General features: G+C 44.5%; 1 protein-coding gene across 2 annotated transcripts; it reads right to left on the bottom strand.

Moving 5' to 3' along the window:
- Nucleotides 1-47,064: 47,064 nt before the first annotated feature.
- On the bottom strand, nucleotides 47,065-108,115 carry KCNK5 (potassium two pore domain channel subfamily K member 5). Of its 2 annotated transcripts, XR_004645026.1 has the most exons (6): nucleotides 107,759-108,115; nucleotides 56,780-56,891; nucleotides 55,345-55,511; nucleotides 53,856-54,024; nucleotides 51,188-52,632; nucleotides 47,065-49,800 (listed from the first exon to the last, which is right to left on the bottom strand). XR_004645026.1 is itself a non-coding variant. In XM_034764811.1 (5 exons), exons 1-5 carry the CDS (start codon nucleotides 107,942-107,944, stop codon nucleotides 51,812-51,814), a joined length of 1,455 nt encoding a protein of 484 aa, XP_034620702.1. In that variant the 5' UTR covers nucleotides 107,945-108,115; the 3' UTR covers nucleotides 47,065-51,811. The 2 variants fall into 2 exon arrangements, 1 of the variants encoding a protein (XP_034620702.1); XM_034764811.1 differs by having other exon boundaries at nucleotides 47,065-52,632.
- Between the last annotated feature and the right edge of the window lie 36,064 nt (nucleotides 108,116-144,179).

Genomic DNA, 144,179 nt, shown 5'->3' with positions numbered 1-144,179 from the left:
AGAACTGCCACTGCAGAGCCAAAGTACATCTTTTATAAAATCAGATTCAGTGCATTATCCATTTCCTTCTTGAGAACCGCAGCTTAATTATTAAATCAAGAGGACATTCATAAGGATATTGTGCTAATTAATTTGAACTTCCTCTCACTGTTTTAACAACTGCAGCTTCAGAGCTGAACTGGCCTGTCATTGATACTACAGTGTCTGCATTCTTAACAAATATTAGATCCCTAGATGTTTTCAGATAAGGATCCAAATGACATGCAATGGCTCTAAGAAAAAAAAAATTGCCATCACATCATGTGTGTGTAACCAATATAGTTTTTTTGCTTTAATAGACATACAGGCACTAGTAAACACTTTAGCCTGATGGACTCCACGAAACCTTAGTAAAATTTACTAGACCATGAAGGCAGCTCGGATTGTAGTAGTATATAAAACAAAATTTCAAATTTCAATATTTTCAGGTGTTGATTTATAGCAAAACTTCCCATGGCAACAAGCACATCAAACTGTATAAGTAGTCAAGGCATGGACATGGCATTGTTAGATCAAGAGCTGATGATAAGAGAAGTGTGTGACTCAGAAAGAAGAGACATGAAAAGGAATGATGGCAATTTGCTCGCAGAATAACTGAAGGGCTGTAAGGATCTTGAAACTCTGTCTCTTCTGGTCTCTTACTGACTAGGAGATGATGTTCTGCAAACACTTGAGGAAATGAGGTGACGGGTAAGAGATTAAATTTAGGCATAAAACATCCCTTATAAAAGGAAATACTACAGTACTCTGCAGTTATCACACTGCACTGTCACTGCTGCTATGTTTTGAGACAGGACTTTAGAATTCTGCAGTCACATTTTACAAGGAATTATATGTGTCTTTAAAATATAATGTGTTACCAGTAAATCAAAATACTCTCCGATAGCCAAGTGGTCAGTTTTACAATCAATCTCTGCAGGTCCAGGGGTATAATCTTACACATCCCAAGCCCATAATCCACCACGTTACTTAAGATCCCATCTAAAAGAAAGCTGTGCACATAGTGATCAAGACTTACTCTGGGATTACTCTGTATCAATGCCACCCAAACAAATAGGATTGATGGAAGATTGCCAGTCCCTGCACATCCTAGGAAGGTTTTGCAATGAGTCCCCTGAAACGCAGAAAATAGTTGATGTTTAAAGCAATCTGGATCAACTACAAGCTGACAATGGATGCTTTTGGTGTTAAACTGTACCACAGATACAAACAGAATAAGCCTATGCACCGACAAACAGAATCACTCCCACTCAATGTTCTCAACAAAGGCAGCAAAAGTAAACACGGGCTTGATAGTCATTGTTTGTTCTTGGATAAATTTAAACTCTTGGGGCTTGATGCTAAGAGATGCTGAGCATTTTTATCTCCTATTAGTTTCAAAGGGAGTTGAAGGCACTCAGCATCTCTCAGGGAGGGGCTCAACCACCCGCAAGATTGATCCCTTGGATTGGTATTTTGCCCCTTTGTTGCCAATGGTGTGGGCATGGGTTTTGACAGCAGTTTTACAAACAGCTCTGTGGACTGGCCATTCAACTGCCTGGAATGTCAAGGGCAGGCTGGGTCTCTCCAGATAAGTGCACTCAGTAAGGGCTTGGAGTTGAGGGCACTCAGAACCTCACTGGCTCAGACCCTAGATCACACCCAGGCCAATTCACATGTCTAAGTGCTGTGCCCAAGTGGGGCCTGAGCATGGAAACAGTTAATGTGCAGCCTCAGTAACAGTAATTGATATAGAGCATCATAAGAACGTGGCACCTGATGCTATTTACTGTAAGAAACATGGCAAGAGTCAGATTGTAACCACCCAATAGCCACATAACGTGCAATTTGGCATTGACTCCAGAACAGTTATTAAAAGCTGCTTCACCACAAACAGGAGCTTAAGTGTCTGCCACCACAAACTTGCACTCACTTTCCAAAACAAGGGATAGTTGCACAGTGACTGTGCTCTCATGCTGGAGAAGATGAAGCCAAAACATTTCTGGGCCAGAGTCTCAGTCCCTCTATGGCAGTGCCAAGCAGCCCTAAAGCATGCATATTTGCCTCCAAGAGGGCACCTTCCTGCTCAGGGTAATCCCCAGATCGCATAGCTCTGTGCCACTGCCCCAACCCATGCAGGATCATGTCCAGGGGGAAATGGGTATGGCTGGAGTGCTCCTTGAGGGCTGGAATGGCTCTGTGTTATACCTGGAGACTGGCTAGAGTTAAAACCACCTTTGTGCAATCTTCCCCACTCCCAAACTTCATTGAGCACCAAAAGGCTGGTGCTGAGGATCTGGCCCCTCATTTTAAATGCAAATTAGAAATGGGCTGAGGAGACCTAGTTTTGCAAAACCAAGAGTCAATCTAGGGGCAATTCTGGCCCAGGATCCCTTCTCTCTGAGCTGCACAACATTAGGAGAAACGCTTCTGATACAGCATGACTGACTCTTGCAAGGAAAGATTTTTTGACTTCAGTGCCTGTGGGGTCTTGATAGGAGGAGAAGGACTCTCAGGGGTGTATTAGAGCAAGAAGCAGAGGAGATTCCTGCCTTCTCCCTTCTGACATGGCTGTAGTAACTAGAGTGACCAGACAGCAAGTGTGAAAAATTGGGACGGGGGGGGGGGGGGGGGGAAGGGGAGAATAGGTTTTTAAATAAGAAAAAGCCTCAAATATCAGGACTGTCCCTATAAAATCAGGACATCTGGTCACCCTAATAGTAACCCATGACAGAGGCGCTCCTGAAAGGGGAGCTTCGTTCTTTCCTCTATTCTCAGACTCTGGGGAATGTGCCCTTTCCACAGTACCCTCTTTGACTCTGGAAACCTTTCTTATTATCAATGTGATATGGGGGGTGGCTGAGACTTACCTGTTCTTCCTTTGCTCTTGCTTCTTCAAATTGCTGCAGTATTTCAGTTTCTACACTTCTCCCCATGCTGCCATGTCATAAACAACCCTTTCTCTCTGTGTGTGTCCCTCCATCAGGAAAGCTGGCTTGTCTAAGAAAGAAGTAATAGGGGCTTCCTCCCTTTCAGAAAGAGGCAGAAAAAGTCTGAGTTTTCAAAATCAACAACTACTTCCTGATGGTCATTACCAGTAATCAGCGAGGCAAGGCCCAGCTGCAGCTAATGAAAGAGGAGACTGATGGAAACCTGTTCACCAGATAATGCTGCCTGTGCAAACCACACTCTGTGGCTGGGCCACATAGAGAGGTTGATGAGCCTGGCAAACAGGGTTTTAGTCAGAGTGTAGAGCAGGGGTGGCTAGGTGGGCAAACTTTTTGGCCTGAAGGACCCTCATATCTCAATGTCTGTACTTTGACCGATCAACCTTTTACTCCCAATCGGGGATATTGCAGATTATGTGTTCCTCATGCCACCTTGTCTTAAACCAAACTTTGCACCCTCGATAATCTGTATGTTATTTCCTGATAACCAGAAACTTTTATGCTCAAACTCTGTTCACAAATTTTTTTTAACATCATCTTAATAAAGTTTTAAAATTTCAGGGGTGGCTGGGTGGGCAAACTTTTTGGCCTGAAGGCCACATCGGGGTTCTGAAGCTGTATGGAGGGCCAGGTAGGGAAGACTGTGCCTCCTCAAACAGCCTGGCCCCCGCCCCCTATCTGCCCCCTTCCACTTCCCGCCCCCTGGCTGCCCCCCTCACAGTCCCTGACCCATCTAACCCCCACTGCTGCTTGTTCCCTGACTGCCCCCTTTGGGGACCCCACCCCCTGTCCAACCCTCCCTGCTCCCTGTCCCCTGACTGCCCTGACCCCTATCCACACCCCCGCCCCCTGACAGGCCCCCTTACCATGCCGCTCAGAGCACCAGGACTGGCAGCCCAATCGGAACCAGCCACGCCACCGTGCAGTCTAGAGCACTGGGGCAGGCCAGCAGCCCCGCCGCCCAGAGCGCTGGTGGCACAGCGAGCTGAGGCTGCGAGGGAGGTGGGAGGGGTGACAGCAGGGGAGGGGCCGGGGGCTAGCCTCCCTGGCTGGGAACTCAAGGGCCGGGAAAGAGGGTCCTGCGGGCCGCAGTTTGCCTGCCTCTGCTGTAGAGGCTAGTGTGTTCAAATCCACCTGACCAAGGTTTGAACCCTTCTGCTAACAACCCATGGAGGGGTATGATGGTTACATCTGTAAAATGCAGCCCTGCCCAGGAAGGAACATAGCAATACTTTTGCTATTTCATCACATCTGTAGGCAAGACCCTGAGGAAATCCCAGGTAGAAAACAAAGCTGCCCTACTCAGTGAGAGCTCAAAGTGAGAAGCACCTCTTGCCTTCCCTCAGACTGAATCCCTTCAAGGAGAAGGTGTCCAGGCTAGTGCAAGGAGGGGAATCCAAACCACTCACTAACCCAGGGGTGGCCAACCTGAGCCTGAGAAGGAGCCAGAATTTACCAATGTACATTGCTAAAGAGCCACAGTAATACATCAGCAACCCCCCAACAGCTCCCCCCAACCTGCTCCCAGTGTCTCCCACTCACCAGCAGCCCTGCCAATCAGCACCTCCCCCTCCCTCCCCGCACCTCCCAATCAGCTGTTTTGTGGCATGCAAGAGGCTCTTGGGGAGGAAGGAGCAAGGGCACGGCAGGCTCATGGGAGGGTGCGGGAAGGGGTAGATTGGGGGCAGGGCCTGTGGCAGAGTCAGGGGTTGAGCAGTGAGCACCCCCTGGCACATTGGAAAGTTGGTACCTGTAGCTCCAGCCCCGGAGTCGGTGCCTATACAAGGAGCCGCATATTAACTTCTGAAGAGCCGCATGTGGCTCCGCAGCCACAGGTTGGCCACCCCTGCACTAAAGGATAGTCAAGAGTAGGTCCTGTCCAATCCAGGGTGAAGACCCACTTTGTGACTCAGCACATTTCTTTAAACCAAGCAGCCAGGCTGAGAGGCAGACAAGGAAGAGCTCGTTTATTTAATATTTAAAGTTTTATAGATGCACTCAAGCTGGGGGAAGCATTTTAACCAGCTAAGGCTTGAGCTGCTCCGGGGCTGGGAAAAGACTTTCTGTCCATCTCTGTCCTCGGCGGCACATTACAGAGAAGATTTTGCAAAGCAACCTGTCATTTTATTTGGGACTGTTCCAGCACTATTTATACCGCTAACCCTCATAATCTCTCCTTTTTAGCAGTGACCATACCCCACTGTTCATAACCCACATTATTCAGTCTTGCTTCAAAGGCAGCTGCTGTTAGATTACAGCAATGTGACAGCTCTGCCCCCATCACAGATGGCATCTCTGCTTCCAGCCTTGCTCACTTGCACACGTGCTAATACAGTTTATTCTGTTCTTACTCTGGCAAGTCACAAGATCTGGATCATTTAACCTACAGCACATCCCATCTGACAGAGCTCTTCCTCCCTGTAGGACATTCCTGGTTGGAGGCCCTCTCTGCTATTCCAGTCCTGGGCCTTACATTTATATTTGTCATTATTGATTTGGTCCTGGCAATGTCTTTGTTTTTTTTATTTGTTCCTTCCATCCCACTCACATGCTTTTCTCTCATAGACAGCAGCCTCATGTGTTCCACATCTGTACATTGGCTTTCCAATATGGAATCAATAAAACAGATTAACGGGTGTAGGAAAATCTCATCTGCATTATCCATTCCCAGCAGGAAGCAGAGTTGTAGGTGACTTTTTTAAGGCCAAAAATAACAGAAAACCTAGTGGTGCTAGACATTTTCAGCAGCTCGGAACTGATGTACCATGTAATTCTTTAGACGTATCAATAAAATACTACAAAACAAAACCATGCACTCACATTTACAGTTTTTGTTACTCAGTTCATGTGGATTTTCTTGTTCAGTCTCAAATTGTCTTTTGTCTGAATCCTATAAATTAGAAATGAAGAAAGACCCTCGTGTTGTCTGTCCCCTGCCAATGTAGGATTGTTCTCTGCACTATATTCTTGGTTTGATCTACTGGAAGTAAATGGGATTGACAGCTGGTGATCTGACACTGTAGTTGGGGGAGGGAATATAACTAATTAAGGGAGTTTTGACTCCTACAGTTAGACCCTCTGAGGGTATCCTGCACATTAACTGCAGCAGAGACTTCTATAGACTACATGCCATACAAGGTCCACAATTTCTGCCAGGTGAACGAAAAGGAAGACTCCATCTTGCCAAGCCTGTAGAAGCTGTGCTAAACTGATCTCAGATATAAGTCACTCTTTACGTATTTTACAGCAGACTCAGTAGTAAAAGCCCAATCAAAGCCTTCACTTGCAGGCTCTGCCATGCAGTTAAGAGAAAGGGACTTCTGTGCATTTAAACTTAGTTTCACTGCTGTTCCCTTCACCATTGGTAGGTAAATGTAAGAACAATGAAGTAAATACAAGTGATGCTCAGCAGGAAAGTCTTCAGTTCTTAAAGTGTAGAATAAGAGGTGCCAGGGATCAAGCAATAAAGATGGCATCCTCTGCACAGCACGATCTTGCATACACTGAACGTTTTGCATGCCGCTGACAGAAAAGGTGCCAGGGCACAGCCCCATCATGAAAAGAGATGCCGATGCTGAGCCCTGGCAAACGCCCTGAACAAATTAAGCTCTGAGTCTATGAGACAAAGGCAATGCAGTTCCCATTCTTTTCAGACTTATCAAGCCCAGCAAAGCTTCCTTTAAGTGGTTTCTCTCTGTCTCTCTTGAAAGTGGAGAGGCCTGGCCTGTCCACTTTTTGCCATGGGCCCGGCCTCCTGCCCCTCCTCTTCCCCCGAACCCTGGAAGCTGGAGCCTGGCCTGGGTAAGAGTGGCACAGGGAGCCCAGGCAACTATGGGGAGCTGCAGACCCTTCACATGCCTGGGTTGGGGGGCCTGAGAGCAGCACCCGATCTGTGTCCCCGCCCCCTGGGTCCCCTGCCCAGGGCAGTTGGAGGGTCCCCGGCTCCCTACACTGCCTGGGCAGCTCTTACCATGGCCCAGCTGTGGCTCTACGTTCCCCAGGCCAAGCCAGAAGCCGGAGCCAAGTCGGGGTAAGAGCCACACGGGCAGCTGTGGGGAGCCGCCAACCTGCCCGGAGCAGGGGCACCAGAGGGAGGGGACACAGGTTGGGGGCTTCTCTCAGGCCCTCCCTCCAGGCAGGTGGAGGGGCCCGGGCTCCCCAACCTGGCTCTGGCTTCCGACTTAGTCTTGGGGCAGGGTCTCAGGGGGAGGAGGAGGGGCAAGGCCATAGAGGAGGCAGGGTCTCACGACCCCCCCCACACACATACTTTTAGAAAGAGTGTGTTGCCTATCACCCCTGCTGAGCCCCCCATTCCAAATTAACTAGTTTGGTCTAATTCCAGTTGTTGGGTTTAGGGTGGGGGTGGCTGGGTGGAGTTAGTGGCCTAGGATACATAGGACATCTGACTAGATCAGTGGCTCTCAACTTTCCAGACTACTGTACCGCTTTCACTTCACTTAAAAACTACTTGCTTACAAGTAGGCATAAAAATCCAGAAGTGTCACAGCACACTAATACTGAAAAATTGCTTACTTTCTCAATTTCATTTTATAATTATAAAATAAATCAACTGGAATATAAATACCATACTTACATTTCAGTGTACAGTATATAGAGCAGTGTAAACAGGCCTGCCGACAGCAATTCTGGGCCCCAGATGCATCTGAAGAAGTGTATTTTACCTACGAAAGCTTATGACCAAATAAATCGGTTAGTCTTTAAGGTGCCACCGGACTCCTTGTTTTTGTGGATACAGACTAAGATGGCTACCCCCCGATAGATGAGTTGAAGTACACCCTGGAAGACCTTTGCATACCCCCAGTTGAGAACCACTGAACTAGATGATCTGGTGGTCCCTCCTGGCCTTAAACTCTATGACTATGACATTCCAGAAGGCTCTCTTTAACAAAAGCCACCTTCAAAAGTGACTTTGGGTAGCCTCCATCCAGCCTATGCCTAATGTACCTCAATCTGGGGTGGTGGAGGCATGATTGAGAAGAGTTTCATTGCAGGAGAAAGTCAGCCAGCTAGAGGATCCCTGCAGTGGAATAAGGACCAGCTGAACACAGAAGACTTATGTATTCCTGGAGCTACTCTCCAGAGCTGGAAGAGGAAGGGCCAGAAGATTCTGTGCCCCAGACTACATGCTGGGAGCATGGGATGTAGGTAGAGGTTATCCATTTAGAAAGCAAGTTCCTTGCTCTAGTGAGGGAGACTGGAAATGACCTATGGTTGGGAGCTTGCCTTCTTGATATGAATGGGGCACCAAAAATATTCTAGGGCACCAATTGCAGCTACAGTTCTTCTTGGACTATTTGTTGTCTTTTCTTCTTGCAGCCCTTCCCATTTCTGCCTCTTGCCACTAAAAGTCTCTACAGTGTGGGTATTTAATTTCTCTCCACCCCGCTAGTGATGTGTTTGGCTTCTAAAATAGTCATTTCCTCCTTTTGCCCCCACAGAATTTACAAAACAATTTGTGGTTCCCTCTCAAACCTTACCAGCATCCCACACATATGCATCCAGAAACAATCTGACACCCAGAGATTTTCTTATTAATGCTCTCCTCCTAACCACCCCATCACATCAGAACTTGTTTCAAGCAGTTGACCTTGAATTTGCATATAATTCTTAAACACTTCAAAAATAGATTTTCTACGTGGTTTACTGCTGGTGAAAGCTGCTGGACTGATAGCATTGGAGAATGAAGGCTTCTGGTCATCCAGAGACTAGGTAGACCATGGGCAAGCAGTGCAAGCCTCTCTCTCTCTCTGACACAATGTGCCTTATCACAGAGGGATCAATTCAAAGGATAAGAGGGGAGTTTAGACTCCATGGCTCTTTTAATCCTCTGCTGAGATGGCCAACAAGGGGACAAACTAGGGTCAGTTTTGTAATTTGGACACTTGTCCACCGCAGACTGGATTAAAACCACCAACTCAGTCACACAGGGTGCCTATGGCTATGTGTAGTCAGTCATTTCTGTGGAAATTACTCTAGTCCATTATTCAGGACACACATCAGCTCTGAGCAGTAAGAAAACGTGACACATAATGCTGCGGACAAACTTTCTAACAGAAACAGAAGCAGCCAGTTTGAACGTAACCCAGGTCAGTAGTGACTGAAAGCTCTTCACATATGTCTCCACAGCCTAGAGCAGCTAGCCTCAGCTTGGGCTAACAGACTTGGGCTTGTGCTCGCACTCTAAAAATAGCTGCACGGACAGAGCTTTGAAGTTGCGGCTTGGGCTGGAGCTCAGCCTCTGAAGCCCAGCCCCCACCCTAGGCTTCAGAGCCCAAGCTTGAACTTGATCCACAACTTCAAAGCGCTGTCTACAGAGCTATTTGAGAGCTACTGTAAAGTACAAGCACGAGTCCCGCTAGCCCAAGTCTGTCAACCTAGGCTGGGAGACTCGCTGCTCTAGGCTGTGGAGACATATGTTAAGAGTCAAAGCTTTCAGTCACTACCGACCTGGGTTACGTTCAAACTGGCTGCTTCTGTTTCTGTTAGAAAGTTTGTCCGCAGCATTATGTGTCATGTTTTCTTACTGCTCAGTGCTGATTTGTGTCCTGAGTAATGGACTAGAGTAATTTCCACAGAAATGACTGACTTAGCATATCATCATATTATAAAGAAACCCACAAGCAAAAAATATCTTTGTGGTTTATTTGAGCAATGATCTGCTCTGGGCCTAATTCTGTGTTTCTTCGTGGAGGCAAAACGCCCATTGCAATCTTCCCTCCTCAGTCCCTTCCCTCCCCTTCAGTGGGAGTTTTGCCTGCATAAGGATCATGGAGCTTAAGTTCTTGATGGGGGGGGGTATTTATTTTTTATTGCTACTGGGAAAGTCTGTAATAAGGCTGGTCAGACCAGAATTTGTGAACTTCATGACTCAACCAAAGGGCATTAAACAATAATTTAAAAGATTCAGAATCAGGGTATGTAGTAAAAAAAGAAAAGGGCTTCTTACCTGACCCTTATGGATTGCCTCCTTTCTACAGTGGGGCCTAATGGTGGCTCTGACATCACAGAACAGTGAATTCTGCCTCATCACAGTAGAGATGGAGACACACCCAGCATGATTTTTGGGAACCTATGGGATTAAAACTAAAGGTAAGCTTAGAAAAATATTCACAAACCATAGCTAGTGACAGTTAAGTTTGTGGCAGTGCACACCGCTTCAAGCCAAGAATTTAAAAGGGATCTACAAAGGGAAAAGACTCTTGCATTCCTTTCCACCTTCACATTGCCTACAGTGATGTCAGTAACACTCCAGTGCTCTACATAGTTTTCATTTTTATCTCCAAGAGATACCCAAAGAATGCATACCCATGATCTACCTGTTCTGGGAATGACCAGCAGCCTTCAGCCTGTAAGGGTATGTCTACACTGCAACTAAACACCTGTGGCAGGCCTGTGTCGGGTGATTTGGGCTCAGAGGGCTGTAAAATTTTGGTGCAGACATTTGGGCTCAGGGTGGAGCCTGGGCTCTGTGAACCTCCACCTTCATGGAGTTTGAAATTAAGTCACATGAAAGCTAAATGTGTTTCATGAATGGATTCTGCCTCAATGGGCCTGAGGGGCTAAAATTGATCTTGGTCCCAGAAGTATCAGAATCACGGTAGACAGCATTTATACCATGTTACTGCCCAGTTTCCAAAACGTGCTGTATTTCACGCTTTGTTCTCCTACAAAGCAGAGAAAAGCTACAATCTGCTTCCGAAATGAGCCTATCATTTCAACAGAGGAAAAAGCCCCTGTGAAAATGTGGAGACATGCACAATGTCAGGAAATAATATACAGGCAATTAAATCCTCAAGGGTGGGCATGCTGGAGACTGTAAAGCCATCTTGTCCTGAAGAATTCGGCAATGACATAAAGTTTGCATATGAAGAAGTCACTTGCGTTATGTGAGAACTTGTTCTGGTGTGTAACGGAATCAGGCGAATTCCCTCTCAGTGAGGAGCTTGTCTGATTCCCCACAATAAACAGGAACTGTTGCTGCAAACACTTTCTATTTAGGATCAGCGGGGAACAGAGCAGGAAACTGCCTGGAGTGGGGATGCTTGTTTGCTTTACCTGCTGTCACTTTGCAAAGCCCTGCAAATCACACAGAAATGTTGAGGAGAAGGGCAGGTAAACACAAAGTAGATGGGAGTTTTCTTTTTAACTGCAAGGACCAACAGGAGTCGAAGCCAAAGTCAACACAAGGAGCAGTTTTTAGTCATAGAAACCTGAGACTGTTTCAGTGGTTTGAGGGTTTTTTTCCTTCTTCCTCAGATTTTTACCTTGGGCACTTGTAAGTAAAGGGGCAAGCATGCCAGGGCCAGACCTCTTAAGCAGTTGGAGGACTATGAGTAGCACTCTCTAGTTTTATGTTTCCACACATCTCCTCCATTCACATCTATACCAGAGTACAACCCCGCTGTGCACCATGCAAGGATTTGCAGGGCCAAGATCTCAATGGGGATTGTGGCATTAATCTCTAATGAGAGCTCACTCGTCTTATGTAGGATTGGGATCCTAAGACAATGGCTACTAGGGCCTTGGCTACACTTGCAGCTGTACAGCGCTGTGAGGTAAACCTGTCTTCGTACAGCTGAGTAGGGAAAAGCACTGCAGTCTGTCCACACTGACAGCTGCCAGCGCAGTGGTGTGGACACATTTGCAGCTGTGTTGGGAGCGGTGCATTATGGGCAGCTATCCCAGCATTCATGTGGCTGAAACGTGCTTTTCAAAACGGGGGGGGGGGGGGGGGCGGATGGATTGTGACAGGGAGTGTGGGGGGAGAGAGAGTGCTTTTTGGAACATGTCAGCTCTCCATTTCGCAAGTTCCGAACTCCCGGCCCCCTGCTCATTCATTTACTCACTCAAAACAAGCTGCAAACTGTTTGCTTTTCTCTGTGGTACGAGCTTTGAAACCGGCACTTCCGCATTCCTGCAGCCGGTCACAACAATGGAGAGGATTGGCCACTTGACAGGATGATTAGTACAGCGCTGCAAGCGTTTACACTTAGGCCTTGGCTACACTTGCAAGTTACAGCGCTGTAAAGGCTCCCCCGGCGCTGTAACTCACTCCCTGTCCACACTGGCAAGGCATTTGCAGCGCTGTATCTCCGTGATTGCAGCGCTGCATGTACTCCACCTCTCCGAGAGGAATAGTGAATATTGCGCTGCCGCTGCAGCGCTGTGGTGCCAGTGTGGCTGCCCAATGCGCTGTGAATGGCCTCCAGAATTATTTGACAGTATCCCACAATGCCTGTTCTAGCCACTCTGGTCATCAGTTCAAACTCTACTGCCCTGGCCTCAGGTAACCAACCATGTGACCCACCCTTTACATTCCCCGGGAATTTTAAAAATCCTCTTCCTCTTTGCTCAGCCCGGCATGGTGTGAGTGCTATCAGCGAATCTTTCCAGGTGACCATGCCTCCATGCGCCAAGCGAGCCCCAGCATGGAGCAATGACGAGTTGCTGGACCTCATCAGTGTTTGGGGGGAGGACATCAAAGGTATCAAAGGACATGATGGAAAGGGGCCATGACCGGGACGCCCTGCAGTGCAGGATTAAAGTGAAGGAGCTGCGGAGTGCCTACCACAAAGCCCGCAACGCAAACGGCCGCTCGGTTGCTCCCCCCGTGACCTGCCGATTCTACAAAGAGCTGGATGCAATACTTGGGGTTAACCCCACCTCCACTCCGAGCACCACCTGGACACTTCAGAGCCGGTGGGGGGGGAGGAGGAGGAGGAAAACGGGAGTGATGGTGGTGGGCTGGATGGAGACACCCCGGAATCCCTGGAGCCATGCAGCCAGGAGCTCTTCTCGAGCCAGGAGGAAGGTAGCCAGTCACAGCAGCCGGTACTTGGTGGAGGACAAACAGAAGAGCACGTTCCCGATAAGCGGGTTTTTTTTCGGGAAGGAATTTTTTCGGTGCGGGCTCTTTGGGAGAGGAGGGTTAGGCATGCATGCCTAGATGCGGAATAGTGCATTGATGTGGTTTATCACATCGCGGTAATCGGCCTCGGTAATCTCCTCAAATGTCTCATCCAGAACGTGTGCTATGCGCTTGCGCAGGTTTATCGGGAGAGCCACTGTGGTCCTTGTCCCAGCCAGGCTAACGTGTCTGTGCCACTGTGCCACGAGGGGCGGGGGGACCATTGCTGCACACAGGCAAGCTGCATATGGGCCAGGGCGGAAGCCGCATTGCAGTAGAAGACCCTCCCTTGCTTCCCAGGTCACCCTCAGCTGCGAGATATCGTCCAGGACGAACTCCTGTGGAAAATATTGGGACAGTGTTCAGTGTAGGTGCCCCCTGAAGCTGTTGGCTCTCCCCAAGGCACAGAAACCCAGAGGACAGTGCAGCCCTGAAACAATCAGTCCCCCTTACTCACCATTTTGAGGCTCCCATGGGATATGTGTGCTCTGTTTCGGACGGGAAAATTATGCTATTGTGTAGACCCTGTGTGTTTCCTACTCCTTCAGTGCGGGGGGAATCATTACTCTGTCTGGTATAAACAATGCTGCCTCTGTTAAATGTTGCATTTTGCCTATACAGCTGCATCAACCTTGAGACCTCAGCCGTCCCTCTTATCGCCTGCTCAGAGACTGCAAAGACTCAGGAAGAGACCGCGAAAAAGCAAAGAAGACATGCTGCAAGAAGTGATGCAGCAATCTATTAAAGAGAATGAGAAAGCACAGAACTGGAGGGAGAGAGAAAGCAGGATCCGCCAGGAAAACGCAGCGCACCGGCGGCAAAGCACCGTGCACTGGCAGCAAAGCACTGATAGGCTCATAAGCATCCCGGAGCACCAAGCAGACGCTATCCAGGAGCTGGTAGCCATGCAGAAAGAGGAGCAGTTCTGCAAACGCCACCCCCCCCTACAGCCCTTGTCCCAAAACTCTTTCCGTTGTGCCCCACTGTCACCTCCAACCCACTTTCCCCAACTTCCATGTTCTTCACACTACCCGCTGCCTCCAACACCAGTATCTTCACCACCCAGCCCTGAAAACCACGACCTTTACCCTCTGCACTCAACCCCCATCAGCATGCAGTATAGCTGTCCTGAAGTGCAGCACTCACTGCACAGCACACCAGACAGGACATATGCGAATCTGTGATTGTACTGTTCCCCACTCCATCCCCTTGTTTCTTTTCAATAAATAAATTTTTTTTCTTTTCAATAAATGGATTCTTTGGCTTTGAAAACATTCTTTAGGATGTAAAAAACATTCTTCAGGAAATAAACAGGCACTGCAAGTCTGCTTGTCTGCTAAGCAGACACTGATTCCTAAAGATTGGAACAACTGCACTTCACTCCCGTGCAGGGCACCAGATATCACTGCTGGTTTTCAGCCTCAAATTGCTCCCTCAAGGCATCCTTAATCCTTGCAGCCCCACGCTGGGCCCCTGTAATAGCCCTGCTCTCTGGCTGTGCAAATTCAGCCTCCGGGTGTTGAACCTCGGAGGTCCATGCCTGAGTGAAGCTTTCACCCTTCCCTTCACAAATATTATGGAGGGCACAGCACGTGGATATAACTGCGGGGATGCTGTTTTCGGCCAAGTCCAGCTTCCCATACAGAGATCGCCAGCGGACCTTTAACCGGCCAAAGGCACACTCCACAGTCATTCGGCACCGGCTCAGCCTGTAGTTGAACCGTTCCTTGCTGCTGTCAAGGCTCCCTGTGTAGGGTTTGATGAGCCACAGCATTAACGGGTAAGCGGAATCTCCAAGGATCACAATGGGCATTTCAACTTCCCCTAACGTGATCTTCCGCTCTGGAAAAAAAATCCCGGCCTGCATCTTCCTGAACAGCCAAGTGTTCCAAAAGATGCGTGCGTCATGCACCTTTCCGGGCCAGCCTGTGTTAATGTCAATGAAACACCCACAGTGATCCACAAGCGCCTGGAGAACCATAGAGAAATACCCCTTCCGATTAATGTACTCGGATCCTAGGTGGGGTGGTGCCAGAATAGGAATGTGCATCCCATCTATCACCCCTCCGCAGTTAGGGAACCCCATTTGTGCAAAGCCATCCACTATTTCCTGCACGTTACCCAGAGTCACGGTTCTTCTGAGTAGGATGCGATTAATGGCCTTGCAAACTTGCATCAACACAATTCCAACGGTCGACTTTCCCATTCCAAACTGGTTTGCCACTGACCGGTAGCTGTCTGGAGTTGCCAGCTTCCAGATTGCGATAGCCACCCGCTTCTCCACTGGCAGGGCAGCTCTCAATCTCGTGTCCTTGCGCCGCAGGGTGGGGGCGAGCTCCTCACACAGTCCCATGAAAGTGGCTTTTCTCATCCGAAAGTTCTGCAGCCACTGCTCGTCATCACAGACTTCCAAGACGATGTGATCCCACCACTCGGTGCTTGTTTCCCGAGCCCAAAAGCGGCATTCCATGGTGCTGAGCATGTCTGTGAATGCCACAAGCAATTTCATGTCGTACGCGTTATGCGGCTCGATAACATCGTCGGACTCCTCATCCTCACTCTCACTGTCACTTTGGATCTTAAGGAATAGTTCGAAAGCCAAATGTGACATGCTGGCGAGACTCATCAGCATACGCCTCAGCACTTTGGACTTCATTTCCGGCAGACAGATCGCGCTGCACAGAAACCATTGAAAGATGGCACCAAAGGTGGATGGAAACAAAGGGATTTCTGGGATGTGAAGCGATGCATCATGGGGCATTGGGACAGGACCCAGAATCCCCCGCACCCACGCCCCCTTCCCACAACCCATGGCGCCAGAATGGGAAAAGGTGCTCCGTGGGATAGCTGCCCATAATGCACGGCTCCCAATAGCGCTGCAATTGCCACAAATGTGGCCACGAGAGTGCGCTGGGCAGCTGTCAGTGTGGACAGACTGCAGTGCTTTCCCTACTCAGCTGCACGAAGTCAGGTTTAACTCACAGCGCTGTACATCTGCAAGTGTAGCCAAGGCCTCACACTTGTGAGTCATAGCCACTCCGCTGCAGCGGTTATTCCTCTTGGAGGTGTGGAGTACCTGCAGCGGTGTACCCAGGGAAATACAGTGCTGCAAGTGCCCTGCCAGTGTGGATGGGGAGTGAGTGGGTGCGCGAGGCATTACAGCGCTGTAACTTGCAAGTGTAGCCAAGGCCTAGGAGAGGAATTGGCTCTGTTTCTAGTAAATGGGGATAGTGGTAGGGCCCGTCAAACATTTTGATGGAAAATTGGATTGTTGATTAAACAAAAGCAAAAAAAAGTGTGTGTGAGAAGTTTCCATGGAAAATTTTGAGTTTTCAAAAACTCCAGACCAAAAAACATTCAGATTTTGAACTAAAGTTTTCATTATTTTTTAAATGAAAAGCTGAAATATTAATTTTGATACAAATGATTGTCAACAAAAACTTTTTTTTTTACAAATTCTCAGTGGAAAAAACTCCTGTTTTCCAACCAGCTCTAGCTCCTAGCACTCTCTTATTTGCAAGAGAATCTAACAAAGCTGATGTCCTGTTTTCTCTGAACTGCGCAGCTTGGGTTTGTGCCACTTCAGTAGACAAGCCCCATGGAAAGCTAGAGGGGATCCAGAGTTGAAAACTGGGACTTCAGAGAAGTATTTGCATCTCTCTGACCTACATATTGGCCACAGTGGCACTAGTGCCAGCTTCAAACAGATAGAGTAAAGATTAATCTCCCACCGTTAAAATTGCCTACTATTGAAAAGAAAATATCTCAGATGTTTAAGAGATTGTGAGTCATTAAGTTCCATAGAATACCCCATTGTGTAGTTGGGCCCAGACTAGGGAAGGTTAGAGCATATAGAGAAGTTATTGACTCAGTAATGTAAGAGACATTAACAGAGAGTTGAGATCTTGGATATCTTGGCCTCACAGTGCTGTTCTGATCTGATCTGAAGATCCAATTATATGGTACACTGCCACTAATAATGCAGAAAGACAAGGTGGGTGAGGTAATATCTTTTACTGGACCAACTTCTGTTAGTGAAAGAGAGAAGCTCTGCGTAGCTTGAAAGTGTCTCTTTCACCAACGGAAGTTCGTCCAGTAAAAGATATTACCTCACCCACCCTGTCTCTCAAATATTCTGGGACCAGCACGACTACAACAAAACTGCAAACAATAATAATGCATTCATTACAAAAAGATGGAACTCCTCTAAAACTCCTCAGAAAAGAAAGTTTAATCAGGATTGGTTTATTACTGAAAGGGAGGAGGGGACATTTGAACAGATGAGGAAGAAGCATTTATACTACCATATTGTGCATAGACAATTCTCAAAATATACCAAGGAGATCTCATTTTATTATTTTACTTTCCATGCATGCAAAACTCTAAAGAACATTGATCAAACCCATTCCCACATTACTAATCTGTGAGTTGCCTGAATAAACGTTAAAGGGGCCATTCTGGCCCTTGTACCTCTATCCTGCTCTGGTGGTGAATATAGGAATTCTCCTCTATGCAGGGGAAATGTAGAGTTGTTATTTGCAGTCCTGTGCTGTCCTCTCACAACCCCACTGTAGGGAGCATGGGGGAGACAGAACCACAGAGTGTTCATAGTGCTGAGTGTTATGAAGATTCTGTGCAACAGCCCAAGACAGACTGAGGTCATAAAACATCTTTGTTCCCCACTCCCTGGGTTATAGCTCCTACAGGGCACCGTACCAAATCTCTCTAATTTTAAAGAAATATATATCTGTATTATGCTGGATCCTCACTGTATATTGCTGCTATGCAACTATAACTCATGAATAGCAGTGTTCATTGGGAACATATTGTTCAGCCAGAAACTTGTATGCTTGAATTTTAACCTAATATCCTTGCCATTTCAATGCTAGGGATGCAGTGATGAATTGTTATTAGCTCATTTTTTCCACTATGTTTTGGTCTGTCTCTTTAATGCATTTGGTGCAACATTGGTAAAAGACAACCATTAAATCACTCAGAAACAGTCAGTGTTTACAGATCTGAAACAGAACCAGTGCTTCAGTCATTCCCGCATCAGATGCCTCTCACTTAGGGACCCAGTTCTCTAAGCTATTGAATGCACTCAACTCCCACTAAAGTCAATAGTGCTTGAGGACACTAAGCACCTAACAGGACAGGACCCTGGAAGGGATCCCCCAATATTTTGGACCAAATCTGTAACTGCCCAATAAAAAACACAAACTAGCAATGAAGAACAATAGAGGAAGTCTCATTAATTCCATGAGCTACAAGTATAGTGTATGCATGTTTACAATAATATTTTAGGGTTTGGGGACTGATATTTCAGGGTTTGGGGCACCCCACACTACCATCCTTACTCCTGGCCTCATGACTGAGTACTATTCCTCATGAGTCAGGCCCCTAATGATGTTTAGTGGTACTCAGTTGCTGCCCACCTCCATTCAGCGATGTTTGATCACAAGATTGAGGGTTGGAGGATGTGGGACAAAGCATACACAATTAAATAGGGAATGGTGGGCACTGGCTTTCTTAGTATAATGAACTGGCACTGGTGTCCCAAAGGTGAAGTGCTAGCATAGACTATTCCTGGACCACTCACTCTTACTGTAAAGGTTGAATCATCCCCATCACTAAGTAGCATTGACATTTTCTTTTCAGCCATTGCATTTCATTAACAGTGGGCTTGCTTGGATCACTTCAGTGCAAAGTATAATCCAACTTCTTCACAGTGCACAACCATCATTCTGCGCATTTAGCCTCCTTCAGAAATAGACGCTTTGAATGAAAACCCTCTGTAACTTCCTGTGAGATGAGTTTTCAGACTCGCTGTTCTTAAAGGAATACTCTTCTGGGTGAATTAGACTTCAATTTCCTAGATATTTTGAAAAGATAATACAAGTTTCTTTCTCAAGTTCTTAATGGTGGAGAGGGAGCTCGTCTGCTGAAGGTGACACATGGAAGAGTTGCATGCAGTCTTGTTGTAGCTGGACTGGCTCCAGGATATTAGAAAGACAAAGTGAATGAAATAATACGTTTTATTGGACTGAATTTTTTGGAGAGACGAGCTTTTGAGCTTACCCAGGGCTCTTCTTCAGTTGGTGCAATAAAAGATATTATCTTACCTACCTTCTCTCTCATGGAAGAGTTGACATATCCTGCCTTCGGATTCCTTAGCCTTTTCATACGGTTATACAACTGTTCTTTTAAGTTTTAAGAGTCATCTAAAGATGGAGCACTTACTCTTTTTGAGCTTTTTATGACTGAAAGCTTTTCTTGTAATAGATTAGGAATAATCAATTAAAAGAGACCATTTCAGTTTCTTTCTTATTCTGTTTCCAGTCTGGCCTAATTATTTGGTACGGATCCAGCAAACTACATTCATTCCCTAATTATGACAGAACTTGACAGCAATATTTTATATGAGCTCTTCATTCCATGTGGATGTTAACACAGTAAAACCACATTTCAAATAGAACCAGTTGGGAATTTGGCAAAGTGTTTTTCCATCAGAAAATGCCAATTTGTCAAAATCAAAACTTTTCATGGGAAATGATCAGTTTCAACAAATATTTCAACTCATAAAAGTTTCAAAGTGTTTTGTTTCTAAGTTTTCAAAATGAAAAAAAATCCATTTTTCTGGTTCAAAATAACTTTGTTTTGAATTTAAGCTAAAATAGTTTATTTTTAAAAAATGAAATTACAAGTACACATTTTGAAATTATTGAAATGAAATGTTTCATTTGGCCTCTACTAATTTTCCCCCCAGATTTTCAGAGTGTAAGTATTTTTGAGATTGACTTTTCATCCTGAATTAGGACAGGACATTTTTTTGATATCACAAAAATTTACATAGGATTGGAAAACTGTTTTTCACCCTCCTCTAATTTGAAGCTAGTTCCAGTAATTCCATCTTTTAGTTAAGTTTTATTTCAGGTTTAAATGGCTTTTCTTCCAAATAGATACAAATCTGGTCTTTGTTTAAAAAGCTTGATAGCAATATTTTTGGCTGACAGAACTTAGTCCCTTGGACAACTCCACTGAAGTCACTGGAGTTACACTAGGGATGAATTTGCCCCATTTTTTTGAGCTGGCCAGTTGTTAGATCGGGGTTGTGCGGGAGAGGGAGGTGTAACTCCTGTGTTCTACTCCTGGGTCTGGCACTGAAGCGCTGTCTAACCTTGGGAAACCTGCCTGTGTCTCTATTACTCTAAAATGGGACTGATAATGCTTACTTATAGGGGTGTTCTGAAGCTTCATTAATGAATGTTCGTAAAACACTTGTCCATCCTTAGATGAAAGGTGATAGAGAGAATCAAAGCAGTCAAGAACTTTGCATCTTCTCTCTCTTCTGCAAAAATGCCTGCACCCTGCATAAATCTGTTACATCTGTGAGTTGAAAACTTTGTGTAAGTGTCTGGTAACACTGTGTTAACCATAGACATTCTCCACTGCAGTGCAAAATATCAGTATTCCCACTTCCAGGCTTTTCTTTGTTTAAACTAGTGATCAAAAGGCACATTGTGCTGTCAACATGCTGTGAATTACCCTCACCATAGAACAACCACCCTTTCCATTTGGGTGTAAATAATATATTCCTTGGAAGGGAGTGAGGTGTGTGTGTCCCAAGTTTCTCTACAGTAATTAGTGAGTTGAAGGAGGCTATTCTATATTGAGGAAAGAAGGTATATTGCATACATGATATTTATCTATTGTCATTGCATTACTAAGATTACAGCGGTAGTTATGCTCTAACTTCTTCTTCCAAAGCAGTCACAGAAGGGGCAGGGGGAAAGCACATTAGAACGGGAGGTACCGTCTACCCTGCAAAACACATATTGCTTCTCTCATCTCTAGCAAAACAAATGGAAACTTCTCACATACATCTTCTTGGTCCTTCCGTTGCATCATTTTCCAATGCAAAAACTTTTTCCATTAAAACACTTAATTGTTATTTTTGTAAAGCTTAGGAAAAAAACATCAGTAAAAATTATATTTTTCCTGGTGGCAACTGTTTTTGACTGCAGGGGTTGTGGGGAGGAGGGGAGTCACTCAAGCTGCCTGTCAGATAGCTCTCTGACTAGTTGCCTTAGAAATGTCACAAGAGAACCCAAGTTGCAAAATTCAGATCTGGATTTCAAATAGTCCAGTGTTTCGGGGGTTGGATCTGGGGGTTGGGGGAGGGAGTTGGTTCATCCTGTCATAGAGATAGGTGTCGAGTGAAAAGTTATTATCCAGATTTTAACCCATCCAAATCAAACTTTGAAGGGAAGCGGGTTAGGAACCGGTGTTTTGGCTCAGGCCTGTCTCTGTGCATAACATTAGCTAGCTTACCTTATTAGCAGTCAGGCTGGAGTTGACCTAGGTGACTTTATCTCACGATAAAAGTGCCTTGTCTTCACTGTGATTTTAACTTGGGATAGCTCACGCATGTGCGGATAGGTCTACACTTGAAACTATGCTAGTGGCAGGGTGTCTTAACATGCTGGTGGCTTGCAATGGTAATGAGTGCCTTCAAGCATAATTTCATGGTCATTTATATTTTGGCTGGAATATGGGTTATAGTTACCTTTCTCATTAATGATTTTTAATTAAAGCTGCTGTAAAGTGCCGCTTTAATTTTTTGCCCCTCCCCTTGTCCACCATTTTGAACTGATCACTTGGGAGATGGGGGATAGCAGGGAGGGCTGTAATGGTGCTGCCTCCACCCTGAGCTGAACCAGCAGCTAGGGCTATAGGGCAAGAGCCCGACCAAATATTTTGTAATATCCTTCATAATAACAACAGTGATAGCAGCCTCCATCTTACCAGCCTGAGTTGCTGTCCTCCCCTGCTTCTTCAGTTTGGGAAACCTCCACCACACCATGCTCTGCCTGGGTCATAAAGGGGAACAGTTCCTATGAATTGGGGATGAGCTCTTCTCTGTGACTAGTGTCACTCCCCTCTCCCCCAGCCTCTTCCACCTTTCTTCTCCTTCTCCCTCTCCCTGCTGGTTGTCCAGAGAAGCCTGGGTTGGATCTTTGCAGACATCCAGGTTCTTAATCCACACTTGTCTCAGCTCCACAGACGAGTCCATACTGAAATGGGACTCTGTGCTCATGGGTGCTCGGAACACAGTCCAATTCATCATATAAGAAACTGGTTGTTGGAGCACCCCTGGTTCTCTTATGCTTATCCTTGGACTTCTACTAGTTCGCCTTCAGCCCTTTTAGCCTCTCCCTGCAATGCTGTACATGTCCACTTGATCCCATGTTCCTCGCCCACAGACAACCTGCCAACCTTAAGCATATTCTCACCAGCAACCACGCACCGCACCATAACAACTCTAACTCAGGAACCAACCCATGCAACAAACCTCGATGCCAACTCTGCCCACATATCTACACCAGCAACACCATCACAGGACCTAACCAGATCAGCTACAACATCACCAGCTCATTCACCTGCACGTCCACCTATGTTATATATGCCATCAAATGCCAGCAATGCCCCTCTGCTATGTACATTGGCCAAACTGGACAGTCACTACGCAAGAGGATAAATGGACACAAGTCAGATATCAGGAATGGCAATATACAAAAACCTGTAGGAGAACACTTCAACCTCCCTGGCCACACAATAGCAGACGTAAAGGTAGCCATCTTACAGCAAAAAAACTTCAGGACCAGACTCCAAAGAGAAACTGCTGAGCTCCAATTCATTTGCAAATTTGACACCATCAGATCAGGATTAAACAAAGACTGTGAATGGCTATCTAACTACAGAAGCAGTTTCTCCTCCCTTGGTGTTCACACCTCAACTGCTAGCAGAGCACCTCACCCTCTTTGATTGAACTAACCTCGTTATCTCCATACTGATTTATACCTGCCTCTGGAGATTTCCATTACTTGCATCTGAAGAAGTGAGGTTCTTACCCACGAAAGCTTATGCTCCCAATACTTCTGTTAGTCTCAAATATCGGGGGGTAGCCGTGTTAGTCTGTATCTACAAAAACAACAAGGAGTCTGGTGGCACCTTAAAGACTAACAGATTTATTTGGGCATAAGCTTTCGTGAGTAAAAACCTCACTTCTTCGGATGCATAGAGTGAAAGTTACAGATGCAGGCATTATATACTGATAATGCAGGCATTATATACTGACACATGGAGAGCAGGGAGTTAAGTAACTCCCTGCTCTCCATGTGTCAGTATATAATGCCTGCATTATCAGTATATAATGCCTGCATCTGTAACTTTCACTCTATGCATCCGAAGAAGTGAGGTTTTTACTCACGAAAGCTTATGCCCAAATAAATCTGTTAGTCTTTAAGGTGCCACCAGACTCCTTGTTGTTTTTGTTAGTCTCAAAGGTGCCACAGGACCCTCTGTTGCTTTTTACAGATTCAGACTAACACGGCTACCCCTCTGATACTTGATCCCATGTTCTTCCTGCAGCTTTTTAGATATACCTTCCCACAATTCTTTGTATTGTTAAAGTCATGGATTGTGCTCCCTTTGGCTCAAAGTTGCCCCAACTTTCTGGTGTACTTATAGTCAGGTGGATGCAAAATAATAGTCTTATCAGGGGCCATTGTTCTGCTGCTTCCATTACTAGAAATGGCCAAGCCTGGAGAAACTGCAGGCAGGGTGGGACTGTGACATCAAGCAGAGGGATATAACCACTTGGTCAGAGGTCACAGCGCAGGAAGCACAAGTAGATGGGAAGGTAGTGCAAAGGACTGGCAAGCTAGTGGGCTTAAGGGACCATGATATCTCGGTTGTGAGTACTCCTGGCTGCACATGTTCACCACATTAACCTTATGGGAGTGACACACAATTAAAAAAAACCCCTCATGGTTCTGCACTGTAGCTCAGAGCATGGCAGCTGCCTCACCATGTGGCACTGACAGCAGCATGTGGATGTATGAATATGTGCTGTGTTAAAGGGGAAAATCAGGATTGAGCATAAGGCTAGGATGCAGTGAAGACAAAGCCTCAGCACATCAGACACCCTCCCATTAGCGCTCTCGCTCTCTCTGACAATCGCTTCCTCCTAATACTTTGCAAACTGCATCCAAAATCTGATAAAGAGCTAGCGAGCATCTATGAAAGAGACTCAAAGCTGAATCCATAGTTCTAAGAGCCTTATCTTAGTCTTAGGATTCGATGAAGAATTGAAGACTTCTCTTGGGTATGGGAGCCAATGTCCCCATCAAACTAGAAATATTCCCAGGAGAGACGAAAAGATATACTAGATGAATCCATTATGGGCTGATGTCAATACTCTGGTTGCTTCCCTCCAGGGTACCTGAATGAAGCAGCTTTTCCAGAAGCAGAGGATATTGGACATGCTACTTCTGGAGGGTGAGAAGTTGTTGGCTGAACTGCAGAGCCCCTAAAATGGATCATTCAACTATGTTATCTTTCCCTCTTCCCTCAGAAATATTTGTAATTGTTTTTACTTTTTGTGGGGGGAGGAAATTGTTGGATAATCTCATCACCAAGTAAATCTTTAACCTGGCTCTGTCATTCACAGTGTTTACTTGCAGGGCCATCCTTAGGCATACGCAGCTGCCTAGGGCACCATGAAATTTGGAGCACCAAATTGCCCCAAATTTGATGGTGCCCTAGGCAGCTGTGTGCCACATATGCTGCAGCACCAGCCCCGGCAACCAGCCCTATCCCTCGGCCGGCCCTCCCTGCAAGGGGCAGCGCCGGCCCTAAAGGGGCGTGGGGCCCCAGATAACTCCCTCCACCCTGCCTCTTACCCTTCCCCCCTGCGCTGCCCCCAGTCTGTCCCCATTCCACCTCTTCCCCCAGTGACCCCCCACTCACCAGCAGTGGCAGGAAGCAGAGCAACCCGGCCCCAGCCCGCTCTACTCCACCAGCTCCCAGCTGTGGCGCTCCACTTCCCGCGCTGGTGAGTGCGGGGAAAGGATCATCCCCTGCACTCACCAGCAGCGGGAAGCGGAGAGATGCGGTCCCAGCCCGATCCGCTTCCCTTGCCCTGGCCCCAGTCATATCGCTTGGGTTGGGGAAAGGACTGCCCCCGGCTCTCACCGGCGGTGGGAAGCGAAGCGCTGCGGATCGGAGCTGGCAGAGTAGAGCAGGCTGGGCCGGGCTGCTCCACTTCCTGCCACTGCTGGTGAGTGGGGGGATCTCTTCCCCCAAGCCCCCTCCCCTGAGTGACATGGCTTGGGCTGGGGCGAGGGAAGCAGAGCGGGCTACTCCCGGCCACCCGCTAATCCCCCAGGCCACTCTAAGCCTGTGAGGCCCCCAAAAGTGGCCCCTCCACAGCTCCTGCCTCCCAGACCCTGGAGGGGGGGAGGCCTGGGGCCCCACACAGCCCCCCCATGTGGGGTCTGAGTTGGGCACCCAAATGGCTAGGCATGGCCCTGGTTACTTGGAGGCTTGTCTTTCTCTCCCCTCTCCCCCCCCTTTTTTAAATGCTTTCATTACATAGCACTGCCGGTTCCTTACTGTGTGTGTCTTGGCTGTGGTGGAGGAAAAAACATCAGCCTAAAAAGAGCACATTGTGTTTCATTTAATTGCCATTGAAGTTCAGTATTTTACCACTGATTTGCATATGAGTGCTTCCTCGAGGAAGAATCAACTTCAGAAAATAAGGGCATGTTATTTCTGAATGAGAGCGTCCACAAGGGGCTTTAATGCACTTTAATTTATGTGCCTTAACTTCCACACTTTTAATTACTTCATCTTAACTTTCCTGAACGGCTCCATGTAGACGAGCCCTAAAACATTTGCATTGCAACCACTGGCAGGCACTTATTTAGATAAAGGGCATGTGCACTCTGCCACAAGCAGAATCTAATTTCTGCAGCAAGGTGCCTGATTTCTATAGCATACCAATGCAATAGATGAGAAAATACATCTGCAGATCAGTTCAAAAAATTGGAGCTCTTTACTGAAATATAAAAATGGATATTATGAATGTAATATTGCCTGGGCCATTTAATTTTATATTTCATTGGTTTTATACTGCCCCTACATTTTAAAACGTCCAGCATGCTAAAGAGTTTTGTATTGAAAATGCATAACCGCATTGCAGAAGTTATTAGAGTGGAGCTAGAGGCTTTGGCAGCTGTGTAGTTGACAAACGATATTTTTGGCACTTGTGGAGGCACGGGAGGCAATTTGGGATTGTGGGATAAACACATTAGTTGGCTTTTGCTGTTAAAGTGATCAGTAGCAAAAAAACAACAACAATGGTGTCTTTATCGTTATTAGGTTCCAAAGTCAACATCCCTTTGAGATGAATTAGGCAGCTTTCACCACCCTGACAGCTATTTTTCTGGTTGGCAGACTCTGGCAGACAGTTTATACTCAGTTGACATTTGGAAAGTTTTCTTTGCAACCATAAAGGCTAGAAACAATTTTTTTAAAAATGAAAGCTCAACTTCTGGAGCATGTTCAGTGGCAAGGGGTAAATTCTTCAGCAAATGGCCACAGAATCATGGAGTACATGGGACCCTGACTTCGATGATTGCAAAAGTCTGCCTGAATTACCTGTACATTTTTGTTTGATAACATTACCTCTCAAGAAAAGGCAAATTTGTTATCTAAGTTCTTTTCCAAGCTCTGACACTAACTTGCTTGACCTTGGGCAAAACATTTAACCGCTGTGCCTCAGTTTCAATACCCACTTTTGTAAAGTGCTTAGTTATGCAAAGTTTTACTATGATTATCTCCTGCTTTCTCTATTCTTAGCATGAGCACACACTTCACTCTGTGGTTCCCAGCTTCACTCAAAGCATTAGTTTCTAGCTCTGCTCCTGTGAGTTCTGTGTAGGCACTTCCCTCCAGGAGTAGCTATAAAATACACAGAGATATCTAGAAGAGTGCCTGCAGTCCTCCTACCCCTCTCTTGTCGAAACCTGAGCAGGGTTGGGGGAGGAGCAGTTAAAAACTTCCTTGTTCCATCCCACTACAAGGAAATGGAACAAGGGCTATAACAAGTGCCAGGATTCTGAGGACATCACACCAGTTGAACCAAGCTTTCTTCTCAGGATTGTCATTCAGGATCCTCTAGTTCATTCAGTTGCCAAACTTTGGTTCAGACCCAAAATCATTAGTCTCTTCCCTTTTGACTGTTCTCAAACTACAAGAAAACAAATCATCAGTCAGTGAACAAAAAGCTCTCTGGTGCTTTCTGTTCCTGACAGAAGGTAATCGGGAATGTACTCCCATGGTAGGAAGAAGCTTTATCAGTTTGGAAAATGACCTTGCTCAGTTCCATTAAGAACACAGCATTGTTTTATGTCCATCTGTTGTGAAGAGTTTGTTGAAGAGCTAAACCAGCTTTTGACAGACCTTGCCTCTTCTGCAGGTGCAGAGAGAATATTTTCTTCATTTCATTTTGTTCAACTAGTTCAATTCAATGACTAGTTCATTCAAAGTTGAGAAATCAATTGGGAATGAACAAGCAGGAAAGCTTGTTTTCCTCTTCCCATCTATGACCTCTTCCTATCTATGAAGAAAAGAGTGTGAGAGGATGAGATCATCTAGCTCTAAAATTATGAAGGACATAGTGACCAGAAACAATTAGTTCAAGTCTATAATATCTACAGATAATATTTCTTTTGTTTAATAAAGCAGTTCATTTTAAATGCAAAACATGCTTTGCTAAACTTTTTTTAATGTATCCAACATGTTAGGTAGCTTTTATTTAACAAATGAAAAACAATTTTGAAATGCTATTTTTGTGCATCTTAATTGAATTCCAATTTCCCTGCAAAGGTAGCTTGACACAAATCACAAGTCAAAAATAAATCATCTAATAAACAAGAAATGCATCATTCCCCTTTTCTAACATAATAAAACAAGTAAATATTAAGAATCTGAATAAATGCATGTTTGGCTATATAATTGCTTAAATAAATGTGTATAGTTATGGTGTATCCTCCTGGTTAGCAAAATAAAATAAATAAATAAATAAAATACCATTTTATATCAATGAGAATCGGCCTTTCTTTATGAAAATAACTAAAAAGTACAAATGTGAACCAATATTGAAATCCATTATTTAAATCATGGTTTCCTCCTTGCGGATTTAAATCATGATTAAAATTGGTTATTTTAATAATTTTGATTTAAATCACTCCATGCTGGTGTGCTTGCAGATAAGGACTGCCACAGGGCCACACCTAAAAATGTTCATCCACAGTTACCCCAGGCACATTTCCTCTGGAAGATAAATGGTGGGTACACACCATATTTAAACTAGCTGTGCAGTTTGTGGTGGTGAACTCACTAGCTAGCTATGATTTTTATGGTGCGAACAAATCAGTGCTGATATAGGGGATGAAGAAAACTACATAATTTTTCTAAAAACTGTTACTTTACTTATTTCCTTTTCAATATCATCTTAAGGGAAACCATATGAGGCTGCATAGTTACACCCAAGGCAGATGAGTTCTTTTTTTAAATTAATGAGATTACAGTAAATAACTAGGGAATTAACTGGCATTAGCTTCTCACTGTTGCAAACATTTTATACTAACAAACTGTCCCATGCCATAGTCTGTTTCTTTTTACAGCATATCTTCTATCTGGGAATTGTATCTAGTAGAGATGGCCCCAAACCAAAAGCTAGGATCCAGAAACCCTTCCAAACTTTGCTGTAGGGTGGGAATGGACAGAGCTTTAAATCTGAACTGGGATCTGGCTTTTCACAAAAAAAACAGTGTCCTAGCCCCTGTTATATAAACTCACGCGATTCTACTGTCAACCTAAATTACCCATGTAGTTTCACATGGATAAGAATATCTTTGCTTTCAGTCCTAAACCGCTGTGTACTGTTACTGCAGGCTATTAAATAGCAGCTGCATTCCACTCTAGGCACTTCATTTCAGCTGTGAATGCAGTGATCCAAGTGTACAGTTTGTTAAGGCACTTTGGGATTTTTCAGGACAAAAAGTGCTATCTAAAATTATTGATCTGTTCTCACATACATCTTGAGCCATGCAGGTCATTGACCCAGATCGCTACGTTTTACCATCACCTTAACCAGTAGGATTCCATTATGCAGACAAAGGAACGAAACAGTATGAAATATGACTGGCAGTTACCTCTCACCATCCAGCAATGATCTGTTCATAACTAGCTTGTAATCAGACCTCACTATTTCAAAAAAAGACCCACAATTTTTCTCTTGTCGAAACCTGAGCAGGGTTGGGGGAGGAGCAGTTGAAAACTTCCTTGTTCCATCCCACTACAAGGAAATGGAACAAGGGCTATAACAAGTGCCAGGATTCTGAGGACATCACACCAGTTGAACCAAGCTTTCTTCTCAGGATTGTCATTCAGGATCCCGAGAGAGTGGTCTCATAGTGGACCTCTCTCCGTCTCTCTGACATATGATTTTGAAGAGCTAAAATATTGGAGCTATTGCTCTCAGTGCTTCTTGTAGTTACACAGGATTCCAGAGGAGGGCAGACAGTTTCAAGTGAAGAGTTTACACTTTATAGGAGACTGAGAGACAAAGGTGGGTGAGGTAATATCTTTTATTGGCCCAACTTCTGTGGGTGAGAGAAACAAGCTTCCGAGCCACGCAGAGCTCTTCTTCATGATCGGATGAGCACGTTTACTTGCAAAATTGAAACTCGTGAGTTATCTTCTCAGTGTAACAGAATCACATGGAAGGGATCACTTTTTCTGGGGAAGGCATTACTTCTTCCCAGGAACAGGGCCGGCTTTAGGCGGATTCCCCCGATTCCCCGGAATCGGGCTCCGCACCCACTCCTCAGAGGGCTCTGTGCCTTAGGCACCTTTTTCATCTTTTTACTCACCCAGTGGTGGTTCGCTCCAGGTCTTCCACAGCATTTCGGCGGCGGGGGGGTCCGCTCCGGGTCTTCGGCGGCATTTCGGCGACAGGGGTCCTTCACTGCTGCAGAAGACCTGGAGCAGACCCCCTGCCGCTGAAATGCCGCCGAAGCCCCTGACCTCCGCCGGGTATTCGAATCGGGCCCCGCAGTTCATAAAGCCGGCCCTGCCCAGGAAGATGACAGAAGCATAAAAGTTGGGGACGTTTGGAGATGGATCTGAATTCTGTGTGAAAATCCAGCCAGTTTTCCTTCCCCTACCCTGCAAAAATTGCCACCCAGTTGGAAAATTCTCCAAAGCTCCAGTTAGTTATTTTGACAGGTGAAACTGACAATTCTGGGCAATGAGCAGTTTCTTGAGGAAGGTTTTCTCCAGTACTTTACCAGAGCACAGCACTGTATGGAGAGGGCAGCCTCTCCTAATGCTCAGTCGTCTTTAAGAATCAGCTCAAGCGGCAGAGTGCAGATCTGGATTTTGAACAGCTCAGAATTTTGGGGTGTTCAGACTCAAGGTATTGGTTTGGGTCTGTCTCTAAAACAGTTGGACTATCCTGGCACTTACCAACAATAGTCATATTTCACTGTGTGTTTGTTTCATGTTAAAGTACAAATGTCTCAAGGGATCTTCTACATGAGCTAAAGTCCAACATCAACCTCTAGTTAATATTATAAGAATGAACAAACCTACTTTATGACAAAATTTATAACATCCTAGGACTCTAACCTAGGGCCTGATCCTACTTAGCAGAGGGTGAGCATTAATTTAACGGGACATCCGGTAGGGAATTCTTAAAAAAATATTAGATCTGCTGAAAAGTAGAATATGTTTTCAAATAACACTCCTGCAAAGGTTCATTCACTGTGTTGCAACAATCTGATTTTGTACTATGAATAAAAACACTGGGAGGTACCACCTCTGAAAAATAACTGTCAATGTTTTTTCATACTGTTGTCCTTCATTTCATGCTATTCTTCAAAGCCTCTCTGTGTAACTCCTACAGACTTCAGTGTGCTTGCAGGATTGGCCCTCTAGTCCTAACTATAGTGATGAAAACACCTTATGTGTGTTTGTCTCATTGTCTTTTTGATTGTAATCTCCTGGGGGGGGGGGGGGGGGAGAAGGAGCACTATGTTCTCTCTTTTATTTGGAAAGCTCCTAGCTAATCGGGGGCACTACCAAAAACAAATAATAAATGCACTGAACTGTAGCAGGTTACTACACGAAGGGAGGTTGGATTCTCTTTTTCCTGGTGATAGTAACTTTTGTTCATTGGCGATGAACTTTAAATGTGAATTATTAGTGAGTTAGGAGTAATAATGAGATATTAATACAATTCTATGATTCTATGATTAAAACAATGAGGTAATTAGTCTGCACTAGGTAAGCCCTGACTGGACCTTGGCATTCAACTCTTGGCATCACATTTCACAGGAAACCTTTTTTCTTTAGAGATGAGAGACAAAATTATCAGTGGTTTGAAATATATAGTTGTAGGAAAAGTTGCAAAATCTAGGCATGTTCAGTTTAGGCCTTGTCTTTGTTGCAGGCTTAACTAGAGTTAAGGAGAAAACCCACTGTTAAACACGCTCCACTCTCCCACATCCACAAGCCTCTATTTGTACCACATGGCAAGGCACCCACCATGCCCTGAGGTGAGTGAGCTTGTTCCATATATTGCTAACCTGAGATATCTGCAGGGAAAATGCAACCACAGCCAGTCACAAGAATAGATACTTCATGGTCCTCCAGTTACTTCCCCACAAGCCTCTCGGGCACCCACTCCTGCGTACTATCTTTGCCATCTGCCTGTGGTCTGATCCCTGACTGGAAGTGGTCTGCCTTCATAGGCCTCTGCTCACCATCCTCTAGCTCCATCCATCTCCAGTGTTTAATACAGCAGAACAGTGCCTACTCAGAAGCCCATGTATCAGTGTGTAGTCACCTGGCAGGAGAATCAGACCAGAATGTTGATACAGCTCTGGGCTGAAGCAACCAAAACCATGACTTAACTCCTCAAAGAAGAACCTCAAACTGTATGATGGGTTTATCTCAGCAACTGCTGGCTAATGAAATGGACCGGACAGCAGTGCAGGGAGAATATAAAGGGGCTCAAGGTGAGGTACCAGAAGGCCAATCCAGGACTACCTGACAACATGTTTATTTCATGAGGAACTGGACCATGTTCTGAGAAGCATGTCATGTATGGAGCCTGATTTCAGCAGGGACTTAGCTGTGGAGCCAGGATGGGTGTATGTTTAGAGAAGACATGCTCCACCCCACCAGACAGCTCTAAAAGGGTGGGTGGATAATGACACTAGGTTCAGAGATGATCTCAACCATGAATCACGAGAACTCTTTCCTGATCCGGACCAGGAAGAGCACAGTGGAGTGGAAAGGTGTAGCAAATCGCACTCACTGCCACGGCACCTCCTGCTGGTCAGTCTGGGAATTAGCTCGATTCCAGCTCCGGAGTGCCCCCTGCTGGCGGTGTCTCACCTGCCTCAGGCCCCCGTGTCCCTCCCGGACCTTGGTGCCCTTTACCTCAGGGTTCTGCCCCAGCAGTACCCCCACACTCTGGGTCTCCCCTCCCCGGGGAACCCCCAACTCTCTAGGCCCATCTTGCCTCAGTGGCTACTGCCAGTCGTCATCTAGCCCCCTTTCACTGGGGCAGACTGCAGTCTGTAATGGCCACTCATCACTGGCAACGGGGTTGGACCAGCTGCCTCTGCCTATCCCCGGGCTGCGCCTCCTAGCCCCAGTACCTATGTAGGCCTTTATAAAGGCCTCAGCCTAGGTAGTTGCCAGGCTGAAGCTCCCCAGCTCCTCTTGCCCTTCCCCAGCCCTGCTCTGCTTCAGGTACCCTATCCCCAGGCAGCTAGGTCCTTCTCCCTCCAAGTTTGGAGAGAGACTCACTCAGCTCCTGCCTCACAGCCCTTTTATAGGGCCAGCTATGGCCTGCTTGGGCATGGCCCCAGCTGTGGCTGCTTCCCCATTCAGCCTAGCCTTTTCCCCACTACAAAAGGCATCACACAGAAGAACTAGGAGAGGACTCAGTCTCTCTGCCAAGTAAGATGGGCACAGCCACCTCTGTTGTTATGAAGGATATTACAAAATATTTGGGTGGGTTTTACCTCTAATTCTAGCTGCTGCTTCAGCTGGGGTCAAATGCTGTCATTACACTTGTCCATCCATCCATCCTGACTAGGCTGCTTAAAATGATGTGCAAGTGGATTAAAACCTATCTGCAAACCAGCTTCTTACAGCAGCTGAATGCAATATATTTTCATAATGAAAAAACATTCATATGACAGTAAAAAGTTTCTTGGCTGTACCTAAGTCCAGGCAAAATGTAGCTTGCCAGAACATACTACCATCCAAATATACCTACATGTTAAGGCACATTCCCACTAGCATAGAAGCCGGTTTATTGTTGATCTGCTTTTTGGACAGTTCCTGGAGATTTTTTCCCCTCTGCTCAGTAAATATTACAGGCAGTCTCTGAGATTCCTTGGTAAAGCAAGCCTCCCTCTGCCACCATTATAACTTGCAATCCCTGTCCAGTCACTTACCAGTTCATCTGTCACAAGACATAGGAAGATTTCCTTTGCATGTAGAGGAAGTCTTCTCCCTAAAGCCTGGAATAACTGGCCCCTCTTCCATTCTGGAATCTGAAGAAGCATGATGTCTTGTAAGGTTGCAGCTGCCTGAAAGAGGTTTAATATAATCCCCATTGCCATTCTGTCAGCCAGGATATGGTACTCTCTCCCATGCCCACCCACCCCCCCTTTCCCAAAAAGAGTTTTTTGGGAGATTTGAAAAATAAAATCAACTCCCCATTTAATTTCCTGAGAAAACTCCTTTAGAAAGATTCACAACTTGCAGAAGTTTGTTGGGTGTAAGAATCAGCAAAGAGAATGGCATTCTTTTGAGATAACAGTTGCTACTTTTTAGTTGTGGCTGTGTATACTGAGTATGAATATAGGGAGTCAAGGACACGCACAGCCTTTTCTTTCCTCGCTCAGGACCAAGTGAGACAGAAATAGTCTCATTGAAGGATGGGAGGCCAATTAGGAGACCACTCAGTGTCAGTGACAGGCTTCAGAAATTGAGTTCAACATCATGGAGGACCAGAGATGATGTAATAATGGAGGTGCAAAAAGACTGCTCCATCAGAAAAGCCCATGGAGTTGAAGGAGAAGCAATAAGAAGTTGGAAGAAAAACAAAGGAGAATAAGGAGTCTGAGGAGAAGTTGCTGGCAGAGTATCTCCACCAGGATTGTGAGATGAGAGAGCAAGACAGAGTTTCAAAGGGCCATATTTGAGAGACTATTCGGGCCCATGAGCCAGGGGGGTGAATCCAGATAGTAGGATCTCCTTGTTGAAACAGTTCAGACTTCCAGAAGATCATGGATCCTTATGCATCCAATGTAGGTGTCCATGAATATGTTGCAGTGGTCTACAAGGATCTGCATAATGAAGGAGAAGTATCCTTTCCTGTTAATGTACTTAATTCCTTGACATGGTGAGCATAGGATGGGTATATATGAGCCCCATCAATCACGCTACATAGCTTGGGAATCACATCTGTTCAAACCCCAAAATTATTTCAGGATTATTTCCATCCTAGGAGAAAGCACAGCATTAATTGCCTTGCAAATTTCCATCACCATGGATTCGTTTACTCTGAACTGATTACTGGCAGATCTGTAACAATCTGGGGTTGCCAACTTCCACAGGGTGGTAGCAACACACTTATGGATCGTTATTGGCTGCCACTCTTACATCTGGAAGTTCTGCTGCTCAAGGGCTGTGACAAGCTCCTTACACAGATCCAAAGAGAGTGGCTTTTCTTATGCAAAAGTTCTGGCCCCGCTGCTGTGCATCTCATGTTTCCATCACAATGTAGTCCCACTACTGTATGCTTGTGTTCCTGGTTCAGAAGAGGTGGTCTGCGTTGGAAGCATCTGCCATGGGAAACTGCATCTGCTCAGTCCATCTATTCATGGTCCCCATCTCTTATTGTTGTGCTTCGCTGCCTCCATCTTCTCCAGTCTAAAAGCAGCCTCTGAAACACCTTCCACTATCTCTTGGCAGAAGCTTCTGTGAAGGCACAAAAAAAGAATCTTTGCATTCATAAAAAGCTGCAGCTGTCGGTCTGTGTTACTGGGGCAAGCAGGAACCATTCCTTTGACACATAACAGCACACCAACACACCAGTTGGGTCCTGCCAGGACATGAATTTCCTGTACCTAGTTTATTTTCTCTCTCAATCCCCTGACTGAGCAGACAAGTTGCCCCACAACACTCTGTGAATGCGAACGGAGAGTGACACAGCGAGTTGTAGCACTATGAATCTCAGGAGATGCACCCAGGTAGCTGTATTGCTTATCCCAGCCACATACAGCACCAGGGTGGATGAAAGACCTAAAAACAGAGTGCTTATATTGACCATATGGTTATGTTAAGTCATATATGTAACTACATATTGACTAACCCACAATCAGTTAACCAGTGAGTACCTAGCCTTAGACAGACTGAAATATATTGAGGGCAAACTTGATAATTGCCTACATGTACATTAATGAACATTAAAGCTACACAACAGGACCTCACAGCTATCTGTCAGACCTGGGCACAGGACAACTTATTTTCTTTTAAGAACCTGAGTCATCCACATTGTATGTTGGAGGACAGAGGGTTGGAACGGGAAGGGTTTCTTGTTCCTGATCTGGGATCTGTATTCAACCATGCTGCTTTGTTTTGATGAGTTCTGTTTTTAGTTTCTTCTTGTTATGGTGCCCCAACAACTCCAAGCCCTGGGCAGCCAGAAGCTGAAAGATATAATTATAAGAATGAGGACAGGAACCAATTATTTCCCCTTTCTAACAAGGTCAGGAAATGGTAATTAAAATAAACTTGAGTTAGAAAAATGGCGTTTACTTATTAGAAAATACTTATGAATTATGCCCGTTGGAAAAACCTGCCAAGGTAGAAACACCATCACTGGAGCTAATCAAGGCTAAGGCTGCACCCTCATGGTCAGAGCCAGCTCAGACAGAACCCATAGTTGCAAGGGGTTGTGAGTTGGGGAGGGGTCACTCACAGGGAGACAGCATGCACATGCTCCTCATTCCTCCAAGTCCCATACCACCACAGTGTGAGGAAACTGATTTTGTGCTACACCTCCTGGACCCCAAGTCTGCTTGTTCCCAGACCCTGCCTAGACTCTAGACCTGGGCTAAGAAAGTCTCCACCCCCACACCAGTGAGAGGCAAGGCAGGTGAGAAGGAAGTGTCTGCAGGGAAGGAGATAATTTGATGTTTTGCTTTAGGAAGTAGTGGTGGGAATCAGGGTCCTTTCCTCAGTGGCTCCCGGTTGCCTTACTTTCTCCCTACTGGGGGTTTCTTTTGTGCCCTTCCCAGCTACTTCCTCCTTTCCTTCCTCTCCTTTACAGGCATTCTCCAGGCTCCTCCCCACCCTTACCAGCTGCTGCTGCTTCCTCTGGTTCACTCCCATTTTGGCCACTTCATGCTGAACCTGAGATGAAGTTTTTCAGGAACCACTATTTTCATGCTACCTGCTGCTTTCTGTTCGTGTCCCAGAGCTCCCCTCCCTTCAGGCAGCCTCTCCTCAATCATGTCTGCCCTTTTCCCCATCCTGCCCTGCATCCTCGATCTTCCCCAGTCACAGGCAACCTGGCCTAATCTGTGGAAGTTATAAGTATTTTCGTTAAATAAATAAGACACTATTTGAATTATAAAATGGGAGGGTGGGGTAAGAACCATTTCTTAATAGGACCCCAAATTAGGTGGTCTCCAGAGATATACTTGAACTGGTTCTGTGCTCCTTATTTAAGGACACTGAACTCTGTTCTGCCATGAAGCAGGTGAGATGACTGGATAACCCACTGGAACCCCCTGCCAAAGGACCCTAACTGTGCTGATTCCCCCGCAACAAGAATGGTACATCCTCTACGAAGAGCATACAACTCAGCCTTTAGTTAGAAGTTTGGTTAGTGGAGACATTCAGCACAGGAATGTGGGCTTGATATCATTTTCATTTCTCCCTGAGGATTAAATTTAGTGTCTTATGTAGCACAGACCACAAACAATTCCTGATATCCATCCGGAGGATCTCTAAAGTCCTGTCACCTTGGCATTTATCAGAAATAAATGCAATATGGAGGGGAAGCATCAGTGACGTTTTCAAGCATTGTATAGAATTCTGCCACCAGTATTTCATAGCATAAAAGCTCCCAGTGCAAAGTGACTGGGTTATGCTGGCTGCTTCTGACTCTCATCCCTTCTCTTTGTTTTCGTTCTCTAGGTCATCCTGTCTTCAGTGAATAAGCAGGCACATTTTGCTCCGTTCATTTTCTTTTCCTTTGTTGAATTGCTGATTTGGATCCAAAGGTTTGTTTGTGCAGGTGACAATTTAGCTGCCTGTTTTGTGCTACAGAGACATCAGTTTAGATCCCATCCACACTACAAATGCAATCATGTCAGCAGACCTGAACACAAAGTAGTTCAGTGTACCCCTTTCCTGAGCTTCAGCATGATTCTTAAAATAGAGGTCTTGTCTACACTGCAGAAGGGGAACTGTGCTTTAAATCAGGTTGGGGCTCTCAGGTTTGGGGCTGAGGTGGTGGGAGGAGGGAGCCCTGTGAAAGAGAGGTGGTGAGGAGTTCAGGTTTGGTGGCAGATGGGGGCTGCAGTGGGAAGGAGCAGGGGCAAGTGGGGCTGAAAAAGAAGCAGTTGCAATTCACTCAAAATAGGCAAGGCCCTTCTGTTAAAGCCATTTCAGGTAACACTAGACCCACTGGCAAATGATTAGATGTGTCCTTAACCCAGTTGCTGGCCCAGTGTACATAGGGTCCAAATAGTCAGAATACATCTGTGCTCTCTTTTCTTATTCATGAGACCCCAGAATCAAACCCATAATGGATAAAATAAGTAGCGGTGTCCTTAATGGAGAGAACCCCAAAACTGTTCAGCTGGGTGGCATGGGCCGCATATTGCTAACAGAGAGTAGCCTCAGATTCAAGCAGTAAGGCCCTGTGCTTTTAGAACAGGAGAACCCAAGTACGGGCTCTGCTGTCAGTGTGCAATGCCAAGTGACCATGGTGGGCTGCATAATAGGGACAGCTACTAGAGACAAAGCGGGTGAGGTAGCATCTTTTATTAGATCAACTTCTGTTGGTGACAAAGACGAGATTAAAAAGAGGCCGTGAGTGGATCACAACAATTAGTGTGAGTTTCAACCATCTGTAACCCACTAACTCTCTATTTTTGTCTTATGACTGCAGAGGTGCTAACGGGCCATTCTACCTTGAATGGTCCCTCACAATATGCGCTAATTACTTGTGCTAAACAATCTGGTCCACAGCATTTAGCTGAGACCTCAGAGTACTTTCCCAGACCTGAAGAAGAGCTCTGGATAGCTTGGAAGCTCGTCTCTCTCATCAACAGAAGTTGGTCCAATAAAAGATATTACCTCACCAAGCTGTTTCTCTAGTATCTTGGGACCAACATGGCTACAACTACATTGCATAGGGACAAGTACAGCATACTTACGTGGTCACAGGAATTGTTATAGGATAGGACAAATGCAGCACAGCAGAGGAAAGAAATTAGGATGCACAGGCAAGGGGAACATATCAATGGGAGCTGAAAGAGAAAGACGGGGCAGTTGACAGCAGTAATATCCCTCTTTAAAGAAGAGCCTGGGTGATTACTGCATAAAGTTTGCATGTAATATAGCTTTTGGAAGCTGTCACTGACCTCTTAGTCCTAGGTCTTGTGGTTTTTGAAAGAATGAACATTTAAAGTAAATAAACTACGACAATCTCTGAGCCTTTTCCTCCCTTTCCCCCCTCTCCTTCTCTTGGCCAAGGGAAGATAAGTTTTATCACAAACATTTCCAAGACGATACATTGTATGAATGCGCAAGGTCACATATTGGGTTGGAAGGCAGCAATTTATAAAGGACAGCAAATTTTAAGCTTTAATCCATTTTTTCCTCTATTTAAAATCTCTAACAGATCAAGTATTTTGAGATAGAAAACAATGTCTCTCATGCCTGGGCATTTTTAGGGATTGGCAGTGTCACGCTGCCTGGAATGGCTCACCACCATGAGTGCCTACCACAGGGCAGACACCCCACACTGATGGTATGTTCTATAATTAGATTTCCCCAAGCCAGTAACAAATGTGAACTTCTGAATCACTATAATAGTCTCACCATTCACTTACCCCAGACCAATTTGAATCTTAGATCTCACACGAAAACAACACCTGTGTAGCCACTCCTGTAATAAACTAACAAAGGTTTATTAAATAGGAAAAAGGAAGAGTTATTTACAGGTTATAGCAAGAAAACACATGATTCCTAGACTAACACATCTGTCATGTTTATCAATTCAAGATGTCTTTCAGGGCAGATCCAGGGGGTAACCTTTGGGGATCTCTGAGTCGGTTTAGAATCTCTGGCCCTGAGAGTTCACATGGCAGAGATGGGAAATTTTCTTGTGTCTTTATTTTATTTCCTTTGTTTAGTCTCCAAATGCATAGGATGAGCTTCCTTGCACATAGCATTTCCAAGGTGCGATAGCTATTAACCAATCCTTTGTATTGTGACGTTCCTTGATGTCCCATCTGATTTTGATAGTTCTTCGAGTGATGGTCCCTATTGTATTCCACTGAGGATTAATGTGCATGCACCATGCAGCTGGAGTTGGACCTTATCAAAGTAGTAGTGTCCGAAGGTCCACGTATGCGCCCTTGCATTGCTTCATGGTTTTGCCCGAGGTGATAAAGGGCAGGGGGCGACCGACCACATCTTCAGTTCCTTCTCACTGCTGCATGATCTGAGTCGGAGCTTTTGCTTTTCTCTCATCCTTGGTGACGCACTTTCCAAACTCTCCAGAAAAACTGTTTTTGTTCTTGTACATAATTAGGATTTTACTGATTTTGTAGTAGCTTTAGTGTTCATAGTCATTTTTGTAGGATTAAGGATTTTGGGACGTCACTTCAGTAGTCCGTCCCCCCCCAACCATCTCTCCCCTAGCACTTGTGTCTGGATACTGGATTATGCAGCGTTTCTGCTGCCCTAGGCGGCAGAAGGTCTCGCCCCAAAATGCCGCCCCCCACAGAGGCGGCAGAAGGTCGCCGCCTCCCAAATTGTAGCGCCCTAGGTGACTGCCTAGGTCGCCTAATGGGTTGCGCCAGCCCTGAGATTATGATGATAAAATTCAAGGTCTACACTTCCTGCCCTGATGCCCTCGCTCTTTTTCACTCATTGACTAACATCAACACTGTCTGTACTGTTTCAGGGAAGCCCAAGTTACATCCAGGTGCAGTATCTGTCTCTCCTTCCCTGCCCTACGCCTTAAGAAGCACCTCATGGAGTTTGCCATGAGGCCTTAGTCAGATCCTGGCCAGGGGACCCGCTCTGGACATCGGCCTGAGCAATCCAGGAGTGCACCTCCTACCACAGAGTCCCAGTCCGGTTCGGCCGGTACCAGTGCTATGGACCCCATGCTGGGGCCTAGCCATGAACCATGGAAGGATGTGCCTAAGTATGGCAGTAAGTCTTCCTCCAAACCCAAGAAAGACACTGCACCCTCCAGGAGTTCTGGCCACAGAGGAGGGGTGCGTTCCAAGGCTTACAAGAGCAAGAAGTCGTTGCATCATTTGCTGGATCTGCTGGTCCCGGTTCCTGAATCGCACCCCTCCTGCATCAGCTCGGCCAGTACAGTGTGAATTGTTGGTCTCCAGGCAGGTCCCCTTACCGGCTCTGGTTCTATCCGTGGACCAGGTGCCATTGATGCTTTGCTTGCTCTGCCTCTGTTTTAGTTCCTCTATTTAGCAGTATTTCCACCTTTCCTCAGCTCAGGAATCAGCTTCCTTTAAATCTCCTATGATGTTTTGTGCTGGGCTTATAGCAGGGGTTCTCGGACAGCTTACTTCCGTGAACAGTTTCATGTGAGACATACCCTCCCCGCTTCCATGCACACAGCCCCTCTCAATTCCCCCCCTCTTGGTTCTAGAAAAGCTTTCATTCTGTGGCCCATCAGGAAAGGCTCCACAGAGTACAGACTAAGAAAGGAAAGCAGGTCTTCAATCTCATGAATTACTTTCCTGTTCCTTACTCCTTTCTGCTTCCTCAAGTATGTCCTGTCTCTTTTCCTACTGGTGGTTGCAACATTCCCTGCTAGGCTTGATTCTTAACTGCTTATTTCTACAGACAGGCAGGCAAGCAAGCAACTATAGGAAAGAAGAGTCATAATCACATGACCAGCAAGCACAGTGTGGTATGTGCTTTGAGAACCTGTGATCTACCCCATCCACCTGCCAACACTGAACTGTTCTGCATGGTATATTTATTAGTCCAGTCTAAGTGTTCTTTTGTTTGTTTGTTCTATGACTCAAAGGATGCGGCTTCCACTTTCCTTTGGAAAACCTTATGAGAGAATAGCAGGTCTCTCATATATCACTGCTTCTTTGTTTTATCAGAGCCCTCCTTGTGAACCCTTCTGATTTTCTTTGGGGTAAGCCACAACTACTGTATCACTTTATAATGGCAGATGGCCATAAAATTAGTCACAGTAGGCAGTGTTCCCCAACAAATGCCCAAGGCATCTTGCTAGCTTTTCATTCGTTTCCCATTTTAGTCAGAAATTAAAAATCACATCAATTTCCTTACTAATTTTGCCTTCTTTTCCAGCTGTGCCAGAGATGGAGCTGGCAGCTGTCCAAGCCTGAAAGGAGTAGAAAAATATTGGAGGAGGCTGTCCGTGCCTGGAGTCTTGAGCTGCACCCCCACTTTTCCACTGACTGCCAACATGCAGTAGATAAGCAACAGGTCTGGGGGCTGTATGGGAAGAACAGCCTTGGCATTGTAAATGAAATCCTATAATCTCACTTCACAGGGTGTGGGAGTTAAATCCAAACTGAGAAATACAGCATTCATTTCTGGCAGTAAAAATATAGCCAGCCACATGCAGGAAGGCAAAGAGGAAGTTTTCATTAGGTGGTCTCTGCTTTTTTTATAGCTGCTTTCTAGTTTTTATGAGACTCTTTCTGTAGGCCTGCATGCAGGGGAACAAATTGATTTTCTCCACACTTTTAAGCCATACATTTTTTTTTATGTCCCATCCACGGACAGGGTGTATGGTTGGGATAAGTGCATCTCTGACCGCAGCATATTTTTAAGCATAAGTATAAAGCAGTGCTCAGCCCATAAATAAGCACAAGAGTTTTTAAAGCTGTGATCTGAAAAGCATTAGAAAATAATTACAATATTTCCTTATACACCCAGAAATTGACTCAAAAGGTGTAAACAGAGATGCAGTCAGCAAATGCCTAAAGCTACAGGACGAAGTAAAGACTCTGATCGGTGTAGACTGGCACTCCTATTTTCAGTGTAGGCCTGTGCTCCTTTGAAAGAAGAGGTGATACATGGAGTACAATTAAAGGTAGAGTGCATTGTACTGCAATACACTCAGGCTTAGGCAGAATGACAGACCGGTTTGGAGATTCTTTGTTATTTCTCAAAAATACTAGAGTTGGTTGGGGGATGGGGAAATCAACATTTTCCCCCCACAAAAAATTATGGGGAAAATGCCCATTTGAATTTTCTCAGTAAAAAAAAGTTGTTTTCTGTGAGAAATTTTAACACATTTTAAAATGAAACATTAAGTCAAAATGAATTTTTTTTTCAATTTTTGGAAATCAAAAGGTTTCAGTTTTACCTTTTCAGATTGCCTCCCCCCTCAAAAATCCAAAACCTGAAAATGGAAAAAACTGATATTGTTTTGGTTTCCAAAAACTGAAAGAAATTTCATTTCTAAATTATCCAAAAATGTGTTTAATTTCAAAACATCAATTTAAAATTGAAAAAAAAGTTTGGAATTTTCAGTTACACAGTTACTCCAAACAACTATAGACTTTTCCAGTATGAAAATTAAAATATTTCATCAAAATTTTTCTATAGAAATGCCAGTGTCAACAAAAATTACATTTTCTGATGGAAAAACAATGAGGAGTCCTTGTGGCACCTTAGACACTAACAAATTTATTTGGGCATAAGCTTGCTGTAATATATATCTATACTGCTTACTGTATTTTTCACTCCATGAATCTGATGAAGTGGGTTTTAGTCCACGAAAGTTTATGCCCAAATAAATTTGTTAGTCTCTAAGGTGCCACAAGGACTCCTCGTTGGTTTTGCTGATACAGACTGACATGGCTACCACTCTGAAATCTGATGGAAAAAATTTTCAGTCAACTTTTTGTTTTTTGACTATTTCTAATAATTATCTGAGAACGAGTCTGATCGATATTTTTAAAATATAATAGTTTTTGAAGATTGTCTTATCTGGGGTCTTATACCATTCTTGACACCATTGTATTTGAGTAGCTTACACCAGCAGAAGATAAAACAGATGTAAACCCACAGACCTGTATGTCAACAGGATTCTGTCCAGAAGTAAAGCTCAATTTGGGAATGTGAACATCAGAGAAAGCGCTTCCAGCCTAGAGTGGCTCAGCTTGTTTTCAAAGTTCTGTTTCTGGAAGATGGGTCTCTCTCTCTCTGACCTCTTTCTGCTCCCACTCTTCCTTTTGGGATTATCTTTTACCCCTTTTTATCTGGAATTGTTAATTTCTATGGGCACTGAGCCCGGTTTTTGTATACATTTATAGCTGGTTTGTACTAGGCACAATACTATATCCTGAAGACAGGATTTGTTTTTTTTTTCTTTTCTAGTTATAACATGAAACTAGGATTTCCCATCCTGGTGCTGATTACATGATGGGACTTTTAACATCTGCTCTACCCCAACCCCTTTGGTGGACTTCTACTCCTCTCTCCCCCAAGGTGGCCAAAGAAGAATCTTTCAGTTTGATTTTCTTGAGAGTTTAGGGCAAGGGTGGGAGGAATGAACGCCTAATTGAGCAATGTTACAAAGGCAACCTCTGTTCTGCTGGGAGCGTGCCTGCACATGCGTCAGCAGAAACGATGCCAGATGCCATGGGCAGGCTGGCGTCTGTCAACATGGAAACTAAACAACATTCCCCCAAATACTTTAAATATCCCAGGCTGTGCAAGGTCTACAGCTAATATTTGAATCTAGTCACCACAGGGTAAACAGCCAAAAGGACCTATGGAAAAGGAGGGTCTGAAAGCCTAATATCAACATCAAGGGATGTACACTAGGACGGGGTAGTGCAGACCTCCCAAGAGTCCCAGGTTTCATGGGACGGTCCTGCTTTGACCCACAAAATTCCCTGTCTTGGTCGAAGTGGCTCTTGTCCCGGAGGGTTGGCTAAGCTCAGCTGCCCTTTGCGGCCAGGCCAAATCTCTATGTGCTGTGTCCCCATACATCGGGTCGCAATGCCTTGAATGGGGAGCTGAGCCCAGCCAGTCCTGCAGGACCAGAGCTGCTGCAGCGTGAGGTGGTTTGCTCTGCAACTCTCCTCCCCCCAGGCCCAGCCAGCAGGATCCCTGCTGCCTTAATGTTGAGAGGAATGATAGGGTCTATAGATTCTTCCTTTCCTCCCGCCTATATTCATGGCTGTCAAGGGTAGGGCAGCTCCTCAAGTTACACGTCACTGGAACAAGTGTGTCAGGAGGCCAAGGGATGCTCCCCTCGTTTACAGTGTCACCAACTCTCAGGATACCTTAGGAAGTCATGAGATTTCAGCAAGGGCTGAAAGGAGCCAGTCCAGTGAGGACACCAGAAATGCCCCACAGGGCTGGAGCTTCAGCACTGGTCGGGAAGAGGGGGAAACCCCTCTGACTGGCTGGCTTCTCCACGGCCTTTGCCTACCCCTTCCTCGCTCTCAGGAGCCAACACCATTCTCACTGAGGCAAAGAGGGGAGAGGACTAGGACACTGTGGGAGGGAGGGGGACTCACTGAAGGTGGGGGGGGAGGCAGTGTTGTTCCCTGTCATGGTAGCAAGCCCAGGATGCCGTGAGAGCCATCGGTCAGTGCCACCCTGCGGGACCCTCCCCCCCAGGGCTGGGAGCTGTGTGGGGTCCAGATGCTGTGGCTGTAGGGAAATGGACCTGATGCCAATGCAGGGGAGGGACCAATCGGGGCTTTTTCGGAGGTGAAGCCTCTGCTCTGCAAAAACCCTGGACATTTCATGTTATTTGAAAAATTCCCCTAGATAGAGGCTCAAAAAAAGAGGCTATATCCTGGAAAACCCAGATGTATAGTAACCCTAAGAGGGAACAGAAAGAGCCCTCCTGTGAGTAACAGGGACAGGTCCTCTCCCCTCCCTCCCTGCAACACCCATCCTGGGAAGGGGCAGAGGGGACCTTGCTGCAGGCTCCCCCCCCCCCCCGACCTGGGAGAGGGGGGTTAAGCAACCCTAGAGCTGCAAAAGGAGTAGAGAGGATGCAGAGAAGTGGGGGAAACAGAGGCAGGATTGATTTGGGGGTGAGAGCTTCTGCCCTGGGGGATCAACATCACCTTTTGGGAGAGTTGGCAAGACTAATTGACACAGACCAGGGATGGGCCACGGGAGTTCAGAAACTAAAAAGACAGACCCAAACCCTTTTATTTTTTTTATTAAAGTCTCAAGATTTAAGGTCTGACATGATTTTTGAACTGTTGGGGTAGGCAATACCACATTCCCTTTTCTTTCATTGTGAAAGAAACCTCTAACCCGCCCTGAGCGAGATACACTGCAGCAGCCACCTCTTCTTCCTCACAGCCAAGTGGGAGCAGGAGCAGGAGACAGAAAAGAGAGGCAGCCTGGATGCCTGTTCCTCATCACAAACCCAAGAACCCCAACTACTCTCCCAGGTGCCTGGAAGCTTGTGATGGGAGATGCTGGGGAGCTGAGGGAGCCTGGGATCAGTACTGGGCTCCTCACCTTGGGCCACCACTACACCACCATCTCCTCCCAGCTGTTTCTTCCTGGCTGTGCTGCAGCATGGGAGCCGCCGGAGCGGAGGCACAAAGGGCAGATGGATAATTGCACAATGGCCCCAAGTGGCCAGGAGGCACAAACCACAAGCCTGATGCCTGCCCATAGCTCAGCTGGATGGATGCGTGCCAGAGAACCCAGCTGAAATGCAGGCAGCTGCGAGAAGGCTGTCCAATGTGAGAGTTTCACAGGCCATACAGGACACCTGCCAGCCCTGTTTATTGTGGGCAGGGTTAAATTTTCCTCCCATCTCCCTCTTTTCATCACGTACGTAACCCAAATAAAACCACATTCCTCGGTAGTTACACAGAGTCCAGGCATGGTATGTAGGATCAGCTCCCTCATTCACACTCTGACTCAGAGTGTAATTCTACCCGTTTGCAAGAGAGAGGGGCAAAGTCTAATAGATATTGCACTTGCATAGTAACCTTTCATTCAAGGGGTCTTAGAGCACTATGTATCATCCATGTTTTACAGGAGTGTAAACACTAAGGCAAAGAGGTAAAGTGACTTGCTCAAAGATATCTGATGAGTCAGTAGCAATCAAATAGTAACTAGAATCATGGCCCCGCTCTAGCCACTAGACAACACTATCTCATAGCAGCAGGGATGCCACCACAAAAACTGACAGGAGCACATCCCCAAACTTTCAGGCTCAAGGCTGGTTAGGCCCTTTTGGGGAGAGCACTCAAAGGAAATCACCGGGTGTTACAGGAAGGTGTGTCTGAGTTTTACCCTTTGGAATCTTATCCCCACGAGTCAGAACTTAACAGTATCCCAGTCTGGTACTTCCCGTCATCAACTGCTAGGTGTTAAATAGCTGGAGCGTGCCATTGGGTGTGTACCTAGCATACACCTACCTATCAGGCTATGTTCAGACTTGGGTGCCTAAAGTTAGGCATGTGCAGTAAGCGGCCTGATTTTTCCTCAAGTGTCAGTCACCCCATCTTCCACTGATTTCTATGGGAGCTGCTGGTTCTCTGTACATTAAACTGCCGGAGGCAGAAAAGTGCTGTTAGGTCTTCTAGCCCATTCAATGGCCACCGTAAGATTGTTCCTACAGTTCTAATACAGTATTTATTTATTTGTTATCTACCTCCCATTCAGACATTGTGGAGTGAAAGATTTGGAGAGCGGTTGTGGGTACACAAGCATATCCATATGACCTTTTGGCTAGCCTTCCAAATGCTGATCTCTGTTCCAACATGCCTGTCTTTTTGACAGACTTTGCTCCCTCAAAGTGCAGTGTATTAACTTACAACTTGCTGTATCAGGGCCTCAGCTTTTTGGAACAAGACCAGCCTTGTCTGTGAATTACAATACAAAATGTATAGTGTTATAGAAATAAGACTCAGTTCCTTGATACCTCTCCCCTCCCCCCCAATTATGACTGGAGAAAACAACTTGTACATTTCATGTTTTATTGCAAAATATTAAAATAAATTACATTTGACACCGAGTTATCCAATATTTACATACATTGTGATTCCAGTGACAATCACCAAACAAACAAAGAACAAACAGATGTTGTATCTGTTCATGTGACGGAGTGACAGAAGAAGTGAGATCACCAGGACTGTACAGACTAAAAATCAGGGGCTCTTTTTCATATATAAGTTAAATGCATCAAATTAGTAGACTGAAGCCTAGAAGGCAAGAAGAGAATAGAAAAGATAGAGCTCTCAGGCTCCTATTAAGGTCAATAGGTTTCTGTATTACTTTTTTGTTTCTATTTTACTGAGAATGTTGGTATATTTTTTATCTGTACCACTCAAATCAAATGGAGAAAAAAAAATCATCTCTTATGCAGGATGACAAGGTGTTTGTCAGTAAGCACTGGTTTTGGTTTTATTTAAGTTTTGTGGCGTCCATTGGCAGCAATGGATTCACAGAAACCCCCAGCACTGGAAGAACACGGCTCTTTTTGTCTATTATTCAGCAGTTTTGTACCAATGTATCAGATTTGTTAGTCTGCCTTCCACAAAACACACACACCATTGAAACCCATTTAGTCACCCTCAAACCGGTCTAACTGTCATAAGACAGAGGGGAGAGCAAAGTGGAAGATGAGGCCGCTTTGTCTTTTTAATTTGGATGTAGGAACAACATTTCAAAACACAACATAAAGACCTGGTTGCAACTGCCAATGTCTTTTACAGCACTGGATCGTCTTGGCAAATGGAAATCAGGCATGAGAGGGGAAACCATGCTCAGATTTAATGGCCCAGAGGTGGCTGGAAATAGGTTAGCAGCTGGAAGGATTCCACCCCCACACCCCACATCTATATCTGCCATAAATTTGTTTTTTTTATTAAAGTTAGCAGCTGACCCACATAATCCCACCTATAAAACTGAAATGATTGAAGAACAAACCCCAACAAAATTCTAAATGGTGGCAAATAGTAAATTTAAGTTTCCTTGAACTACTTCACATTTTCCCCAAGCAGCATCTGGGAAATGAAACTAGCTATAGGCACTTTTATGTTGAAGAGCTAAAACACTGGACACACTTCTGATTCATTACATGAGAATCAAAGGGCAAGAAGACAATGCTAGTTAATGCCCCAGACTGTTGCTTTTCTTAAAATGTGGAAGACAGGGGACAAAGAGGGCTGGCTGGCTGGCTGAGAACTCAAGCAATTCTGAGATGGCCCCAGATCTGAAAAATACTTTCGGGGGAGGGAGAGAAATCACCTCTTTGGTTTTGTGCTGGCCCTCTACAATGTACCAATTAAATCCCATTTAATTGGTGCATAGGCCTTGTGCTGGCCCACTGCAAAGAGGTGAATTTTGCCCAGTAGCGTTACAGTAAGGCACGTGAGTAGGTTGTCTTGAGTGAAATGTGTTTATGTCTCAAAAAAAGAATTCTGCATTTAGTTCCAGGAAAGTTAATCAGTACCTGAAAATCTATGGTGTTTATAATGTAGACTTTTATATTCTATGTCAGGAAGGTCCAAATGAGGGCCACGTCAGCAGCTTGGCAGAAGGCAGAGAGCTGCACCTTACTTGATAACATGAAACAGATTACATCCCTCCACATCTTTAAAGACACAGCTACAGTTTGATATGGAGATCGTGCAACAGTCAGAGCAGCCAAGAGACGTGTCTGGGTCATGTAATTTCTGTATGAAAGAGGAGCCACATTCTAAAGCTCCATGGACCACACTTTGGCTGCTCCTCTTCTCTACTGAACAGAGAATACCAAGCTGGACTTGCTTTCTCCATCTTTTTCAGTGTGCCTTTCTCCCTTACCCTAACCCTGCAGTTAACGGTCACTAAAACTTTGATCTTTGTGTCAACAATGGAAGACAAACTGGAGAACAAGACTAGTTTTTTGGAGTGTTTTGTTTTGTTTTAAGTAATGTGCATTTCTTTAATGAGAATATTAGACCTGCCACAGTAAAAGTCACACCTCTATAAATGAAGCACTGCCTCCCATTTCTTATGGTTGAAGGGGGGGGGGGGGGAAATCACCCAAAACCCTCTACACAAGGAGGCATACCTGAGGGGCTTGGAGTCATGATGAAAGGCTGTGAAAAGAAAACCTATTAGAACTCATCAAAACCTTTCTAGTACAGACACTCATTCATTCCAGCCTGTTGCAAATCTGATCACTTAGTCACCAAGATTCCAAAAAGCAGTAAAAGTATGAAATTACACTTTGAGTTAGATTCTCTCTTCAGCTATAATATTGTAAAGGTGGAATAACCACTGCAACCAATTAAGTTAATTCCACATTTTTGCCAACTTTTTAACAGAGCAGGATCTTGCCCTTTGTTACAATTAAGTTACACACCTTCATGAACATAATACAAGTTTCCATAGAGTAATCAATACAGACATTCCTTGTTTTACAGTAGGTGGCTTCAAAACTTCTTGTCAACATGATATCTAACTGGAGTTCTGGGTTCCCACAGTTTCTCCTCCTAATATGTAAGGAGACACCCATGATTCAAGCAGTGGCCAATATTTACAGTTATTAGTAAATTTAGTCATTCAAGATTAGTATTACAAAATTCCACACAATCCTTCTCACCGAGTTCTAGAGGTAGCAATATTTACCTCTCTCCTTCCCAAATCCATATATTTCAGTTTTAACTGTTCTCTGAACTTTCAAAATTTCTAGGGCATCTTGGAATGATTTAGATACTGTAAAACAAAAACAAAAGCTTGCCATTTTAAGTCCAAAGGTCTTGACAATTCTCTGTTCTAAAAATACTTTGGATACTGGGACACTGTCCTTTCCCCTCCCCCAGCACACCCTCCTCCGCAGTGTCGCCAGTACCCAGAGTAGCAGCACCTCTTGCCAACATGTAATCAAGAGCTCACTTGAAAGAGTTTTACATGGTGTATGCGTGGATATCTTTTTTTTTTAAAAAGGGAAGGAAAACATATTACCGTTTTCTTTTTACTCAAAACATTGGGGGTTAACATTAAAAAACAGCCCACAAGCCCCACAACCAACCAAAAGCTCTAATTAGAGGCAAGTAGTAAAATTTTCAGATGTGCCCAAGCGACTTAGGAGCCCAAGTCCCTTTTTCAAAAGTGACTCAGACTCCTAAGGGCTTGTCTACCCAGAGTTAGCATGAAGCAAGCCAGGGTATAAATCTACAGTGCCCTTGCTTGGTGCACACTAACTGGTCAAGTGGACCCTGCTACAACACACAAAGTTCCACAGTATGCTTTCATATGGGAATATGTCAAAGCACACTAAAGAGATTTTAGTGCATGGTAGCAGGGTCCACATGGTCAGTTAGCATGCAGCAAACTAGCGCACTGTCGATTCACTTTCTTATCTGTTGTGCACTAATCCTCTGAGTAGACAATCCCTAAGTCATGGGCACGTCTGAAAATTTTACCCAAGTCTACCTTTACACAACCTTCTTGGAAGTGTGTTAGAATAACCATTGAATACCCAAGTGGGTCATGCTTTTAAAAATACCATATTCAAAATGTGACTGTTTTTAAAACCATCTCAACTTCAAGTCTAATCTGAAGTATCAAGTTGGGGAGGTACAGCAAGAGTTTCTGAACCAGAGATAGTGATCATACTGTACAGGTTTCTGTAGCAGCTCTTCAGGTCCCTTTGACAGGCATTGCAACATTCAGACAGAATCTGATACCCAAAAGGTGATTTTACTCAAAAAGACAGTTTAACTAAAACTTCATCTGTACAGACAAAGTGTATTCAAGTATTTTCTCTAAAATATGGACAGTGGAAGGACACTTTCCATGTAAAAAGTCTGACATATCCTTTGTGCTCCTCTTTACTTTGATCATGGTGGCTTCCTCTCCCCCCCCTGCACAGTTCTTGGCTGCTGGACACAGTGAACGTTAGCCACAAGTGTTCATGCCCCTAAGGATGATTTCATCCCAGGTAGGTTCTGGTTTGCTAATCAGGCTCTCTTTAAGCCAGTTCCTTCGGCGTTTTTTTTAATTTAATATTTTTGTTCATAAATTCACTGTTCACCATTTACTAATAACACTGGCATAACCCAGACAAACACCATGGTAGCTCTGAAGCTTCTTTACTCACCTCAACTCTGATCTTAAGTACATCCTGCTATTCCAGTACCAAAGCTTCTCTTGGAGAGAGCCTACCAGTTATGCCACATCTAGTGGTAGCAAGTTGGTGATGTGTGGCTAGGATAAGACCTCACACTTATTTTCACTTGTGAGCTAGGCATGACTTGAATCCAGCTTTCCAGAGGTGAGAGGCAGTAATCTAACATGTTCTATATGCCTAAACCAGTTTGTCTGCAACTGTATAGTTTTACACCCAAATGAATTCTCCCATGAAAAGCACAATAAAAAACAAAACCAAAAAAAAAAAAAAAAACCACACCAACAACAACAAAAAAAACAGGTCCAGTGTAACAACTTTAGTCATTTCTTCCCACTTTCTGCAAGAACTAGACGCCCAAGAGGAAGCAAGATGCCTCAAGCTTTAAAATTGTCATCTTGTAACTGTTCTAACATAGACAAGCAAAGCTGATTGGACTCCAAAAAGCAACTGTTGATGACATTAAGACATAGGAGGTTTTTGGTTTGGGTGTTGGAGACAGGAGGTGCTAGCAATAAATCTGCCTTCCTCCTGCATAAGTTTTGAATAGACAGTATTAACCACCTTCAAAAAACCATTGCCAAAATGCGTGCTGCTTCACGTTGTAGCTGTTACATTGTTTACTGTGTTGTACACATTCATCAGTTGTTCATAAGGCACAGAAATCTCCGACTCATTACTGGTAAAGGTAGATTCATCAGAGGATGGGAAATTCACCAGTTTTTTGGGAGTCTCAGGTTCCTCTGCAAGATTGTCATCCATGGAGGACTTTGAAGTTTCCTCATCATCTGAAAGATCTTCCTCATCGTCTTCTTCCTCATTTACAAAATTTATATTGGCACTCTCAAAGATTAAGGGTCGGTAATCCCTGGAGTCCCAAGCTTCCCCTTCTTCCTCGCTGATTCGGTCCAGCTGGTTTATAAACACTGTGCCCTCCAGGGGGCGGTCTCCAGTGCGTTTGTCATTTAGGTGCCTCATAATGTGACCGTTTTTGAGTCCTAGGGAAATGTTGTCATAATCGAATGATTTGCTCTTTGTGTATGTCACCAGGGCATCCTTGTTGTCATTCTGGATATTTGGTTTGGAATTTTCTGCTTTAATCATTTTATCATTGCTTGTCTTCAGAGCCTTCTTCCCAATCTGCTTGATGAGATCATTGTAGGTCTCTTCCTTCTTGGAAAGGAAGCTGAAGATGTTCACATCCTTGGAGCTGCCCATCTGATGGGCTTTTTTAGAGGGAGAGTGATTTTCAAAGGACTCTTTCCTTTTTTTCCTCCGTTTCTTGATTGCTTTGTGGACTTCCACAAACATGCTGACCTTCCAATTGACAAAGAGTGAAAGCCAAGCTAGGCCCAGGTAAATCCATAACTCCACAAAATATCTGTAAAGGGCATGGTAGTTCACGTCCGGGTTTACACCTATAAAGAATTCAAAACAATAAAGGTTATATAACAAGTATATACAAAGTTTAAGGAAGTTTTAGTCTGGATATAACTTGAAATCCAGTGAAGAATCTTCAAGAGTTTGCAGACCACCATTTTCATACCTGCCTTCCAAGAGCAAAGTTGAAACAGAAAACATGTGGAGGTTTGCATTTAAACTCTCCTAGAATGAGCTACTGCATATGAATGATCTTTCTTTAAAAAAAAAGATTTTTTTTAAATGAATTAGGGAGAAAGGACAATCTAGTTATCAAAGCAGAGGTCAGTAATCAAGATTCTGGATTCTGTTTCAAAAACTCTCCTGGATGTTTTTGGACAAGCTATGCCCAAATTTTCAGGAGTGCCCTCTAATTTAGGGCATTGAACTCTCAATATCTTGGACTTAATACTCAGAGGTGCTGGTCAACCATAGCTCCCACTGACTTCAGTTAAGTTTTGAGCGCTTGGCACTTCTGGGGAACAAATACAACTCACTAAAGCAGAGCCTAGGTGGCTGAAGTTGGGCACCCAAGATTAAAGGTCACTCCTTAAAAATTAGGCCTCAACACCTCTGTGCCTCATTTTCTCCCACCTGAGAAACAGGGACAATGCTTGCCCCAGTGATGCTATGAGGCTTGTTTCTAAAAGTTTTGATTGCGCTAAGTGTGTGCGAGTGTGAGAGAGAGAAATACTTAACTCAGATTAGGATTATTGAGACAGGTATAAAGAATTCAATTGACTTTCTTGATGTCACCTAAAAGTTAGGGGCTCCGTGGTTTCCCAGCGCTTTGGCCTTACCCAAGACTTTTTCACTGATGGGGTTAGATCACAAGCCCTCTGGGTCACTCCCACATGATGAGACACTAGCAAAATCCTGTGGTTGCTAGGACCAGTGGACGCAAGGGCAGGCATGGAGCAGCGTCTCCCACTCCACAATGCTGAGACAATTCTCCTTACCTCCCCATGCCCACCTGTTTCCCACAATCTCTGCGGAGCACTGAGCTCAGGGTCTAGGACGTGCCATTTTGAGAAGTTGCAGGGCTAGCTCCAGAGTCTCTTGGAGTAGTGCTGATCTTTAATAAAAGCTTCAGTAATGCAAAAGCCTCCAGACGCACCCAGACCTCAGGAAGTTGAACACACACACCAGAGCACTGACATTTACACTGAAGACAGACACACCTCAGGCAATATACAAATAATAAAATAGGAAGTAAACTGACCAGCAACAAAGTCTCCAAATCCTATAGTGGTGATTGTGATGAATGAGAAATAGAGACCTTCAACGTAGTCCCAGCCTTCAGTCACCATAAAGACAAAGGGAGGAATGACCAGATGGACTAAGACTCCCCAGACAATGAAAATAGCTGTGCATGTAATTTGTGCCTTTCGCTGTGAAGGATAAAGAAAAAAATAATAATTCAGAAACACAAAAGTCAAGTTTTCTTCCACCTCAGTGCATTTTACAGTGTGTCCATAAATGTTAGCCCGAATGCTGAAGTCCATGAGCATATCACCAACCCCGCACAGTGGCTGCTGAAGCAAAAGATAAGGAGTGTTCTGGTAGTAAGGAAGGGGGTTGCAAAAGGCTAGTGGAGGTAGGGGCACAGTTGACAGAAGAGGAGCAAGTGATCAGTGAAGGAGCACTATGGGATTGACAGGAGATAGCACTGGAGGGTTCAAGAGAAAAAGGAGAGCCAGGGCATGTTACATGAATTAAACATGCAGTATTCTGAATTCCTAGGCTTCAGTTCTATCAAAGGGTTTGGGGAACTACACAAGCCACTCAAGCTGCACTAAGGTGTAGGTGACACCACTAACATCTTTGAGAGAACAACAGCGCTGTAATCCATATCAGCCTATTAATTCTCTATAGGCAAAACTCATTCTGATACAGAGAGGCAGAACGTGGCCCCCATAGCACTTAAGCTCTGTGCTGGAGAGATGGGATGTTGTGGCTGGAGTAGCCATAAAAGAGTGATCACCATACACACTGCAATTCATGGCACATGTGGAGAGAATTTTAGCACTTTCCTTCCCATTCTCCCCCAATGCCTTCACAAAACCCATTTACCTGCCTGTGTACATACATGTATTTCACCCTCAATAGTTTCCTGAACCTGCTTGGTTTTACTGCATTAACATTCAGTTATGTATACCGATTATACACATTTTTGTAACACTTTTGTAAATGTCTCCATAGTGACTACGATATTATCAAATGTTTGAATTGCCATATAACCTAGAAAAACAACAAAGAGTCTGGTGGCACCTTAAAGACTAACAGATTTATTTGGGCATAAGCTTTCGTGAGTAAAAACCTCACTTCTATGCATCCGAAGAAGTGAGGTTTTTACTCACGAAAGCTTATGCCCAAATAAATCTGTTAGTCTTTAAGGTGCCACCAGACTCTTTGTTGTTTTTGTAGATACAGACTAACACGGCTACCCCCTGATACTTGACCATATAACCTAGAGGGCCCAATCAGGGCCCCATTGTGCTGTACAAACTCCAGTGGTCACGGATCCTGCCTCTTACAAATTTACAACAGGGCTGAGTCCTTTTCTCAGTTCAATCCATGTAATCCCATTGCAGAATATGGGCCTTAAAAGCCAAGTACACTACCCTGATTAGCAGAGAGCTGAAGAACTAGAAGTTCAAGTCACACACCAACCACACCCTGCAGGAGGAAAAACAAGCAGAAATCCATACCAGGCTTACTCCTCGCTTTGTTAGGAACTGGCCCAGCCTCTTGGCACGCCCACCAAAGAACTTCCCCAAAGCACTGATCCATGTCAAGCAGAGAGGAACTCCGAAAAGCCCATAAAATATGCAGAAGACACGTCCAGCGGGTGTCTTAGGAGCAACATTTCCATAGCCTGAAAGAGATAAAAGACCATTTTCACAGATGCCAATTCAAGGCAGTTCAGCATATACATAGGGAGTTGTTCCCTGACATCTGCTGTAGGAGAAGCCCCAGGTAAGACGAACATCTACGCCTTGCCCTGGTATTTCTGCAGATAAAGGAAGCCTGGTAGTGAAGAAGTGGAGGAAAAGTTGTGATAGAGCAAGCTGCCTTGGTCAGGGCTTTGGCCCTCTGATAGCAACTGAGGTGAGCAGATATTCTGAGCACAGTCCCAGGAAGGACAACTAGTCCGATTTCTAACCCTCTGCTAGAATTTTCTTGTTTAAACCAGTTTTTGCTTTCTTGAACTTTTTACTGCAAGTTAAAGAACAATTAAGTCTTTTTTTTTTTCAAAAGGTTTTTAATAATAGTAACAAGCAGAACACGATGCTGTATTTGGTTTCGCAGTAAGGTTTCCATCTCCCCTGGTCAATTTGTGTTTGCAAACACTGTGTGTGTTCCTTGTCAGAACAAAAACAACAAACAGTGCCCCTGATGTTTTCCTGCATCTTGCAGGGTTCTCTGGACATATCAGCAAAGACCTTCTGCAAAAGCAAAGGCAGATTTTTGCAAAGGGGTAGCAGCTGATTTTGCAAGTCCTGCAACAGTCTGTCTGCATATCCGAGATGAGGAATAAGCCTTACAGTGCAATAGGATTCCACACGAACACATCAGCAGTGAGATTAAGGAGAGTTCATCAATTCTGCCCAGGTTTCTCCAAGAAATACAGGAGACAAACAGGAAGGCCTTCTGATCTGTCTCTTTCACTAATGACAATGCATTTATCGACAGCTTGTTTGGGAGTGTGTGGGATTGTATGGGATAGGAGAGTTCCACACATGCATAAGATTTTGTGAATGTGCCAAGCCCCAAAGAATATTCCTTTAAGTTAAAGGCAACACTCTATGCTAAATTTATATCACACAGACTTACAAGCATAAGCCTTGATGTGAACTAAGAACACATTAATCCCACCTTGTCAGCACACAGGATTGTAACTACTCTGAAATACATAATAGAAATGTTTCCCTTGCTAAGATTTGAGTTCTGTGGACACAGAAACTGAAAAACTGTCATCGCCTCACCAAATGTGTCTTAACGATGCATTTTCTAAGGTTTTTATTGATTTGTATACACTTCCTGTAAGCCTTTATCTTCCTTCAGTGGACAGCCAGTTGGACAAGAGAGGGTACCAGCCCATTGGACTTAAAGGCTAGGAGACTTTACATGCTAAATACCCACCGATTGTTGTGATTACTGTAGCAGCAAAGATGACAGCATTAGGCCAATTCCAGTTGTTGAAGGTGTTGTTCCCAGTGATTGCAACCCCTTGCCCAGCAGCATCTGACACCACCTACAAGGAAACAATTTATAGATAAAATCATCTGGACATAATGCCCAACACGAAGCATGAAGTAGAAAGTTATACCCGTCAAGACTTCCCCTTAGTTCAACCTTGAAAAATGGTAATGAAATTTTACTGGACACCAGGCACAAAGTTTACTCACACATCCTTGCTAAGACTGGGGGAAGGGGGAAAGAAGGAAACACAACCAACCATATGAATGGCCATAGTGGGTCAGACCAATGGTCCATCTAGCCCAGTATCCTGTCTTCCGACAGTGGCCAATGCCAGGTGTTTCAGAGGGAATGAACAGAACAGGCAATCATCAAGTGATCCATCCCGTCATCCATTCCCAGCTTCTGGAAAACAGAAGCATGGTTTTGCATCACTGCCCATCCTGGCTAATAGCCATTGATGGATCTATCCTCCATGAACTTATCTAGTTCTTTTCTGAACACTATTATAATCTTGGCCTTCACAACATCCTCTGGCAAAGAGTTTCACAGGTTGACTGTGTGTTGTGTGAAGAAATGTTTCCTTTTGTTTAAATCTGCTGTCTTAATTTCATTGGGTGACCACTAGTAGTTCTGTTATGAGGAGTAAATAACACTTCCTTATTCACTTTCTCTATACCAGTCATGATTTTATAGACCTCTATCCTCTCCCCGCTTAGTCGTCTCTTTTCCAAGCTGAAGAGTCCTAGTCTTATTAGTCTCTCCTCAGATGGAAGCTGTTCCTTACCCCAATCATTTTTGTTGCCCTTTTCTGTACCTTTTCCAATTCCAATATATCTTTTTTGAGATGGGGCAACCAGAACTGCAGACAGTATTCAAGGTATGGGCATACCATGGATTTATATAGAGGGAATATGATATTTTCTGTGTTATTATCTATCCCTTCCTTAATGATTCCCAACATTCTGTTCATTTTTTTGACTGCTGCTGCACATTGAGTGGATGTTTTCAGAGAACTATCCACAACGACTCCAAGATCTTTCTTGAGTGGTAACAGCTAATTTAGACCCCATCATTTTATATGTATAGTTGGGATTATGTTTTCCAATGTGCATTACTTTGCATTTATCAACACTGAATTTCATTTGCCATTTTGTTGCCCAGTCACCCAGTTTTGACAGATCCTTTTGTAGCTCTTCACAGTCTGCCTGGGATTTAACTATGTTGAGTAGTTTTGTATCATCTGCAAATTTTGCCACCCCAGTGTTTACCTCTTTTCCCTGATCATTTATGAATATGTTGAACAGTACTGGTCCCAGTACAGACCCCTGGGGGACACCACTATTTCTCTCTCTCCATTTGAAGGGGGGGGCAGGGCTGCGCATTCCAGCGGATCAAAGCAAGTTCAATATAATGCGGTTTCACCTATAACGCGGTAAGATTTTTTGGCTCCTGAGGACAGCGTTATATCGAGGTAGAGGTGTAGTTTCAACCAATTTGCCTGGTACTGAAGTTAGGCCTACCGGCCTATAATTGCTGGGATCACCTCTGGAGCCTTTTTTAATAATTGGCATCACATTAGCTATCCCCCAGTCATCTGGTACAAAAGCGATTATAAATGACAGGTTATATACCATAGGTTAGTAGTTCTGCATTTTCACATTTGAGTTCCTTCAGAACTCTTGGTGAATACCATTTGGTTCTGATGATTTATCACTGTTTATCAATTTTTTCCAAAATCTCCTCTAATGACACCTCAATCTGGAACAGTTCCTCAGATTTCCCCAACCCACTAATGAAAATTTTCTTGCCTATTTAAACGTTTCTCCACACAAGTAGAGTTTTGCATAACATGTCTTTGTATTAACTGAGCTTATTTGAATGCTAAATGTTTGTTTATAATATTTTGTGGTGGGATCAATATTTTTGCTTTGCAGAGCTAGCAAATCAAAAGCCTAGCAAATCATCAGCGCAGGCCTAGACGGCACTGAAGATTCATGAAGAATCCTCACATTTGTGGGGACGATCTTTGGAGGTATTTTAGCCTAGTCCAGCGTTTCCCAAACTGAACCACAGGGAGGTTGCACTGGAAACAACACCTAAGCCCAGTGGCAACAGATAATTTGTATAGAAGTTTATAAAGTTTTAATTAATTAATGCATCTGATCACAGTTCTGATATATACTTGAACCTTCCTCACTAGAAATAGTTGGTTACTCGGTTCACTCTTATGCCCTGTCTACTCTAGCGAGCTTACAGCAGAAACAGCTGTACCAGTATAGCTGCGCTGCTGTAAGATCACTTATGTAGCCAATCTATGCCGACGGGAGAGAGCTCTCCTGTCAACATAGTGCTGTCCACTTCCACAGCACTTCTGTTGGTGTAACTTATGTCACTCAGGGGTGTGTTTTTTCACACCGCTGAGCAACATAAATTATACCAACAAAAGTGGTAGTGTAGATATGGCCTTCGGATATGTCTTCACTAGACTTTTGATTGCAATTAATTCGAGGTAGTTAACACAGTTGGAAAAGCTGGCACGCATTCTCCCCACACATTTGATCCTGACTATCAATGTTTGTTCTTTACCCTTAATTGGTAATTAGCTCAATTAATTAATTCAAAAGTCTAGTGAAGACAAGCCCTTAATAGAAATCCATAACTGATTAGTTAGTCCTCACTCTTCAATTCAAAATGCAATTTAGGACTTCTCAGGTTGCACTCCCGGCACTTTTAATGTAGTCTAAACTAAGCACAGAGAAATGATCTCTTCTAGGATCAGAGACAACACATTGTATACTGTGTGTTCTGAGGAGAAGGCTCTCCTTACACTGGCCAACACTATGCAGGTAAGTCTCTCTCTCTCTCTCTCTCACCCACGCACCTACCCTTCTGACCTTGCCAATGTGGATCAGATACTGTACTTAGCACAGAGACCCAAACCCAATTAATAAACACACAGCACTAATTAAATAAATATAATAAAACCCAGGTTATTTAATTTTGAGCCCTAATACATACAACTACCCTTCCTACAACAACATTGTCCTCAAAGTGCATTTATTGGGTATGTGGTGGAGAAACACCATTTTAAAAAAAAATTTAAATGCATGTCACTATTGGAGCCCATTTAGAGATAAAAAGAAGGGAGCTTTGGAGTCTGGATGAAGGAACTACAGAGCTCTCTACCGGGGAAGCTTGTGTACAATATTTGTTGTAGGCTAAAGGCTATAGCTAGAGGCGCAGGTAGAAAATGGGCCTGGCCTGCTGAGGACTGTTATCAGTTGATAGAAACAACAAAGATGGGTGTTGCTGTAGGCAGATTTGTTGAAGCCGTAAGTGCCCCTAGAAGGGGCAGGTGTTCTAGACACAGCAAAGCTGGGGGAAGAAAGCTTCCATTAACCTAGTTACTGAGGCCGGAGTTCCTACAGTGATAGACAAACCTGTTCTTTCATTGTAGGAAGTATTTGCGCTATGGTGCCACAGTTAAGCTGCTTAGCCCACACTATAGACATGGCCTAAGTCTTTCAATTGCAGCAGCCAGGCAGGTCATACGAAATAGAAATACAGAGCCGAATGCCAGCTGACAGCCCATACGCTATGCATAGGCATGCTGAGCAGGAAGGACTGGTATAAACTAGGGTTACCATACCTCCGTATTTTCCTGGACATGTCTGGCTTTTTAGTTCTTAAATCGCCTTCCGGGAGGAATTTTTAAATATTTAAAAACGTTCGGGAAAATACAGACGTGTGGTAACCCGAAGTCCAAAGTCCCGGGGCTGGCGGCGCTTCCTGGGGAGGCTCCCAGCACCCACCCGTGGGCAGGAGCCTGCAGTGTGGGCGGACCCTAGGCACAGAGATGGAGGGGGTCTCCGCATGCTGCACCGGCTCCCTCCTGCCCAATCAGAGCTGTGGGGGCAGGAAAAGTGCCAATGAGAGCTGCCGGAGCCGCGGAGCAGGGCTTGCGGCGCGCAGAGAGTCCTCCCTCCGCCGCCCCCTGACTCATCCCCAGGAGCCAGAGGAAACTGCCGGATGCTTCCCGGGAACCACCCCAGGTAAGCACCACCGGAACTCCCCACCTCGCCCCGCAGCAGGTCCCTCTGGCTCTTAGGTTCGGGTTGGGGGTGGGGTGGGGAAGGAGGCTCTCTGCATGCTGCTGGCGCCTGCAAGTCCTGCTCCACGGCTCCGGCAGCTCCCATTGGTGCTTTTCCTGGCCAATGGGAGCCACAGAGCTTGTGTTTGTGGCCGGCGCAGCACGTGGAGACCTCTCGGCTGCCGCTGACCCTAGGAACCAGAGGGACCTGTGGCAGGAGGGGTGAGTAGGTGAGCGGGGCGGGGTGAAGAGGTGAGTGGCGAGGGACCCAGCGGCAGGTGGGCAGATGGGGGTGAGGAGGCAAGAAGCGGTGAGTCAGCGGCAGGCAGGGGTTCTTGGGGCGGGCATGGGGGTTTCTGGCAGGGGAGTGAGGAGGTGAGTGGCAGGAGGTGAGCAGTGGATGGTGGACTGATGCAGCAAGCCAGCGGCGGACCAGGGGGTGAGGAGGGGTACGGTGGCTGGGCTGAGCAGGGAGGGGGCAGGACCTGGGGGCAGAGTGGGGGCGGAGCGTGGGTGGACTGTGGGCGGGGCCGACACCCCCTGTGGAGGAGTGTCCTCTTTTTTGAATGTTCAAATATGGTAACCCTAGTATAAACTAAGGTGTCAGTTTAAACCAATGTAGTTAAACTGCGTGCATGGACACTTCTTTGATGCAAGAATGGCGTTTCTGTTTAGTTTAAGTCAGTTGGGAATAGGTTTAAGTTGAAGTGAAATAAGCTGATATGCACCAAGATCAGCGAATGTCCATACAAGGCTTTGTACGAGTTAAAGTTCAACAAGTGCGCTTTCTCTATGTAGACAAAACCTCAGTGAAATCCCAAAATGAGGAAACCCTTGGGACAGATGAACAATTGCTTACACAACCCTCTGATCTCTTTTTTGGGGGGGGGGGGCGGGGAGGGAAGGGGAGGGAATCCGCGAGACCGGCAGACCTCCTGCAGGCATGCCGCCGAAGCCTGTCTGACTGCCGCCCTCGCAGGGACCAGCAGGGCGCCCCCCGCGGCTTGCTGCCCCAGGCATGCAACTTGGAGTGCTGGTGCCTGGAGCCGCCGCTGATCATACCAGCATGAAATAAAAACAAAGAGCTGAAAAAATAAGTTAATTTTGGTGCAGAGGGAAAAATATGTAGCAGTTTTCTAAGCAGAGTGCAACTTCTTGACCATTTGGAAACAATTATGTCTTTTTGACATCAGCAGAGAATTCAAGCGGACACCAATACCATTAAACAGCAAATAAACTTCTGCACAAAGTGTGTTAGGCTGCTAAAATCTTTTTGAATTCAAATAGATTGTGTCAGACATCGCCATCTTTGCCATTCCCCACTCAAGTATACAATTTCCTAAACTCCTGGAGTTATTACTAGAATCCAAGAAAGGGAAGAAACTAATACATCTTTCAATGATATCAACTGGAATATGAACTTGAAGGCAAAAGATCATTCCGACATAATCAAGGTGACAAAGTTCTCTCTTTTTCCAAGGTACTTCCCCAGGATAAAATAATGCTCCAATGCAGCTTCAGGTTTCCTTCAAGGACATCTTTACTGTTAACTATTAATGACCAACTTGACTGAGGATTTACCAAAGGTCGAAGTGCCAGTCCAATAACTTTCTCCCCTCTGCCCAAGGCTGCGTATACAGGAGGTTATCCAGGCTAATGTTTAAAGAGTTTTAGACACATGTTCCACTTAGATTGTCAATCAAAATAAGGATATGACTGTATACAAGAACAAAAGAGCACTAAAAAAAAAAATAAAAAATTAGTTTGCAGGAAGAAAAAAAGAGTAAGAAAAAACAGATATTATGGATGGATAGATGGATCTCTCTCCCGACATCTTCCTTTTCTGGTAGTATGGAAAGGGGAGGAAAGAAAGCTTAGATAGAAAAACAAGAATGTGTAAGAAGGCTGAGCCTTTCCAAACAACCAAACCATACACGCATATACTTTGGCTGTGCCTACATCAGCATTTTCCCTTCAAATTTCCCATCACCACAATATCAGCACAGCTCCAGTGCTAGCAAAGATGAGTGTGTCACTAAAGACAAGCCACCTGTATTTTAACTTTCTGGCTGTCTGATTATGCTCAGAGCAGGTCTTTAAGGCGGTTCAAAGGCAGCCGGCGGGTCTGTCTCAACTATTGCCAGACCTGCTGTTAGTGCAGTGGTCAGAAATTTGAATAAAAATGGTATTGCAGACAAGACCTTTGGGTCAGTGTAAAGGGGACAAAGGAGAGCATGCACCCAGCCCTCCGAGAAAACAGCAAGAGAATGGTGGGGGCCCGGATGAAGAACACAACTGTCGAATGACAAGCAAACTTGGCCACAGTACCCCCCAGGCTTGTCTATGCCATTAATCAAAGGCACCCGACCATGTTAAATTACAACTATGCAAACAGTTGGGCCCTGCTTGTGTGAATAGGAGTGAGCCATACCATAGCCAGATATACAAAAAGCATGCCGCTTTAGCCCCAGTTTTTAAACTTTTTAAAAAAAGTAGACTTTTACATTTTGTCTGTGCAAATAAACCTGTACCTGGCCCACGGCTTCCCCCTCCCCTTTTTAAACAAACCAAACCAAAAACATGTAACATAGTTATGGTCACATCCACAGCAATAAGATGCAACTTTGTTAAACAAATGTGGTCAATTTTGCAACACAGCAGGCCTCTACAACCACAGAATACCATTCAGGAGCAAATGGACACTTTATTTTAGGAAAGTCTGGTCGCATATACATTAGGGGGAAAAAAATCCACATTACATCTCCCCTCACAAGGGAGAAAAAAAAATTGACAATGGTCACACCCTGTCTCCTGTTTAGACACCTGCAGTGATTTTCTGGCTCATCTCCCATCCAGGTAAGCTCTTTAATTGGAGTGTTATGGCTGTAACTAGCACAGCATTATCTGAAGATAAGTCAGTACATTCAAAATTTTAATCTGCCCAGATAAGGCAGAAGAATGAGATGTACATAAAAAAAATCTGCTTTGTTACAGCAGCAATAGGTTTTGGCCAGGTAATGCCTGTTATCGCTCTGTCCTTTGGCACAAGGCTGATTGAATGTCAGTGCAAGTAGAACACCCGCTAAGAAATACTACAGTAAGAGTTAAGGAATACGAGAGGGTTGTATGAACCATATGAACCAGTCCCCATTAACCCTTTAGGAATCATCGCTTTTTTTTATTTTTATTTTTTTAAAGTAAACTTGTATATGTTTGGAAAGGAATGGCTGGGCCAGGTTACATAAGCAACAGAAAAGGAGATTTCCTGTGCATTAGCCAGGCAAGAGAGCTGAACATGGTAGGTAACTACAGGGATGCTACAAGCCAGAATAGTTCACCCTGCCCAAGAGGCACTTTATTTCTGTCTGGAGAGGACAGCAAGAAATCACTTGGCCCAAAGATTAGATCCCCCTTTAGATTAGCTGCATTTCCTCTCTTCCCATAAACCCAGTCAAGTCATGCTGGCAGATTTGATCAAACAAGCCAGTGGCAGTTGCATAGATAATCTCTGCACATCCTTTCCTACATTTACCCATTAGATTCAGTGGCCTTTAACTTGCAATTTGTTTTCTATTGTACTCGAACAAAACAATTCTACAAGTTTCCCAGTTTCTGACTTTCATGGCATTTTAAAACTTTGCAGTGTGAACAATGATCTTGTCCTAATATGAAATAATTCTCTTTAGTCAGAGTGGGCCAGAGTAACCGAATCCTGTAAGCCTAGAATCAGCGCAGTCAGCTTTCATTATACTCTCACCCTGGCAGCACCATATTTACTCTATATGCCACAGTGGTCAGTACTGAATACTGCATTTGACAGCACACTCTATTGGTTAAAGCAGTGGTTGTGATGTGCCCTGTCAGTAGCCCTTTGCTCTGTCCCCTGCTCTGACCCAAACACTGAATGACCTTGGAAACGCTGGGCTTTGTCGACACCGGAACTTTGTAGGCAAAAAACTTTTGTTGTTCGGGGGCGTTAAGAAAAGCACCGGTGTGAACAATGCTTTGTTGGCAGGAGCGCTCTCCTGCCAACAAAGCTGCTGCAGCTCATTGCGGGGTGGAAGTTTTTTTTGGTCGGCAGAAGAGCTCTCTCCTGCCTACAAACAGCAGCTACACTGCGTGCCTTGTAGTGGCACGGCTGTAGCAGCACAGCTGTGTCGCTAAAAGGCGCATAGTATAGACAAAGCTTTACTTACTTCACTTCTCAATACCTTACATATTCCTCATCTGTGAAAATGAGGACAGCCCACAGTGGTGTTCCAAGGGGTTACAGGTTTTCAAAGTGCTTTAGAGACCCTCCAGTAAAAATATGCTAGACAAATGCAAAGCATAAGGTAAATGGAAACTAACTGATAATGTGTACAGTAACAGTATTGCTTCTTGGGATTGCATTCTATTCCTCAGCTGAAGTAGACTGTTTACCTCACAAACCCTCTGAAACATATGCTAAGCAGGCATCTAAAGATTTTTATGCCATCCTCAAATCCTTTTCCTGATCAACTACCTTCTACATAATATGCACTTAGTATTTGGCTCCTTTCCAGCAGACTCAGTTAATATTTACTGGCCCAAGTCACCAAAAAAGGCTCTGAATGCCCATAACCTGCTCATGTTTCTTTTCATTACTTGCTGTACCTCAGATTTTAACTAACATCTCATTTTTCATGCCTACATCCAGAGTCTTGAACATAAATTTAAAGATAGAAAACACTGTGGATCAGTTATCTAATCATGGGTACATGCAATACCAACAATTTAGCCAATCACAATAAAATGTCCAAAGGCATGGGGTTTGCATTTATAATCAGATGAAACTTTATACTGCCATTCCTCTTTCAGCAGTTTTTATTTTAACAGAATCCAGCAGCAACAGAGTGAAATAGCAGGAGACAAAATCGGCACCGCAGTCACGTCTTTGTTTTACTACATCCCATTTCAAGAGGGGAAGAGAGATCAAGTTAACAAATGAGGAAGGAGCCCCAGGGTGGAGGAAGAGCTAGATATGCTTGTACGGATGCATCCACAGGGTAACAATGGCTCAGTCCAAGGGGAGAGAAGTCTCCACATGTACCTACTGAAAGAGAACTTCCATCCCTCTTCTTTTTTGTCCCTGGTTGTCAGGGAAGTCTGTATAGTAAAAGCATTCATGTAGAGAGAACCTGAAGTGGGGTGCAATGGTAATGATGGAGCAGGCTATGGTGGAGGGAGTTACATTCGGGGGGAGGGGAGGAGTGGAGGGAATAAAATAAACTTACTTGGAAAGCACTTGCTCAGACCCCTCCAGAAAGTCCTATAGTAATGCAGGTGAGCATATGCACATTCCCAAGACAATAAGAGACTCAATCCCAATGTGTAGGGCAAAGGAGGTGAAAGCAATTCATGTTGCATTATCTCCATATCCAGTCACCTAGAGGCAGAGGCCTAGTCTATATTCAGAGTTGCACCAGTTTAACTCTAGGCGTTATTTATGGAATTTAATTAACATAAAATCAATATAAACCAGATTATTAACCTAAATTAAACAGAATTAAGAGTGTCGGCACATGATTTTGCACAATTTGAACTACATTGGTTTAAAGACACACCTAACATTAAACCTGTGCAACTACTGAATATGGGTAAGCCCAGAAACCAAGAGACAATATTAGAAGGCTGCAAAGCCCTTTGTATGCTAGTAAAGAATTGATAAGTCTTCGGCACTGAAAATAATTGGAGCTTAGATATTCAGCAGCTAGAATAGAATATGTTGACCTTTGCAATATTAAAGAAGAAACTGATTCACAGGTTCAGTTATTCACTAAGGCAATCTTCTTTTGGGAGATTCACAGTAAGTGTGAAGGAATTTAGGCACATTACATATGATGGAATTAAAGTCTGAAGATTTCAACAAACCTTGAGTGTATCAGTACTGGCGGACAGCATTCCCCACTTGTCCGTAGCAGACAGAAATCATTGTGTTAGTTTTTAGCAATGAATGTTTCATTTTATGAACTCTCACAATCTAGCCTTTGCTGTGTGGCGTGCAGTACTACAAAAAAAGGATTTAAAGCCAACAGAGCCCTTTTATGTACTGTGACCTGATACAGTATACAGGGTAAAATAAATATTCTCATCTGTAAACACTCTTGGGCTGGGGTGGAAGAGAAAGTGATTATCGGCTTTATCAAAGTGTAAACTTAGACATTAAACTGTTTTCTGCATTTTTCCTCTTGATTAAAAAGGTTACAACAGCAGGTCTGTGTAGCAAAAATGCAAGAATGGTGGCAAAGGGGGAGATTATAGCTCATGATTTCAGGGACAGCTGAGAAAGCTGCAAAGGAAGGAATCAAAGCACATGTAGCAATGTACAAAACAGCTGCATCCTTTTAAGACTCTCCTTCTACTTTTGTATATTTCTCCCAGTCATTTGGTATGAGGTAAGTTGTTCATGGTATGTGTGTAATGTATGAATTCTCAGGAATACAGAACAACGACTCCTTCCAGATGGATCTAAATCAGCAGGAAAGCACACATTTTTGGTTACTGCCCATCCCAGTTTTCCATCTCCAACATAATGACAGTATCATTGTGATTGTTCACTTGGCCCCTCAATCCTCAGCTGCTTGAAACATGCTGGCACATGATCAGGGTCAGTGTGCACAGCCAAGCAAGCGAGCCTTTCAGGAAGGCTCAGGCACTTGATAAAGTGTCTCTGGGACTCTGGAAATCAACAGGACTTAGGATGGTTGACCTTTCATTTCCCCTCTCTCTCTGCATTATCTGGGGCTGGAATATGATTTTGATGTTCGTCAGGATAACAGCCATGCCAGATGAGAAATTTTTTTTTTTTTTTTAGGAAAGTCCTGGGATTTCCTAGTTTGCTTTTGTGGGGAATGGTTTGTGACCTTTTTTTGTAGAAAGAAAAATAAGACAGGTTAACCACATTGTCTCAAGCTAACAAGCAACACCCTGGTGCCTTACAAACCTGTGAGTGTTTAACTGTCATTTATGATCTATGTAGAATGTAGTCAGGAGGAGTGTGGGGCAAAGCCTCCAGGATATGAGTCAGCAGCAGCATTCAATTGCACCTGCACGGGGGAAGGATAGTGAGTGATAAATCCAGTGAGAAAGAAATTCCAGTTTTTAAATAAGAGACATCCGTTGGCAGCACAAATTCAATTCCTGATCAACTGAGTGTGCTGTAAACAGATCCTCAGTTAGAGAAGATGCTTTGAAGGTGTCTCCTCCCAGCACTCGACTTCTAGGATATGCAGAGACCCTTGAATTCCTGTAGTAGTTTTATTCTTCCCCAAGAAGAACATTAGCAGGATCCCATCTAGCAGCAGCATATGATCATTGCATTGAATAGTTTATGACACAATGGGGCCAAAACCAGTAACAAACTGTTGAAATTTGCATGCAGAGGCTGCATTGTATTTCAATTAATCGGATGTCATCAAGATATAGGAATTAGGTGTTGAAAACTGCAAATAAGAATAAGTCTAATAAAACCATAGTCAACAATACCTGAATAACTAATTAGTAACACATATTTAATATCACTGGAGAGAGAGTTCCTCCTCCTTCACTAAGGGAAAAAAAATCCCAAAGAACAGGTGTTAGCTACACTGTTTACATTCCCAGATAACACATTTACACGTAGACAATACACTTTTTTTTTCTCTTGTAGTCATATACTGCCTTTAATAAAGGGCCGATTAAATGATATCGGCTAGCAACAATCATTTCAACAATTGTTTTAACTGATTTTTTTTATCTTAATAGATTCCCAATGCAGGCCAAAAGCAAAGTTAACTAAGTTTCAATTGCTCTTTTCCCAGTCTTATTCAATGTATAGCTTTGTGTACTACAGTGGGACACTAACAGGATTTTACTTTAGGGTGCATCAAACATAATCCAGTCATGTGTGTGTCAACATTTTAATGTACAATTCTGAAGTGTGCATGTGTGACCTGCTCAGCTTTCCTCAATCCTCAGAGGAAGGGGAATGTATTCTCTAAACAGGCGTCAAGTCAACATGATGTGACAAGTTTTAACAAGATGAGTGGCAACTTCCTGCTACCTTCACTAGCAATTCTTTTAAACAAACTACAGATATCTTTACAGGTAGAACATGAAGCTTTAATGAGCCCTTAGACGAGTCATATGCAATTTAGTTATCTAATATTTAACTCTTATCAAAATAAGATAAAAAATAAAAACAAAGAACTTTGGCTCCATGATACCCAACACCTGTAAGTTGTTAAGCTAAGAAGCTGCTCCTTTTCCATTTGCCCAGTCAGTTTTTTGGCTTTTCATGCTAATTATGCAACAGTGCAGCTCTGCACATATATATTTGGAGGATCCAAGTTACGCTAGTTGTACTTATTGCTCCTAACTTTACTCTGTTCACAACCAGGACTTAAATCTGAGCAAATTTCTCCTTACCTCATAGAGCCTCCAGCACATATAGAGCCTCCAGCTTCATATAGAGCTGTCCCTGCCTCCGAGTCTGATATTTAAAGCATGCAAGTAAATACATGCCTGGTTGTTGCTTTGCATATTGGTTTTGAAAAAGGACAACAAATCAGATATGATGTGGGAGGTGGCAGGCCAAACTATTTTTCTGCTGTTTTTACAGCCTAGATCTACCAATTAATCGCTCAGTATCTTCAGAATTCCCTTTGGGTTTTTAGAAACCACTAATGGGGATTTTTTGTTCCTTTCCTTCCCAATTTCTACTCCTCACAGTACTGCTCTATCAGCAGACTGGCTAGTTTTGGAAGGAAGAGAACCCCTAACCAGCTTGCACTGCACAGGACTTTAGAACCAGTCAGGTTCCAAGGAAAGCAATCAAGCATAGATTAGGAGGGGAGACTAAGGATCAGTGCTAGAGGTTCTTCCAAAAATCACTGATTAGCCAGAGAAAAAAAAAAAAAAAAAACACACACCACACCACACCATGGAACAGATTGTTCTAGCATAAATACATGAAGACCAAGATGACAAGCACAGCAAAGCATGTAAGATATTAAGACACCTAATGATGAGTTTTGATATGGCAAAAATATTCTTGCCTCAATGACTGCACCACCCACTCCTTGCCTTGAGGAAGGCCATGTTTAGTTCCAAAATAAAAATCAACATGGTTATCTAGAACAGGGGATTAAAAAAAGAAAAAAGAAAAAAAAGCCATGCTCTTGCAACACAAACATTAACATTATTGTGGCTCTGGTGAAGTTAGTTTAAGGGCTCTGTACAGGTGTGAAGAACAACTAAAGGAGATGACCAACAATTGACAAGGCTTTGAGTTTCAAGTGTATCTATTCTGGGTGCCCAAAACCACTATGATACATATCATAACTGGGCTAAGGGAGAGACAGATGTGAGTCAGTTGTCCAGGACTCCATCTTGCAGCCTCTGACTACATGAGCACTAGCCCCAGTAAAGTTACTGAAAGGGGTTCAGGATCAACCCCATACGGACATTGTTATTTGCATCTCCACTGAACTTTAGACCTGCTTGTGTAGTCTATAGACAACAAGCAGAAAACATAGGAAAGGAATCTCCTTTCAGTTCTACATCATTGTATTTGAAGAAAACTTTTGTTACTTCTTTGACTCTGACCAATACTAGCCATTTCTGGTTAATAAGTTACAGGTCATCCTTGAAGAGAATGACTTGTTCTGATAAGGGGTTGATTAACCAATCTTCTTTTTAAGGATCACCTATTCTGGTTAAATTGTAAACCTCTGACAAGAAACAAATGAGCAACCTCTCTAGACAAGAGAAAGTGAATGTTCCTGGTTATTACTGAGATTCCTGTTCACAACACTGATTCTCTGTGACCTGTCAGGGGAAAATGGATAGGAGTTTGTTTGGTTGAATCCCTCTTCAGAAATCAAGTACAATGATGCAACACCATAAATACAAAAAAAACCAGTGGATTAAGATTCTGCCTCTAGCCACTGTCTTTACTGCAGATGTCCCTGTTTCACAAGCGGAACAATCAAGTTCCTCTCTAACTGCAGCTGCTGGAACAGTCACAAATGAAATAATACGCTTGATACTCAGCACCCAGAACAGTTTCTGCTTTTAAAAATCCTCCCTCCCCCCAAAGCCATAATTTTTTTCTCCTTTCCATTGCTCATAAGACCCTCCCCACACCACAAAATTCTCATATAAACATACAGATAATTCATAGTGTGGTACAGAAGGGTCGAAAGCAGGGGTGGGGAAACTTTTTGGTCTGAGGTCCGCATCTGGGAATAGAAATTTTATGGCAGTCCATGAATGCTCACAAAATTGGGGTTGGGGTGAGGGAGGGGGTGAGGGCTCTGATTGGGGGTGTGGGCTCTAGGATGGGGTTGGGATGAGGAGTTTGGGGTGTAGGAGGGTGCTCTGGACTGGGGGTTGGAGGGTGTGGGGGGGGAAATCAGGGCTGGGGTAGGGGGGTGGGGAGAGGCTCAGGGGTTAAGGCTCTGAGTGACTGGCGACTTCCGGAGTGGCGCGTGTATGCGCTCTTATAAGGGGTGCCGCCAGCTCCCCCCACCCAACTTCCTTTTTGCCTGAACTCTGACAGAAGGGAAGGAGGGTGGGTCATGGAATGGACATGACAGCACATCTCGAAGAACAGCAGTTACAAAATGTTAGTAATTGTTTTTTTTCCTTTGAGTGATTGCTCATGTCCGTTCCATTGTAGATGACTCCCAAGCAGTACCTCTGGAGGCTGGCAGAAGTTCGTGGACGTGTCGATTGCAAAACAGTTCTGCCGAATCCAGCATCATCTCTGGCCTGCTGGGTAATGGCGTAATGTGGTGAACGTGTGTACCAAAGACATCCTGGATAGAGACATGAGCCAGGAAGGCGCCGAAGAAGCCTGAGCCCTAGTAGAGTGAGCCTTCACAATTGGTGGAGGCGCAGCCTGCGCCAGCTCGTAACAAATGCAGATGCAGGTGGTGATCCAGTTTTAAGTCCTCTGAAAGCCAGGGCACGCCTGACATCTAGAGTGTGCAGGCGTCTTGCCTCGTTGGTCGTGTGAGGCTTTGGACAGAACACTGGGAGGAAGATATCCTGGTGGACATGGACGTGCGACACCATCTTCAGCAGCAAGGCTGGATGGGGCCGCAGCTGAATCTTGACCTTGTAGAATACGGTATATGGGGGCTCCAAAGAGAGGGCTTTAATCTCAGAGACTCACCTCGCCTCAGTAATGACTACAAGGAATGCAATCTTCCATGACAGGTGGGAAGGGGAACAAGAAGCCATCACGCTCACAGGTCCACCCTTTGAGCCTGGAGAAGACCAGGTTAAGGTCCCAGTGGGGAACTGGGCCCCAGATTGGCGGAAAGAGTCTTTCAAGGCCTTTCAGGACACTGATCATCTCATGTGAGAATACAGATGTACCCTGGATGCAGGGATGGAAAGCCGATATGGTAGCCAGATGCACCTTGATTGAGGAAAAGGTGAGGCCCTGGTGCTTCAAGTGAAGCAGGTAATCCAGGATGGACTGCAGGGATGTCTGGGTTGGGGAAAATATTCTACTCTGATGCCCAGCAGGAGAAAATGCTTCCACTTTGCCAGGTAAGTCTGGTGGAGGGCTTTTTGCTCTCCAAGAAAACCTGCTGTACCTAGTGCAGGCTTGTTCCTCTAGGTTCAGCCACACAGCATCCAAGCCGTGAGGTGGAGAAGGGCACGGTTCGGGTGCAAAGGCTGACCGTGATCCTGCAAGAGCAGGTCCAAGTGGCTGGGAAGTGGCCATGGGTCCGCGATAGCAAGGTCCATGAGCATGGTGAACCAATCCTGGTGCGACTATGCCGGGGCAATCATAATGTCCCGCACCTTGTCCCTCTTGATCTTCAAGAGAACCTTGCTGATGAGCGGAGTTGGTGGAAAGGCGTACATCAGGTCTCCTGACCAAAATAGGAGAAAGGCATCGGAAAGCGAGCTTCTGCCTAGACCTTGCAGAGAGCAGAACTGATGACGATTTCTGTTCTGTCTGGTGGCAAATAAGTCCACCTGCTGAGGTGATCTGCTAGCGTGTTCCAAACGCTGAGGAGGTGCAAGGTTTCCAGGTCGATTGCATGCTGAATACAGAAGTCTCATAGACGGAGGGCTTCTTGACACAGAGCCAACGAACGGGCTCCCCCATGCCTATTGACACAGAACATGGAGGCTGTGTTGTCTGTCAACACCTGCACCGCCCACCTGGACAGTTGGGGAAGGGTGACTCCACAAGCCAGGTGGATGGCTCTGAGTTCTCTGATATTTATATGTAATGCGAGCTCCTCCCATGACCACGATCCCTGTGTCTGCAGTACACGGAGATGTACTCCCCAGCCGAGGTCGGACACATCCAAAATCAGGGACACCATAGGTTGTGGGATCACGAACAGCACACCTTCCATTAATAGAGTTGGATCGGACCTCCACTACCGGGAGATAAGTATCTGTGATGGGATTGTGACAATCTTGTCAAGGTGATATACGGTCAGGCAATAGACCAACGTCAGCCACATCTGGAAGGAACGCAGACTGAGTCTAGTGTGACGGACAATGTACGTGCAAGCTGCCATGTGCTCCAATAGTCTGAGGCAAATCCGGGCAGCAGTTAGCGGATGGGCCGTGCCGCTGGTGATCAGATCTGCTATTGCCCTGAAGCTGGTCTCTGGCAGGAATGCTCTGACTCGGATAGAGTCGAGTACTGCTCCAACAAATTCTATTCTTTGAACCAGGATTAATGTTGATTTTTGATCATTTATCAACAGGCCTAAAGCTTGGAAAGTGGCCCACAACTGCAACACTGCGTTGGACCTGGGACGGCCGTTGATGAGCCAGTCGTCGAGGTATGGGTAGATCTGGATACCTTGACGTCTGAGGTAGGCTGCTACCACCAACATGCACTTTATGAATAGCCTTGGTGCCGTTGCTAGGCCAAAGGGAAGCACCAAAGGAAAGGGTAGTGGGTGGTCCCAACTATGAAACGTAGGAACCATCGGTATTTCAGGGACACAGATATGTGAAAGTAGGCATCCTTCTGGTCGAGTGCAGCGTACCAGTCTCCCAGATCCAGGGAAGAAACGATGGAGGCCAGGGAGACCATGCAGAACTTCAACTTCTTGAGATACTTGTTGAGGTCCCGCAGGTCAAGGTTGGGGTGTAGATCCCCTTTCACCTTTGGGATCAAAAAACAGCAGGAGTACTTTCCCCTTAAATGCAAAGGGACTTCCTTTACTGTTCCTGCTTGTAGAAGGCCCTGCACCTCCTGAGTGAGTAGATGCTCATGAGAAGGGTCCCTGAAGAGGGACTGGGGAAAATAGAAATAAGTGGAGGGTATATCCCCCTGCTACTGTGCTGAAGACCCACTAGTCTGATGTTCTAGAGGCCCAGGCAGGGAGGAGGGGACACAGGCAGTTGCAAATAAATAGGGATTCTAGATCCAAGACAGAGGCTGGAAGGTCACCCTCGAGCACACCCTCAAAATGCCTGCTTATTACCCACTTGGGTACGGATAGAGCTCGAGTGAGCCGAGAAGGCCGGCTGATGGCCTTGCCGGTGCTTGTAGCCCATGCCCTTTTTACAGAAGGGCTATGAACGGGAAGGGCCTCTGAACCTGTGGGACTGTTGCGGCTTGAACTTCTTCCTCACAGGCGCCAGCATGTACACGTGGCACTAGAGTCTTTTAGGCCATGCAACTTGCTGTGTCTGTCTGTTCTGCGAACAGCACCAAACCGTCGAAGGGGAGATCCTGGATGGATTGCTGGACCTCTGCTGACAAGCCTGACGACTGAAACCAGGATGCCCGCCTCATTGAAATGGCCGAAACCATAGACCGGGCCTCAGAGTCCACCACATCTGAGGCCACGTGGAGGGCTGCCCTGGCTACTGCTCTGCCCTCCTCCAGAATAGCCAGGAATTCCTTCCTGGGCTCCTCAGGCAGCAACTCCGCGAACTTGGCCATGGATTGCCACATGTTAAAATCATAGTGGCCAAATAGGACCTGATGGCTGGCCACTCTTAGCTGGAGGCTGGCTATAGAATAAATCTTTCTACCAAAAAGACTGAGTCTCTTCACCTCCTTATTCTTAGGGGTCAATCCCAGTTGGCCTTGTTTATCACACTCATTGGCTGCTGACACCACCAGTGAGCTTAGGGCGGGATGTGTGTACAGGTATTCAAACCCCTTAGCGGGGACATAGTACTTCCACTCAGTCTGCTTAGAGAAGGGTGGCAGGGAGGAGGGGGTTTGCCAAAGGGCTTTGATCAGTTTCACAACTCCCTTGTGGACTGGTAATGCTACCTTTGAGGGGTCTGCTGCACTCAGCACATCCAACAAGGAGTCCAAGGGCTCTGCCAACTCCTGGGCTTCCAGCCTGAGGTTCGATGCCACCCTCTTCAAAAGCTTCAGGTGGGTTTTTGCGTCATCCTGGGGGACCGCGTGAGAGGTCCTCACTTTTGCCTCGTCGGGCAAAGATGATGAAGAGGCAGGCATAGATGGGCCTGGTAACTCCACTGCGTCTGCCTAGGGAGCTTTGGTTGGGGCTGGCTGTCCCTGGGAAGCTTTCTCTGACTCCACTTCTGAGTCAGGGGGCGGGCAGGGGACTGTGGCTGACCGTATTTCTGATGCCCGAGACCGACTGATGCCCCTGTGACGGTTGGGGAAATGCCATGGGGTTCCACAGGTGCCAGGGGGTTGTCCATTGGCCCATGGGCCATGCAGCCTCTGGGAGACCAGAAGGAAATGCCGATGCCCCCTGCAGGTGGCCTTGGCCCACAGGCAGTTCTTCCTCCTCACTTTTTCAGAGCCTGAGGAGGGGGAGGCTTGTCTGGGGGACCAGGACGGGACTGATGTTGCCTGTCTACCCCATTCCTGTCTGCTCTCTCTGCAGACCTCTGCCAGGGAGCTGCGTTGTGTCTTGGTGCTGCGATTCTGGTGACTGCATTCAGCAGATTGGCGACGGTACCCTGGCAATCAACACCTCACACTATGAGAGTGGTGGCGCTCTGTGGACCGGAAGTGAGAACGGGAGCTAGAGGATCAACATTTTGGAGACGGTCGACGCGCCCATGGGGATCCATACCAGCGAACTGAAAACAGAAGACAGGACTCCAGGGACCAGCATACCGACTCTCTGGAATGGTGCTGCGAGCCTGGAGACAGATTTGGATGCTCCGGGCACTGGGGCTCTGGGGACATGCCTCCAAGGGTCAGCACCAGGCAGCCGGCGATTGACACTGAGATCCCAGTGAACACTGCCTAGAGAGCGGGGAATAACGCCGGGAACTCTGGCAGGTAAGCCAATGCACTTCCGGGGGGCAGTGGCACTGTTCAGGTGGAAAGCTGGCAGGGCACTCCCTGTGGTGGGGAGTGGTGCTGCACTGATGGATATGGCTGGAAGGGTCCCAAGGCAAGTTTTCCCCTTGAATGAGGCACCTCAGTAGCTGGCATAGGCAGCACTGGAAGGGACAATATGTCCGTAGCAGCCTGAAAGGCCTCTGACATGGATGGCACTGTCAGGCGCCGAGTGCCTCTGCCACTTTCTAGGGTGGCAGGCGGGTCTCGAAGGAGCTCGACAGCTCAGTAGTGCTGGAGCCAGGCCACCATCCGCTGAGAAAGAGCCACCCCTTGGGGTCTTTGCTGTCCTCCGGCTCTCTCCTTCCCTTTACAGGACGCAGGAGAACGCCCCCTCCCAGCCTTTCTTTGCTTTTCAGCTGGTACTGGGGATGGGGATCAGCGCTGGTCTGAGGTTGCTGCCGGCGGTGCGCTCTGCACCGAAGCTACAGTGCTTGGAGCAGAGTCTGATCTAGTCAGCTCCAATGCCAGTATGAAGGCCGACTCCATAAGGAGTGCTGGAAGACAAATGTCCTGCTCCTTTTTTGTTTGAGGCCTGAAGCTCTTACAGATGCGCCACTTGTCGCTCACATGGGTTTCCCCAAGCACTTTAGACAGCTTTTATGGGGATCACTGCCTGATATCGGTGTCTTGCAGCAGTCACAAGACTAAGCCCAGGGACCGTGGCATGCTCTGTCCCAAGGCTAAGACCCGTCCGGGACTAACCAACTAACTCTAACACTAAGGAAACTATAAAAGTTTTTAACAACTATATACAAAAAGTCAGGGCCATCCCTATCTATGATGGTTCCCTAAGCAGCCCGAGCACCTGCACCCCCACTGTGGGGGGTAGGGGGCAGCCCCTCCACAGGAGGGTGAGGAGCTGAATTCAAGGGCTGCAGTGTCATGGGGGCAGGAGCTGTGGGGGGCAGCAGCAGGGCAGGGAGGCCCAGGGCAGCGTGGGGGATTAGCGAGGGGCCTTGTACCGCAGCAGGAGACAAGTCTGCCTCCCTCCCCCCACACTCACCGGTGGCAGCGGGACGCAGAGCAATCCGGCCCTAGCCTGCTCTGCTCCCCCAGCTCCCAACCCTTTTTCTTGGGGGGGGGGGGCGGAGGGAGAGGGGGCTTGGAGGAAGGGGTCAGACCCACCCCTGTACTCACCAGCGGCGGCAGCAGGAAGCAGAGCAACACGGCTGGGAGCTAGCGGAGCGGCCTGGGGCTGGGTCACTCTGCTTCCTGCCGCTGGTGAGTGCGGGGGTGGGCCCAACCCCTTCCTCCAAGCCCCCTCCCGCAAGCGACAGGGCTAATCCTGTGGGCCATGTCACTTGGGGAAGGGGTTTGGGGGAAGTGATGGGATGTGGGCGGGGTGGTGGCGGAGCAGTGTTGGGAAGAGGTGGGGTGGGGTGGAGCAGGGGTGCGGATTTGGGGGAAGGGGTCGAATGGGAGCAGGGCAGGGGCAGAACAGGGGGGCTGGCCAGGGGATGGGGCTGGCCGCTGGAGCCAATGCCGCATAAGCAGCATGCAGCTGCCTAGGGCAGCATGAAATTGGTGCCCCAAATTACATGGTGCCCTAGGCCGCTGCGTATTCTACGTATGCCTAAGGATGGCCCTGCAAACAGTTCGCAACTAGACAGTTCAGAGAAGTAAGCTTGCCGAGGCAAAGAGACATTCATGCAGCGTCACTGGCGGTAAGAAGGAAATAAGGGAGGGGGAAGCCGGCGGCACCCCTTAGACTGGCACATACGTGTGCCACTCCAGAGGGTGCCAGAGCCAGTCCCCTACCGGTACCACTGAGGGAAAAGCTTCTGGCACTGGTGTATGTGGCGAGCACACACACCTATAATGGAATGGACATCAGCAATCACTCGAAGGAGGAGTTTTTCTGTTGCTGTAGTAAATCCACCCCTCGAGAAGCGGTAGCTAGGTCAATGGAAGAACTCTGTCATCTTAACAGTGTCTACACCAGGGCTTAGGTCAGTTTAACTGTCTCTCTCAAGGATGTGAATTTTTCACACCCTTGAGCGACATAGCTAGGTCAACCTAACTTTTAGATGTAGACCAGTCCTCAGGAAAGTTATACTGAACTAGCTGAAAGGTATGAATGTAAAGTACATTAAACCACATCAGCAGATACTCTCATTCAGAAGTAAAGTGGCCTTATATCACTTTAGGTTAATTGTGAATTAAGCTAACCCCAACCATACACTAGAAGTGCTCTGCTGGTTTAGCTTATTCCCGAACCCTGAGCAAAATAATCAATACCAGCAAAAGTGCAGTTTTGCTGGCATAACTGCATCTATACTAGGGGCTTTTGCTAGCACAGCTCTGTCGGTGAGGGATTAAATCTCATTACACCCCAACCAAGATAGCTATGCTGGCAAAAGTTTGTATTGTAGACCTGGCCTAAGGCCACTTTACTTATGAATGGCAGCGTCCACACGGGGTTAAATGCACTTTAGATTCAGAGCCTTAGTTAATTTGGCTTAAACTTCCCTGAGTTTCCATGGGTAGACATGCCGTTAGAAAACTATGTCTTGTCTACACAGGAAAGATATTCCACAATAAGGCAGGAGGTGAATTTAAAGCAGAATAGCTATTTTGAAATAGCTTCATGTGTGGACACTTAATCCAGAATAAATGCCTTTTTCTGGTTTAGTTTAATCCATTTTCAAAGTGGATTAAACCAAATCTGAAAAGGGATGCAGTATGGCCTAGTGGAGAGAGCACTGACAGGGACTTAGAAGACCTAAGCTTTATTCCTAGCTATGCCACTGACCTGCTGGGTGACCCGGCGCAAGTCAGTTCCCTTTTCTCTGCCTCAGTTTCCCCATCTGTAAAAAGGGGAGGATATTGACTTCCTGTGTAAAGTGTTTTGATATCTACTGAGCTAGGTATCATTATTATTCTGGAATCAGAATATCCAGACAGAGTTATTTTGGAACATCTATTATTCCAGAATAACTCCATGTTTAGACAAGCCCTGAGTTGTTGATTCTTAAAGTGTCATCAGAGGCAACTTGAAGAGCTACTTTGGATTTGACTTTAAGACATTATTTTTGCAGCACCATGCATGCACAGAGACACCGCTTTATACATAAACTTCCTGCCTTGGAGAGCTTACAATCAAAGTTAGACACAAGATAGCAAGGGATAAAGTGCATGAGGTACAAAGAGATGAGCAATATAATCTTGGGAATTTCTAGTGTGCTCATTCTCTACATACTTTTAAAAGTTATGTAGCCTAAATACAAAAGAGCAAAGTATACCCCATTCAAATCAGACAGTTATGTGCTAATTGCCTTAATAGTTCATATTACCAGGTGCTCCTTAAAATAAAATATGTACTTAGATACAATGAATGCCAAGGGATCTATATCTCTTCAGAGGGACAGTGTCCTTCAATGTCACTGTAAAGTAGTCTAAACTATTTGTTCAACCAGCGTTAGGTAGCATCTCCAATAAAAATACTCTGGCACCACCAGTTCTGACTGATGCTGGTATTGTTCCCAGAGTGTGTGTGGGGGAGGAGGGCAAACAGAAGTTTCGGGGAATTCTGTGACATTTCCAACTATCACACAGAAAATTACAGCTGAACAAGAAGCACTAATGCAGTGAATCTGGCTGAGGACAGGATTCTTCCTGAGACACAAGGCCGACGAGGGGTGTGTGTGGGGGAAATTGGTACAAATTACCGCAGCCCAGCGGTCCGGAAGGGGGCCTGGGGCCCGGCTTCCCCCCACACACACACACTCGTCGGCCCTGTTTAGCTGGTCCGCCCTTGCTGGGGGGCTTGAAAACAATTTTTTACCGAGGCCCGAACCCGCTCTTGGCGGCCTTGCTGAGACATAAATGCCCTCTCTCTTTTTTGTTTTAATTTTTGTCCCTTGGCATAGAGAACAAGGGCTGAGAATTTTAAAGGAAATGGAAAATATCTTGGGAAATAATGATCATTGACTTGACAAGAAAACACTCTCCTGTGGGACATTATCTTATTACAAATAAACAGGCAGAGAGTAAGCGAATCTCCCCTCACTTAACCCTCCCAACCCCCCTTTTCATTAATCTTTAAACACTGCAGAAGTCACAAATTGAGAAACAGGAGTCCCAGGAGGGGATTTTAACTGCACTTAAGCCACAGATGTATTATTAAGTGATGGATGTTACACACATGACAATATTTGCCAATGGAAATGTGCCTGTCCAGGTAGATTAACATACAGAAAGACAAAAACAAACCCAATGGGAATCCAACTGACTTGGCTTAATTCTGTCTTCTCACACAAGGAAGCAGGATCAGGCAAGATGAGACTTAAAAAGTAGACAAATGGGTACAACTTTTCTCTTACTGGTCTGAAGACAGAATCAAAGTAGAGAAGGAGATGTCAAAAACTCCGTCACTGTTTTGGGCCTTGACCCTATGCCCTTTGAAGCCAATGGGAGTTTTGCCATCAACTTCAATGGGAACATAAGAATAGCCATACTGGGTCAGACCAAAGGTCCATCCAGCCCAGTATCCTGTCTACCGACAGTGGCCAATGCCAGGTGCCCCAGAGGGAGTGAACCTAACAGGTAATGATCAAGTGATCTCTCTCCTGCCATCTATCTCCACCCTCTGACAAACAGGCTAGGAACACCATTCCTTATCCATCCTGGCTAATAGCCACTAATGGACTTAACCTCCATGAATTTATCTAGTTCTCTTTTAAACCCAGTTATAGTCCAAGCCTTCACAACATCCTCAGGCAAGGAGTTCCACATGTTGACTGTGTGCTATGTGAAGAACTTCCTTTTATTTGTTTTAAACCTGCTGCCCATTAATTTCATTTGGTGGCCCCTAGTTCTTATATTATGAGAACAAGTAAATAACTTTTCTTTATTCACTTTCTCCACACCACTCATGATTTTATATACCTCTATCATATCCCCCCTTAGTCTCCTCTTTTCCAAGCTGAAAAGTCCTAGCCTCTTTCATCTCTCCTCATATGGGACCCGTTCCAAACCCCTAATCATTTTAATTGCCCTTCTCTGAACCTTTTCTAATGCCAGTATATCTTTTTTGAGATGAAGAGACTACATCTGTATGCAGTATTCAAGAAATGGGCGTACAATGGATTTATATAAGGGCAATAAGATATTCTCAGTCTTATTCTTTATCCCTTTTTGAATGATTCCTAACATCCTGTTTGCTTTTTTGACTGCCACTGCACACTGCGTGGACGCCGTCAGAGAACTATTCATGACGACTCCAAGATCTCGTTCCTGATTAGTTGTAGCTAAGTTAGCCCTGCATCATATTGTATGTATAGTTGGGGTTATTTTTTCCAATATGCATTAATTTATCCACATTACATTTCATTTGCCATTTAAGGTCCTTAATTTGTAGTGTACCGTTTTGAGATAAGCCACTGCAGTCCTTCTGTAAGCATAGAGGTAATGATAGAAGCAGTCAGCAGGCATGTTGGATTAACCTTTCTTCATGGTTTAAAAATGAATAGATGTGGGAGTGATGCCATATGAAAAATGCCTTTGCAGAGATCACTCATATTGCTCTACAGCACATCCTGTTAATAATAAAATAGAAATCCTGAGTATAGCCAAGCATTACCACCTCACTGGGTTTGTGAACAACATATGTTTTGAACTGATTTTAGGTCTGATTCTACAAACACCTATACTCAAGTTTAACTGTACACATGAATAGTTCTATTGCTTTAATGTGAAAAGGCCCCTCTGTGGTTCATCATCCAGTTGCATTTTCCAAACAAGCTCTGAAAAGTTCTACTCACGAAGGGCAAGTTATTTCCCCACTGCCCTCCACTGGACAAGTACGTTGTTAACATTATCAATCGTAAATCACAGGAACGTAGGATTTTCTGCCTGGCTGATCGATTTTACTGAGTTTTGCAAAGCTGCTCAAAAGGATGAGGATAAGACAAAGGTGATGTATTCTGAGAAACAAATCATTCCAGCTCTGAAATTCTCATGACGACTGCTCTGAAAGTTTCTGCTAAATACTACTGACAGCTTTGGAACAAAGAGCAAGTTTTGTATAGAACATACAAGGAACATCCAACAATCACACCTTTCCACCAGCATGTTTCAAAGATATACAGGAATTCTCCCACAAGGGCTACCAAAATGTTACAAAGATGTGTCAGAACAAAGGAAGGCCAAAGGGTGAAAATCAATCACCTGGGCACATCACTATGGAAATAACGCAGCTAATAAAAAACAAAAAACAAACAAAAACAGCATGCAATAGAAACTTGCTCATTTGCATTTCTGTCTGGGAGACTAATTACAAGATGCTAGCTCTTTGGGCAAATTTTTAAAAAAGCAAGGAGCATGAATCACAAAATATATTTTCTTCTCTTGACGTGTGCTTCAGTGGTGTTCCAAAACTGATACATAATATTTTATGACGTCTTGATAGTTCAGTATAAACCTCTGCTATTAAAAAATAGAATCAAACTGCAGATTTCTTTTTATGATAATCAGTATGATTCTTTACTTGTACAAAGTGCTGCATTATCAAAAGTTTGGACACATCTGATATAAAGTACAAAGCTGTCCTCAGATTAAGGAAAGTTTGCATCTAAATATTTTAACTTGTTAATGGAGATAGGATCAAAATCAAGATGTATATTGCAACTATAAAAAAGGAATAAAAATAAAAAAAAAAATCAATATATCCCCAAGCTACACATTGAACAAGCGCAGGGTGTTGTCTACATAGTTGTTGTGGCAAGACAGACACCAATTTCATTACTTCCACTTTAAGAGATTCATTTATAAACACACTATATTTTGAGTTTATAAGAAACAGTTCAAGAGATGTTTAGTCAACATGTAAATGCTTAAAAAATATCCCCATTTTGTAAACAATAAACCTTAGTTGCACTCTGCCGAGTTCTAGCTTGATTCCTGCTGATGGATATTAGCATTCCTTCTTCAGATTCACATGAAGTTTGCAGCAATTATAGAGCCAACCTTTCTTGCCACACAGCCTCTACACCCCTTCTCTCCCCCCGCCCCCAAAAATAGATTTAACTTTCATAACAGTGAATTCCAGAATGATTTTTTTATAATCTTCCTCATCAGGGTGTTCAGAACCAGGGTTAGTTTTTGTTCCCTCTCTCCCTTTTAAAAGGGAAGCAGAGACCAGACCACTTCTCTTCGGCCATATCTACACTACCAGGACTATGCGGGCTTAGCTATGGTGCTGTTGAGATGCCGGCATAAACCTGCACATACTGCCTACACTGATGGAACACCATTTCCCCAGCCAACGATAGCTAGATTGATTAAAGCAGGGGTCGGCAACCTTTCAGCAGTGGTATACCGAATCTTCATTTATACACTCTAATTTAAGGCTTCGCGTGCCGGTAATACATTTTAATCCTTTTTAGAAGGTCTTGCTCTAAGTCTATAATATATAACCAAACTACTGTTATATGTAAAGGGTGGCCTGCTGGGACTCCAGGCCCGAAAGCAGGATGAGCAAGGGCTGGAAACCAAGATTGGCAGCTGAGGTGAGTGGAGTAGGTGGCTGGTAGGCCTGAGCAGGGCTGGAGGCCTGGACCCTGCCTGCAAGAGAGCCTCCAACCGGAAGCAAGGTGAGTGGAGCTGCACGGTAGAGACCCCTGCTGGCAAGGAGCCAGCAGCCAGAACCCCAGAGCAGCGACTGGCTCGGCCTGCCGCCACTCTGGGGTTTCCGCCCCCAGCTCCTACCAGCTGAGGTCTCAGCCCGCTGCCAGCCTGGGGTTCCTTTACCCAGGCCGGCAGCAGGTGCTGAGTTGGACCCACGGCGCGACCCCAGCTGGCAGGAGCCGGCAGCAGGAACTCCAGAGCGGGGCAGGCTGAGTAGCTCAGCCTGCCGCGGCTCTGGGGTTTTCACCGGCGGCTCCTGCCAGCCAAGGTCTCAGCCCGCTGCCAGTCTGGGGTTCCTTCCCCCCAGGCCAGCAGCAGGTGCTGAGTTGGACCCGCGGCGGGTCCCGCAGGAGCCAGCAGCGGGAACTCCAGAGTGGCGGTGGGGCTGAGCGGCTGAGCCCACACCGCGTGCCAGGAAAACTCGGCTTGCATGCCAACTTTGGCACGCGTGCCGTAGGTTGCCGACCCCTGGATTAAAGCATTCTTCCATTGACTTAGCTGCATGTACACCAAGGGGTTAGATTGGCACAGCTATGTCATTCAGGGTCATGGATTTTTCACACCCCTGCACAATGTAATTTAAAAGGGTAGACTAGGCCTTAGTCTCTCGTGCTTTTAAGAAAGCAAAAAGCGTTAGCATTTTTGTTTCTTGTTTAATGTACTAAACAAGACATATGAAAAACAATCATCATATGGGATGATCATAAAAAAAAAAAAAAAGGAGGTGGGACTGTATTTGGGTCCCTAGATAAGAAATATCGGTTGTCCTTTCTGTGCATGATTCTGTTGCCTCTTCTTAGGGGGTTGCCACTTTCGTCATTTTTTCAGTTTTACTTCACATCATGTAACTACTGCGTCCCTGCTGGAAGGTACAGCAGGGCTGAAAGAGGCACCTTTATTGCTAGAAATCAGTTTCAAAGTTGTTGTAAGGCAAGTCTTTAATAGGTCAAACTAACCAATTTTTTAACACAACAAGACCAAAGACCACATTCTCTACTCTACCAAAAGACACAGAATGGTAAGAGAAGGCAGAAAATTTTGCATGTTTCATTCCAAACAGGTTTCCTCACACTGTAAACTATCTGGGGATGAGACCACTACTCTTGTACAGCACGATGGGGTCCTGACCCAAGAGTAGGGCTCCTAGGTGCTACGGCAATACAAACAACACATAATAATGCCAGCCCCATGGAACAGGCAAAAGAGTCAGCCTTTAAAGCAGAAGACAGCCTGCAGGGTCTCCAGTGCCCCAGCACAACCTGCTCTGCTGCCCACCTTTCCCCGTAGTATTACAGCTCCTTAAGAAGTCATGCTGTTGTTGGTCCCGAGAGCTATGCAGTAGCAGCCATGAAAGGGATATAGTGATTAATACTTCTTGGAACAACAGAGAAATAAAAATAAAACAGTAAAGTTTAGAGTATTTGTCATTTGTAAGATGAAGAGTGAACACGACAGTAAAAATCACTTAAGCGCTTAGGAAGACAGAGAGCACTGCCAGGAGAAAGAACAATGAAATGTGAAGGGGAGGTTAAAACTTGGAGCTCTACTTCCATTCAGTCCAAATAACTGGATATGTTACTATCCTCTCTGGGCAAGAATTCTGATAGGTTTGTGCATTTATCTCTTGGAGGCATGTCAATATTTTCACAGAAAGTACTGTTTAAGATCTGCTTGTGTATGAAGAATGCCAGACAGTTTAGTTTTCCTATAAAGCCATAATTCATAGGACAGACAAAAAAAGTGAGGGGTATTAATGGGAAGAGAGCAAAGAGGTGATTTCCTCTTGTACTTTTCTGCAGAGTTAAACAATAACTTGCTGAATTATGAGTTTTAGTTGGATGGAACTGTTCTGTCATTGCAGTAGTGAAAACTGGAACTTACCACCCCCGACACTCACAAATCCCACGTGTAGATATATATATCAGCCAGTCAAATAAATACAGAATTTCCCTCATTTGCTTGTGAAGTACTTTAAAAGGGCTGTACTCTCTATATAAGCCATTGGCATCTTTGTCAGATGACACGGACTCCACAGTTTAAGGGCCAACATCAGCTATTGAAAACAGACACACACGGTCACCTAACGACCTATGCAAGAAGGCTAGGCTTTTTTTTTTTTTTTTTTTTAAACTTGGGCCTGGTCTATACCGAAAAGCTAGTTTGACCTAGCTATGATGCTGAGGGATGTGAAAATTTACACCCCCAAGAGCTGTAGTTAGGTTGACCTAACCCCTCGTGTAGACGCATCTAGAGTGGATGGAAAAATTCTTCTGGTGACCTTACTATAGCCATGGAAAAAACCCTTCCATTGCTGTAGGAAGAGTCTACACTACAGTGCTACAGCAGCCATGCTGTATCTGTGCCATTATGGCATCTGCAGTGTAAACAAGCCCTAGAGCAGAACCCAGTTTCATAAATTAATGCTCTGAGTAGCCATTTAGTGCCTCACAATCACTCTGTTTTTGTGATTAAGAAGCAGAGGAAACTAAGGCTGCATCTACACTAGAAAGGGTTTTCTGGTATACTTATATTGGCAAATCCTCCTAGCGTAGATGCAGCTTATGCGGGCAAGAGTGCAGTTTTGCTAGTATAGTTTCCTGAACGAAATAAGCTAGACCAGCAAAAAGACTCTCTTGCTGGTCTAGCTGTCAGCTAAGAGTGTGATTTTTCATAGCTAAACTTAAGTGTTGACCAAACTTAGTTTTTATTAACAGAGTTGGTTGACCCATGACAGCAGAAGACATGAATACAGAACCCTAACAAGGCTTTTCAGTCTCCTCTTCCGTATGGAGTGCTTCAGACTCCTTTTCCTTAGTCAGTACTTGGGACATTTACTTAGACCAGGTCTATACTAGGAGTTCTTTGCCATACAGTTATACCGACATAATAACAGCATAATGCTTTTAGTGAGGACGCTACTTGTATCAGAAAAAAATCATTTTTGCCAGCATAGCTTATCCAGTCCCCCTGAATGAAACAGCAAAACTATGCTTTTGCCAATATAGGTTAGTATAACTGAATACACTAGTGATTTTTGCCAGTACAGATATGTCAGTCACAAATCTCATCTCGTCGTATCCTGACTGACACAGCTATTCCACAAAAGGTTGTAGTGTAGACTTACCCTAGTCATGATCAGGACATGAAAATATGAGGCATAAAATTGTGTGTATCAATGCCTCTTAGGGCACAGATACTCAGGAAAATTAAGCTGAATTAACTGTATGTGTAAATTTAAAGAACATTTGTTAAGGTGCATTAGACCCCTGAAGGGATGCTCTGATTGAAAAAGAAAGTGGTCATAGAATTAAGCTAAAGTGAACGGACCGCTTTTTTTCCTGAGTGAGAGCATCCACATAGGGGTTTAATCAAGGTATTTTAACTAATGCGCTTTAAATTCACACCTTCAATTAATTTGGCTTAATCTTCCTGAGTGTCCCCATATAGACATGCCCTTTCTTTTGTTCAAATATTATTGTTATTCAGCATCAGCTGAACCAAGAAGTTGGTTAGGAGACAAGTTTAGTCTGCCAGTGGATCTAACAAAATACCAATATGATGGGTAAATACCTCCCTTCTGGCTCAGCTTGGGTAAATGCTGTTGCCTCCCATTTTACAGATAAGGAAGTGGAGGAACAAAAGGTAAACCCACACAGCAAGTCAGTGACATACCAAAGATTAGAACCAAGACCCTGGCTACACAAGAAATCTGTACAGTTTAACTAAAGGTGTGATTTTAAACTGATTTTGGTTAAACAGGTACAAACCAGTATGGAGACTTATTTCAGTTTAAATGTGGCTTATTTCAATTTAGCTTAAACTGATTTTAATAGACTTAAGCCAAACCAATAAAAGCCTCGATTAAACCAAAACTAAATTGGTTTAAAAAAAAAAAAAAAAAAAAAAAAAAAGCAGTGCACCTTTCATTCAAGTAGCACAACTTTCTCAACCAGACAAGGATTCATGAGCTCTTGACTAGCACCCCAGTGTTAATTTCACTATACTACTTTACCCATTTGCAAAATGCAGCTATACAAGTCTGTAGGAGAGGAAGTAAAATTGAAGAATAAGTTTACCCTTATAATTTCAATTGGTTACAATTAAGCAAAATGAGAAAAAGTTCAGATGAACAACCAAACTGTCTAGCAACTTAAGGGGGTCTTTAGAATTCTGTAGATTAACAACTGAATATGTTGTGGTACAAGCTACTGAACACATTGATGTTTATATCTGTCACTTTACTATAGTAACTAATATATTATACATAGATCAGCCCTTAGTGAAGGCAACTAGAGGTTATTTGAAAGAGAGAGATGATTTAACTTTTATGTGAAAGATTTAACACAGCTAAAAGTAAAAAGGTTAAAGATTTTACTTGTCTCAAGTTAGTTTTGAAGGTTAGTAAATTTAGCCATTATTGTCAAGGTCTTGCTTTGTTAAGAAAGAAAGCTGGAAGATACTGTCCAGATATTTTAATCAAAGAAGGACTGATTAACATTAGTCCTCCCACTTTAAAACTACCAAGATATGGCACAGTTAGAAAGTTAACAGACACAACAACTTACATTAAGAATTTTCTCAGTTTACAAATCCAAATATGATTTTTTCCTAATGCGTGGCAACCCGAAACCTACAGCAGGATGAGCCAGAACATTATCAAGGATTTGAAAGTCAAGCCAGTGTTGGTGGTTTTTGTTTGTCTGTGGATGGGGGACTGATACCTCCAGTAACTGTGTCTGGAGAACAAAAATATTGGCCTAACAACTATGGAAGAATAAAATCCTGCTCCTCTTCCACAGCTGCATGGGTGCTACAAGCTAACAGGAGTAAGATCAGCAGATATGACTCTACACACACAGGGTTCAGAGGTGCTGAGTAAGATGATGGCATTTTTACTGGGTGACTTTTTGGGCTACAAAACAGAGGCAGATATTGCATTGTAGGCGATACAGGTGTTCCAATGCAGTATCTTTACTAACTAGTTAACTACCATGGAAATACTCCTGCTGAAAAAATCAAGCAAGAGTCTTAAACACATTAGTTACTCTTCTGCTCTGTAACATTTCAACAAATGAGAGAGGGAAGCAAGGCAAGTTTCCAATGTCAACAATGACAGGATGCATTTTAAGAGCAGCGAGGTGAGAGTTTTATTTTAACAGGAGTAGTGGGAAAGAAATTGCACAGAAAAAACTATGGCTACATCTATACTACAAACACTACAGCTGCATTGACGGAAGGGGTTTTTCTGTCACTGTCATTAATCCACCCCTCCAAGAAGTGGTAGCTAGATCAACAGAAGAATTTTTCTGGTGATCAATCTGTATGCTTAGGTCAGCTTAACTACATCTCTCAGGGGTGTACATTTTTCACACCCCTAAGCAACATAGATGGGTCAACCCAAGTTTTCAGTGTAGACCAGGCTAACTTTTCTTTGAGACTTATGTTACTATGCATCCAGTTTAATGCATGTCCTGATCACCACACCACAACGACCCCCGTTTTCCCAATTGTTAGGGCAAAACATTGGCCAATATCCACCGCAGTCCCATATGTTGTGTCATGATTCCCTCCAACACAAGTTCCACACTCAGCTCTGGATGCTTTCAAAATGAAAGAGGGATTGCGTATTTTGGATGAATGTTTGTGAACAAGTGAAAACAACAACAACAAACAAAACGTACACTCTTCTGCTGGTCTCTTACTATGTCTAGCACAATTGTGATATTAACACTGTGCTCTGTGGTGTTCAGTACACAAGAATAAAGACATTTTCTGCCCCCAAAGAGCATCCAATCTAAAAGCCAGACACGCGCGCACACACAAAGAAAGGATGCACAGGAAAATAAGTGTTTTTCTAAGCAGTTTCTTGTCAGTTTTGCATCACATTCAGTCCTTGGGCAAGAACCCATTGTAAATAAGTTGTCACATTTAACTGGGATATATCCTGTGGAAAATATCTTGAATAAATAAATAAAAAGCCATTTCGTTTGACTGTGACAGCTTTAGCAAACTCACTTTCGCAGCTTGAATTCAGCTTTAAAGTTTAGCCTATAATTGTTTTTACTGCTTTATTAAATTAACAGTTCTCAGTGGTTAACCTGATTATATCTTCATGTTGAGCCTTAGAAATACAAAGTTCTCACATGCCGGTTTTAACATGCACTCCTACCCTCAAAAACAAGACTAGATTTGTTCAGGTTTCAGCATGGCAGTATCTTGCAAGATATTTCAAAGTTGTGCCATTATGCAAAGCTGCATCGTTATGTCCCCAGAGGTGGTGATGATGTGAACACATTTCACAACAAGGGCGATTTTCTAGTGTACATTAAGTGAGACAGCCAGCTTCCAGACTGGGGGAAAAAAAAAAAAAAAATCTGAGGGGGAGGGAGATAGGGAATCTCTAAGGGACGGGGAAAATCATGAGCCTTCCTTTCCTGAATCAAGACCTTAGAGCACAGGTGGCCAAACTTGCTGGCCCTCAGAGCAGCAACATGACAATCTTCAGAAGTTCAAGAAATGGGGTGCACCTGCCAGGGCTCAGGGCTTCAGCCCCGCAGGAGGCAACTGTCAGGGCTCGGGGCTTCAACCCTGTGGGGAGGGAGGTCTAGGGGCTTCAGCCCTGCAGGAGGCACATGCCGGGGCTCGAGGCTTCAGCCCTGCTCCTGCTGAAGCCCTGAGCCCCAGCAAGCACACCCTGCAGGGCTGAAGCCCCGAGACTCCCCTCCCTGCTGGACAGAAGTCCCTACCCCCACCACAGGGCAGAAGCCCTGAGCTCCCACCCCCCAAGTCTGGTAGGTGGAGAATAGGGGAGGGGGCCTGGGGGGCTCTGTGAGCCACAACTTTTACCGTAAAAGAGCCGCATGTGGCTCACAAGCCGCAGTTTGGCGACCCCTTAGAGCAGGGGTATGCAACCTATGGCACGCATGCCAAAGGCAGCACGCAAGCTGATTTTCAGTGGCGCTCACACTGCTCGGGTCCTGGCCATTGGTCTGGGGAGCTCTGCATTTTAATTTTAAATTAATTTAAGCTTCTTAAACATTTTAAAAACCTTATTTACTTTACATATAACAATAGTTTAGTTATACATTATAGACTTATAGAAAGAGACCGTCTAAAAATGTTAAAATGTATTACTGACATGCGAAACCTTACATTAGAGTGAATTAATGAAGACTCAGCACACCACTCTGTAAGGTTGCCGACCCCTGCCTTAGAGTGTACAGTAGTCAAAATCCCAGCTTCAGTTCATTCAAGCCACATAAGGCAAATGATACACAAACAGGGGAGAAGGTGTGTGTCACTATGGTTTTACAGGTTTCAGAGTAGCAGCCGTGTTAGTCTGTATCCGCAAAAAGAACAGGAGTACTTGTGGCACCTTAGAGACTAAAATTTATTCCACTCTATATGCATCCGAAGAAGTGGGTTGTAGTCCACGAAAGCTTATGCTCTAATAAATTTGTTAGTCTCTAAGGTGCCACAAGTACTCCTGTTCTTTTTATGGTTTTACAGTAGCCACTATCCCCCTAAGACTCTAGAAGTCTTGGGCCTTGATTCCAGTCTCTCTGACACTGGTGTAACTTAATGGAATTACATCAGAGAGCATGTGACCAGATCCACTCCTTTAATGTTTGTTTTATTAAAGAATCCACAGCTTGTGGCATAATTGTGTAGCAAGGAATGAAGATGTCTCAGTGGCATCTTTCACATCTATACTTGCAAATATTCCTCAACAGGAGGTTAAACCTTCCCTACCTCAGAAATAACCTAAATTTCTATAGTTGCTTTTGCGCTTGAAATTGGTTTGGTTGAGGATATCATTTTGCTCCAATTTCTCTTTAAGAGCAGAAACACACTATAGCAGGTGGATGTTTTCCATGGTATATGGCCAAAGCTGACTGTTCTATGACACTTCGAACAACTGAAGAACTTCACAGGTGTTTTAAAAAAATATCATAGAACATTGCCAAAGGCATGGAGGTGGAGTCCTTGGCTGCTAGAAGGAGCTGAGATGAAGTCTCTATAATGAAAGCTCCAATTTAATTTTTAATCTCATTGAGAAGCTGGGATACGTATGTCAAGGTTATTTTGATCTATATTCTCCCAACACTACAAAAGTAAGAACTATATTTACTTCCTTGAGAATAAGAGGGAATAATTAAGTGAAGATAACTTTTGTTCTAGTTTCCTCATTTCTGCCATGGACTGGTGAAAGTAATTTACAGGATTTACCAGTACTGCTGGAGTCATGAGGGGGGCGTGGTCTCAACTGGAAGAGGCGGGGTCTCTCAAGATTTAAAGGCCCTGGGGCACCAGCTGTGGCTGGGAGCCCCAGGGCCTTTAAATCAACCCGGGGCTCCCAGCTATAGAGGTGACTGGGAGCCCCTGGGGCTCCCTGCAGCGGCGGGAGCTCCGGGCCCTTTGAATCCCGGCCCCAGCCTGGCTGCCGGAGCTGCGGGGGGAATTTAAAGGGCTTGGGAGAGCCCTTTAAATCCCCGCACAGAAGTTGGTGCAGTCTGGCTTACTTTCACCTCTGAGTACACAGTACCTCAAGGATTCACAAAAAAATTTTCATACTACAGACCTCATCTTAACAATACACTTCCTTATGAACACTTCCTTTTCCAATCTGCTATCTCACAGATCACCTCCACAACCCTCCACAATTGCATAAGATCCCCATAGAAACTACTGGAATCTTGTTAGTTTTATACATGAAGTAAATATAATTTTTAAATAACCCTCCATCTACAATTCCTGATTTCTCCTCTCAAGGGGAGTCAGCAGGTACACACAAAAAAATAAGAAGTCAAAGGAAATTAACCTACAAACATTAACCTAACTGGAAATTAACCTACAAACATTTTATATAAATTCCATATGTCCCATATGACATCACAAATAGTCAAACCATTTGCAAAGAAGTACTAAGTGCCAAGAACATTTAAGATTACACTCAAATAAACAGTCAAAACCCACACAACTTCATAGGTCTAAGATTTCACTAATGACTCCACTTCAGCTAGTGGATTTTACAACGTAGTAAAGTAAACTGTGGGGCAGTAATCACTTAATTTCAAGAGCTGCACTTAGCACAGAACAGTTTCAGTTTATTTGGAAAAAGTCCAAAACGTTATATGAGAGTTATTGACTGTTGAACTGTGTGCACTTCTAGACCAGCAAGATAGTTTCTATGTATTTGCAGCATATTCTTACATATCCAACAGATTGCTATTGAAAGCAAAAGGCAATATTGATATTTAAGGGCAAGCAGCACAGAAAAAAAACCCCAGAGGGTATGGAAAGCTGAGTCACACTTGATCTTCTAACTGAAAAAATGATCAACTAGCTAGCACAATTCCTGTGAAGTTGCAGGCTTCCGTTCACTACCCTTTCTCTCCTTCCTGCTTCTGTTACAGACTCAGCAAGTGTCTCTATTTACTCCTCCTTATATGCCACAAGATAAAGGAAGTCATTGCTCAATTAAATTTCCCTCTTTGCTATGCAGAAACATCTTTAGCTTAAGAGCTGCTCATCATCAGAACCCTAGAAAAATTGTAAGCAAATGAACTATACACCCTTCCTCTCAAAGACATACAAGTTCAGCAGCAAATTTCTTTCTAGCATCTAGTCTGAAACTGCATTACAAAAACATTCTTCAGCCGGAAAAGAGAAAGCAGCTGTTGTGACATCTGTCCAACTGACCAGCTGGCCATATCGCTGCAAAGCTGAGTATGCATTCTTAAGTGTTTGCCAATAAAGCCAGGATGCTCCAAAAATATAAGCTAAATCTTACATTTCACAGAAGTCAAATAAAGAGGTGTATCTACACTAGTTTTACTGAGTAAGCTGTAAGGTCTAGGACCTTCCAAACAGATACTGTACAGCAAAGTTATCACAAATACACCAAATATACACCACACAGGTAATGAGTGTAGTATATTTATTGTTTATATTATTGTAGTACCTAGGAGCCCCAGTAAAAGACCAGGACCCACATTGTGGTAGGCACTGTACAAACACAGAACAAAAGGATAGTCCTTGTCCCAAAGACCCAATCGTTCTCTTACAATCATGCTTTGAAAATCTAAACCTGCTTTACAATTTACCTACAAAAGGGTAGAGTGAACTTGATTGTGGCCTTTTTTGCTGCTTTAAGGTGAAGACAGGCAGCCAAGAAGGCTCCCACATTTAAAAAAAAATAAATAAAAACAAAAACCACACACACTTAGTGACACTTCTTTAGCCATCAGGACAGAGCCTATCAATCATTTGGGCATAAGCTTTCATGGGTAAAAAAACCCCATTTTTTCAGATGCATGGATCTCCATGCATCTGAAGAAGTAGTGCAGTTTTTTACCCATGAAAGATTATGGCCAAATAAATCTGTTAGTCTTTAAGGTGCCACTGGACTCCTCACCCAGTGCCTCCCCCTCCTCTGAGCGGGCTCCATTCCTGCACCCTCCCACCCCCAGGGCCTCCTGCATGCTGCAAAACAGCTGACTGCAGCGGTCAGTAAGCGCTGGGAAGGAGGGGGAGGAGTTGATTGGTGGAGCTGCCGGCAGGCGGGAGGCACTGGGGGGAGAGGGAAGAGCTGGCTGCTGATGGGTGCTAAGTACCACGGAGTTGTCACTTATGGTAGTTTGTAAACTATAGAGACTGTCAGATGAAAGCTGCTTTGGGAATCCAAAGTAACATTAAATAACAGATACATATGTAGAGCCTTGTTGTTACAGACAGCCACGATTCATATTTCTAGGATAGCAGAGGAAGTTTCCCTTGATGGAGCCAACTCAGACATATCCATTATCTAATTTTATTAGAGTATTGCACCTGCTGTGACTTCAAAAACAAGCTAGTTTGTATATACATCACGCAGACACACAAGTCTGAAAGGCTTGGATTTTATTTCTGAGCAGCTGGAAACTGGTTACACAATCGTGGGAGGATGCGTTCATAAAACACGAACTGAATCCCTTCAGCATTTGCCAATTTGTGCAAGCCTGCCCAGCTCTTACCTCTCTTCTAAGAAGGCAGCACGATCCCCAGAGCAGGGGTTCTCAACCTTTTTCTTTCTGAGGCCCCCAAACATGCTACAAAAACTTGACAGTCCACCTATCCCACAACATCTGGTTTTCTGCATATAAAAGCCAAGATCAGCATTAGGGGGTAGCAATCAGGGCAACTGCCTGAGGTCCCCACTACAGAGAGCCCTGCAAAGCTTAGTTGCTCAGTTTTCAGCGTCAGTGGGGGCCCCATACAGTGGGGCTTCGTCTTTCTGCCCTGGGCTCCAGTGAGTCTAATGCTGTCCCTGCTTGGCAGATGCCCTGAAACCAGCTTGCGCTCCCCTCCTTCCCCCTCCCCACATACACACACACCTCAGTGGGCCCTGGACCCCTGGTTGAGAACCACTGCCCCAGAGCACAAGTTACTGTACCACCAACCCCACAGCAAGGGCTAAGACCAAGTGAGTATGGAGAACACACTACAGACCTGCATGGTGATGGAACACGAACTTTTGAAATATCTAATGGTGTGATAGATTCAGCCCTTTCTGAAAGACTATGGTCCACAATTTGTTTATATGCTTCCTTGCCCCTTCCCTCTTTATGCTGTTTTCTTAGGGAAAAGGAAGAAACACCCAAGGTCTTTGAACTAGCAACAGCTTTCAGAAGGTAACTGACAATCAATGGCTCCTTGGGTCACAGGAACTTATGCACCCGAGTGAGAGAGTCAAATAGGGACTGATGTGAAAACAGAGTTGCTCAGGCAGAGTGCTGAGGAATGGCTTATCCTCCTGTTAACTCAGATTTTTAAAATTGTATTTAAATACATCATTTATGCAAATATATCCAGGGCTACAGTTATGCCACATGGTAAGAAAATATTGCCGAAATGTATGGAGCAGAACACAACTCTTTGGAAACTGCAATATGTATCCCAACTTCTTGTTAATCAAAGAGGAATAGGAGCACTTCATACCAATACCAAACTAACACACCAGGGTTCTGTCATGTCTTTGTTTAACAAACCTGAACCTGAGGTAGAATGGAGAGTACAGAAGACTAAATTCTGCTCTCAGACCACTAACTTCAGTGAATTTAAGGGCAGAATTTATTCCAGGGTATTTAAATAACTCTGTGATAAACGTTCACCATTCTCCTAATTTCTGCTACTTGGCAGATCAAACCAATGAAACTGAAGTGAAGTTCACACATGCAGGTTTGTAGAGATGTGAATAGATAAGGGCACTTGCATCCAGATTCAGCAAATCATATGCTTGAGTCCTGTAGACAGTCAGTAGAATTTAAACATGTGTTCAAGTGATTTTATGAATTGGGGCCTTTTTGCTTAAAATGATATGCACAACTTTTTTTTCTTTTTTTTAAATTAGTCATTAATCAAGGTCTTAAGCCAAGGTAGTTGGGGAAAAAATTCAGATACAGTTAGTTATATGTAGGAAACTTGCCAAAAAAAGTTAGTAACGAGATACTAAGTGATAGCTAATGAGCATTCAAGAATTTCTCATTTTGCATTTGACAAAATTACATTTTGAAATTCCAGTTTCTTTTTGATGAACATAAACTCCCCTATAGATTTTATCATTACATAAAAAAAAAAAAAAAAAAAAAAACTACCACCCAAATCAATTCCCCTAATATATACTCCACTTAATAGTCAAAATGAACAGTCTTCGCATGATCTACATCCTTTAGAAACCAAGTCACCTGGATTTTCAGTTGGGTTAGTATTGTTAAAGGAATTTTGCTGCACAAGGTGATCCCTCCAAGACCGTAGTTCTCAACCAGGGACACATGTACCCTTGGGGATACGCAGAGGTCTTTCATGGGGTACATCAACTCATATAGATATTTGCCTAGTTTTACAACAGGCTACATAAAAAAGCACCAGCAGTCAGAACAAACTAAAATTTCATACAGACAATGACTTGTTTATACTGCTCTACATACTAGAGCTGACGTATTTCCCAAAGTAAAAACAGGACACTGCATGGGGCTGGCCTGAGCTGCCAGGTGGCGATGCTTGCCTGAGCCCTGGGCTTGCACGGGGCTGGCCCGAGACTCCCCGCCGCTCCCCCATCCCCGCATGGGGTTGGCCCAAGCCACTTGGAGTCTCTGGTCACACTGTGCTGCCAGGGCTGGGGCTGACTTCCTGAGCCCCACGCCGCCTGTGGCTGACAGCCTGAGGCCCAGTGCCTGTTGTTGCTGCTCACCAAGCCCCTGAACGTTCCTGCACACCGTCATACGCACTTTGTTGGCTAACTGGGCATTTGTTCCATTGGCTCTTGCCAACTGATGATCAGTTGACAAGAGCAAATAGGACAAATACCCATTTTTGCCAAAAAAAAGTGGGGGCATCCAGGACAGGGCTTAAAAAGGGGACTGTCACGGATAAAATGGGCCATATGATCACCCTAATGCAAGTACAATATTTATAGTCCAATTGCTTAATTTTATAATTATATGGTAAAAATGAGAAAGTAAACATTTTTTCAGTGCTGCGACACTTTTATATTTTTATGTCTGATTTTGTAAGCAAGTAGTCTTTAAGTGAGGTGAAACTTGGGGGTACGCAAGACAAATCAGACTCCTGAAAGGGGTACAGTAGTCTGGAAAGGTTGAGAGCCACTGCTAAGAAACTAAACTACTAGCCCCCCAGGAAGGCTACCACATGGTTCAAGTAAAAGCAGGGCCAGCCTTACAGAAAATGGCACTGTGGACGAACTTGTATTTTGGCTCCCTTTCTTTGTGTTGAAGTACAGATACACCGTACAGTCACACACCTTGAGTTTACTGGAGAAGCTTTTAAGTTACTGTACAGACTGTGTGCACCTACAGCAGAGACCGCTGCAAAAGGCACTGGCAGTGCCTGGCACCAGTGGGCAGAATGCCAAGCTGGTGACAATGTGACGTGCCAGGGGAGGGGGGAAGGCAGCTCTGCAAGGCACAAACTGAAGCTCAGCACAGCACATGCCCAGCACAGGGTCTGTTTCCCTGAACTGCCATGAACCTATCCGCCCCCCAGGGAGCCCCGCTGGCTCCGCTCCTCAGTGCCACTCATCTTCAGGCATTGCTGTATGCTCCCAGGAACACTCGCCACTAGCCCGGGCACACTCCAGCCGCTCCTGCTCCACAGGCATTTGGGGGTGGGTGAGCAACTACCGTGGCTGCCAGACTGCGCCTGGCAGCCCAGTGTGAGTGCAGGAGACACCAGGAAGAAGTACCTCTTCCTCTGGCACTCTCCTGGACCCCCCACCCCAGTGCATGGCACAGCCCCAGGGGCAAGGCCAGCCCTGGCTCCAGCCCGCCCTGCAGGGCACTCCCCTGGGCCCACCGGGGCTCCCCTAGCTCATCTCTGGGGCAGACCCTCGCCAGGGGCAAGTTGCAACAACCCCCGCACCTGGAAGCCGGCCCGACCCACCTGCTTGCTCTGCTGAGCCAGGACTTCGCATGGGGCAACAAAGCCACCCACAAGTGGCAGGGGTTACTCTGCCCGGGTGCCGGAACCCTCTTGACCACTGCGCCCCGCCCTTCCCAACCACGGTCTCCTAGGCAGTCACCCATGTCGCCCACCGTAAAAGCATTTTTTAAATATAGCACTATGTTAAGAACTCCGTGAGAGGGCTACAAATGCAGTACTTTGTTTAAAGAGGGGCTAAATATGATCTTTCAGCCATGTGTCCCAACTATGTCTTTTTTTTTTTTTTTTTTTTTTGGTTTTGCGGTTGTTTTTTTAATAGCAACAAATGTTTTAGTTATTTTCTAAAGAGACTGCACAGTTGCTTGACTGTTAATGTCAGTTGCAACGTAGTTTGTTTCTGGTTGTATCTCTATTTTGTTGGTATGTTTGTTCTAAGGATTTAACAGCATTGTGGGAAAATAAATCTAATTGAAAACAAACTGAACTCTTATTTATGGTGAAAGTAACATTTTGTTCCAAAAAGATCAGTGGAAAAATGGAATGCAATCCTGAATTTTTACAAGCTTCAGAAGCAAGAGGGGTGATGCAACAGCTGTATGGTGGCATGATGTAATGCATTATTTCCTAAAATAACCAGGGGGAGACTATGTTAGCAGCACCTAAGGCTGAGTCTGTGCTAGGAAAACTCGGACTCAGAGTTCTCCACAGATAGTGGCAATAGGGGAGGCTGTAGCATTGATAGGGTTCAGGCATTTTTCCACCTTGCCATTTAACCCTGCTCCAAATAGGATTAGACAATAAAGCAACTAAAAACAAACAGCAACAAAAAACCCCACAAGACACCCAGCCCTTCCCCAGCCTCCACCTACTCACTCTGAAGTTACCTAAATTACAGAGTATTGCAGTACTGTTTTCTATTGGTGAATTGTGGGTCCCAATTTTCCTAGTATAGATAGATACTGCCTATTAAGCAGCATAACCTAGTAGTTAGAGCAGGAAGACTAGGATTGCCAGTTTTAGTTGGATGTATTCTTGGAGGTTTCATCACATGACATTAATCTTTAATTCCTGGAGACTCTAGGACAATCCTGGAGGGTTGGCAATCCCAAAGAAGACAGGAGTCCTAGGTTCCATTCCCTCCTCTGCAACTGGTTGCTGAGCAACCTCAAACAAGTCAATTAAGGCCCAAGCTCCTAGTTCCCCTATTTCTAAAATGTGTAAAACAATACTTACCTTTCAGAGATAAGACTTAATTTGTGCTTTAAAAATTCTTTGGCTCTAGAGATTAACAACGATTATATTTTCCCTTAAGAAGAATTTTGTATTAGCAATCTCCTGTCCCATTCCTGTGGAGGTGGCTCGATTTTATTTTTTTAACCACATAAGACTTGGAAATATTTCATGTTGTATTTTGCTTTGGGAAAAATCAGACAGCCTGGTGCAAACTACGAAGCTCAGATTACTATTAAATTCTGTCCCCCCCCCCCCCCAATTCTTTAGATGGCAGCAAATCAGGAAATCGGGGCAGCTATGTGGTCTGTGACACTATGTGCCCAATTTACATACAACACAATTCTTATGAAAATATGCCAATGGCACCTTTCAATGAAGAGCAAATCTAATTTGATTACTTTATTAACTTGGAGGGGAATGAATCACCACTAAAAATCTCTACTCCCTTTACTGAGCGTTGAGCAAGTGGAGTTAAATCTTAATAGCCTTTCAAGTTTTGGAAAAATAGCTTACAGATGCTCTCAAACCTGAGAAATATTGTACACAAAATTAAACCTTATGATGTTAACTTTGAAGTAATGAACGCTGGATATCAAGCATTCAAAGAAAGTATTTTATTTCTTTTATAAGAAGTGCAATATGAGAGGGAAACAAAACAAAACCACCACATATACAAAATGGAATTGAGACAAAATCCTTAAATCCTGCCTGAAGTTGTCAACTTCTATATCCTCCTGTTTGCATACTCTCTGAACTGCCTTGCAGGTATTTTTCTTTAGCAAAAAACCCCAAACAACCACACACACACCCCTCTACCCCTTCCCCCCCAAAAAAAAACCACCACGAAAAAACCAAAAAAACCACATGCACACTAATCCGAGGTCTCCTTGAGGTTCTCTCTAGCACTTCTTCACAGCACTGGGCCCTGGTCCAAATAGTCAAGCTATCTGGTTACTTTAGATATATTTTAGGCCTTCTGGTTATAGTGTTGTAAGATTTTTGAATAAAGATCTTAATTATTTGCTCAAATACCTAAAGGAAGCAAACATCACTAGCTGGAACAGGCAGTTTTTCCTCTTCCTTTTGTAGGTTTTTCTCCCAAAACAAGTTTCCTACACATAGCTTTGAATTCTTTCCGTCACTGCCACCAGCCAAACTTACTGGCTTATCAAAGAGAAATATTTTGGCTGCCCCCACCACCGCCACAAGAAAAAGTTCCCAATAAACAAGATCGGTAAGACTCACCACATGAGTATAGGTCCCAATTGTTACCTGAGTGTTCCACAAGCTGGGTGGGGCAATAATGAGCAGATGAAAGAAATTGGAATGAAGGGGAAAGACTGCATAGCCTCATCTACCCCTGCGCTGAAAATGCACTCCGACAACAGAGGAAGAAAAGCAGTGGGCAGGTCTTCAGAAGTCACCACCTGGCCTCACTGCTCTATCAGAGGCTTCCTCCTGCAACTGGCTGCAACAGCAGGTTGCATGTACAAATTTTCAGATTTCATTGTCTGCACACAAAAAGTTGTACCACTTTATACTATTGTAGTTGAAGTGGTACAACCCCACTAGAGTGGATGCAGTTTTATACTGGTATAAAAGGGTCCATTACAGTATAGCTATTTCCATACATGAACAGGAATAAGCTATACTGGTATAAGGCACCTCGATACCAGTATAACTCCATCCACAGTAGTGGGGTTATACCAATACAACCATGCTGGTTAACCCCCTCCCAACATAATTATACCAGTACAAAAACTGTGTTTTAGACCAAGCCTTATGCTACTATCCCAGCAGTTCTCAAACTCAGTCACGACTCTGTTTTAATGGGATCACCAGGGCTGGCGTAAAACTTGTTGAGGCCCAGGACTGAAGCTGACGCCCAAGCCGAAATGCCTGGGGCTGAAGCCAATGCCCGAGGGCTTCAGCCCTGGGCATTGGGGCTTGGACTTTGGGTTTGGCCCCCTGCTGCCTGGGGTGGCAGGACTTTGTCCACCTCCCCCCCCCAGGGCAGTGGGGCTTGGGCTTTGGCTCCAGCTCCCCCCGGGTGGTAGGGCTTGGGTGGGCTCAGGCTTCAATCCCCCCTCTTGGGCTCATTTAGTCATTTTTGTTGTCAGAAGGGGGTTGCTCTGCAATAAGTTTGAGAACTGCTGTAAACTATCCCAAGCTTCTCCTCTCTGCTCCTGTGGTAGCCAGCCCAGCTGAAAAATCATGCTGCCTGGCCCCGTGAAGCTAAATGACAACCTTCCTCACCAGAAACAACATGCAGCCTTCTGTTGAGTTAGCTCTGGCAGATTTAGAAAGCAAAAGACTTTTAAAAATATAATTCTCAAGGGCATTTGGGGCCCTCTACTTTGTGTGTTCATCATTTGTTGGTAATTTAGTTAACTGTAAATTATAGTTATTCCAGATAAATGACCAATTAACGTGTGCAGTTTTGAAATTCCTCAGAATCTTCTTGGAGGTGGAAAATTACACAAGGCATTTCACAAAGTTTTGGGAGTGGACCCTCAGACACCAATTTACATCACTGAGCATGTGAGTGCCTCCCCACCAATCCCCAACATCTCCTTGCAGGCGTGTGTAAAATTGTCAAAATAAGGACACACAGGGTTTGATCAGAGGAAAACTGAAACATGGCTTAACTGCTTTATCTAGAAGCATAGCGTCACCTGGCTGAAAGCAGCCATTTACACAACATATACACACTGTGCACATTGGTATAATTCTACATGCCTCAGTGAGACACACTTCAAACATTGCATTTAGGAATCCTTAATAGGGAACAAGTGTCCTTACCTTTATTACAAACACTACATAAGGTTATTAGAAGAGTAGTTTATTTTTCACTGCATTATTTACTTTTTGCATTTCTCTCAGTGCAGGTGGTAAAAACAGACTGGTTGGATTCATCTGCAGGTTCTCATGCTCTAGCATTTGCTGCAATGTGTCATTCGTAAATTCTGTAGGAAATGTTTGTTAACCTTTTTCCACGAGACTGTATTTTAATTCGGTGCATTTCTATTATTAAGTGTAGTGAAACCTTGTTTTCCAGAATCTAAATTTTAGGCCAAATTGACCTGACACTGTCCCCCTTAAAAGCAATTTTAGTCCGTTAATATAGAAATACTAGTCTAAATGGGACTTGACAAGCAAATAAATTGATAAGGTCCCTGGCTCCTTGGAGCTTAAGATCATAGGACCAGATTCTGCAGCCACTCCACAAAAAGAATTTCCATTGTTCTTGTGCCCAATGTGTCTACTTAATTGGACACTAAATCAGAACACAGCGTGCTGGGTATGAGACAAGACAGCATGCAGCCCTGCTCTTGGGACAAAATTATTTCTTGTTATTTTTGTTTTCTTTCCCACCATCCTATTACATAAAGCAGGTCAGCAGAGCTAACCTTTTCTGCATGTTTTTTGTGGTTTCCTTGGGGTTGATTATTAGAAGATAAGCTAAGTTTGGTGGACACTTGTTGAAAGGCTTCACAGGAAGAAGGGATATTAAAGACGGGAGGACAGTCAACTGACACATACAAGATCAACGACCAGGGGCGGCTCTATGTTTTTTGCCGCCCCAAGCATGGCAGTCAGGCAGCTTTCGGCGGCACGCCTGCTGGCGGTCCACTGGTCATGCGGATTTGGCAGCGTTTCTGCGTGTTATCTGCCGCTCCCGCGCCTTCGGTGTACCCGCCGCCAAATTGCTGCTGAAGTCATGGGACCGGCGGACCTCCCGCAGGCATGCCGCCGAAGGCTGCCTGACTGCCGCCCCCCGTGGCTTGCCGCACCAGGCACACGCTTGCTGCGCTGGTGCCTGGAGCTGCCCCTGTCAAGGAGGCTATTCAAAGCCTCAGAAGGCAAGTACTGAGGGGAAAGGATACAAAAGGAGCAACCATGCAGAAGGCTTAAGAGGAGTAGTGGGAGAGAAGGGAAAAGACAAAAGTAAAGATGTGAGTGGGTCTAGAGTCATGCAGAACCTTGAAGACAAGTTCAGGGAAGCAAATGAAGGGACTCAAACAGAGGCATGACAGTTTGAGCCGATGGAGAGGAAGATAATTTTACCAGCGTAGTAGTTTTGGATGTGCTGGAGGGGGAGTAAGTTGACAGGTGGTTCCAGAGGTTCAGGCGGATGATCAGGGACAGACAGAAAAAGGATGGATTTTAGAGATGTTTTAAGAACCAGCAGGAGTCAACAAAAGCACGGATACTGGTTGGGGGAAAGAAAATTTAAATATGACTCAGACTGTAAGTAATACAGGCACCATGGGTGAAATCCTGGGCTTCATTGAAATCGATAGGATTTTTGTCACTGACTTCAGTGGGGCTGGATGTCACTCCACATTTTCATTCTCTGTGAGAAATGCCATGCACACTAGGACACTATATACAATAGTTTAACAATAGTGACAGCAATATTGTAAGCCTAGATGACCTGGAGGATAGCAAAATCATCATCAACTGTTACCAAGAGGAGTGAGAGAAGGGAAAAATCAGCATCACAATTTAGCCATGTTGAGTTTGAGCTCGCAACGGAACACCCATCAGAGAGGTGGGACAAGATATTGAAAAGTGTGGTTATTTTGGAAGTAGTCAACATGGAGATGATAAATGAAGCCATAAGAGCTTGAAGAGTTCTAACAGGGACAAGGGTGTAGAGCAGTGGAGGGAAGCCTGTGACCCACATGCAGCCCGTTAGGGTAATCCGCTGGCAGGCTGCGAGACAGTTTGTTTACATTGACTGTCTGCAGACACGGCCGCCCACAGCTCCCAGTGACCATGGTTCACCTTTGCGCCGCCATACAGTTGATCAGCGCAAGCCTGGGGAGGGGGGGGGAAGGAGGAAGAATGCGGCGTGCTTGGGGAAGAGGCAAGGCCAGGGCGGGGATTTGGGGAGGGTTCCAATGGGGCAGTGAGGGGGCGGAGCTCTGCCTGTGAGTGGAGGCAAAATATTGGGACAATTCGCGTCCTGACTGAAGGTAGGTCGGGACGCGGGACAAATAAGCAAATATCGGGACAGTCCCGATAAAATCTGGATGTCACCCTACTCACAGCCCACCAGTGGATTACCCTGACAGGCTGCAGGTATAGAGAGAGAAAGGCATAGAGGGGGATAAAGGACAGAATCCTGAGGGGCAATAGAAAGAAAAGTCACTGGGTATTGTCTTCACTGCACAGCTGGCCAAGGTGACTGGCACCTGGGTGAGGCTAACCTGGGTGTGAACATTCCCACGGCAAAGCCTACCCTCATTATTGTGTCCTCACTGTTTCTGCATTCACACATGTGTGTCTGGAGATTTATCCCATAGTTCTTTTTGCCAAGACACTTTAGGATTCACTCCCAGTCAGTTGTCGGAAAACTTGTCTGTCCTTTGAGGCAGTGTCATCAATTTAGAGATGCTGAGCGAGCTAATGCCCCCCCAAGGTTTTTGTACTTGCTTAAAGTTCCACAGGCTGCAGAGCCAGCAGGGGCCCTGGCCCAGCCCCTTTTAAGCAGTGGTCCTGTCCTAAATTAGCACAGCTGCTGCCAGAGTGTTGCTCCAGCTGTGAGGTCATAATGACACTAAAATTTGACTCAGCTGCCCCACCATAAACATGGAGGGGCAGCCAGGCCAGTCAGAAGGGCCCATGACTGTGCCAGGAGGCAGGGCGTGGGGGAGTGGGGTCTCTGGGAGGTCTGGAGGGGGTGCTTGGCTGGGAGGGGGCATGGAAGATCTGTGTGTTGGGGCTCTAGGGAGTGGGGGTTCTGTGTGGGGCAGTTGTGGTGGGGTTGCTGGCAGGGAGGCGCTGTTAATTTGTGGCAGGGTCTGGGGGGGTACTGGGCATAGCGGGTCCAGGGGGCTCTGGCCATCGGGAATCGGGGTGGGGGCGTGTTCCAGTGGGGGGGGGGAGGAGGAGAAGGAGGATGTGTGGCATGGCATAGGCCCACCCCCGAGGGGAAGGGCACACTGGCAGTACAGGGCCAGGCAGGCCATTGTGCATCTGGCAACTGCTGGTTTGTAAATAATGCCCTCACACTGGGCTGAGCGGACATGCCATGCCCCTGTCCGGCTCCGGGGACCGACACCCCCCCACGCCATGCTCCATTGCCCCCATGGGGACCCACAAAAATGTTTGGCGCAAGGCCCACAAAAGGTTAATCTGGCCCTGCTAGGACCAAACATATGGCCAACCCCATTTTCTTCATTCTCCACTGCTCACCTCCATATACGGCTGCACTGAGTGTATGTGTTTTTTACATGTAAGAAGTATTGCATGGGCTCCAAAGAGACAGACAACATGGTTTTGCCAATTAGTGCACACACTAGATGCATAGCAAGGCACTAACAGGTTAGTATTACGGCGTGATCTGTTGAATCTTATTAAGTAGCTGTAAAGAGGAGTTATACATACATGGAACCCGTCCCCTCCACCACCAACCACTCCTTATGGTTAGGAAGCGGTCCAGTGCTATAGATGTAACAAATCATGGAGGTTAAGTGAGATGCAAAGAATAGACTTGCTATATATTACAAAGATTAAACTATACGCTGCATTTACTCACCATATTATATGGGGTTCTCAGTAATTGGTGTATTAAAATATCTAGTATTTACCCCTTCACATATACTAAGCTTCATAAAAATGAAGTTCAAATTGTAACCCTTCCCACCCAAGCAAACCATACAATTTTAACTGGTTTCCCCTTAACCCAAGTTTTTCCCAGACCAAGTTATTAGAGCTAAACACAGATCCCAGGCAAACTTTTCAAAGTAGAACTTACTAAGCACATAGAAAAAACAAAAACAGGCCAAGCAAAGAAGAGGATCAAGTGCACCAATTGCTTGGCTTCATCTTTTGTTTCCCTGATTCTCATGCCACCACCTAGGGTCCATTCAGATATCCAAAAGTATCCCCATCGAGTTCAAAAAAGAAGGGGAAATCTGTTAGTTTTGGTAGCTCTGCTAATCTCATCCGTTAAAGAGTTGCTACAGTAATGCATCAGCCAACAGTTCAGTAGTGTAATTCCCCAGAGTAGTACCTTATTGAGGCAGCCTAAGGAGGAGTCAATACTTTTTTGAAACCAAGGGAAATGAAATTAACACTCTACCCACTGTTTCACAGACAGTACAGGCAAATTACGCTTACAGTAAACCAACTGTATTTTAAAAATTAGCATCTCTCCCTTTAGTGGAAAACCTCACGTTTTTATTGTAAACTCAACTATTCCTTTCAGTTAGATGTGTTTTAAAACTATACAAGATACTGCATTATCTTAAAAGGAAAAGGAAAAAAAAAAGGGGGGGGGGGAACCCTACTGAGCACATCACCTGCTGATATAAACCCAGTCTGCTGGCCTGTGCCCCAAGGAAGCCACATGCCCAGCCTGCAACTGGCAAAAAAAAAAAAAAAAAAAAAAACAAACAAAAAAAACCAACAACAACAACAACAAAAACCTTGAATGCTCAGCACTGACACTTTTGCAATGTGCGAAATTTATAGGAAGTTGATTCAAACTCAATACACCAATTAAGAGAAAGTATTGGTCAAACTCGCCTTTCTCATTTTAAAAATAAAATTCTTCATGAAATCTCAAATGTTAAAAACACACACACATACCCCATAGGTATGAATGAAAATACTTTGTTAGAAAACCAATTCCCCTCCCCCTTCCTTAAAGGCATGCATACACCTGTTTTAAGTGCACCCTACTTGGGAATTTACTCTTCAAAACACACACCTCCCACGAAGACTGGCCCTCCCCTGTTAGAAATCTCCCCCAGACGTAAACTTTTGAGTTACTTAGGGCCTAGGTTTTGCATGGCAGGCGTCCCAGCTAAGTCAGGAACCTGCTTGGGGCAGGGACTTTTAAAGAGACTTGTAAGACATTTACGGGAACACAAAGCACTATTGCGGTGTAGCCCTTCATTCAAAGTTTTGGCTCAGAGGGGTAATCGCATGACACGCACACTTGTCTTGTTATTGGGAGGATGTTGGTCAAGGAGACATCAGCCTTAGCTCTCCCTGTCTCGGCTAGGGGTTACTAACGCTGCCTTGCCTCACAGGGAGGATTTGTGAAGCTCTCTTAACCGCGCTTTGAGATCCCCGTTAAAAGGGTCACACACAATGCAGGGAAACTCTCAAACGGCCAACCCTCCATAGTCACCCCCAGAGCAGCCCGAACAGGCGACAGGAGGCAGCTGCCCCCACTTACCTGCAGGATCTTCTCCAGCCCCTCCTGGCTCAGGCAGGGAAACTCCTTGAGCAGCTCAATTTTCTTGTCCTTGTAATCTTCCGTCGCTGCTTGCCAGTTCGGCTCCTCCAGGACTTCAAAGATAGCTGCCCCAATGGACAGGTAGAAGATGATGGCAGAAGTCAGCAAGGGGCCCCGGTCTACCATGGTGCTGGAGGGGACGGCTCAGGCACAGGGACGAGCAGGGCGCTGGAAATGCCTTGGTGGGGCGCAAGGAAGAGAACAGCAGCCTTAGGCTCTCTCTGGAGAGTGACTGGGACGCTCTTCTTCCTCCTTCTCCTGCCCTGCTCTCCCTCCCCCCCCACACCTTTCTTTTCTCCCTCCCTTTTTGTCTGTGTGGCTCCCTCTCTCTCTCTCTCTCCCTCCCCTTGGCCTCTCGCTCTCTCTCTCTCTCCTCCCACCGTCTCCTCCCTCCTCTTCTCCCCTCTCCCTCTGGCTGCCTCCCGCCTTGCGCCTTCGGCGGCTGTTTGAATTTGGTGCCCCTACTCTCCCCCTCCCCTTCCCGGACGGCGCATGCGGGGCGGATGGAGGGGAAAGTTCTCCGCCTCGGCTGAGCAGCTCTGGGTCAGGTTCCCACCCCGGAGATCCGGGACAGGGAGGCCACGGGACCTGCGTTCAGCCGCGCTTTACCCGCTCCATGTGCCGCTGTGACCCCGCTCCGCTGGGCTGCCCCCGCCCCTGGCAGACACGTGTGTGCGCTCCGCCGCGCAGCCCGCCACGGCGGCCCCAAGAAGGGCGACTAGAGCCCCGGTAGAAAGAGCTGGGAGGGAGTCTAATCTCCGCAGGTGCCCTGTGTGCGTGAGAGAGAGAAAGACACCCCCTCCGCCTGTACTATGTGTCTGAGTCACCCCTCCGCCTGTACTAGGGGTGGTGGTGGTGAGAGAGTCACCCCTCCGCCTGTACAGTGTGTGGAGGGTGGTGAGAGAGTCAATCCTCTGCCTGTACTGTGGGGGTGTGAGTGTCACCCCTCCGCCTGTACTGTGGGACTGTGAGGCACCCCACCGCCTGTACTGTGGGGGTCTGTGTGAGAGAGAGAGACCCCTCTGCCTGTACTGTGGGGGTGTGGGTTTTGTGAGACACTGCTGTGTCTGTGTGTGTGAGAGAGAGAGAGAGAGTCACCCCTCTGCCTGTATTGTGGGGGTGTGGGTTTTGTGAGACACTGCTGTGCCTGTGTGTGTGTGTGAGAGAGAGAGAGAGAGAGTCACCCCTCTGCCTGTATTGTGGGGGCATGAGAATGTTACCCTTTCGCCTGCACTGTGGGGGTGAGATGCCTGTACCCTGTGTGTGTGTCTGAGAGAGACCTCTGCCCTTACCCTCTCTCTGTGGGTGTGAGACACCTCTGCCTGTACTGTGTGTATTGTCATCTGTGACAGATAAATGGGGATTTGAGCACAAACCCCTATTTAAAACTAGTAGTGTCAGGGCTAGAAGCGTGACCCATGTTACTGGAGATTGGGTGAATCTAGAAGATAACTGACATTTATGGTGCCTGGGGGCTCTACACACCTCCCCCATATATGTGAATGACCACCCATGTTAATGGGGTGTGAGATCTGATCCTTTTTTTCCCTGGAGCTGAGCAGGGGTAAGAGGATGCAGCTCTCATTTCTCCTGAGGAGGGAATAGACTGTCACGAGACAAGTTTTTGGAACATGTCTTTAGTTTTCATCTGAGCTGGCCAAAGTGGCGAAGGCCAAAAAACAGGGAAAGGAGCCCTGTGCAGCTTCCCTTTCACCCACTACCTTGTCGGTTTAGATTGTAAGATTTTCAGGGAAGGAACCGTGTCCTCCTCTGTGGTGGTAAAACCCCTAGTACATTTCGTGCCTTTAATAAATAATGCATATGAGAGAGAGACCCCTGCTAGTGTTCTTCTGTAAGACATTCAAAAACTCCCAGCTTTGAGATAATCCAGTGTGGCTTATTCATAAAGCCTTGCCCAGGAATTGTATTGACCTTTACTTTTAAAGAAGGGGCTAAAGAGAGAGAAAAAGTTGCAGCACTGTGTTGGATGAGAGGAGTTGGAAATGTGAGACAAGGGGAGGATGACATGTACTGAGAAAAAGGGTGGAGGGGAGAGGCGAGAAGGGAAGCTGGAAAGAAGAGACAGTGCAGGAAGGAAGAAAAACAGAGCAAAGTGAGAAGAAATAAGTGGAATTAAGATAAAAATGAGAGAAATGTGGGGGGGAATCCTGCCATAGGTATGGGTGTTCAGTTATTGGTGTGTAAAACACAAAGTGATATCAAAGTAGTGCTCTTGTGAGACTGCTTATAGAAAACTAAATTGCTCCCTACATAAACAGCCTTCTCCAACAATGTATACCTTCATCACAGGCAACTATAATCTACAGTAGGTGCTCTTTTTTTCAAGCTTAGCAGTTTAGTAGCAAGGTGAGAGAAACCACTAATGGGGAATAGGATAGAGGTCTATAAATTCATTAATGCTGTGGAGAAAGTGAATAAGGAAGTGTTATTTACCCCTTCACATAACACAAGAACTAGGGGTCACCCACTGAAATTAATAGTCAGCAGGTTTAAAACAAACATAAGGAAGTACTTCTTTGCACAATGTACAGTCAGCCTGTTGAAATCGTTGCCAGGGAGTGTTGTGAAAGCCAAAAGTATAACTCATAAAAGAATTAGATAAGTTCATGGAGGATAGGTCCATCTCTGACTATTGGGCAAGATGGTCAGGGATGCAACCCCATGCTCTGGGTGTCCCTAAATCTCTGACTGCCAGAAGCTAGGACTGGATGACAGGGGTAGGATCACTCAATAAATTGCCCTATTGTGTTCATTCCCTCCGAAGCATCTGGCACCAGCCATTGTCAGAAGACAGGATACTGGGCTAGATGGACCATAGGACTGACCCAGTATGAGAATTCTTATGTTCACTAAAAACATAAATCTGTCAATGTATTGATTGTTCAGTATCTCTGTCTTCTCTTGGGAATGCCCAATTATGTGCAGGCTTCTTCAAAAGGGGTCACAGAACCATGGAAAAACTTCCATATGAAGTGATATTAGAAATATTGTGTTTGTTTAGTTTAGAGATGAGACAAGAAGGGAGATGATAAACACAGTGGATGGGATAGAGAATGTAAATCAGGCAAGTTTATTTTTTCTCTCTCCTAAAGCCAGAACAAGAGTACATTTAATGAAATTGGAAAGCAGCAAATTTAAATCTGATAAAAGGGAAAACTTTTTTCACGATACACATTTACCATGTGGAACTCTCTGCCATATGTCATTTGGACCAAAAGCTTAGTATAATTTAAAAAAAAACACTGGATGTTGATGGATAATGAAAACATCTACAGTTACATTACATTTTATTTTATTTTTAAATCCTATATAAAGGAAGGATCTGGGCAAGTTACTGTATAATTGCCTATTTGGGGGGGGGTTGCAGCTTCCTCTGAATTATCTATGAGACACTGAGCTAGATTGACCACTGCTCTGATCAGGTTATAGCAGTTTTGTGTTCATAGATTATAAAGCCAGAAGGTACCACTGTGATAATCTCATCTGACTTCCTGCATATGACAGGCCATAGAACTTCCCTGAATTAATTCCTATTTGAACCTGAGCATATCTTTTAGACAAACGTTCAGTCTTGAGTTTAAAATGGCCAATGATTGAAAATCCACCACATGTTCCTATTTTTCTGTTCTTGTGCCTCTTTACCTGGGGGTATTTGATATATGACTGCATTTTTGAAATTGTACCTCTTTTACTGACTACCTATAACTCTTTACATTGCTGAAACAACCATATTAAGGGAACAACATGAACATCCCAAAACATAGTGCAGATTTGCATAACAAATAAAGCAGGAGTGAATAAAGTTTCAACACAGTTATGGAAAATATGTTACGATTGGGTGGAATCTTTCTACTTTCAAACTCTACCTTGTCTATTCTGCTGAATCTTTCAGGAAATTGAGTCAGTTGACATTTTGAAATATTACTCCACTTGTCAGACTGTTTCTTTGGGTTTTAGAGAGGTAACCCACACAAGAAAACAGCTAATCACAATTCAGTAGGAAGCAAATTCTACCCTCTAGAAGCAGAAGTGATCTTATGAGTCTGCCAGTACGCTCCTTTTGCTAGGATATTTCACTTCAATTTCTTTTGTCTGCAGCAGAACAAAATACAAGGCACATTTTCATACTGCATTGAAAGTGAGTGTAGCAAGAAAGAATGTGTTTAAGTCATGGGTGGTTTTATTTGATACTTATAGTGCTGTGCTTTTTATAAGTGGTTTTCCATAGCTGGCACCTCTCTTTGTTGCTTTTCTTGCCCTCATAAAAGATCCAATCTCCTTTTATCCACAGCCCTTTTTTACTCCCTGTCTCCCTCAGATTAAATAGTGCCCCTATTGTTCACCCACAGCACCTGTCATATGGGCCTCACAGCTTCCCAGGCCAGTTGAGATAATGAAAAGGCTGGGGTGGCTTACTCAAAGGCTAAAAAATTTCGGGGCTGAAACAGCAGATAGTACTATTGTGAGCGAAACCACAAGTATCAACCATTTGCACTGTTTGCAAAAGTCATCATCATTTCAGGCTTTCCAGTCCAAAAAGGAAATCCCTTTCAGCCAAGCTGTATGTCTAAGACACATTTGCTGTACAGATGTTTCCTAGAACAACCCTGAAATGAATAAATAAATGTTAGAAAATGTTTTAGATTGAGCACATGAAAATATTTTATGGCAAAGGAAACCTGTTGCATAATGACAAGTGCTGCAGATTTTACTGTGAAAGGTGCAATTAGCTTCAGGCATCTATCTTCTCAGGCTTCAACACTTCTCACCTGGACGTCCTTACTTTCCAATTGGCTCATGATCTCACTCCAGGTGATATCCATCAACTCTGCATCTCTCACTCTTTTAACAAGCTTTGACCCATCTAGATTTGCTTCTCAGCTCTTGTTGCTAATCTGGTCTTACTTTTTTGTACATAGAGAGGTGGAGGGGGTTGTAATTTGTTGCTTTGCTGCCTAAACACTGTTGCAGTTTCTTTTTTCAGTGGAGTAGTTTTTAATCTTCATGAGCATCTTCCTCCTGAGGGAATTCAGATATCTTAGTTTATTATCTGTGCATGTCATTGACTGTCTTACTCCTCGCCTATCTACAATAGAAATCTGACCTTCAACGTTGGACAGTGTAGTCCTGTTTCTCTCAAACTATTGCATGAAGAAACTCTAAACTTCTTCCATCTCACTTCAACTCTTGCAGACAAACGTTGATAGTACCAATTTCTTCTTCTAACTCTTGATTTTAACATGCATATCAACCTGGAAAAATCTAAATCATGGTTATAAAAATCAGTCAATTGCAGTATTTTCAGTCTTTGTATTCACTTTCTTTTATTAGTTCACCATCATAATACCCACAAAACTTTGGCAGTCAGGCCTCATGATCAGGTTTAGTGGGACATTGTAGGAGAAAAATGGTGAAAATTGCCAAATATTCTGCTATTGTTTGTAATATAAAACATCTAACCTCCCAGTTGCAGATAAGGGCCCAGTTAGGGACATGTACTCTGGAGATGAATGCATGACTGCACAGGTGGTGTCAAAAGGAGGGCTTTGGCTTTCTTGACCACAGGATGCTATTCCAGGAATTTGGACTGCTGGGAAGAGATGAGGTCCACCTGACCAAGAAGTGGAAGAGCATCTTCACACACTGACTCACCAATCTAGGGAGAAGGGCTTTAAACTAGGTTCACAAGGGGTAGGTGGAAAAGGCCCACAGGTAGGTATAATAAAAAGTGACCTTAATAGAGGGCTCAGTGTTGTGGGGGAAATGGAAAATTATGCTAGGGTTACAGAAGCAATGAGAGCGAGAACAGTGGGAGAAACTGCTCAACATCTTAGATGTCACAAATGTAAGGAGTCTGGGTATGGGGAATACACAGGAGAAGTTGGAAGTCTTAGTACACAAGCTAAATTATGCCTTTATCATCATCATTGAGCCTTGGTGGGATAACTCTCATGACTGAAATATTGGTACACAGGTGTACAGCTTGTTCAGGAAGGACAGACATGGAAAAAAGGGAGGAGATGTTACATTATATATCAAGAATATATACATTTGTTCAGAAGTCCAGAAGGAGGTGATAGGCAGACCAGTTGAAAGTCTGTGTGTGAAGATAAGAGGGGGAAAATGGGCGATGTCATGGTAGGGTCTACTGCAGACCACCAAATCAGGAGGAGATGGTGAATGAGCCATTTCTAGAAAGAAGACTTTAACAAACACGGTGAACTTGTAGGTAAACTCCCAAGTTCAGGAAAGCTGGCAGTTCCTCAAAGAGATAATATTAAAAGCACAACAGCAAACTATTGTGATGCAAAGGAAAGGTATGAAGAATAATAAGCTAATAAATTTAATAAGTTATGCCACATAATGAGTACACTTAGCAAGGGATGTAAAAGTAATAAGATGAGATTCTAGAAACATTAGGAGCAAGAGAAAGGTGAAGGAAAGTGTAGGTCCTCTACTTAGCAGGGAAGAATAGCTATTAACGGGATGACATCGAGAAGGCTTAGGTGTTTAATGCCTGTTTTGCCTCAGGCTTCACTAAAAAGGGTTAATGGTAATCAGATACTTAACTCAATTAATAACAACAACAACAAGGGGGAAGGAACGCAAGCCAAAATAGGGAAAGAACAAGTTAAAGAATATTTAGATAAATTGGATATTTTCAAGACAGCAGGGCCTGATGAAATTCACCCTAGCTTACTTAAGGAACTAGCTAAAGCAATCTTGGAACCATTAGCAATTATCCTTGAGAACTTGAAGACAGATGAGGTCCCAGAGGACTGGAAATGGGCAAATATAGTACCTATCTTCAAAAAGGGGAACAAAGAGGACCTGAGGAACTGTAAACCAGTCAGCCTAACGTTGATACCTGAATGATACTGGAACAAATTATTAAACAATCAGTTCATAAGCTCCTAGAGGATAATAGAGTTATAGAGTAATAGACAACATGGATTTGTCAAGAACAAATCATGTCAAACCAACCTAATCTTCTTTCACAGGGTTGCTGGCCTAGTGGATAGTGGGGAAACTGCAGATGTGATATGTCGATTTTTTTTATAAAGATTCTGAAACAGTTCCAAATGATATTCTCATAAGCAAATTAGGGAAATGTCGACTAGATGAAATTACTATAAACTACATGCAAAACTGGTTGAAGACCATATGAAAAAGTAGTTATCTATGGTTTACTGTCAAACTGGGGGGACATAACTAGAGGGATCTTACAGGGATCAGTCCTGGGTCCCCTACTATTCAATAACTTCATTAATGACTTGGATATATGTGTGGAATATGCTTTATAAAATTTGCAGATGGCACCAAGCTGGGAGGGGTTGCAAGCATTTTGGAGGACAGGATTAGAATTCAAAACAACTTTGATAAATTGGAGAATTGGTCTGAAATCAACAAGATGAAATTCATAAAGACAAGTGCAAAGTACTACACTGAGGAAGAAAAAAATCAAGTGCTCAGATACAAAATAGGGAATAACTGGCTAGGCAGTAGTACTACAGAAAAAGGATCTGGGGGTTACAGTGGATCACAAATTGAATATGAGTCAACAATGTGATGCAATTACAGAACAGGTTATTAATAAATTAACTGCAGTGTAGTAAGTAAGTCATGGGAGGTAATTGTTCCACTCTGCTTGCCACTGCGAGGCCTTAGCTGAAGTACTATGTCCAGTACTGGGCACCACACTTTAAGAAAGATGTGGACAAACTGGAGAGAGTCTAGACGAGAGTAACAAAAATGAAAAAAGATTTAGAGCTGCCTCTTCCAGCAGCTCCCATTGGCCTGGAGCAGCGAACCGCGGCCACTGGGAGCCGCAATCGGCCAAACCTGCAGACGCGGCAGGTACACAAACCAGCCCGGCCCGCCAGGGGCTTTCCCTGCACAAGCAGCGGAACAAGTTTGGGAACCACTGATTTAGAGCATGGGCGGTGGGTGAACACGCCCTTGGGGGAGGCTAGCTCTCGGCTCCTCCCCTTCTGCTCCCCTCCCCCACAGGATCCCAGAGCACCACCAGCCCCAGCGCTGGGCGGGCGGGTGAGCAGCGTAGCCAGAGCATCCCCAGCCCTGGAGCGCTGGGCGGGCAGCTCAGTCCCAGTGCCGGACAGATGGGCAGCGTGGCATGGCCCCAGCTCCAGGGTCTTGTGCGCACCACAGCCCCAGCCTGCCTGCCCCAGCCTCTCAGCCACACAAGGGAACAGCAGGCAAGAGGGGGTCTGGGAATGGATCGTGGGGGGGCCACTCCAGGCTGTTTGGGGAGGTACAGCCTTCCCCTGCCTATGCTACCTGCCACCCATGATTTAGAGAAACTGACATGTGATGGAAGACTAAACAAAACTGGCATGTTTAGACTTGTGAAAAGACGACTGAGGGGGGACCTCAAGAGATGGTGATCAATTTGTTCTCCATGTCCACTGCAGGTAGAAGAAGAAGTAAGCAGCCTAATTTGCAGCAAAAGAGATTTAGGTTAGATATTAGGGAAAATTTTCTAATTATAAGGGGATAATTAATCTCTGGAAGGACTTCCAAAAGAAGTTGAAAATCTCCATCATTGGAGGTTTCTAAGAACAGGTTAGACAAACACCTGTCAGGAATGCTCTAGGTATACTTGGTTCTTCTTCAGTGCAGGGGGCTCGATTAGATGACCTCTCGAGGTCCCTTCCAGCCCTACATTTATATGATTCTATGATTGAAGAGTCTGTGTAATTAGTTTCCTAAGAAATTGTTAATTTCTGTTTGTTTCTAATAAATGGTATTACTGTAGTAAATATATAAATTTGCAAAAACTGTCAATAAATTCCATTGCGATTTTAATCCTTAACACTGCATAATTCTTCAGTTCGTTAACCTTATTTTACAAGCATTAAAAGGCTTGTCCAGTGCCAAAATGTCTGTTGAGTGTTGTGTGCAGATTTTGGCTGCCCATAGGATTCCTTGCTATAGTAATAGCTCCCATTTTCCTCATAGAAGCAAATGCATCAGACTAATTCCTACAGGAGAAAGGGAGACAAAGTTGGTAGCTTTTCCTCTTTACTGTTTCAGGTTAATTAAATCATTTTTATGTGGCCTTTTAAGGATGGTCACCTTGTTGGAAGAAGAATGTTGGAAAAAGAAGAACCTCCCAAAACAAACTAACAACAAAATCAGGTTTTCATCATCTCCTATTCCTTTGTCCCAAATCCTGCAGCAACATCTTGTGGAGCTGGTTCTGGTCTTATTTGAAAATGGAGTTACCTCCATACAGTTTAGTAGGGCATAGTGTTTTACACCCTGATGATTTGTCATGATGTTGGAGATACAGTGAGATGAAGCAGCATCAAATTGTCATGATACAACATGAGTTGTGATGCAAACATCAAGGAGCTGTGGCAAAATGAGGGTAGCGGATATTGAGGATGCTTAGGACCTTGCAGAATAGAGTCCTATAATAAAGGATATCAATTAGAAGGAGCAGACTTTGTGTTAAGACAGCCAAGCCTGATAAAGCTTGCCTCCCCCAAAGTGTCTCAGTTGCCTATTGAAATGTCACCCTCAGGAATTTATTGGGAAAAAAAGGAATCGATACTATAAGCAGGAGGGATATTAAGAGGGTTTGAGGGTACTTAGCTTTCAACATTCATTGTGTCACACTGCTTCCTTCAATTCCATACCAAGATCAGATGCAGAGTAGCAAGCAAAGTTCACTAGTTTATATCACTCTAGGGAAGCAACTTGCTATAAAACTGGCTAACATGCTGATAAGTTGGAAGACCATAAGAAAGAATCCATAAGAACCATTGCTTCAGTTAAAGACTAGGTTTTTGCCACCACTATAAAGATCAAAGCTGCCTGGAAATTTTAGTTGACCATGGGACCAAGTTTGCAGGGTGCTGAATGCTTTTGACTCCCATTGACTTGGGAAGAAGTTAAGGGGACTCTATAAATTGCAGCATATTCAGTTGTGCACCCTAGTCCTGTTTGGAGGGGACTCTCCCTAGCGGTTTCTCCCCTTCTGCATAGAAGTTGTCAGGGGCTTCTTTAGCACCATCTCCCTCACATTCTCCAGACCTTGCAGAGGCCTGTCTGTGCCAGAGAAGGGAACAAAGACTGGGCGGGTTGGGGGTGAGTGGGGGTGGGCTAGGGCAGATATAAATAATTTATCTTCTTTCTGTGTTACTGCATAGCCCACACAAATTCTACAGGGAATCCCTGGTTAGAGTTCCAGGGTACCCACAATGTCAGGGATGTGGTTGGGGAGAGGCCTGCCAGCCAGGAGCCAGCGCCAGGGCAGAGACACAGGACATTGGCATCGATAGCACTAGCCTCCCACAAATACCTGGAGATCTGCCAGGTTTGGGATGGTCCTGGGGCTCTCTCTATGTGTGGAGGGTCCTCTCCCCAACAGGATGATGTAGCAGGATTCTCTGTAAGGGAATCTTAACAGAGATTTCCTCCCTCAGGGTCCCCTTCCATCCAAGGTGGATGATTAGGGCCAGGATCAGGTCTGATGTATATATCACACTAGCAACAAGGGTTATGAAAACTAATGATTAGCAGACTGTCAGCTATATCCAATAGAGATTTCGCAACTTATTTCCTTAGACTGTCAGATTTTTCTGTTGCCAAATAGGAAAAAAAGAAAATAAAGCTATGTAAGGTATTTCATGTTTTAAGTGTCTGATCCAGTTGGGGACACCAATGAATTCAGTCTTGAAGTTGGCACTGCTATTATAACTGAAAATTAAATGTTTTCTCTAAATGTGACTAAAATTCATTTGGTACAAAGACTCCCGTAAAGATTATAGGTCCAGTCTGCAAACTGTTGTTTGTGTCAGTAGCCTTACTCACATATGCAGTCCCATTGACTTCAGTGGGATACTTACAGTAAAAACTCTTCACGTGAATGATGTTTTGAAGGATCTGTTTTTATATCTTTTTTTCTGACTTTTGCAACTGGGTAACAATCAGAATTAGTAAAGGGTATGTCTGTGGATCTGTAGTTCACTTTGCAACATCAGCCTTTGTGATGCAGTTTAAAGGCAAGGGAGGGGCTGCAAGATTTCATTTTACCCAAATGAGAGCTGCATTAGCAACATACCAAGAGCCTGAGGGCTGCACTCATCTTTCATAAAAGGAATCCGATTGCAGGTAGCAGCCAGTATCTGAATATGGAAGTGTGTCCTGCAGATACTCCAGACCTCAGCATGCACTGTTTCATCTTGCTTTAAAGAGAGCTCTAAATTGAGAATTGCAGGCTGGGTGCTATAATCTTGCATTGCTGCCATTGTTATTTATGGGTAGCCTTGAGCTGTATTGTAGAGCTTTTTGGGATGCATGGAGCATGCATCATCACCCACACCTGCAATGGAGAAAATATCATCTCACTAATATGAAACGTGATAATACTGATCTCATTAAGCAGAAACTTGACAGGTAGAGTTACTGTGTTTTATGTTATTTAAATTTGTGCCTATATAAACAGATGACAATGAAACTTGCACTTTGACTGAAGGAGCTGATAACTGATCTAGAGCTATAAAAACAATTAACAAATGAGTAATGTTTGTCAGTTCAATAAAAGAACTAAGGCGTGTACTTTTCACCTATTGCACTGTCTAGCTCAAGTAAAGCAACCTTTTCTTTGTAATATAAACCTAATTTCGGCTATGTCTACACTTAAAACACTACAGCACAGCAGCTATGCCGCGATAGTACTTCAGCATAGACATTCTCTACAGCAATTGGAAGGGTTCTCCCATCGCTGTAGTTGATCCACCTCCCCAGGAGGTGATGGGTAGGGCGACGGAAGCATTCTTCCATCGACCTAGTCCTGTCTACACTACAGGTTAGGTCAGCATAGCTATGTCTCTTTGGGTTCTGTGTGCCCCCCAGGGGTGTGTGGAGGAATGTTCGGGGGGCTGCGCAAGCCCAGGACAGCCACCACAGGGGGCAGGGAGGGAGCGCAACCCAGCCCCACCCCTGGCCACAGCTCTGGCCCTAGCCGCAGAACCCAGCCTGCAGATCCTGGCCCTCGGCTCCTGACCGCAGCTCCCAGGGGGACACAGACAGATTCTATGATGGGTAAAGGGGGGGGAGGGGCGTGACAGAAAATGTTTGGGGACCATTGGTCTAAACAGTGTGGGAGAGTGGATATTGAAGTTCATTGACAGGGCAATGTTGGAAAACTGGCATTGGAGTCAAGTGGCTGGACATCATGAAAGAGATGGCATTAGAACCTACTGGTAGGGCTGTGTAGGCCAGTTGCAAGTCATCTGTAGCAAACTAAAGCATGTCTGATGAATAGATAAATATTGCCAATGTATTCCTTGCCAAAAAAGTTTCTTTTCTATTTGGAGTGGATTAGCGAATCTGACTTTCCTTAGTTTTATCTAAATGAAAATTCCCATCTGGCTCTGGATAGAGTCCCCAACATGTATGTATCCATTCAAATTCAAACCTCCTCCTGTCTTTTGCTCAGTTGCCCACTGAATGGAAAACACCTGTGAATAAGTTACATGTGGGTGAGAGACTGTTAGCTAGGAAAAAAGAACAAGGAATCCTTGTTTTTGTTGATACAGACTAACATGGCTACCACTCTGAAACCTGTTCGTTTGGAAGTTTCTTGTGACATCTAACCAACAATTTTTCAGACCCTGGCATTCTGGTGTGATCATGGCGTAGATTAGATTTTTTAAAAAGCCATTCCTGCTTACAAAACAGAATCTAACACTTTCACACAGTAACATAGTCAAAGTCCCTCCAGGCCAATGGCACATCAGGGTGATGTGGTTAAGGCATATCAGTTTCATAGCTAACAGAACACAAGGGAGTGTTGTGACCAGCATCCCTTCAAAAGAATATACTGTACCATGCAGTTAATGGGAGCATTTAAGTGTTTGAATAACAATGGAAAGAATGATTCAGAGAATCAATCCGTGCTGAGCTAACTGCAAAGTGCATATCCAGCTCTCTGCCTTTTTTGGTCAGTATCTTTACATCATTTGTCCCTATTTCTGAAATAGAGTAGATAGGACAATAGGAGAACCCTGCACGCCTGACCCAGTTTGTTTATTTTTCCACACTGAGATGCACAGAAAGAAAAACATTTTGGGGTTCTTCCTATTTTCTGCTACAGCAAGGAGCTGTGGAATCTCCACTCCTCTCTATGCATTTAAATTAAGTCTGTCCAAATGTGATCACTGTGTGAATGCAGGTTCAAATGAAAGTGAAAGCTTAGAAATTAACTGGAGTGCAGGATGCAGGGGGTCAGACCCGCCAGCTATGATATGTATTGTCTTTGGACACTGGAAGTTACTTAACATTCCCCAGGCACCAAATCAGAGAACACAAATGCACTTGGAAGCGCTGTCAAAAGTACACTGACACTGAAAGGTAAAATCCAATTCAGAATATTTGCATAAACCTGTAAAGTGCGTAATCTGTAAAGTGCAGTATCACCAGGTTTACAGATTATTACCAGGTTTATGCAAATATTCTGAAGGTTAAATACTCACATTCATATAGTGGAACTACAAAGGTCCCAGTATTATTGTTCTTTCTTGGGTGGAAATGGGGCAACATCTCACTCCCATGAAGCTCTGAAAAACTCCCATTCCCCACATTCTCTATATAGCCAATCTTGCAGCCACTAGCTTTCCAGTTTAGTGTGCGGCTTCCATAGTGATCCCAACACTTGTTAGACCAAGTGGGGAGCTGATGCAACTGGAGATCTAGGACAGAGCATTAGCACTAGAGCACTGGGCTGGCTGTCCCTTTTTCCATTTAACATTCTCTCTGAGTATTTTGTAGCAGGTGAAATTTACCCTATGCAGAGAGCCAACACAAGGCCTGTGCAACACTTAAATCCTACTTAAGCCCAGGGCCAGCTCCAGCTTTTTTGCCACCCCAAGCGGCGAAGCGGAATAAATAAATAAATAAATAAAGATAAAGCCGCAGTAAGCGGCACTTCGGCGGCAGCTCTACCGCACCGCTTCATTCTTCAACGGCAATTCGGCAGCGGGTCCTTCGCTCCAAGAGGCACCGAGGGACCCGTCGCTGAATTGCCGCTGAAGACCCGGACATGCCGCCACTTTCCATTGGACGCCCCAAGCACCTGCTTCCTTCGCTGGTGCCTGGAGCCTGCCCTGCTTAAGCCTCAAGAGGGACTTAAGTAGTGCATAGCACAGGACAGGAGTGAATTTAATCCTGAAAGAAATTGCAGGTTTGTTTCTTGTGGCAGGGACTTTACTTTTGTGGCTGTAAACCACACAAGCCCTTGGGTCTGTAGAAAAATACACATAAAAAAGAATAAAGATTGCAAAAGAATAAAGCAGTGAGAACCCCTCCCACGCCATTTCGTTGATTATCTGCATGCTTTCCTAATGGTTGGAGTCCGCTTTCTATTCAGAAACGTTCCTGCTTGAGTGTCTGCGCCATAACATGCTTGATGATGATGATTAATAGAACATTGTGTCAGATTCTTTTCTGTGTACAGTACATTGTTTTCCCTCCCCAACCTACTATGCAAGAGCTCAGAATGCCATTAAAGACAGCGGCTATGCTATCACAGTTCAAGGCTCCCAACTGCACTTGCCGAGGCAGGGACATGCCTGGCTTCTCCAAAAATAACGCCCCAGAATAGAACAGAAAGCCAAGCGGAAAACAACAGGAATTTCAATGTAAAAAAACCAAAACAAACTCAATGACCCATGTTTTTCAGAAATCTCCTCTTTTGTTAGATAGCGCCACACAAGAACCTGCTTCTTAATCCCTGAGGGTGAAATTCACTCTATGCAGCCAATCAGCATGAGTCCTAAGTACCAATAAACCCTAAGGGACTTCAATGGTGGACAGGACTCCTGCTAGTCCTCTTCACAGGGGTGAATTTTACCCTTAATCCCAAACCTATTCAGCATACCCCACCCCAGGCAGTCTGTGTCACTGTCCTCATAGCCACATCAATAATGCATCAGACTGAATGTTTCCCTTGTTTTCTTATGTAGGAATCTCATTTCATAACAAAAAGTCATTCCAGGCAGCATGTTTCTTGGGTATTATTTCACTTCCCAAGTGGTCAGAGTCACTCAGTTTTACAGCTTCAGGCCAAGGCCCTTGGTAATCCCCCCAAAATTGTTCTGCCTTGTGTCTTATTGCTTAAATATTACTTTCTGTATGCTATGTTGGAAAAGGACTATGGGGACATGTTATCAAAATATTCGCTAAATCCCTGGTAATTTTCTTGTACAGTAGAATACTGTTCTCATTTCCCTAAGGAGTCCTATCCTGAAAACCTTTGCAAGTGCCAAGGGATAGGTATCTTTAAAACAAACAAACAAATTAATTAATATTCTGCTGAGCAGCTCAGAGGACACACAATTTCCTTGGTTCCTGTATTCAGGGCTGACACCCTGGAAATGGCTCTAAACACTGTGTTAGATTCCTGTACACAAATGAGAAGGCTTTCAGCACCACCAGTGGCTAACCTAGAGTGAAACAGGAGTGGGAACTCTCATTGCACCAGCCAAGAAATTGGGGAAGCCGTGGGAGGAACATGCTGTTTCCCTAAGTCAAGGAGAGATCCCCTCTGCTTTTAGCAGAATGAAAGAAGCTGTGCTCCTTCTTGATTCCCCCTTACTTACTTTAATCTCTGCATGCCACAGAAAATGGGTGTCAGGGGGCCCAGGTGATGGTAGTGAAGGGTTATTTATGCCATAGAACAATGGAGGGATGCCCTCGATATCTGAACCCAGAAAGAGACATTTAAAGAGATACACTTTGCAGGATTATTGTGGACTCAAGGTGAGCTTCAAAGTCTGATTCCTGATTTGAACTTTCCAGAGTTCAGGTATGTTCAGAGCTGGAGGTTTGGTTCAGGTCTCTCTATTTTCAACCTTCTTAACCTCCATAGTCACGGAAAATTCTTTAAAGTGCAAGTTCATTGACAGCAATCTATCACTCAAGGTAAAAATGCAGAAAAACAAGTTGTGAATTTATTAGCCATAAGTATTTCATTGTTTAAAACCCTTTATAACTCATTTGGTTTTGAAAGCCAGGGACAAATGTCAGCAAAGAGTTTTTATTTAATGTGGTGAACTTTAACCATTGTAAGTTTGTACAGGATGTATACGCATACCCACATCACAAACACATCACACATCAAACAAAATATTCCAAGTCCTGCAGAAAAGTGAAAAGTTATATTAGAAATTAGTTAAAGCCCTTGTTCAAATCTGGCTCCAAAATATATGTAGGTGGCATAAAGCCAGAAGCTGATTGAGCAGTCACTATATCAATACTTTGCATTTACATAGCACCTTTCATCCAAGGGTCTCAAATTGCTTTACAGACATTATTTAATCCTCACTACATCCCTGTGAGGCAGACAGGTATTTTCACAGGTGGGGAAAATGAGGTGCTGAGATGTTTAATGACAGGTTTCAGAGTAGCAGCCGTGTTAGTCTGCTGGTTTGTCCTCGCTTACAGACAGCCCCCCAACCTGAAGCAAATACTCACCAGCAACCACACACCACAGAACAAAAACACTAACCCAGGAACCTATCCTTGCAACAAAGCCCAATGCCAACTCTGTCCACCTATCTATTCAAGTGACACCATCATAGGACCTAATCACATCAGCCATACCATCAGGGGCTCGTTCACCTGCACATCTACCAATGTGATATATGCCATCATGTGCCAGCAATGACCCTCTGCCATGTACATTGGCCAAACCGGACAGTCTCTACGCAAGAGAATAAATGGACACAAATCTAACATTAGGAATCATAACATTAAAAAACCAGTAGGAGAACACTTCAATCTCTCTGGTCACTCAGTAACAGACTTAAAGGTGGCAATTTTGCAACAGAAAAGCTTCAAAAAACAGACTCCAAGGAGTCTGAACTTGAATTAATATGCAAAGTAGATACCATTAACTTTGGCTTGAATAGAGACTGGGAGTGGCTGGGTCATTACACAAATTGAATCTATTTCCCCATGTTACATATCCTCACACCTTTTTGTCAACTGTCTGAAATGGGCCATCTTGATTATCACTACAAAAGTTTTTTTTTCTCCTGCTGATAATTGCTCATCTTAATTAGTTAGCCTCTTAGAGTTGGTATGGCAACTTCCACCTTTTCATGTTCTCTGTATAATCTTCTTACTATATGTTCCGTTCTATGCGTCTGATGAAGTGGGTTTTAGCCCACAAAAGCTTATGCTCAAATAAATTTGTTAGTCTCTAAGGTGCCACAAGTACTCCTGTTCTTTTTGAGATGTTTAAGTGACTTGTCCAAGGCCACAAAGAAAATCAATGGCAGAGCCAGGAACAGAACCCAAGAATTTTGACTCCCAATACTCTCTCCACCCAAAACCATTCATATCAACCATCTCATCACCAAAATATTTGGATATACATTATCATAAATCCCACTGGTATATGGTATTTTTGAGATGTATTGTTTTAGTTCTCGAATACTGTGGAACATATTACTTACCAGGAAAGATCAGGGTTAAATCATAGAGGGTCTAAATCTTTTCACACAGGCAGGACCACACTGTTATAAACACACGTGGTTCACAAATATGTTACAGAACAATTCTTTACCATGGTTCGATATTGTAGACAAGCCCTTAGAAAAGGCTGGGTGGCCATATAGCTTAAGTATCCTAAGCACTGGGCAGCTGTGTAATCTTTTAAACATATGTAACTATTGTAGCACATGGTTGAAATATAGCTGTAATACATGTTATGAGACAACTGCAGTGTAAAAGGGTGGTTTTATTTTAAATCGCTGGACTGGGGCTCAGGAACCTGGGTTCAATTTGTGACTAGGCCGTAGATTTTGTGTGTGATCTTGAACAAGTCTCCTTCGCACCATGTACCTGAGTTTCCTATCTGTCTAATGGGAATGCTAATTCCCTAACTCATGTGGGTGCTGTGAGGATAAATACCTTAAAGTTTATGGGATGCTGAGATACGATGGTGAGGGGGCCCTACAGGTAGATAGATAGTTCTATGGGAAATATTTTTTATTTTTATATCATATAACAGCTATTTAGCAATGAGAATTTGGAGAGCTCTGCAAGTGAGAAAGGCTTTGGCCATATGAGCCAGGAAGACCTTACTGGAGAACCCGTTCTTGTGAAAAAGATGCTTATGCAGTTTCCCCACCCAGTGTGGGCTGGGCCAAAGTGTTTGCAGTTAGTTGGTAGAGAACCTGTTTCTTGACATAAGCAGGCACTGATGTCAGGGTTCAGTGGCTAATGCTGATCTTGCCAGCATTTCTAGTTAATGTGTTTGTACTCCAGATACACCGATATGAACAAACTTGAGTCAATGTTTAACTCTACTGTTAAAAGCAAGGAGAATAGGAGGGGGGAGTTGATGGCTTAAAGGGGGCTTGATAGCCAAAGACTACTGTCCTTGCAAAATTGATAAATAACAGACAGTCCAAATTTTTGTAAGAGCTCCAAGGTTTCCTGTGGGATTCCTTTAGATAAGAATTTGAAGGGCGCTGGTCATTTCTGAAGGTACATTCCCCTCTCAAGGTCCAGCATACGAGAGGAAACAAAGCTCTTTAAAAAAAAAAACAATAAAACAAACTATTTGTCCCTTGCTCTCAGAGGGATGGACTGTTTACAGGTTCTCCGCAGAAGCCTGTTGCTGATGGATCACGCAAGAGGAGAAAATTGTAGTGGGGAGTGAAAACATAAGGAGCAGCAGAACTTTAAAAACAATTCTGCCCCCCCCCCAAAAAACAAATAAAAAGCTAACCATATATTGCCCTTTAGATTAGCATCATGTCCTAAATATACAGGACTGCCTGAAAGAAGTGGGGCACATAACATTTATATTTCTAAATACCTGCTTATCCCATACTTGTGAAATATTTTCCCATTATGATGCAATATCCCTGCACTTGTACAGTATGTTACTTGGATGGAGAACTATGGGCAAATCCCACAAGATACTGAGCTCATCACCTTAGAGGAGGTGCCGAGATCCCACCGGGCTCAGGTCAATGAGTGCTGTAATGCTTATACTCAAATCAACCAAGTTCAGAGCAGTCTGGATAGATTATTTCATGGCTTTGTCATGAGACTTCAGGCTTTTCTACACTACAGCTGCGGGACTACAGCTGTGGCACTACAGTGTAGACAATTGCTATAGTGATGGAAGAGTCCATCACTGTAGTTAATCCACCCCCATCAGACGTGGTAGCAAAGCTGATGGAAGAATTATTCTGCAGACTGAGTGGTGTCTATTCTGGGGTTTAGGGTGGCTTACCTATGTCTCTCATGGGTTTGAATCTTTCACATTCCTGAGCAACATAGGTAGGTCAACCTAAAATTTAGATGTAGACCAGGCTGTAGGATCATATTTTCAGTAGCATACCTTAACTGTGCCCACACTGCCTGAAGGTGTATTTGAAAATAATCTCACATCTGATCATGCAAGTCTGGTAACTGCACTCAACTAATGCAATTTGACTGTGTAAATGAGTTTTGCATTCACAAATTGATCCAGGTATGTATTGTGGGCAATTAAGGGAGGTATCTGAAAAATCTGCTCTGTACCAAAGTGGTTCATTCCCCTCTCCCCCCCGCCACCCCATTTGCTTTATAAAAGTTGAAGTGCCAGCAGCCACTTAGTTGTTTTAAATTAACTTCTGGATCTGTAATAGTACTAAAACTACACAGAACAATACTATGGAATATTGTATTTGATACGCTGAGGTTGTCTCGGAGCTTGGGAAAATGAGGGAGAACCCAGCATTGCCAACCCATGCTAGTTGTACTGGAGAGTCAAAATAGCTGATTTATTGCAGTGGATGTTTGTATTTTAATTTGCACATCACTGCAACTTTTACTAATATTTTAAATGGAAATTTTCAGTTTACATGACAAATTTAAAATAATATTTAATCACTGCTGAAATTCTTTGAAAACTTGAAAGGGAAATGTATTTCCTTACTTGTCCCATTCCCTCTGACCACTCGCATTTGCTGACTTGGCAGTGGAGAGTTGCCCATGAGTGCTGGGTTGCTGGCACTGAATTTTTGTTTTCTTTAGAAAACACAGATACAGGACTAGGGTGACCAGATGTCCCCATTTTATAGGGACAGCCCCGATTTTTGGGTCTTTTTCTTATATAGGCTCCTATTACCCACCACCCCCTGTCCCGATTTTTCACATTTGCTGTCTGGTCACCCTATACAGGACTGGTATTTTATAAACAGATATAAAGACCTACAAAGTCTCTGTCATCTTTACTGCCAGTTTCCACAGCAGTGCTTCCCCTCCAACAGTGTGGACACAGAAACAAGTTCTTTTATACACATAGGCCAGAAAGAAAGCTGGAGGAGTGGCATCCCCAGCACTTTCTTTGGACATGGAGAATTCAGCTCTCACAGGTTTCCTGGAAACTCAAGTCACCTTCTAAACCCAGAGCTAGCTCGGAGTTACAAATAGGCGCTGACTCCATGGGTGCTGTGGGGCTGGAGCACCCACGGGGGAAAAAATGGTGGGTGCTGAACACCCACTGGCAGCCCCCCCGATCAGCTCCTCCCACCCTCTGGTAGCCCCACCGATTAGCGCCTCCCCCTCCCTCCCAGTGCCTTCCGCCTGCCACAATCAGCTGTTCCATGGCATGCAGGAGGCGTGGGGGCGGGGGGGGGAGGAGCGAGGGCAAGGCATGATCAGGGAAGGGACAGAATGGGGCAGGAAGAGGTCTGGCAGGGGTGCAGCAGGGCGGAGTGGGGGCGGAAAGAGGTGGGGAGGGTCGGAAGAGGCAGAGCTTTGGGGGAAGGGGTGGAGTGGGGGCGGGGCCAAGGGCAGAGCAGGGGTCGAGCACCCCCCACCACAATAGAAAGTCAGTGTTTCTGGTTACAACACCCCACCACCCGCACTCTCCCCCCTCAATATATGTCTCGTTTCCAGAGCAGTTCTCCACTGTTTTGTAGCTTTTATTGGGCTAAGTGAAAATATATGACATCTCCCTGGAAAGGTCTTTCAACAGGACATCCTAAACCTTGTTTTTAAAGAGCAGACCAAAGCTCAGATAGTAGTAACAATGCCTCTGACGATCTATTCTTTTGCTAGCGGCTGCAGATTACTTTCTGGGTAGTAGCCATGAAACATACTGGGTGGGGCTGGATGCTTGTGGGTAGGGTTGGCAATATTCTACTTTTATTTTTTTATATCATTTTGATGTTTATTTTTAAGATTTTTTTTTTAGATTTTTATTTTTACAGGTTCCAGAAATTATAGGGGAGAGGGGTCAGACAACTATATAATGACAGTAGATATTACGATTCAAAAAGTTAAAGCTTTATAAACTGTTAAAGCACAAATTGTGAACATCACATGTCAAAATATACAAAGCCAATACCCATAAATCAACAAATCATATCTGTTTTACTGTTCATTTACTAGTCCATTTGTAACAAGCCGAATTCAAAAGTCTAAATCACTTAATTTTGACTCTAATAAGTCCAAGCACAATTTTTCCTACTTTGCCCATCTGTAAATTTTGATTATTATTGATGAAAATATTTTTTCATTGGTTTGTGTGTGTTCAGTGAAATCAGGGTTCACTGGTATTTACTGAGAACTACTCCTTCCAAGCCTACTGATGGGTAACAAGATTTGAGAACTCCCCATAAAACAGAAAAACCACCGCAAAGTGTTCTTCTTCTTTCATATGGCTTGGGTAGGTAGCAACCACTACTAATTTATATCTAAGTTTGATAGCCAGCACTTGCCACGGTGAATGTTCTTCAGGCCCCTGGTGAAAGAACGAAGGGGACATTCAGATATGATATGCTCTATCATTTGTGCCAGGTGACGACAGTCGCATACAGCTGTTTGCCTCATTTTCCATTTAAAGAGGGTTTGTCCACATCTCCCAGGAGATGTCCTGATGCGATTCAGTCTGCACCAGTCTCTTTCCTACATAAATCAAAACTTGGTGGTTCCTCAACAGGATCAACAATGAGCTGTTTGTTTTGAGTGATTGAAGTGCTCCATGTGACTCTCCATTGAGCCTCAGCATCAAAATTGGGTGTAAGGATCTTGATACCATTCCATAGAGGGTTGTATGATTTTAATCTCATCTTTGGCGGGTTCTGCAAGTCATGGTGAAGTGGGATCCTCGTATTTGCATTGACATGATTAAGAAAGCGAGATGTCTGAGCAGCTCTTCTAATCTGTGGAGGCTGGATGTGCGATAGGACTGGGAGCCAGTCAACTGGAGTAGATTTGAGCGTGCCCAACACAATGTGTATAGCATTATTGAGTTGAGTGTCAAAGAGTTTAGTGTGACTGCTATGAGACCACACTGGTGCAAATATTCCGCTGCAGACTATACCTAGGCAATTGTTGCGGTTCATAAAGTCCGTGGACTGGAGCCCCATGATGTTCTGGGCAATTTTCTGATAAGTGCGACACGAGACCTGACCTTATTGTGCCAGGAGATCTAGTGGGAACTCTGCAGAAATCTTCAACAATGCCCAGGGGAATCCCCACTCTCTTCTCCATATTCTGTCAAGGAGATCAATGTTGTGCTGTTGGAAACCAAAGGTCAGAAAGCTGCAGGGGCTTAACTTGGGCATCCCTCAGGGCTCTGTCTTGGCCCCAATACTTTTTAAATCTATACACCGCACTATACCAGCGACAGAGACAAGGAAATTCATGTATGCGGATGATATTGCCCTAGCTGTTCAGCATACAAGTCTCCATACCATCAGCGGCACCCTAAACCAAGATCTTAGCACAACGGCTGATTATTTCCAATGCTGGAAACTTAGGCCTAATTACAAAACAAAACAAAACAAAACACTACCATAGTAACTGCTTTCCATCTGAACAATAAAATGGCTAATACCAAACTAGATGTGCAATTCTGCGGTGAGAGTGTCAGCCACGAAGTTAATCCAAAGTATCTTGGCGTTGCACTGGACTGGAGTTTGACCTTTTGACAACACCATAAAGTGTTAAATTCATAAAAAGGTTTGTTAATAACTACTTCAAACCGGACCTCAATTTTGAGCTATATCTGGATTAACTTATCCTCATTTAACTCTACCCCCATTACCCGATGATCTTTCAAATGTGAATCCTCAAAGGTAACATGCAAATTATGATAAATTAATAAACACCTAAAAGGTGGTCTTCCTCATTCATATCCCTTTCCTCTTTTTGCTTTGTTTTTAAAAATTAAAAATGCAAGTTTTGTCTACATTGGTTTTCCTGAAAAATTCTCTTGACGAGTAAAGAACTGGCATCTTCCTTTAGAGATACGCAAAAAAATGAAACTTGATTAACTGAGATGTGGAGTGATTTGTATTCACTGTTTTAAACTCTCTGCCTTTTGTTTGTTTCTGTTAATGTCTACTTATCACAAAATACCGGAGAAACACTTTAGGAGAAAATTTGTCTTTGTTAAAGATTTAACAGTCTCCCTCTCGTCTCTTCTATGAAAGGCTGATAAAGCTCACAATCCAAATCCAAATCCTCCAAGGAGTCTACCAGCAAAACCAGAGAAGAGCAGACTTGACATTCCTGATGAAAGTTAAAAAACAAAAAACAAAACAAAACAAAACACACACACACACACACTTTAAAAAAACCACTGCTTTTCCAGACATCACAAAGGAGAAAGAGGGCACAAACTATTGTTTTCTCTCTGCAGATCACTTTAAGGTTGGGACAAATTCCATTGACAGTTTCATCTTTAAATAAAGAAGATGTCAAAAAGATTACTAATCCCATCCACTGATTATTCCAGAATACATGCTGTTATGGTACTCACTGTCCCTTTCTGTTACTTAGTTGTTGCCAGCTGCCCTTGCCTACTGTTGAAATATGGCCTTTATTTTATCATCTTACAGCGTTATACTGCAGTTTCCTACTTGTGTGCTCTTTTTTCAGCTCTTCACCTACTGCCTATAGTTTGATTATACCAGTATAGCTAAAGGAGTACAACTTGTGTCTGTGTAGATAAGGCCTACAATGCTGCTTCTTCATGTTTCCTTTTAAAAAAACCTGAACGCCTTAACTAGTGCGGAATAGAAGCTAGGAGCATATAGACACTTGCTCTCTGAACTAACTCGCAATTCTGAGTACAATTCACTGTATTTGTTACTATGTGTGAAGGCTTGAATGGTCTTTTCTTGATAGCTTGCCTCTGTCCTATTGTCTTGTCAATGCACTTTCGGTTTTTCTTGCCATTGCTATGATATTATTTATTATTGGTATTATCATAGTGCCTAGGTTAGTTCCTATAACATTTGGGGACAGGTTGAAGGGCACTCTTAATTAAGGGCCTTCATCCCAGCAACTAGCACCTCTGACTAAGCTATCCTCATGCACCAGAGGCAGGGAAAGTTAAAAAGGGAAAAATATTTTCTGACAACATTGCTTGATACATTGATCAAGAGTGGAATGAACATGGTGCTCCTATGCAGTGTTGTTGTAGCCGCGTTGGTGTTAAAGACATTTCCTCACCCTCCTTGTCGCTCTAATCATGTGCCTATGACATGCAGCTTAACACACACAACTTCCTGTCCTCTCCATCTGTTCTCTTTATATATTAATTTAATTCATTTAACAAAGGGAATTTTGTAATTTCTCCCTCCAGAGGTGGAGCCTCAATTATATCTTGTGACCCAGATTCCTATCTGAATCTAAATCTTGAGTAAATCCATTGGAATTTTACTGGATTCACATCAGTGTGACAGTGATCAAGATGTTTGTACAGGACTTGACTCTAAAAGTTAGTAAATACTCAAACAGCTGATGAATTACACATAGGGATTTATGAATTTAGATTTAGTCCTAAAAGTGGCACACAGAATCTGGTTCAAGAGGTGAATGCAGCTAAACCATTTGGTAATAGTGACCATAATGTAATTCAATTTAACATCCTTGTGGGGTGGAAAATACCAAAGAAACCTACCACAACAACTTACAAAAGGGGGATTTTGCAAAAATGAGGAGGCTGGTTAAATGGAAATTAAAAGGAACAGTCACAAGAGTGAAATGCCTGCCAGGTGCATGGAAACTTTTCAAAACCACCGTAATAGAGGCTCAAACTATATGTATACCCCAAATTAAAACTAATAATAATAAAAAAAATAAAAAAAACAGTAAGAGGACCAAAAAACTGCCATCACAGTTAAACAGCAGAATAAAAGAGGCAGTTAGAGACAAAAAGACAGCCTTTAAAAATTTGAAGTCAAATCCTACCAAGGAAAATAGAATGAAACATGAACTCTGGCAAGTCAAGTGTAAATATATAATTAGGTAGAACAAAAAAAGACTTTGAAGAGCAACTGGCAAAAGACACAAAAACTAAAAACAAATATTTTTTTTAAGTACGTCATCAAAGCAGGAAGCCTGCCAAACAATCAGTGGAGCAAGTGGACAATAGAAGTGCCAATGGAGCACTCAAGGAAGACAAGACCATTGTAGAGAAGCTAAATGAATTCTTTGCACCAGTCTTCACAGCAGAGTATGTGAGGGAGATTCCCACAGCTGAGCTGTTCTTTTTAGGTGACAAATCTGAGGAGCTGTCCCAGATTGAGGTGTCAGTAGAAAAGGTTTTGGAACAAATTGATAAATTAACAGTAAAAAGTCACCAGGACCAGATGGTATCACATAAGAATTCTGAAGGAATTCATATGAAATCGCAGACCTGCGAACTGTGGTATGTAACCTGTCACTTAAATCAGCCTCTGTACCAGATAACTGTTGGATAGCTAATGTGACACCATTTTAAAAAAGGCTCCAGAGGCAATCTTGGCAATTAGAGGTCAGTAAACCCTACTTCAGTACCATGCAAATTAGTTGAAATTAAAGAAAAGAGCAGAATTATCAGAAATGTAGATGAACAAAATTTGTTGGGAAAAGAATCAACATGGCTTTTGTAAAGGGAAATCATGCCTCACCAATCTACTAGAATTTTTTGAGGGAGTCAAACATATGGACAAGGTTAATCCAGTAAATATAGTATACTTGGACTTTCAGAAAGTCTTTGACAAGGTCCCTCATCAAAGGCTCTTAAACAAAGTAGGCAGTCATGGGATAAGAGGGAAGGTCCTTTAATGGATAATTATTCCAGATAATTAAGTTCAAAGCAGACTGGGAAGAGTTACAAAGGGATCTCACAAAACTGGATGACTGGGCAAGAAAATGGCAGATGAAATTTAGTGTTGATAAATGCAAAGTAATGCACATTGGAAAACATAATCCTAAATATTAATACAAAATGAGGGGGTCTAAATTAGTTGGTACCACTCAAGAAACAGATCTTGAAGTCATCCTGTATAGTTCTCTGAAAACATCTGCTAAATGAGCAGCGGCAGTCAAAAGAGGAAACAGAATGTTAGGCTCCATTAGAAAAGGGATAGAAGATAAGACAGAAAATATAATGCCACTGGTACGCCCATACCTTGAATATGATGTGCAGTTCTGGTCACCCCATCTCAAAAAAGATATATTAGAACTGGAAAAAAGTACAAAGAAGGGCAACAAAAATGAGTAAGAGTATGGAACAGCTTCCCTATGAGGAGAGTTTGGAAAGATTGGGACTGTTCAGTTTGGAACAGAGATGGGGCTAATGGGAGAGGTGATGGAGGGAATGGTGTGGAGAAAGTCAATATGAACGTTTTATTTACCCCTTCACATAACACAAGAACCAGAAGTCACCCAATGAAATTAATAGACAGCAGGTTTAAAACAAACATAAGGAAGTACTTCTTCACACAACGCACATTCAATCTGTGGAACTCATTGCCAGGGAATGTTGTAAAGACCAAAAGTATAACTGGGTTCAAAAAAGAATTAGATACATTCATGGAGGATAGGTCCATCAATGGCTATTAGCCAAGAAAGTCAGGGCTGCAACTGCATCCTCTGGATGACCCTAAACCTCTGACTGCTAGAAGCTGGGACTGGCCAATAGGGGATGGATCACTCAAATTGTCCTGTTCTGTTCACTTCCTCTGAAGCATTTGTCACTGGCCACTGTCAGAAGACAGGATACTGGGCTAGATGGACCATTGGCCTCATCCAATGACTGTTCTTATGTTGGGCTCCCCTGCTTGTCTATTTCTGCATTATGAAGTCATCTTGGGTGCCAAGTGCCTGATACCAAAAAGAGTGGTGAGTGTTGCCAACTCTTGTAATTTTTTAGTATGATTCTCAGAATATTTGTTTGTCTTAAGGCACCAGCTTCCGGATTCATGTGATTACGTGAGAAGGTCAGCTGTCATTAAAAAAAAAAAGTTTCTAGTCCTCATGGTCTTTTGATTTTTGAATTCCCTTTCCCATCTCCAAATGTGTGTGACAGAGAATTAGTGTTGCCCACTGTCCCAAATGTACAGAATAAGGTGATTTGTGCCCCAGCTGAGGGAGCTCTCACCAGCTGCCTAAGTGTGCAGAGCTTCCAGCTTCTCCCTAAACCCCAACATTCTAATTATGTGCCCCCCCCCCCAGCCCAGCAACTAATTATGTGTGCCCAGTTCCGACATCAATTCTTAAGTCCCCCCCCCCACTTCTGATCCCCCTGTAGTTCTAGGGGGGTTTTCATGCCCTGTCTCAGGCCTGGTGGGGGAAGCTGCAATGGGGTCCCCTTCTCCCCCTTCCTCAACCTGGGGGGATAGTTCCAGGGGCTCTACCTCCCTCTCCCCAGGCCTGGTATTGCCAGGATTGCAGGGTAGGTGGGAGCATGCTGACCCATTGTTCACAGGAGAGAGGTGACAGCTGTCCTGAGGGCTGGGCTATTTCTTCTCCTGCATCTCCTACCCAAAAACTGCTCTTGGTTCTTGAGGCCAGGGGAAGGGTGGAGAAGGAGCGTTCTATCTGCCTCCTGCAGCAGACCTGGTTGGCTGCTCTTCCCCAAGAGGCAGACAAGTGGAGAAAGCAGCCACTCAGAGGATGGTTTCTCCAGTGCAGAGAAATTCATGAGAGGGCTGGAGCTTCTTGCATCATTGGCTCCAGCCCCTGACAAAAATCACATAACTCATGATGAAATCACAGGAGTTGGCAACATTGAGGATGTAAAATAATTGTAATGAACATATCAAAATACAGGAAGATCAGTGTGAGGTAGAATTTAATTTTATAAATCACCTCACTTTCCCAAGTCATCAGTTCTGATGTACATTTACAAAAGTGAAACCTATCTCAGCTTTTGTTATAGGGCTCATCACCCTGATACTTAGACCAAGACACAAAGGTATTTAGGCACCTAGCTGCCACTGAGGATCTGGGCCCGATTACCTAACTAATGCAAGATACCAGATGTAGGTGGGATGGAGGTAAATTTGAATCTTAAAATGAGGTGTGATGAGAGAGTGTTGGTAAACCCCAACATCCAGTCCTGGCCCAGCTGCCAACCAGACTCTGGTATCTTTAATCCTGGGGAGTGGTTGTTTATTCCAAATAGTTGAATGATTGTGCTCCTTTCACATCAGATCCTGTAGGAGTAACTTTCACAGCTATCTAAGGAGATGAGGACAAGGAATCTATCTTGGGGTAGTTTCCAGATGGATCCAGTATATAAACTACATTCCTGAATCCACCATCAGCAGATGAAAGCCAGAAGTTTGTGACTCATGGGACGCCTGGTACTTATCCAGGTGCGATTAGTGCTGATGATAGCAACCAGGGAATTACACAGCTCCAGTGGTAATGCCTTGTGGGCTAGCCATGCAAATCATCTACTCGCTTTGTTGATTGCTATGATTATACCCATTGATTTCTTTGTCTATTTAAAAGACAACAAAACAAAGACTCTCAAGACAATCCTGGTCTGACTTTCAGGGGGTCTGAGCTAGTTGAGGCAGGTTGTGGTAATTTGTTTGTTGACATTCTTCTGACAGACAAATGTGTCCATTATAAACTGGTTTATTGCCTCTTTTGCTTTAGTGGCTGCTAGCCAAGAGGGCGCTCTGAGATTCGGCTGTAAAAGTATGCGCTGCAGCTCCAGAGCTTCACTACTGTACAGAGCAGTTCCAAAGAGTTTGACAGAAAACTAACTGAACAACCAGCATATAGAATAGTACATGTTAGGAAGAGACGTCACCAAAACAATCCTGGGAATCGGTTAGGGAAGGGAAGGGGAGCACGGCCGACACACCTTGGGATAAATTCACCCCTCTGTAAAAGGGCAACACAAGATCTGTGCAGCGTTTAGTGACACAAACTGAATGGGATTTATGTGGTCTGTAGGCTTTGTGTTGATCTGCTGCAGAGGGGTGAACTTCAGCACTTGAGCATTTTTTGAGGCCTCACCCTTATCTAATTGGAGACCAGACACTGTAAGGAGATTGTGACTACTCGTTGTCTTGGTCTGCCTGCAGTGTTAAAACTATCACACAGTGGCAGTGCCCATTTCATCTCAAAGGATCCCAAGATACAGACAGAGGAATCACGCCATCTACCACCGAGGCCTTGTTCAACTAAAATCAGTTTTTAAATCAATTTAGTTAAACCAGTGCAAGCACCTATGTGGTCACTTTTATAGCAGTTTACACCAAATTTATATCAATTTAGCTTCAACTAGTAACCAAGTTTTGTGTGCAAAGAAGACCTCTAATGCAGCCACCAATCATCTGGAGTGCAGTAGCTGTTTAACAGCATGAAGTCTTGCTATACAGTGACTTGGGACTGGGAATGAAGAATTCCACAGCCAACTGAAACTAGCAGCATAGTTAAGGCTGGCTGAATGTAGTCAGAGTTGGAACTGGATCAGAACATTGGGATGAACACTTAATTCTGATAAAAAGGGCATTGGACATGGTCAGAACTTTTAGCACTTGGCTTTGTGTCTCATCCACAAGACCCCAAAAACCATGCTTGCACTTTTAATTTGTAGTGACTCAGTATCTCTTCCTGCAGCACGTTGTGTTTTGTATTTTCCCTGGAGGCCTCTCATCCAAGCACTGGTCAGGTTCATGCCTGTTTAGCTTGTGTGAGCCAGCAGCATCTCAGGCTAAAAGTGGCATCTCTGAGAAAGAGTACCCTACATTATGCTATTTGGATTTTACTGACATACGCTAGACTAATATTGTATTGACTGTCCCACTTTGTGAAAGGGAGATGTGACTTATGAGGCTATCCTAGTGAGCAACATTTTAAACCAATTGTTCCAAGATAGTCCGTGGTTGCACGTGATGGGAATAGGACACAAGGCTGATTCCCTCACATACTAGTGTAACTCTGTTAGTGCCACTGAAGCCAGTGGAGGTACCCTGATATAGAATGGGTATAAATTAGATCAAAATCAGGCCCAAATTCTGAGGCATTATATCCTGTGTGATCCAGAAGTCTCACTGAGTTCAACAGGATGTTTGAGTCCACAAGGAATATAATAAAGGTCCAGGATGTGTGTTTTGCTTCTGATTTTTTGCCAGTGACTTAAGAATACCAACCAAGTCTTCCCCTTTAAGTGGATGGGTGTACCAGGCTTTCACTGTCACCTGCCAGAGGCCCCACACTTTGGCACCCCCTCTTTCTCAAAAAGGTGTCCTGCTGGAAGGGATGAAGACTGAGTTCAGATCTGCAGGTCCATAAGAATGTATAGGTTTGTCCGAATAAATGAATTCCTATGTTCATTCTTGATTCTAGTAGCTATATGAATTAGGTATAAAACATCTTCCTGGCCCAGGAAAGACAAGAGGGCGAACTTGGAGTTCCATAATGATATGAATTGATTAGGACACTGTTAAACTGAAGGCCACAGGCAGTACTAAAAGCATCTACATTTCAGCTGTGCAGAGCAGTAAAACTGAAAGTTCTCTCCTGCCAGAAGTATGCAGGCATAGAAACTGGGAATGCACTGGTACCAGCCTCTAGAAAATGAGATTTCCCACCTCCACTTCAAAGGGACATTCCTTGTCAACTAAGGGACTTGTTAAGTCAAGTTGAAATTGAAGAAATTGCACACAGAAACAAATAGAGGAAACTACTAAAACTGAGATCTCTGGGAAGGGGATCAGGAAAGAGAGGAGGTTAAGATTTTGAAATACAAAGGCTACAGTTGCACAAACAAAGCAGAATAGAGGAGGCAAACTTGGTCTCATGTCTTATTACTGCCTTGTGGACCCCCTGGCAGGAGAACTCGGGGCATGTTGTCAAGACACCCCGGCATAAATAGCAAAACGATCCTGCAACCATGCCTTTGACGCACCGCTGCCTCATTCAGCGGACAAAAATAAAGCAGACCATCACATGCATTAATGTGTAATGAGGTGATGAAAAATCCCAACACATTTTTTTTTTAAATTCAAATCCTAAACCAGTGGACCTTTCCTATCCTACATGTGCTGATATGCCACAGCAAAGAGGGGAGGTTTCAACCATCCTCATTAGAAATAGAGGGATACCCAAAAACCTCCTTACAAACACGTGCCAAAAGCTATTGTAGTCAAGCGCTTGCATGGACTCGGTGGATCAGTGATATCTTCATAAGATATTCAACAAGATGCATATTGCTTGGAAAATGGGAGATCAAGGGGGACCTGCCTGTCCTGGTTATACCAGTTATAGACTCCCAGTTTGATGCAGTGCTGGATGTTCCGTGGTGACCACAGCTGACCAGAAAATGAAATTCCCATTTTGCGAAAAATTCTGGGTTGCCCACATTTTGTTCTGGAGCAAAATAGCAACATTCTGGAACTCCTGGAGAAATGAAACAATCTATTTTGCCTACCTGTTGGGTAGCAAATAAACCAGGCAGCCTGCCTATTTGCCAGCTGGGGAGCTGGCCACCTGGTTGAGCATATCATAGAATCTCAGGGTTGGAAGGGACCTCAGGAGGTCATCTAGTCCAACTCCCTCCTCAAAGGAGGACTGTAGCGGGGTGGTTACCTGCTCCTGGCCTGAAAGGAGTTAAAAGCTAGCCCTTGGAAAGGGCTGGGGCTGGGAGCCTTAGGCTGGGCTGATTGGGAGGCAGCCTCAGCTGTGGCCATGCCCCAACCAGACTCAGCTGGCCCTATAAAGGCAGGGAAGCCAGGGGCAGTCATATAGGCTCTCTCTGATCTGAGAGGGAGCAAGGCCTGGCTGCCTAGCAGAAAGGGTACTAGGAGTGAAGCAGGGCTGGGGAAAGCCAGAGAAACAGGGTTGCTCCTGGCTGGCAACTCCCCAAGCTGCATAGGCCTGGTTTAAGGCCTAAAAGGGTTCTGGGTGGTAGAGGAAGGCAGCAGGTCCGAACCCCCTTGCCTGTGATGAGTGGCTTATACTGTGGTCTGCCTCAGGGAGTGGGGCTAGATGGTGACTGGCAGTAGCCCAGACTGAGGCGAGGTGGGGTTAGTGGGTGGGGGTTCCCCTGGGTGGGGAGACCCAGAACCAGAGAGTGTGGGGGTACTGCCCGGGGGGTAGCAACCCAGAGAAAGGGGCACCGGGGTCTGGAGGGGACAAGGGGGGCCCAGCGGTAGTGGATCACTGGCCAACAGAGGGTGCTCCAGAGGGCTGGTGAGCTAATTCCTACGGACGACCCAGCAGGAGGTGCCGCTGGGTGAGTCTGCGCCTGCTTACAAGGACCAATCCCCAACTAAATCATACCAGTCAGGGCTTTGTCAAGCTTCCCTATCTACCAGGCAGCCCCTCTGCCTACCAGGTAGGCAGCTGGGGAGCTGGCAAGTTGGCAAATCAGGCAGCCTGGGGTCTGCCTGGTTTCTACTGAAGGTTTGGATGGAATGAACATGTTCCAGCAAAAGATTTTTTTATTCTATTGAATCAGCATTTTTAAACTGTTCCATCTGAAATTTTTTGACAAGGTCTTGGTGATACTTATGTTTCCTCCTTCCCACATCACCATAGGAATTTTTTATTGTGGTTTCAACTTCAGTGCAGATGGAATTAGTCTGACTGGATAAAAGCATAGTACATAGTGGAAATACCTCTACCCCGATATAATGTGACCCAATATAACACGAATTCGGATATAAAGCGGTAAAGCAGTGCTCCGGGGGGGCAGGGCTGTGCGCTCTGGCGGATCAAAGCAAGTTTGATATAACACGGTTTAACCTCTAATGCGGTAAGATTTTTTGGCTCCTGAGACCAATGTTATATCGGGGTAGAGGTATAGCATGAATTATATTCAGTGGCTAATGGCGGGGGGGGAGGGAGGAGAGGCAAGATGGGATAGCATGCAAAAGTCTAGCCAGACAGATAGTAGTACTCCTAAGAGGCTTTAAACCTCTCTGAGGCAAGAACTTACTTTTCTGGTGGGGTACCGTAGTGTAAGAGGGATTATGGTCCTACCTCCTCATTGCCTGCCTGTTGTCACCACGCTTGGAGGCAGTGAACCTGGAGAAATTTGCATCCTCATTTGCATTTTGGCAAATATATGGAAAAACTGGGTTTTATGGATCTTTGTGAATAAAGCCGGGTGAAATATTTTGGACCAATTGTGTTTTTCAGTGGGGGAAAAAAAGTTTTGGTTGACTGGAAACTATATTCTTGAATTTGACATAAATTTGCCAAAAAATTTCAGCCAAACGTTTTTTTGTGAGGTGCTAGATTCACAGAGGGACTTCGGTGCTATTCAAAAAATGGTGGCAGTGAAATGGTGCCACCCCATTCCCAGCATAACTTTTAGCCCAGTGCCTGGAGCATTCATCCAGGATGTGAGAGTCCCAGGTTCGAGTCCCCGCTCTCCTGATGTAGACCAGGGATCAGAGTCCTATATGAGCAACCTAAGTACAGGGCTCTAGGTTATCCTGAGTGGTTGTCACAATCAAGCTTCAGCCACTCCAAGTGGAGAAAAGAAAGTTTAAAATCCCCCAAATGAGTAGTTGAACCACCTGCTTGCATGCTATTGGAAATGGGCCATCCTGATAATCACTACAAAAGTTTTTTTTCTCCTGCTGATAATAGCCCACCTTAATTGAGGACACTCATTAGTTAGTATGGCAACACCCATTTTTTCATGTCCTCTGTGTGTATATATATATCTTCCTATTGTATTTTCCACCGCATGCATCCGAAGTGGGTTTTAGCCCACGAAAGCTTATGCTCAAATAAATTTGTTAGTTTCTAAGGTGCCACAAGTACTCCTCATTCTTTGTATTATAAAAGTGTATTGAGTAAGGTCTTTTATAAAAGCTTTTGATGCTCTGAACTGGATGGTCATTATGAGATACAGATTCATAATCACAACCTGAATATATGTATTTGTGTATACAGAAAACTACACCTCACAGCAAGGAGGGGCGCCACCTAAGCCAGGTGTTCACACACAACCAGCTCCGAGTATATATCCATTATCCAGCCCAGGAAAAGACAACCGTGAACCGTTGGAGAGACAGTGAGACAACTTGAAACTGAAAAGAAAATTCCAGTCTTCGGAAACCAAGCAAGAAGGGAGTTTTCCCTACCATGAATATCAACAGCAACTGAAGACCTCCCCCCTGCAAACCTTTTTAGAATGAAAGGGGTTTGAAATGAAAGCCATTCAAGAAATTGAGGTCTGGTCTACACTAGAAAATTAGATCAGCATCAAGAGTGGTGCCAGGGTTTTTGGTGCCCTAGGCGGGGGTCCTTCTGCGCTCCCGGTTGGCAGCAGCAATTCTGCGGGGGGGGGAGTCCTTCCACGCTCCCAGTCTTCAGGGCAGTTTGGCAGCAGGTCCCGGAGCGAGTGAAGGACCTGCCGCAGAATTGCCGCCGAAGACCTCGAGCGTGGAAGGACCCCCCGGAGCTGAATTGCCGCCAAGGGTGGTGCCCCCCCAAATCCTGGCACCCTAGGCAACCGCCTAGGTTGCCTAAATGGAAGCGCCGGCCCTGGTCAGCATAACTATGTTGCTCAGGGGTATGAATGAAAAATCCACAGGTCAGTTTAACTGCACTGTTCAGGGCTAAGTCCCCATGTAGCCAATGCTAGGTCAATGGAAGAATTCTCTCCACCTAGCTACTGCCAGTCAGGGAGGTGGATTTCCTATGCTGACAAGAGAATCCCTCCTGTCAGCTTAGGCAGGTAGTGTCTACATCGAAGCACTACAGCAGTGCTGATTTAAATGTAGACAAGTCCTGAGGGGCACCTTTTAAGTAGGAAGATGTGAAATGCTAGATCCCTCCTAAGTGAGGGGGTACATGGGGCAACTGTTCAAATGAAAGAGGTAACTTATATTAGCAAAAGGATTTGATCTAATATCGAAGAAGTGTAAGGCCTGAATTTGCGTCTTTATGTTTATTCACTGTGTAACCTGTATATGTTTGCCCATCTTTGAATCACTGGTTTTTCAATTCAATAAGCCTTTGTTTGTCCACCCACATCCCCCCCACCCCCGTCTCTGTTGCGCAAACAATGTGGAATGTGTGTGTCAAAGAAAGCTGGTGCATGGGGGGGCTGGTTTCACAGCTTTGGGGGTGACAAACCAGAAGGGATGCATCTTCCACTAAAATTCCTTTCTTTGCCCTGAGAGAGGGAGAGAGAAGAAAGAACAAAACAGAACACTGCCAGTTAGAATGGATAGGAAAGGTGAGGTGCATTCACAGCAGCACAGAATGTCAGCATCATCCAGGGATTTGTGAACCAGGGTAGAAGTCAGGCACTCATAAATTCTAAGCCTGGCTCAGCCATGGATTCGCTCTGTAGTGTCGGCCAAATTGCTTAATCTCCCTAAATCAGTCTCCACATCTGTAAAGTGTGGATAATAATACTTAGAAAACATCCTACCTCACAGGTCTGCAGTAAGGATTCTCTATGTCTGCGAAACACTTTGTCCTGGTCTACAATTTAAAATTAGGTCAGCCTAGCTACGTTGCTCATGGCTGTGAAAAATTTCATGCCCTGAGCACCACAGTTAGCTCCATACTGCCATGCTATAATCGTGACACAGCCATCCAGTCACCTGGAAGTTGCAGACACACCCACCTGTCAACTTTGTATGTTTATGTAAATGTGGGATGGAGTGGGGGAAATCAGATCAACATTAACAATGAAGATCATGGTCCAGATATTTCAATGGAATTGACTTACAGCAGCTGTGGATCTGGTCCCTGTTGTGTTTTTACAGAACCTGCTTTAAAAAAAAATTCTCTTGTTTTCTTCTCTTTTTGGCATTAAAGATTGATTAATTCCACATTAAAATATTAGATAATTTCCCACTCTCTTTCCTGTTACCTAGAAAGGAAAGGAGGTTGTCACCCAACACTAATGGTCTCCAGGATAATTTTGCTGTGGGATCAGTGTATAAGATATTAATGGTGGGTAACAAGTTTACTGCCATGGGAGTGGTATTAATATACATGTTTATAAACATCTACCTATTGAAAAGTTCAGGCACCAAGGGCCAGCAGCTCAATAGTATCTACAGTTATAGGTAGAACGTGATTATGA

This window comes from Trachemys scripta, chromosome 3 (genome assembly GCF_013100865.1).
Source record: "Trachemys scripta elegans isolate TJP31775 chromosome 3, CAS_Tse_1.0, whole genome shotgun sequence".
NCBI classification, from domain to species: Eukaryota; Metazoa; Chordata; order Testudines; family Emydidae; genus Trachemys; species Trachemys scripta.
This window is presented reverse-complemented; position numbering and strand designations above follow the sequence as displayed.

Coding starts and splice junctions, on each gene's coding strand:
- KCNK5 (XM_034764811.1), bottom strand. CDS start 107,944: ATGGTAGACCGGGGCCCCTTGCTGACTTCTGCCATCATCTTCTACCTG. Junction 55,512..56,779: donor TACAGTAATCACAACAATCG/GTGGGTATTTAG, acceptor TATCTCTTTCAG/GCTATGGAAATGTTGCTCCT. Junction 54,025..55,344: donor CAAAGCGAGGAGTAAGCCTG/GTATGGATTTCT, acceptor TATCCTTCACAG/CGAAAGGCACAAATTACATG.